The following is a 144,179-nucleotide window of genomic DNA, read 5'->3' as shown; positions in this document are numbered from 1 at the left end:
ACCCAAAACAAAAAAGGTGGTATCAATGAGATTAACTCCCACACAGAAATTTGATAGAAGAGAAAAATAGCAGGATAGAGACAGTCCTCAAGATTTTGGGCTGTTCCAAAATAGCATTGCATTGTTAATGCAGAGAATGAAGATAGCAACTAGAAGAGAGGATCTTTCTTCTTCGTTTGTACATAAGAACATGGAAGGGAAGATGACCTGTACAAGTGTGACCATGATATGACATATCCTATAACTCTTAGAAAAAATGGAATGAGAAAAGACCAAAATAAAGAGAATAGGTTTAAGAAAGCAATCTTCAAATTACTCAGAGATCTAGCAGGCAGGATCAAAAAAGAAAACAAATGTAAGAGAGAAAGGATTAAGGGAAGGTAGAGAGTCCCTGAATGTTACAGTAAAAGTCTGATCTATCCTAGTGAGGAGCACGTCTAGCATTGAGTGTCAGAGGAAAATGTGGATAAATCACAAGGCTAAAAAAAGGTCAGCATATTTCCCATCATTATAAGGGAACAGAGGAATTACAAGGCAATTAACTTTTCTTCAGTTCATAGAAAAAAAAATTACACTTAAAAAGATCTGTCATGTCAAACTAATATAATTTACTTTCTGTGTCAATGCAAAAGTCTTGTGACTTAGAAGGAGGACGTTAATGGCACATACCTTTATTTTATTATGGTTTTCAACATGCCTTGCATGATATTCCCACAAACAAGCCAAGAAATAAAGGAGTAGATAAATGTTAGGAAGAACCGTTACTGGTTCATTACTGATATGTAATCAGAGATTAGTGCTCAACACTTCATCCTCAAATTCACAAAAAACGTCTTCTGAGGTTCAGCAATATCTGTACTGCATACAGCGCTATTCCAGATTTTCAACACTTCCATGGAGAGCAGGCATATGCTTTTTAATTATATGAATGACTAAACTGGGAGAAGCTGCAGTGATGACAGAAGACAAGATGAGAAGGTAAAAGGATCTTGACAAATTGAATAAATTATTTGGAAAAAATAGGGCGCAACTGGAAAAGGCTAAATTAAAGGTTTTAATAATTAAATAGTTATAGCAAACTCCAGAAACATAGGAAGAGAATGCCCAATTAATGCAGGGTAATGCAGTTTGGGGGTATAATAGTCTGCAAATTCACTACTAGTGAAGAATTCAGACACAAAATAAGCAACAGCTGTGTTATGATGGATACAAATGACCAGTCCATGAAATATGATGTAATTATTTTGCTATATGTGGTGTTGGTTAGGTTGTGTTCCATTTAGGTCACAGTGATTCAAGATGGATTTTTCCTCTAGGGATTGGTAGGGAGAAGGGTTGGAGGAATTTGGGATAGTTTGGAGGAGGCTCCTGTGAAAGATGATGATTCCTAAATATCTCAAAATGACACGGTCAAATTACTAAACATAAAAATAATTTTTTAAATATACAAAAGTTAAGTCATAGGAAAGGAATAAACTTCTCAATGGCCGCAAAGGGTTGGATGAAAAGTAATGTCAGACATCACAGCAAGGAAAAGAGGTTACTGCTTACCAAGAAAATTTCTGCAAAGCAAGGACTATGCAGCACTGAAGCAGACTGGAAAAAGGGAACACTGAAATCTCCACTATCAGGGCATTAAAAAATGGATCAGGTAAGCAGTTGCCAAGAATTTACTGTATTTGACTAATCTCTGTCTACTTCTTTGAATCACCCATAATTTTGCTACCTTACAACTCACACTGATTTCCAAAGTATTCATAAACATCATGAGTAATACAGGCAGCAGTGCAGGATCTTCTGTGTTTCACCATATATTTGTAATTAAATAAGCCTGTAGTCCTACCCACTGCTTTCTGCCTTCTGTCATGATAGTACTCTCACTCTCACTTTCTCACTATTTATATGCAGGGGTGATACCTGACTAGATCTGTGTAGAAATTCAAACAACTTACTTTGCCTTCAGATGTTCATTGCTCTAGTTTCAATGATAGTTTCAACCAGTTCTGAGACATGGAATTATTGAGCATTGCCATATCTTGATGGCAATTACTGATCATTGCCATAACTTAACCCTAGTGTGTAAATACTGGGTAATCTTTCAGTTTGAAAGTCCTCAGGCACACAGTAAGTTTACTTTCTTTTAGCCCATCAGCCTGCTTGAGGAGTGGAGCACTTTCCCACTTGGATAGACTATCTCAAAGTAGCAGCTCCCACCTTTTTTAATTTAGCTTAGTTTTCTCCAACAGCTTAATCTTGTCTTTGGGAACAGGTCCAGAATTTACACAGGTGAAGACTTACACTGAAATATAACTTGCCTTGTGCTTCTTCAGTTGTTTCCTGCAGAACCTGGTGCTCCCACAGTCCTGTGGATTCTTTCAAATGGCTATCACATTTGACAGACTTAAGAAAACTTCTTTTTATCTGTAGTGGTTTTTTTCCCTTATATCCCTTTGAAGCCTTAGTTGATCCTTCTGATTTCCTGGTAATTTATCACCTACCATAATTTATAATCCTGTTTATTGCCCTCAGTAGGGTCAGATTTCTAAATGCTGAAGGACTGGCTCAAATTACCTCTTAAATCTTGGGACTTGGCATTCCTGTGCTATGCCTGGTTCCCTTGTACTCAATCCCATGCATATCTTCTGACTGTTTTCAGTAGTATAAATGTTTTGAATAGGTGACTTTTTAGGGATTTTATTTAAATTTTAAAGCCTTTTAAACAAAACTGTTCATCATATCTTTCAATGTTTACCAGAACACTGTCATTTTCCAGTGTTTTATTTGTTCCTCTGTGAGTCCAATTGTGTGGCTGTCCTGAATTATTTAATACCCAGCTACTGTTGTTTTCTTTGAATTAACTGCTGTATGTTAATTAAGACTGAATGGAGATTAACTTTCCCTCTGATGTTCTCTTGGCCTAGTTATTCTGAGATCCAAAATTGCATCCAAGAAACTGTCTCTCTGGGACTGATGTAAGCTGTCCAGCCTGTGGGTAGGATGCTGAACTCCCTCGCCACTGCCTCTCTCCTGCTGCTGGGCACTTTTCTCCCTGTACTTGCTTTCCTTCCTTTTCATCTGCAGATGTGTATTTTTGCTGCGAGCTTGCCATCAATCTGGCAAAGTCACTTTTCTTGGCATTCATAAGCATTCTCTTTCTCTCCAAAGGCTGTGCATATCTGGGTTTTGCTCAGGTTAGCATTTTGTCAGCAACACTATTGAGTTGAGTCTGCATCACCCATGATCACCTCCTGGCTGAGGGGGCCCACAGACCTTGGGCAGCAAGGGCACTCTGGCCATGGTATGCTTCTGGCCAGGATGAAACCCCTGCTTTCCCTGTAAGCTCTGGAAAAGCTTTCACTTTCCACCTGAGTCTTGCAGACATGAGGAGACCCTGAGCTCCAGGAGGACCTTTATGGCAGTGTCCTGCTCTGGCACAGGACTGAGGAAGGACAACAGCTTAACTCACAGTGTTTAACTTGGAAAACAAAGAGTTCTTCAGAGAAACAGTTTACTGTGTCAGTGGTGCTGGGGCTGGCAGGGCTGGTGTGCCTCTATTTCCATCCCAAGCAGATGATATGCCTCATTAAGAAGAGAATACAGGCAATTGTTAATACATCTCTTATGAAGAGTTCTCATTTTGAGAGTTAATCTCATTAAATCCATCTGCAGCAGCCTGGGCAGTCACAAATGCCTGCTCAAGAGGCTGCCATAATGAGGCAAAGCCTTCTTCCTGCTCAGCTTCCCCCAGCATGGCTGCACCACCGTGTGCCGTCTGTCATGTGCTGCCACGGACACGCGTCCATCTGTCCTCGGCAGGAGCGCGTCGCACACCGCTCAGCACTCATCAGGAGGATGTGCTGGGGACATGGACACATGAACCCTCCTGTGTCAGGTTATGGGTTACACAGCTGCTTGAATTGTTAGGAATTGCTTGAATTCCCTCGGTGGTTCCTTTATATGGTTTATATGGTGTGAAGAGAGCATTACTCTTGAAGGGACTTAAAGACCTTGGCCCGGTTTGTCTGTGGTCTTTAAAGATCCCATGACGCTTCTGGAAAGAGCTGGAGAATTAATCTCTTTCTGCTGCTTAAATTTCAACAGGGAGAATTATGTTTTGCTTTTCTATCCTTTCTTTTTGTGTTCTGCTTTGGAGATTCAGGCATTATTAATATCTTTTATAGCATTTTAAATGTGCACTGTGTGTGGCAATGTGAATGGAAATCTGAGGGGTTAAAGTCAAAGGAAAATCCCATTGTGAATAGTTTCTGTTCTGGGTGAAGATTGTGGTAACAGGCAAGAGGCAGTGCTGCCAGATAATATAAGGGCATTGTGAATATTGAATTAAAAATCACAGTGCTGTTAAGTACATGGAATATTTTTTTAATTCTGATATTATTTTCAAAATATTTTTTAATTGGAAAACAGATGTTTTCTTCAAAAGCATATTTCTTTGACATTATGATGGAATTCAGAGGATAACAGACTTCACATCTGATGTAAATACAGAATACCATGACTACATGTCATAAACCAGCTTGATTTATGTCAGTGTAAATGAAAGCAGAATCTGTCCTGCAGCAGCACACACATGACAGAGTGTGGTAGCTTGTCTGCTGCCTCAAGCTTGGGCTCATTCTCATCAGAAACAATCAAATGCCAAATTTGTGGAAATAATCTGGCTTTGTGTAACAGGTACATAATATCCCTTAAGGAAGAGGTGATGAAATGATAGGAAATTAAATGGAAAGACTTTTTCAGAAATAGAAGAAGGAAAATTGGCAATGAGAAGAAAAATAAATTCAAAGACAGGATTTTAAAGTCCTCGATTAATTTCTAAAAGCAAAACCCTGAAGGTTTTCTACAGTAATTAACAACTGTAATTAAGTTACCAAGAACCAAAAGTACATCAACACCACAGGTTGTGTCTACCCTTACAATGGGCTTTCTACCATTGGTGCTACCTTCCAGACCACACTGTAGTTGCTGTCTACACCCGTCCTAACAGCTACTTTGTGCCCCAAACATCACATCCCAGAGGATGTTCTCTTGCAGGCAAGCCAGCCGGTGAGCCACCAGCTGCCCACCACACACCTCTCCCGCCCCAGAGCTCCCTAGCACAGGCTGCACCCCTACCCAGACTCTGCTCAGCCCCACTGGCCCTCCCCACTGCCTCTTGCACGGCTGAATTTGGGGATCATTGTGCAGCACCTCCCTTTGCTACAGCAAGCAGAGGAGTATTGGAGCCTGCATTTGAGCAGAAGACTTTGCCAAGCCACAGTGTGTGGGGAGCCAGCTGCACCAAGCATGGCCACCAGCATGAAGTGAGCTTCTAAAGCACCAGCAAAGAGCCTTAAACTCAAGTGGCATGTTCCCCCTTCTTCAGGATAGACTATAGTAGGAGCAGGGAGGTGTAATGCTAAAAATGTTATTGCTTCATGTCTAATAAGCAATAAATGAATTTTATTATTTCTGTTAAGTCATAATCCCTCTGCTAGGTTTCAGAGTTGCTGCAACCTGAGATAGCTAGTATATTAGATAATACTCTGTCAAGGGGAAATATATGGCTTCCTGAGGTTCTTATTGCTGAATCACACCCCATTGCTATTGTTCGAAAATTGCCTGAGTGTTAGAACTGTAACAGATGACACTGGGAAGTTATGTTAAAGCACTGTATTCAAATATCAGCAAGTAATCTCACAGTGGGGCCATTCTGATTTGACAGAAGCTGGAATTAAGTTTGGAGTTCAATGTATCCTGTTTCCTCTTTGATTTTACACAGGCCATGACATATGACAATTTCTTCTCTTCCAGGCTGCATGGAGGAAGTCTTCAATCTAGTGAGTTAAAAATCTAATGTGAAGCAATTACAGGAAAACCAGAATGCTTTTAAGGAAAGAAAAGCTTCTTTACTTATATTTGGACATGGGTTTGAGACAAATGGACGTTATGCATGTTTATTAATAATTTAAACACGAGACAAATAGTTATTCAAATTACTCAAATACTTGTCCAACAGACCAGGGATAACATGGTTGTTCAGGCTGATGTGAGTCCAGGGAAGGGAGCTGTGCATGCAGCTTCAAGACTGTATTTTCCTTCAGGAACCACACAAAATCTAGAACAACCAATACAGATACACTTGTTCCCCATTTTTGCTTTGCACCTCCAGTTTCCTGATGTGCATGTCTGACATGTGACAAGAGGTACACAACTGCTGGCATCTAATGGAGAGGAAGAGGGCTTGTGGCAGTCTTATTTGTCTAATAGACAGATTTCCACTCAGAGGAAAAGAGGGAAAATATCAGTTCCCAAGGACTCAAAAAGAAATAACGGATTATTTTAGTGTTTAGGAAACTTCTTTGGTTCACTGGGAAGATTTCACAGCTATAAAACCGACATCTTTTTTGAATCTGGCAAAGCTCATAAACCTTTCCTCTGGACACATGGGTAAAAATTCACCTTGCCAGGGAAAGGGGACTGCTCTTGCTCCCCTGCCAGCAGCCCTAGAGCCTGTGAGGGTGCTAATCATCAAAGCATCCTAAAATTTAATGGTCCAGTACCAACTGACATACCCTGTGACAGTGGCCGTGTAACAGTGTCTGGGCTAAAATCAGATCTGGAATTTCCTGAGACATGCCATTCACTCTCTTCTCTCCAAAAGGGGTAATTCAAAGCCATCAGATTGTTTCCTTTTACAGGGACCCCTCTGCTACATGGCTTGGGCTGCTGCCTCCTATCCAACCCATAGGAAAAGGATGGCTTTTTGGAAAAGGATGGCTTTTTGGAAAACAGCTCCTGTACTTCTCCAAACAGATCCTTTGCAGGCAAAAACTGCACTTCAGAGAAGACTGCTCCTTGCTGCTCTTCCTCACATAGCAACCACAATTTAAGACTGCAGCTAGACTGGGAGGTAGTTAAACACTTCTCATCATATTGTGCAAGATGGGGATAGACTGTAAAGGTGACCCACACATGGCTCTATTATACACGACATGTTTACAGCATCAAACCCATCTTAGAGCTGTTGGTGTGCAGACCTGCTGAGGAGGGTATTGAGAGCTGCTCACTGGAAACCACACATGCAACCATGAGAAGTGCACAGTTTCGCTGAATAATGGGCAGAGATTATAATTCATGGTGTGTATGGTACTGGAAGGAGTTTTAGCTACTGAGAAATGGGTGGTAGATGCCTGAGCATCCCTGTGGCTTCTGATGGGTTTGGAACTGTTGGAACCCTAAGCGGAGATGGGGATTAGGCTTCATGGGAGGGATGGGGGATGATCCTGCTGCCCACCACAGTCAGCTGCTTGGCTGGGGACTGTGTAGGATAAAGGCAGAATGACACTCAAGGCTTGAAGAAAAGCTCACACAGGAAAATCACACCTTGTCTTTGATGGGAAAGAGGTAGCAGGACTGTTTTGGGGCAGGCTGCTACTTGATGCTGCTGTCTGCTTTGCCTCACTAGCACTAGCTTTAAATAGAGAAACTTGTCTGATAAAAGCATCAGCTTTTACAGACTTACTAAAAGAAAAAATGTTTATTGCAATTTTGCATAACTGATGGTGTTATCTGAGAAGATAATTCTTGGGTGTGATAGTAAACATTCCTGTTCTCTGCCCAGCCAGCAGGTTTTGGGAATGAATAGGGAATTCTTGTTTGAGCAGTTATCCCTGATGGGTTGCAGCTTCTCTCTTGAGACACGGCACCATCTTGGGACACCTTTATCTCTGAAATGCAGCCCACATTTCAAGACTCTCACAAAGGTCAGGAAGCCTACAAAGCAGCAGTTGTGATCCTCACTCTCTTGTGATTTTTGTTTTGTTTTGTTTTGTTGTTTTTTTTTTTTTAATTAATATGGATTATTTAATTATTGTAGTGAGGTCCACTGTATAGAAAATCTGGAGACCACCCTAGGTGTGAGCTACAAGACAGTCAACATGGGCTTTTTTCCAAACACTCAGGTGGCCCTTTGAGCCCCCTCTCAACTCTTGCTACCTCCATAGGCAAAACTAAGGAGTGACACTTCACTACAACCATGCCCATTCCAAAACCGTCCCTGCCTGGGTGAAAGCCATGTCAGGACAGAAGGGAAATAAAAGGCAGTGGTGGAACAAGAGAACAGGACTATGCACTAGTGGTCCCAGTGTGTGTTAGGTTCCACACCTGCTTCAGACCAGGTCTGTCAGATAAGCAGGAGACTCACTCTCCTCTGCCAGTGTGCCATGGGTGTGAGACAGCTGTGTAAGCACTTTGCTGACCACAATACATTAAGCTGGTGGGAGCACAGTGACAGACCATTGTGGTAGTAGTGGAATGGGCTTGGGACTGTAGAATATAGTATATGGTCTATGTTGGTATACGTTTTGGGACAAGGACGTTCTTGCACGTTTCCTCCTGACTGTGAAGACATACTTGGTCGAGGCAGAGATGCACTCTGTGGGGTGAACTTTGCTTTTCTAAGGATTTGTTTTCGCTTGTTATTGTGTCTTGGTGGTTTTCACAGAATCACTGCAGATTTATCTTTCTTGCTTGCCACTTGAATGGGTGCAGCCAGCTTGTCAGACTGGCTCACCTGATTGCTATTTTTTCCACAAGCTACCTTTTTTCCTTGTATCTTTGTAAAAGCTGAACAGGAATGTGAATTTTTGGCTGCTTGCTTGATAAGGCTATCAAAACTGCTGTGTTCCCTTCCTGGTGAAAAAGAGCATAAGGCTCCTTGCCAAGTGCTATAAAAGCCTTTATGCATGGCAGCTTCACATCTTCACCAGCACATATAAATGCTGTTCTAAATTTTTATCTCTACAGGTGCCTGCAAAGGTGATGCAGGACCCTTGGAATTGTAAAGACCTCTGGACAAGTGCTTTGACTCTGTGAAGTTGCTGCAGCCTTCAGGTTATCTGGGTAAGCACCAGGAGTCCACTATGATCCCCTGCATGGTTGTGTGGTTCTGTGGGTCCATCCATATGTAGGACCATGGGGAGAGAAGGTGCACCCCATGCTCGACAGGAGGAAAGGCTGTGAGCAAGTGAGATAGAAAGACCCATCTGAGAAATGTGTGTGTTATATTGTTATATTGTTATATGTGTGTGTTATATTTGCGAAGGGAGTAGCTACTGCCTTGTCCTTTTGTATTGTCTCTGTAAATCTTGTTTTAATTTCTCTTTATCCATAACACAATGAAGAAATACTTCATTGTGCTGTATTTACTGTTTTAGGTACCTGGTTCAGTGATTAAAGGCACAGAGTTTATAATTTTGGGATAAGCAAGCAGCTACTCAGTGTGAGCAGTGGAAGAGAGAAACACAGGAGAGAAACACAAGAAATCTGTTGGTGGGGACCTGGGCTTAAGAGAAGGGGAGAAACAGGTGTTGTGGCTATCAGTAGCTTGAAATGGGAAGATGCCATATTCTTTGGGCCACAAAACATTAAAATCTCAAGGAATGGGAGACTCAAAAAATATTTTTCGGATAAGATGTCTGTGATTTTCTATGGCCATTTGCAGTAATGCGTATGCATATGCACAGGTAATGTTTTCCTAAAACCAGGCAGCAAGATCTGTAGAAGGCTCAGGACTGCCTCCAGCAGCCATTTCAGCACAGCATCTTCTGCTTCAAGCAGGAGGTGACAGACACAGGCAGAAGTGCTCGAGCCCCAACAAGGTGCCTGGACAGGCCCCAGGCAGGATGTGCTTCCCATGCCTCCTTCCCATGCCACCCACCTCCAGCACTTGTGCAAAGGGTGAGTGAGTGGCCAGGGTGTGACATTACAACACAGCATCTGCTCATGTCCTTACGCTGCTCCAAAACACCATGGGCGATAAAGCGCACAGAAAGCTTGAAGCCATCTCCCAGGGTTTTATCCCTAAAGCTTCCAGGGAAATCAAGCTCTCATTCCAGACCCAGACCTAGTCACATGTGAGATGGCAAACATTGAAATGAGTCTCAGACCTGAAGCTCTTTTTTTTCTTGTTGACAGCACTCAAATTTCTCTGGTTTTAGGCCATGTTTTTATAGTTGTTTTCTTGTGGTTTTTAAATCCTTTTTGTTATAAATACATCTCTGCAATTCTGAGAGCTTTCAAACATAAGTATCTTATGTGAGTGTGGCAGAAGACATCTGATTTTCAAAATTACCCTTCAAGACAACCACAGAAAAAAAGCAGAAAGAGAAATCAAAAATGAGTCAATTTCACATGAACAGTCATGAAGTTGCCATTAATGCTGCAGTTCATGCTTTTTTATGTCAGTACAGTATGTTCCATTAGCACTGTCGATACAAGTGTTATTTGATTAGGAAGCTTGAATTAAGTGGCTACTCCTTAAAAAGTAGTCTATCAGACTAAACTAAGGGATTTTAATTAAGGCACTTCCTTATGACCAAGAGTAAAGGGCACTGGGAACATGAGATGTTTAGTGGATTAGCTCCTGAGAGGAGCCAGATCTCTGAAGCACTGTCAGCTGGTGATCCCCTGGTCTTCCAGGCAGGCAGGAAAATTTTGGAGAAGGAGTCCTGGCCACATAGGCTGCTGTACTTGCTGTCTCACATGAAGCACAAGCAAGTCTGGTCCTGAGAGAAGCCCTGCAGCAGCTCACACTATTGATGTGGACATAATCATGATGGCTCAGAAAGAAGCAACAGTGCAGAGAGAAGAGTCCTCTCTAACAAGAGAAAGGAAAACTGCTGGCATGCACAAATAGGGCCTCTGTCATGTGGCCCTAGAGGACTTCATGAATGTCATAGTCCGCAAGAAGAAAGATAAAAATACTATGTCTGTTCTCTACAGAACGGTGTACAGGTGATTTGTTGTCAATGGTAGCGAGCCAATGGTGTCTGGAAAGTTCTAACAGGAGATGAATAGATAACCCTCTGAATCATCATCAGGGCCTATGGGCAGTTGCTGCTTGGTAGGGAGAAGATGAGAAATGGAAGATTAGCGTAAAGTTTGTCAGAGGTACGTGTTGTTCCAGGTGCAGCAAAAGGAAGGACAAGACACTTCCTTGGGGATTTGCATTCTCTGTCTCTTCCTTCCTCCATCTTCATTCCTTATATCACAGCAAGTCCAGCACCCATCTTCAAGTGCCAGTGACAACACCTTGCTACAAGACTTTCAATTCCTCTGACAGCTTCTAGATATCTCACTCCTCTCACAGCCTTATCCTCTCCTGTACCTACTGCTTTCAGTGTCACTCCACTGTGACCTGGACAGAAGGCAGAAGATTCTATGCTGTTTAGAGCTATTTAAAATAATTAAAACAAAATTATTGCTTAACTGTAATAATAGAAGCTTTCCTCTCAAAAAGGGAACTAATTTGGGCCTCTTTCCTCTCTGCAGCTGCTTGTAAGATCTTTGAGATTTCTACCTCACTGTCAGATTTGGTGGAATTCAATCAACCTGAACAAATTTATGATGAAGGGGATACACACATAGGGATTTCGCAGTTCCATAAATGAAATTATTGTATGAAATCCATCTACAAAAGAACTTACTGCTAGTCATAAAATGAAGAAAGTGGTTTCATTTGTAAAGAATTTGCAATCTGGGTTTTGTGGTTTTCTGCAGGGGAGACTGATAAAAGTCTGAATTCCAAGCAGGGGTGTCGGCAGAATAAAATAATTAGTCTCCTTTAAATGATGGGAAACATCAAACTGATTAGCCCAGCAGACTTGTACAAGGAAACAATTTTTATATCTGTACTCAAATAACAATGATACAGTTCATTCTTACAGTATGTGTCAGCTGAGGATCTCAAAGTGCCTTGGAGCTCGTTGAGCACTACTACCTCTGCTTAAAATGCACCATCTTTGGAAGGATACGCAACAGCTGCTTTGCACAAGAGCTGTTGGAAATGTGGAAGACATCCATATTGCAACTTTCCTAAATGGAGATTGATCAATATGCCAAAGGTGGTGTTTTGTACAGTCAAGAGAAAGGCTTGGGTGAAAGGGACATGGGTGTTACCCTTTGTGGGTTACCTCTTTTGACCTAGCTAGATACGCCTACACATCCTTTAGACTGTGTACAGAGCAATCCCTTGGCGCCCATGAAGATTTTTAACACCCAACCTCAGCCTTGCTCCAGCCATATCTGAGCAGTCACATCTCATGGACTCTGTGTGTGACACTCACAGGTACCTTCTGCCTCACGCTGGCCCACCCCAAGGTCCCTTGTACATGCCTAGCGCAGGGCTGCCGTTCTGCCCGGCTGGGGTCAGGCACAGCCTCCTCTGTCACACCTGCCCTGCAGAACTGCAGACACTGAGCAGGGCTGCTCAATGCAAGGCTCATGCCCCAGCATAATCCCCACCCCTTTAGCTATCAGTGCTCCAGCCCTACATGACCCAGTACCCCACACGCCCCCAACAGCCACTTCCAGTGGCAGTGAAAGGGGTTGTGGGTAGTTGGAATCAGCATGGTCTTCCCAAAAATAAGCACACACATGAATTTTTATATACTCATGGGTTAAGCTACTGATATAACTTTGTCCATGCTTTTGCAAGAGGATTTTGCTGTTACTGCCCAGGAAAGCTTCCTATCAGCTTAATTTTGTACTCCTGACTGTGACACACAAATGGCAGCTTCCATAATAGACCATGATAATTTTGCAACTCTGCTTTTGTCCATCAAAGGGCTTATTTCCTTTGTCACCACATGTGGATGATTGTCTAAATAGAGCTGAGATCTATCTCAACACCTTACAGAATTCATGCTTTACTTGGGCTTCCAGTTGTTTACTTTATTTACTATTTCTGGCTTCCAAAATCCTAAGCTCCTGCATATGCTTTTCCAAAATTTATTCCAGTTGATAGTGCCACACATAAGCTTTTGTATTACACAAATTGCATTTGTGGTTGCTATTCCAATGGCTCCTCAAGCACACAGTGTTTGAAGTGTCTCACTCAGTGCTTGAAGTGTTTTCAAGTGATCTTATTGATTTTGTGTCCAGTTTTAAACTGCTTGCACATAGGAACTAAAAGAGCTTCCTACTGTCTCTGTCTGGGAATCTAGCCTTCAAAACCACAGTCCCCTGTGCTGCCAGGCTGTTCATTAACACCTCTGCATTGTTAATGCACTGAGAAGGGAGCTCTGCAGGAAACAAGTGATCTCAAAATCTCCCTGTATTCAAAAGAGGGTCCCCAAGGCTCAAATCCTGCTCCTTCATCATATTTCAGCTCTCTGATTCTCACTTGAAGGTGCTAAAGCTCAAGACTGGGTCCACAATGGGTAGTCAGCAACTGTAGAAAACAGGAGAAAGAGGTCAGGGCAAGACTTGAGGAACAAACACTCAGATATAATGGTGCAAACTGATACCCAAAACAACGCCTCCACACAAGGAAAACTTGAAGAACGAGGGATAAATGCAGCCCTTACTGGCAGACATCATGGAGGGTAAGGTATCATCACCTAGAAGGATACTGGCAAGTCAACCAGCAGATGCCTATGGTCCTATTCATACATTTCATAAATAGGTTCTTTTATAAAGGAACAATAAATTTGATAATTATATTTTTCTCAAAAATGAGATTTGGAGTGGCACAGCTAGTGATGCAAAGAAGGGAAAACCATCAGCTGTGACAGATTACTCTGCTGCAGACAGCCCATTAATGAACAGTTCTCCTTGTATATGAATTCCTTCATCGACCCTGACACTCATGTAGAGGAGTCCTCCCTCCCCATTTTATATATGTTTCCATAGTATTTTTCTTTTCCCTCCCAGTGCCCTCTGTCTTGTGTTGAAAACATCTACATGTAAAGTGGACTGATCATCAAGCTCTGGGGCTCTCTGTAGTCACTACAACAAATTACAAATTATGTGAACTGATGATATGAAATGAATAACTCTGCAAATGGCATGATGTACTAGCCTGTTTTCTGCATTAGTCAGACACTTTGCTTTAGTTCAGCAAAGTGCTGCCAAAAATTCTGACCACACCCAGAAAGAAACATGAAAATATTCCTCCCAGGAAAACAGAAAGCTTATTTTAATTAATTTTTGAAATTACGTGGTAGTCAGCTAACTGGATTTGACACAGAAAGAGAAAAAGAAGTCTAGCCCTCCTTCCTCAGAAACATATTATAAATCATTCATAGAGTTTTTAAATTATTGGGCTATTACAAAAATGGAGACAAATGATGGATGTGTTAAATATATACAATTCCATGTGTGAATTTAGGGGTAAAAGTGTGAATAGATTCTAGACAAGCACGTTGCATATCATTAATGTCCCCTTTGAAGGTTTCAGAATATCAGAAGGTTAAAAAAAAACAAAGGAAAAACATCCCTCTTAGGTCAAACACAGGCCTGGCAGAGACTTGGGCAGCCCTGTGTCCTGACTCAGAGACTCACCTAACAGATGCTTTAGAAAGAATATAAGGAAAGAAAGCAAATGCAGAGCAATCCTACACTTCCTCACTCAAGCAGGCACTGTGGGGACTTTTCAAGCTGGAGGCTACATCTGGAGCTTGACTTTTAATAGCCACAGAGATGCTAACTGCTCAGGTGGTCTTTTTCTGCATGCTGGGGAGGTTCACCTTGTAAACGGAACAGAGGAACAGCCCCAGGGACTGCTCTGGGCTGATGCAGAAAACAGCTACCACCTGCCCCTGCTCCTCCAGGGAGCCCCAGCTTTGGGGCATAATCAGTCGTGGGCTCCTTTGCTGAGAAAGCCAACACAAGTTATTATCATTAATAAAAATTGTGGTGATGGACTCACTAATTCTGTTCAGAGAGGTTATTATACAGCTATTACACTGCAACAAAATGTGACCACTACTGATCTGGGCTGGTTTGAATTAATGATCCAGAAATGAAAGGCTCTATATCCTATTAACAGTCTGCCAAGCAATGCCAAAGCCCATTACTTTGGTTTATTTGTAACCCGTCAGAAAGGACCCAATGCAAATCCAGATCTGGAGTCAATCCAGAGAAACTCGAAAAGGCATCCCTACAGTCTCTCTCACAGGGCAAAGCAGCAACTGCAGTGGGGAAACACTAATTTCCATGGTGTTTGCTCACTCAGATGCATGTTGGAGAGTGATCTGAAAGCAACTGGGGGAAAATGACTGGGGAGCCATGATGAGGGACTTGGATTCCCACTGTGCAAAAGCCACCTGCTGCACCAGAGCTGCAAGGCTTCAATTTCAGCTCTGGTCAGTGCACAACCTTGTTTTGTACTTTGCTGAAAAGAGGAGTGGGTTTGGCAGTGGCAGGTGTGCAGGCCCTGGTGTGCACTATGGGGACAGGTCCAAGCAGGTACACCCCATCGCCTTTGACATACAACCCCTCTCCCTGCTGGTCTATTTGAGCCAGCAGGACCCTTCAGCTGGCACAGGGCCACCACAACAGGACTGTCCCCTGGCATATTTCAACCCAGCTCTCCACCCTACTATCCACACAACTGTTGGTGCAGGGAGTGAAACTTTGGTACCACAGTGATAACTTTATGTCCTTGTGTTAATTCAAGCAATAAAATGATAAGGGAATACCAAGAATACTGCACTGGGAGCGAGTTATGATTGTGGGGCTATGTGTCGGTCTTGGCAGCTTGATGCTAGTGATTGCCTATGAAATAGCCCAGGTAGGTTGTGTGTTGGGCTGGCAGCCCAGTCACATGCAGCACTGCAGGTTTTCTTATCTGCTTACTGCTGGAGATTGCAAATAAGGATAAGCATACAAGTGAGCTGAGGCAATCTGAAAAAAAGAAATCACAGCTTCCCTCCCCATCATTACCATTTGATGTGAGAAGAGGAAGAAAAGGCAGCCTTTCCTCCAGGCCCCATGCATCCTCTGCTCCCAAATGAGCTGATGCAACAGTATCACCACCTCAGCAACTGACTGCAGCCTTGATCCAGTCCAGGCTTTCTGCAGATCCCTACTGGAAGGAAGCCATTTTACTTGAGTGTATTTCCAAGAAACAGTTGACAGGCTTGGCACAGCTATTCCTGGAAATGTTCAATAGGTCATCTTCTGGAAGAGAGTGCTGACTGATGGAATTGAACAGATCTTGTTCTGCGTGCTGTGCACCGCTCGCTCCCTCTCTTGCGATGCCTTGGCACTTGCTTTTGCTCTGTGCCCAGGCTCCCCACTGCCTCAGCCTCCCCACCCACTGGCTTCAGAGGCACACCAGCCTGTGTCCAACCTGCTCTGCACTGAAGTGGCCACAGGAACTGTGTGCTGGGAACTGTATTTCCCTTCTGGCAGCAGTACCATGGTTGTCTTGTGCTGCCAGAACAATTGCTGCATGAAGACAAATGTCCCCAGACTGTAAATTACAGAGCTGCCCCCTTTGCACACAAGCACCAGTGCCATGGAAATCCTGTGCACGCACAGAGACAGGCATGTGCGTGACACTCGGGAGCATGGGGACATTGGCTGTCCAACTATGCTGTCCCTGCTTGTCCCTGATACAAGCATATGCTAGACATGGGCTTTTAGCTTTTGCATCATGTTGTCGTTTGCCAGCAGCAAGGAAGCTCAGGGTGAAGTCATGCTAGGAAAAAGTTTTTTTAAGGTGAGGCACTCTGGTGAGGTAAAACCCCAAGATCCATGTTGGGTGATTTCTTTTGAGCTTCTCCTGTGTTTAACCTGTTTCTGGTGATAATTGCCAAGGTAGATCTATTCCCTTCACTGTTCTTGGGTTGGATCCTGGCATCTCTTGCTAACTGAGGAAAAGGTCTTGGACAATGATCACGGCCCAACCTGAGCCAGGGCAGGTGAAGAAGTGCTGCCATGTACCAGGACCCCCCCACCAGCAGCAATGGGGAGGGTTTGGGAGCAGGGACAGTCACTCAATCTTCCTAGCCTCTGTTTACCAGTTTTGGCATGTATAAACTGCCAAGTGCTGTGTCCTCGGGGCACCAGTCAGGGAGGAAAGTTGCTTCATTTTAGAAAAGCACTTAAGTTTGCTCCACACAGAGTTCCACAGCCTGGCTCTGCAGTGTTCCAACCAGCCTGGAGGCAGATGAGGGAGACCTCAGGACCCCACTGCATCTGACTTCAGGGTCAAGCTTGCTCTTCTGCCCACAATAGGTATTTTATATCCATGTTCAGAGAGTTTTAGAATGGCTGGATGCTTTTAATTCTGGTCTAGATAGCGCCTTATCTCGCTGAAGGATCTTTGCTTCTGTAACAGCACAACCCAGAAGGTATGTGCTGTTACCAGCAACACAGCCATGCAATGCGCCCTCTCCCTGTCCAATGAGAGGAGCAAAAGCAGGGCTTATCTTCATGTCCATCCTCAATACTTGGAGATGGATAAAGCCCTGGAAGTACAGCCTGGGTTTTTAACTAGGATGTAGCACAAAGAGCTGCCCTTGCTGCAGCATTTGGGCTGTGGCAATTCTGCAGGTTAAATATTATTTTTCTTTTTCTTCTGCAGTCTGTGAATGCAGCTGTTAATTAAAGTTATTTTCTAAACAATGCTTTGCAGGTTCTATGTTGTCCTGCTTCATGGTTATCCACAAATAATGTACTTGCGCTCTAACAGGAGTTAAATTTCATCTATATCTGTAAAAATATCAAGACTTTGTTTATTGGTGCAAGGGGTGCTGACAGTGAGCTCACTGTGGGGTGCCACATTCACTGCTGTGAAGTGAAACAGTGAATGTGGCAAAGCTGTGTTTTTCCAAATGTATGCCTTCTAGTGCTTTTTTAGAGGTATTAATAAATATTTCAAATCATAATTTGTTACTAACTTAATTACTGGTTGTCATCACTCAGTATTTCAAACAGCTGACAGTGAGAAACACTCTGTCATGAGCAGTATGCAAGAGGAACTCTAGAAAAAATAGTCTCTAAAATAAAGGAGGAGTCGTTCAAAGCAATGCTTTTTGGGGTCCTTGCCTTTTAGGGGGTGACATACAGAAAAATGTGCAAAAGTCTTTTATCAAGCATTTGTTCATTCATTTTTAATCAATAATTCTTAAAAAGCTTCTCAAAGACGATGTAATTTTCAGGAGCTCCTGGATGCCAGTGGGACTAGCTGCCATGCCCTCCTGAGGTCTGGGGCTCCTACCCTGGCAGTGGAGGCTGCAATTCCATGCTCCTCGATTCTATTGCAGTGTTGAGCAGCAGGAGGGCCTCCTGCAAGAGGAGGCTTTGCAGAGCTGTTCCAGTTGAAGAGCACCTGTTTCACCTGATCATCTAGAGACCACTTTTCTTTATGCAAGACTTGCTGAGTCATCAGGAAAAGCAATTTATGGCTAAATGCAAGTAGGTCAGTGTAAGAGGGGGAACGGGTATAGCAGAAGGGGACAAGTTGTGGGGTTTTGGGCAACTGCAGGAGAACTGATTGTCCTCTGAAAAGAAGGACAATCTGAAAAAGAAATTCTTGCCTACAGTCTGGCTCAGGATTCATATGGAAGATGTATCTACTAAACCATACAGTATTTATTAATAAAATAACCTTTCCTAAATTTACATTTCCTATAGCTTGGTGTCTGCTGATGGGCAGCTAACAGTCGGTGTTGCTTTGTCATTTTGTTCAGAACTGTGGGATTTTAGAAGCTGTTTAAAAACATCTCTTCCATTTTACTTGCCTGTGCATCTCCTCAGTATCTGGACAGCTTGTGGCTGATAGTTCTCAGTGACTCACAGATAAAGCCTACTAAAAAAAAAAAAACCCTTAGCAGTGACAAACCAGATGTGCAGTGAAATTTTAAAAACATGCTATGACTTTTTAGGAATACATGCAATTAATATTAAACAGATGCCTGAAGTTTCCTGCACAGCTGTTTCTCTGTTATGTGTCATGACTTTCAATGGCACTGAGGTGAGGCACACAGACATGAGGAAAATCAAGCCTATTCCAAATTCAAGTTTTTAAAATTCTAGCAACAAAGGGTATAGAGGGTGGCAGGAGTGGTGGGGTGAAGCCAAGACATTGAACTTATCACAAGGCACAAAATGGAACATATTTGCTCAGAAGTGCTGCAAAGCAGACAGTTAAGTATCTCGTCAAGGTGACATATACAATCTATTGCTGGGCATTTTTGCTGCCCACCTTTGTTGGGCACCCTCGTCTTTGCTCTGAATCTTTCCTCTGAAAGATCTATTTTTATAGCAGGGATCTACTCTGTATTTTTACACAGCAGGGACTAGAACTCGATTACAAGGCTACATTTTGTTCCAGAATCCCTCTTGCTGTGCATGAACTGTTTAGACAGAGTAGGTATTTTTCCAAGGAAGCTTGTCTACCAAGTTTCAATTTCCTTTTATTAGATACATGAACCCTTTATTGCCCTCAGAAAGGCTTCCCTGAAATTCACCTTATCAGAACGTCCACAGCTGGTGAGATGGCAGAATTAATGCAGCAGCCATCAGCACTGGCATCCAGAAGCATCAGAAGCTGACAACATCTTGTCTCCAAAATCAGTACTTTGGTGGAGGGTGGGGGCATTGATTTAATTTGACACAAGGGATAGGATCTCAATTAATGTACACACCTATGGATGATCTGGGCATCAATTATAGTCACTGGGGTGAGAATTCATCTCATCCTAGGAAAAAAGCATAAGAAAAGGTAGGTGAATTGTACTCAAAAGGCACTGCCTTCTCTCCCTTGACTGTAAAAGCATGTGACAGGGATCAGCTCTAATGTAGGTGCCACTATGGGAGACCTCTAAAGTTAGTTGGCTTTATAACACTAAATGTTTGGCTGAAGCTAGTCATCTATACTCCTTCTAGTATAGATGACTAGAAAAGAAATCCTTCTAGAAGATATCACACACATCTACCTGACAGGTGGGCTGAACTGCCTGCCAATAGGGCCCACCTTCATTCTGCTGTCCATAGGAGAAGTGTAGGAGACATGCCTAATCATTAGCTAAAAGTCAGTGAATCTTGTGAAAGGATGATGTCAGGTCTCCATCTTGTATGGCTTCTTTTCTTCAAGCTCACATCCTCTTCATTCTCTACCTCAGTAAGGGTGCAGCTCATCTTTTGGCTAGCACAGTGGAAATGTGTTGGTACCTTTGCATTTCCTTGTGTATCTTTTCAAGCTCCAGCGTTAAGCAGCTACAGTGACACAGGAAAGCCCCTGAATGATATGCAGTTCCAAACTAGATATTCTCTGATCCCTTACATATATGGTGCAGTTCCCCTTCCCACCCACTGCCCTCCCTTCCACAGGGATCTCCTGTGGACCCAGATTTCTCCAGCAAGAGCTGCTGTCATTCCCTTTGTCATTTTGGAGGCTTGATATAGTTCTGATACTTGCTTTCTCACTATTCATCATGCTTTCTGCAGAGAGTCACAGCCAGTTTATCAGTTACCAGGAGCATGCTTTCTGGGCTGAAAAGCAATTTCCTTTTCTCCTCTTATTGCAGGAGCCTAAAGAGAGTTTGATTTATGCCATCAGTTTTAGATTTAAAAATCTTCAGTTTCACCTAGGTACATTTCCTGGAGATCAGCAATGCTTAGTATAGTAAGCATTTAGTAATGCTTAACAGATGAGCAATTCTGTTATGTCATATGATCATCTCTTACATTAGGTCTGGATTTTTCCTACCATGTTAGTTATAGACACTGTTAAACTGTGTCACTCTTCTTTTCCTCTTTCTCCTACCAAGTTTATAATCCCAGGAGAGGTCACAGCAGTGAATGTGGCAACCCTGCATCTGCCTCTTCTGATTTGCTGCACTTCTGACTTGCTATTGTGCAGCACTCCCACTTTGTTGCAGTAATAGCTCTTAAAAACTTAAGTGTTCACCAACATGCTCATGTAGGAGAACACAATGGCATTATTTTAGAAATGTCTGCCAGGGAAGTGGCATTCACCACTACATAGCTGGCTTAAACCCACCTGTTGTTGGATTTCTGCGGGGCTCGTCAGAAGTATGAGCCACTGTGGCTCACCCTGAGTGTCTACACAAACCCACACTGTCCATGGTGGGGGAGGCACAGTGGTACTGGCCATGCATCAGGCCCAGCTTGGGCATGCAGCAGGGACGCGCTGTGAGGAATGAGCAGGAACACATCCTCTGTACTGGGTCTAGTACTCACTTCCAAGTACTCATTTCCTTACTTTCTTCCAACTTTGGAACAGATTGCCTGGGAGGTGGTAAATGCCCCGGTCCATTCACGGCCAGGTTGGACAGGTCTCTAAGCAAACTGTTTCCCAGCTGATTGCAATGGGCTGGACTAGATGGCCTTTAAAGATCTCTTCCAACCTAAACTATTCCGTGATTCCATCATTTTATAAAACTTCAGAGAACAACCTGCATTTTTAAGATGGGACAGTTGAGAGAGATTTTGAAGCAGCTGATACTTCTGTTGAGCTAATTTGGTTCCCAAGGAACCAGCTATTTTGGTTGCCAATGTATTGAAACAAAGCTGTGCTTTGACTCACAGGCCCATACCAGAGCTGAGCAAGTCCCTCACAGCCTCAGACCAAGCAGGTTTCTCCAGCCAATGGAGCCTAACCTTCCCATGACACCCTCCAGCTCCACCAGAACTGTCCCCAATAGCTTGGGCATTTAGACCTGTCCCCAGCCCATGGTGTGAAACCATCAGGAGGACCTGGATGGGATGGCCAAGCCTCATTGTCCAGCCCTGCATGTTTCACGTGCTGATACTGGCAGAGCAGCCCTGTCCCTTGTGTAGCAGGACAGTGGGTACTCTGCACCCCCTTGGCCCCTGCTGAGTGAGCGGAGTGTGTTCACAAGTGTTTGCTGCTGTTGACTGTGTGTGGCCAAGTGCCTACTGGTGCTTCTCTTGGGGGACAGATTTGCTTCATCACTCATGGTTTGTCACCTTGCCAGGATGCACACCTTGTGGGATTAGCTTTTGGAAATCACAGCTGTGTGCCCTGTGAGCAATGTCCCTTCTTATAGGAAAGTATGTTAAACCTAGAGCCATCCTGTCAACTGGATTTCAGAATTAAATCTGATGTGTTGGTAGTGTCTGCCTCGGAAGAGAAAAAAAGATAAAGAAAAATCCTACTTTCTGTGGCATGTGCTGGCAGACAAGGTCAGGGGACCAGCAGGCAGGGACCTGGGGCAGCACTGAGAGAGAGCTCTCTGGGAGCTCTGAAGCATATTCCCTTCTCTCTTGACCCCCTTTATTCTTGTCCTCTACATGCTTATTCACACACATCTCTCTCTGACCTGCTTGTTATTCCCTGGCTTTACCAGATGCACAACAGTTGACTCACCAGAGGTCCAAGCTGACAGGGAAGCAGGGAAACCAACAACTCCTCACAAGGAGCCAATCTGCAGCTAAAACAGAGAAATCACAGACCTCAAACTCACAGCTAACTGGTCAGCCTGACTCAAGACTTCATTTCCCCTGTGATTTTCTTCAGATCTTTGTTATTAGTCTTGCCTGCTGATATTATGTGGCTCTTGCTTTAGACAACTAGTTTCAGGGGTTTAGTGGATTTCCTTTTTTCAGAGTTCTGTAGGACCCATATATTTGGTAGTGGGTGAGAAAACCTAAGTGTATCACAACGACGTCAACAACGTCAACTTCTGGTTGCCTCTTCAAAGCCCATGTTGACATGTTTTGTACCATGACTAAGAAGCACAACCATGCTCCTCAGAGTTCCTCTTTGCTCTGCAGAGGGTTTTGGGGCTCCCACTGCTTGCTGTACAATGGCTGCTTGCTTTGACAACAACCCTAAGTGTGCACAATCTCAGGCTCACTATGCCTTCATTGAACTTTGCTCACCAAAAGTCTGCATCATTCTACATGCTGCAGTCTGAAGTGATTTCTCAAATGTTGCAGTCAGGGCCAGAAATGGAGAGCAAGAATATGTAATTATTGAGTCTCATTTCACATGCAGACATCAGACCCAATGCCACAGAGAGTCCAGTGAGAAGCAAGTAAAATTCCTTCAGAAGGTTTGGTTTCCCAGGTGCCTTTGTGGCTTGTTTATTAATCCTAAGATTTTTCTCAGAAGTCTTTATTATCCAGAACAGGGGTGTGTGCTGTTTGCATGCTGCTTCTTGGAAATTACTGGGAGGCAACTTACTGGGAGGTAATTCTAGATGGGAATCTTAACCAAAGGTGTTGCTTAAGCATTTCGAAGAATAATTGAGCACTTGCTATGCAGTTTGTTTAATAACCTGAAAGACGGATTCTTATCAGAAGTCTCCACATGCTCTAGTTACTCAATTGCTTTCTTATTTAAACTAAGTCTATCAAATATGTCCATAAAAATAAAAGTACCTCATAAAGGCAGTTTCACTGAGGTGTGCCTGCTCTAGATAATTAAATTAAATGCTGTATTTTCCTGCTAGTATGTCTTTATATCCTTTTTTTTACAGGGTACTGTGTGCCTGTTAGGTGTTCAAGGGCAATGACTGTGCCATGAGTCCCCAGCACTGTTCCTGTTAAGATGCCATAGTGGCAGATGTGGTTGTTAGCTCATCCTGACTGGTCTCAACCAAGTGGAAACATTCCCAGCCCTTTCCAGGAGCTCACAAGGTGAAGCTGGGAAGCTTCACCCTCCTGATGGAGAAAGTATCACTAAAAAATCAAAATAAACATTGAAGCAGTGTAAGAATTTCTGTATGCCTGCTTCCAAGAGAATGGTGTTCGATGTACGTGTGAAAAACCCCAGAAACACCCCACTCTAGTTTCCACAGAGAACTGAATGATTCTCTTCAGGATAATCCAAAGTTAGTGGTGCAAAGATAGACAAGTACAATAAATAACAATAAAATAGCTAATGATTGAAAACACAGTGAACAGTGACATGCAGAAGTTGCAGGTAGTAGAATGATTGCACATTTTCAAAGTCAGAAGGGCTAATATTTGAGGCCCACACCTGAGATGCATGCCATGGGCAGGCTTATTTAAGAGCTGCCAAATAACCAAGTGCAAGCACCCCAATGGCAGGGAAAAATTTCTTCTACCAGCACAGAACCCAAACCAGAAAGGAAGTGCTGGACCAATTCTGAATTTAAGAAAAAAAGAGATATTGTTAACCAAAAAATAATCCTGACTCCAGAATTAGATCTTCAACTAGGAACACTGCTGATGGGCACTAAGCTTGAGCAGTGCTCCTAGCTAAGGTGTTGTCCTAACCTGCCCTGAGCCTGTTCATGGAGGTGACTCTGTCATGCAGGAACAGGACCTTGGGCAGTTAAATATTATGCCTAGGCACAAATTCCTCAGGACAGCCCTCACAAGAGAGAGAAGTAACTCACCAGTCAGTGAAATGGCCTTTGAGCATATGCTGCAGGGAGCTGTTAAGGTCTCTCTGCATCCTCTCCATTTGAATGAACTTGTTGCTGGTGTGGTGAAGGTCTGGCTGTCATCTTGAGAAGCCAGTGACCTTTCTGCACAAATCTCAGCAGCCATAGCAAAGCACAGTATCTACTCTGCCTCTGCCCCAGGGTCTAATGGGTTTGTCCCTCTCATGGCCTGAGGCAAGTTCAAGTACTTGGCTCATTTGATCCTGCCTGCCCTTTCCCAAGTCTGATGGCAAGGGCTGATTCTGTATGGGTCAGATGTGAAAGCTGTAAAAAACACAAGAAAGAAAACCCAGAGATTGCTAATACATTGTACTTCTTTTGGGTCAACAGAGCCTTTGCAACCTTGATCTCAAGGTGGAAAACCCCATAAATGTATTAATAGTCTCCTGAGCCATAAAATCACAGGTTTTATGGGATTATTCTCATTCCAAAACTCAAAATTATCTTGGTTTTGGAAATTTACCAATATCCTTTGCTGAATTGCGCCACTTTTCTATTTTTTTTCCTTTTCATGGTACTTACTTTGAAGTGAATAGTGCAAAGCAGTACTTGTGGCAGTGAAAAGAGGACCCCATAGCCTAGAATGCTTACTACATCCACAAAACTCCCTTTCCTTTTGACTGCCTCAAATTCAAAAAGACTGCTTTTTCAAAAGGAGATAGTAAAAGTACCATGCTACAGCAGGTTCCAATTAAAGAAGGCCTAATCCAAAGCACACTGAAGTTAATAAGAGACTTTTTGTCTCTTTGCTGTTTGGGCTTGGAGCAGACATTGGCTTCAGAAATGGTACCTGTATCGTCTACAGATGTTTTAATGCAGTCTCTTCCTGCAGAAGAGACAGGAATCTTCCTGTGCTATCATCAGCTCTACCCACCAGTTTCACAGGGAAATTGTAATTAATCTTTTTTTCACAACTAAAATACTAGGTTCAAAAGTGAATCCTGCTAAAACACATACTAATTTTTTAATCTTCTTTTTTTTTTGTTTCTGACAAATGCTCTTTTTTCTCAGGTCATCAGTTTAAAAAGACAATGCATTCAGGGGAAAAAAAGCCAAATCACTGGATTTACTTTTAGATCTTAAATGACAGAAAGACACTTTGAAAATTAAAATTCTATTCATTTAGGGAAACCTGGACAAAGATTTTGAATATTCACTGTAAACAGACAAAGGTTTTATCAACTGTCCTTTTAGCTCTACTTCTACTATGTCTTGACATTGGTCTATGTCTATGGAGATAATATGGAAGCTTATAAACAGATTAGGTCTCAGAGACTGTTTTCCTTTTAAGTAATAAACAAAATTGGTGGCATGACCACATTTAGCATAAGATGAGCACGCCTTTTATTTTCTGTGACTATAATATGACATTGTTTATTTTTCTTATTTTCTTTGCAAAATGTTTTATTCCACAGATCAATGACTGCCCTAAAATAAGACTCCAGATGGAAATTTCCCCTACTATATCTGGGAGATGTGGCTCACATATGACTGTATTTTCATTTTACACTCCAGCCACTTGACATGCTTTTACCCTGAAAAGTTCCTTCCTTTGTGATCATTCTATCAGCTTATGCAGGTGAGAATTGGTGCTCGTAGGTCTTGCCTATTACCATGCTAAGTGTCCACCTGTACTTGCAGAGTACAAAACAGGTTTTTTTAGTTTTAGTTTTTTAATAGAGCTTCTTTACCATTTAGAAGAGTTAACTGGGATGTCAGAGTTTCCTCTGGAGACCAAGGGAGAAAATGAATGACAACTTCTTCCAAGGACAGGAAGTTATGACATCTGTTTCAGTGGAAGCTCCAGCAGTGGCCACATTTATGCTTTCCTGTCTTGGAGCTCCTAAACTCTGCCACAGCTAAGTAGACACCAATAATACCAGTTTCACTAGTGAGGATTTTTCAGCATTGGTTAAGAAACCTGAACACATCAGAGGGAAGTTTCTGCTGGCTCACCTTTGCCAAACTCATGCTCCATCCCAAAGCCCAAAGTGGCTGCTCACCTCACCATAAGAGATGGAACTGAGGTTCCCATGGAAGTCAGCCTGCCCCCTGCAGCAGTCCTGGAAGCACACTGGGCAGGGAGGACAGGAGCTCCTGTGCAAGTCTCCTGTCATCACCCAGACTTTGGCACAAGGGAGTTAGAGGCAAAGGGAGAGATGGAGAAACTCACTGAGTTGCCTCGGTCCTGAAGAACACTCAAATCACAGACTTGTCCACGAGATTTAAGTAACTAACATCTGGTCTTAAATTAGCAGAAAAGAATAAACATTTTAAAATCTTCTAAGTATTCTATGAGAGAATAAGAGGCCTTACTATACATCTGAAGAATTAAATTGTCTTAATTGCATCCTTGTGCAAAATAAAGCATTACATACAGAAGAAAAATATTTTAAAGTGGATTAAAAAATCCACTGGGATAAAGGAATACTACTGTCAGTTAAATGTATCCCTGCATTTGTGTAGTGCAAAAACAAGCTTTAATAAAAATGAATAGTCTAATAAGAACATTTCCATTAATTTAAAAATATCAGCAATGGAAACAATCTCATAAAACAAGTAAACTTCTTTCTTCAATATTTGGAACTCAAGTATTACAGTGTTCATTTAGGCCCTGGGAATCTGAAAGCAACTATAAATTATTAATTATATGCTTTGCTCTACAATATGAGAGGCCAGGTTTTATAATTCTTGCCTAGCTGTGGCTCCTATAATTTTAGTACCAGGTGCAAGAGTTGTACCATTTAGCACACCTAAAGAAGAGGGAGAAATTACCTGAAATGATACTCACCCATCAGGTTTCTAGTGTCTAGTACTCAGACAGATATCTGGCTTGAAAGGAAGCCTTATTTGGTATGGAATTTCATATCTACTGAAGGTTCTTTTTGTAACCATTAAAAAGACTCGAAGTATATAAGTTATGGATAATCTGACACTGGCCAACCCTATCCTGGGCTGCATCAAAAGAAGCATGGCCAGCAGGTTGAGGGAGGTGATTCTCTACCTCTTCTCCACTCTCACAAGACCACCCCACCTGGAATGCTGCTAACAGCTCTGGAGTCCACATAAGGAAGGACACAGAAGTACTGGCGTGAGTCCAGAGAAGCACCATCAAGAGGACCAGAGGGCTGGAGCACCACTCCTATGAGGAAAGGCTATGATAGTTGGGACTGCTCAGCCTGGAGAAGAAAAGGCTATGGGAAGACCTTATAGCACCATCCACTACCTAAAAGGGTCCTACAAGAAAGCTGGAGAGGGACTTTTTACAAGGACATGTAGTGATAGGACAAGGAAGAGTTGCTTCACACTGGAAAAGGGTAGGTTTAGACTAAATATTAGGGAGAAATTCTTAATTGTGAGGGTGATGAGGCACTGGAACAGATTGCCCAGATGTTTGGATGCCTCATTCCTGGAAGCGTTCAAGGCCAGGCTGGATTGGGCTTTGAGCAAACTGGAATACTGAAAAGTGCCCATGGCAGATGTGCTGGAGCTAGATCATCTTGGAGGTCCTTTTCAACCCAAACCATCCTATGATTTCATGACATGAAATGCAAAGTTCACCCAGAGAAGAAGGTACCAGGGTCATGTGAGTGTGCCCATTACATTACTTTACTGCTCAGACTGGTTGCCTCCTTGGAGCACTGTGCTCATTCTAAGTTAACTGGGGATGAGCTGCCTTGAAGGCCAGTCTGTGTTCAGACTTGGTCCTTGTTGGTTCAGAGCAAGATAAGGTACTTACATTTATGACACTGGGAGTCAACTTCTTCCTCTAAATCACATTTTCAGTAGTTCCTCCTGTCAACGATCTTTAGCTTTTTTTCCTCCAAATTGCTGCCAGGAAGACTGCCTCTCCTCCCTAATATGCAAACCATGTTCCTGTCAGTCTCACTGTCAGAATTGCTTCAAAATCCTCATCTCACTCCCTGTGCTGGGCTGTGCTCATATGAATTTGCCAAATGTCTGTACACCTGCTCTGGGATGATTTTCCATCTAAAAAAGAACATGTTGGCACTAAAGCATCATTAAAAAAAAAAAAAACAAACCAAACCCAAACCCTAAATTGATTAACCTTGTTTAACTGGAATTTTTTGATATAGTTAATCTCTGGAAGTAGGATATGCCCAGTTAAGATCTCAGTGAGGTATAACAGTATCACAATTTACTGAAGGTTGGAACTCTATACAGAAGATTAAAACCAAAATATTACCAGATTGCTTCAGAACCTGCAGGAGCCAGATCCTGCCAGTATATATCTTCTGTTTCCATGCTTCTAAAAACCAAGGCATCATAAGATTTCTTTTAAATCTCTTTTATCTTTCTAATTTCCCATGTATTTCAAAATTTGCATATTAAAAGAACAAACTTCTAAAAATTAAAAGCAGTGAAGTTCATTCTCGCCCCAGTAAAAACTTCAGACAAGGCTGTTATGCTGTGAAATTAGAGCAAATTTTGCAGGATGGGAAGTTCTTTGGCAATGACTCTGTAGATGAAACTGTATAAAGTAACTTGCTCATAAATAGACCTAGAAACTCAGCATGAAAATCCTGTTCTTCATTTACTGTACAGCAAACTGCTCAGAGAGAATTCAAATGTATTCTGTCTCTTATCATTAGGTCTCAGAGAGCATCTGGTCACTCCCATTACCTTTGGGTATCCTGCAGACTGATCCTCCCTTGCCTGGCCAGCAAAGACCTCAGTATTTTTTCCCAGCAGAAATAAAATCTCCATGACAGAAGGCAAGGAGGAGAAGAGCACAAGCTTCACTGTTTTTCTGCATAAAATCTTATCTTCATTGGTGGTATAATTACACTGGTAAAGAACTGAGGATAGCAGTGTCAAAGCTGCCCCCGCTAGGTGCAGAAATCTGGTAGAAAGCCAATGAGCCTGGTGGATGGCTGGAGGGAAGTTGGAGGAAGAGCATTGAGAGCATCTTGACCAGAAAGGACCTGCAGAATTCACTACCCTGTTGGGTGTGCAGTCGCCAGAGCAATGTGCCTATGGATGCTTGACCTCACCATGAATCAAGGCTGCCTGGATATCGAGCACAGTTCAAAGACTCTGCAGGCACCCAAGGTCTCCCACTTTATTAGCAGAGACAAACATGGACAACTTAGAAGTTGTCTCCTGTTTTAAGATGCTTCTTGCTCAGTTTAATCAGTTCCTGCCTACTTCTGGTCACTTTTCTACTGTGTGTCTTCCCTGAAAACTCCCCACCTGTGACAAGGCATATGCACATAGGGCCTGCCTGCAGAAACCTACACCTCAATTATAATGGCAGAAACCCTCACAGGCACACTACATTCCTGCTACTTCCACTTAGGGCCTTTTTCAAAGGCAGACCAAAGTGGCAGCCATCTATCCTAGCAAAAAACTGTACATGCTGAAACTTTTATAAATGTGAAATTAGCCACCTGCAATAACTGTTGTAAAATTGTTAAATTAGTAATGGTGATTAGTCTCATTTCTTGCTGTAATATCAGAGAACTAGCATGAAACAGCAGTAAAAAGGCTCCATACATAGTCCAGAAAATAAGTTAAACCCAGTCTTATTCCCTCAGTGAAATCAAAAACCTCGCTGAACTCACTGCAGGCCTGCTTGCTTGCAAGAACTTTGTCACTTTATATCCCCACTGAAATAGCACAAAAGGGAACAGGAAAGAGTGATCCATTTTTTTAATGCCTGCTAAAAATTAATCTGGCATGAAAAGAATTACAAGTCACAAGATGCCACAGAAAACTGGAATGTTTCAGCTTAATAAAATCACAGTTCCCAATTCCACTTTTTTTACAGCTTGAAGCATCCAATCTTCAACATACATTTCCATCCTCTTTACTTAGTTTAACGAAATACGTGGATGCTCTGAATAAATAGCATGGCTTTACTCAAGCATGTACTGTATCACTGAAGGATCCACTTCCTCTGCCATCAGACTGGAGTGCAGACTTTGGATTGTTGCTTTTTTCCCCAGCCGCTGTTTCCACAGGACAAATGCAGCTACGATCTGTGACTGCAGGTTGTGCGGGTGATTGACTTTACATCGATAGATGTCAGTATGGGACAAACCCAAGCACAGAGCTACATGCTCCCATTCAGGTCCCAGCCTCCTCGCCAGCTTGTTCAACTGCTGATCTGTTGGTGACATCTTCAAAATGCACGGTGCAACTTCAGTTAAATCTATAAAAGATTAAAAAAAAAGAGAAAGAAAAAACATATGTGTCACTAGGCAATGCTGCAAGAGTTAATGGGAATTAACTCTTTAATTAATAACCTTGACAAAGGAGGGAATAAGCATGAGCAAAGCTGAGGTGAAATAATTCATTAAATAAACAGAATATATATTTACCTAGAAAAATTAATTACATAATCAACCAGAAGATTAACCAGAGGAAAACTAGTGCTCAGTAGACCATACTAGGGAGCCTTGCGGTTTTGGATGTCAGTAATCCAGACATCAGAGCTGTACACCAAAGCAAAGACTTCCAAAAGTAATTATAGATTTCGGGGTAGTGAACAAGAAAGGTTTTCAAGGAACCTGCTTCCAGCAGCCATCACCCTCAATGTGCTTGCACCAGTATGATACAGTGACAAGTGACAAACATGGGACCAATAATACCTTATTACTAATATTCTGTGACTCTGTTTATACATTTCAGAAATAACTCTTATTCCTTAGTTAATAGTTATTACGCTATTTTTTTTTTCCTGAGAGTTGTTCACAGGAAATTCTGTCCTAAGATGCTACTTACCCTTTCTGCCCTGTCATATATGGTAAACTCATCTTGAGGAGACCAGCCTTGAGGGGTTTTCCTCTATTTGAATGAATCCATAAGAATGGTTCAGGTGAACCCAAATGAACAGGGCATCAACACTGTTCACAAATACAAATTATGCTTCCTTATCCCTCAGTTCTCATTCTCAGTTCTTGCAACACTCCTGAAATCAGGTATGTATGTGCCACAGCTCCATTCATCTGACCTCCCTGAAGATGTTTTCAGAAGAATGCAAGGAGGTCCCATTTTTTCTCAGATTCTTGCCTGATGTTAAGTCCCTTAGGATTGTTCACGTACCCAAGAGAATGCACTCTTTATCCAAAAAGATGCTTTACGTTGAACTGGTACATGAGGAGGGCAGGATCAATACAACTACCAAAACAGCCTTTATAGGAAGCATTAAGATAGCTGTAATTACCAGCAGTAAAAATCTTGTAGGGACTGAATCAAGCTTTTGTTGCATACACAACTGATCTCTTTATGTGTTCCCCAGGATAATCTGATAATTAAAAGAAAACCTGAACTAAATATGCTATGATTAATTATTACTGAGAAGAGAAATAGACACTTTTAAAATACAAACTCTTTCACTGGAAAGAAGATGACTAAAATAACTAGATTAATTAACTAGATTCCTCTAAATGTGCACATTTCTCTACTGATTGTAAAAGGAGCATTTGGTATAAGCTCAAATGTTGATATTGATACTGTAAACAGCCAGTGACAGTGAAATGATTCTCTGCCTATAAGTTCAAACCATATGCTAGCCTTTAAAAAGGTACATTTAGAAAAGCAGCATAAAATACCTACAAAGCATATTTGTTTTTCAATAGTCTTTGTGATCAAAAGCTGAAATAAGGAGTCAATGCAGTCTGCAATTGCTGCTCTACTTCTCTTGCTGAAGATACTGCAACAAAACACAGGCAAAATATCCCCTTGAAAAATGCTGATTAGAGCCTGTTGGTCTGAAGCAGCAGACTCCCTTCAGAAATGCGGCTTTGCAAAATCTAATTTATAGCTCCAATATCATGCTCACAGTCTCCACTACAGCAGAAGAGAAACTCCAGAAAGCACCATTCCTTCATTTTATCAAAAGTAATTGTTTTTGCATAAAACACCCAGAGCCTGCAAATGCTTGTACAATTTTGGCCAAATAATACACAAGAACTATACAAAGCTGCTTTGAGTAAAGAGAAAATTGCTTTCTGAAGAATATTTAGGTCTCTTTGCTCTTTCTGTCTCCAGACTGCCAAAGGAATCTGGGGCAAGTACTGGTTTGTGGGTAGGGCAGAGGATGCACAACTTCTGAAGAAGGCTGAGCAATACCTGTGGGGCTGCCCTATGCTGTCACATCAGATGTGATACCAGTTTCACAGATATGTCAGGACAAGGCAGAATCTTTCATGAATGCAAATAGTTGAGAAGAAAATAAATATAGTTACACTGCGTTGTCATCGACAATACTTTTTGATATTAAACCCTTTCTTTGGCTTATGGTAGCTACTGTGTACCCACAGCAGTAATACCTGCCAGTCTGGGCTTTTTGCTCTCACACTGAAGTTTTCATATGTCACATCCACTAGCAGAATGATTTTATGATAATGAGATGTGATCAAGCAGGAAGGCCTAATAATAATACATATCAGCCTTTGTCCATCCAGCCTTTGATATTAGGCAGGCTTTTTTACTACAAGAAGTATCTTGCCTTCAGTCTGTTATCAGCCCTTTAATAAGAATCAGAATAAAACCCATCCAGGAGATCTTTTCATCTTATGCTACCATCTGATTCTAATATGGATGTGGAAAACTCTGGGACAGAAGCCAAATGTTAAATTTAATACAAAGGACTGGTATTTCAGTCCCATTTTATTTTCTGTGATAGCTCATTTTCAGCTCTGATAGAAAACACTGTGGAAAGCTGGAGATAAATATTACATGACAGGCAATGTTATTTAGAGGTATAGAATAAATATTTAGTGATATCTTTCAGTTATAACAAATGCAAAATCACAAAAAGAACTGGATATGTTCTAGGATTAATACTACTCCTAATTCAATAAACATAATGGCATTTGATGTGAAGTGAGTTCTCTGTGTTCATGCCCAAACTGCTTTGAATATATTGCAAAAATATTAAAGATATATATTTTTAGCTATGGTTACTACAAACTCTCATTTATAATCTCCTCTTGTCAGGAACTGCCTGAGGGAGGTAATGAGATTAGAGCAAAATCACCTTTGAAAGATACCTTTGAAAGGTACTTTTAGGATACTGAGACCTCATTTTTGAAAAAAAAAAAAGGTCAGGTTTTTCTTTGCTCTAGGTGGCTCCGATGAGTAGGTGTATATGTGCTTCTGTCAGGCATGTGCTTCTGCTTAGCAAAACGAGGATTGCACTGTTAAAAATGGGAAGACGTGGAAGAAATGGGGCTTGGGGCACCACCAGAGGGTGTTGAGGGTTGTCCTGGAGAAGGCAATTTGTGCTGCTGTCACCTCCAGGAGAGCACCAAGTGTAACACTGTCCAGCTGTGGGCATGGTCTAGGCTGCGAAGTGCCAGGGCCACACGCTGCAGAGATTTAGAGGCTGAAGTCTCACTGCTCATGCTGAAGCCACTCAGATCCTGAGGAATGAGGTGCCAACAAACAGCTCTGTGCTGGGGAGAGAGCCAGCCTGGTGCAGAGCTTCTCCCCTGGGACCACCAGGCAGCTGGCGGCGTGGTTCTTGGGACCATGAAAATCCCCTTCCATAGGGCTGGAGACAGGAAGGACACTCTCCACTCTGGTTGTGAAGCTGAAATTGACCCAGAGAAAGACCTGTGACTCCTTTTACTCAAAGCTGTAGCACAAGGGAATGTGCTTCTCCCCATCTCCGGTGAAGGAAGCTCATCCACACTAAGCTTTATCCTAGCTGTTCCAGTCAAAAAACAGGAGATGCTGACAACTTCTGGCCTGTGTGTACATCTGTACTTCCAGACCACTGCACAGACCAAGAGTTACAATGGTGCTGGTGAGTGTGGATAGGAAACAGAACTGGATATAAATAGTATCACAGATACAGACCAGACAAAACAGAGTCACCCAGATAACAAAGATACAAAACCACGTGGGGCAAAGGCAGAGAGTCAACATTTTGCATTTCTTTTTCTTCAGAACCTCTTTAGCTTTAAGTAGGAGACTCCAAGAAGATACCGGAAAAATCAGGGTGACAAAAAACAAGCTCACCTCAGCTGTGTCCCACTTGGCACAAATGGGAGGATGTAAGATAAAAGTCCACACAGGAGACAACAGCCAAAAGAGCTGAGACATTTCTGGGTGACCTCCAAAGCACCCAGTTGATTCCTCAGAACTGCTGGGACCCAAAGTGCCTTACAATTTTATCTAAAGGACCCTTCTCCACATACGTGTGACTTCTTTGTGCATGACCAAAAGCATTTGTTGGAGTTTCAGAGAGACTTCTCCCCTGCAAAGTCAATACATTTTAACACAAATGCAACTTTTTGGCTTTTGCTGTGTAAAAGGGACTTGGATAGAAATTGCATCTGAATCCAAAGTACTGAAAAAGTCTCAGTCAGTTGCTGCCTAATCCTACAAGAATAATGCCACAGACAGTTCAGGAGACAACTGAAGAGTCAATGATATATTATGGCCCCTCTTTTATCTAATAATTAATAAATCTGTCTGTTGGGAAAGGTGTTTCTGCAGATTCGTGTCTGCTTCCAGCACTTCCTCAGTATTTTATCCACTTAAATGACCATGTACAGTCTTGTAGTATAAGACAGAAGAAGCCCTGGAAGAGGAAATGGGAATCCAGCTATCTCTGAGCTGCCCATTCTAATGCTGAAGTGCACAAACACACTCCATTTCTCCTAGAAAATCATTACATAAAAAAGATAAAGATTTCCCTGGAAGGGTCAAGAATGCTTGACCCTAGCCTCCAGTACAGCACCTGCTTGAGAGAAAACTCTCCTGCGAATCAAGCAGTATGCTGAAATGAAGGATGCAAGAGGCCTTGGCAGGAATAATACTAGGAAAATGTTCTAATTTTTATATAATCACATCTAAAACATGTTGGTGAGTCTGGTCTTCAAACACTGCATAACTGGAATGGGACTGTAAAGAGTCCTGCTTGGACATGCATCTGGCCTCAGCATCTCCCCCTGCTAGGTGTATGGAGTCCTTCCTGATCTGGACTCAAGACACTAACTGTTCACTTAATCCTCTTATCAAATCCTAGTAATAATTTCTGAAGAGTTCAAAGCAAATATTTCAGACTCCTCTTTAATCATCTTTTCAGGCATCTGGAGAACAGTTCTTCCCTGAGAAGTGGTAAAGTTAGATTAAGAGGTTCTACAAGCAGCAAACCAAAGAAGCCTAATTTCCACCCCCAGGATGTGAATCCTACAGCTGACTTCAGGTCTTCTCCAGCAGCTTACCTGTTCTCAAGACACTCATGAAACTGCTCCTCTTCTCAACAGCAAATAGATAGGCTTCTTGATTTTGGACAAGAGGTTCAGAAGCTACTAGGGGTACATGCATACACACAACACCCCACAGCAGAGGAGTGCATGGCCCTGGTTACTAGAGGAAGTTAAGCTAAAAGGAGCTCTGCAGCTTCTCAGAACCATCATGGCTAACATGCCATCAGCGTCATGTGGGGCACTTCAGCTAAAGGAAAACATACATAATAATGAATCTAGCGCGAGGTTCTGTTTCCCTGCAGCCCACTCATTCAACCAGCCTGAGCCACAGACCCAGCACTGAGTGCAGAATGGGCATGGCTGCCAAGGCTGTGTGCTGTGTGTTTTGGCAGCTGTGTTGTTACAGAAATTATTTACTGACTGAATGCCACAGCAGTAAACATTAACACATAAACAGGTATATTTGCTTTAGAGTAAAATCCCCTTGGAGTGAGCAAAACAATGAGAGTGTGTGATGATGGAAGACAAGGCGTAGCAGATCCTGTTGGGACAGGCTGCCATGAGCAGCGAGGCAGGCTTGCAGAACCTGAACTGAAGGACACTACATAACACTCCCACTAATGGAGTGACTGGAGATTTCTAGAGGCTGCAACTACCCTGAGCTGCCAGAGATGCTGGATGAAAGGGACAGCAGAGAAGCAGCATTTTGGGGGACCCCAGTTAAGTGCTACAGGTCATTGAAGTAAAACACAAGATTATGGTGGAGATCCTGATGAGAAGGATGGAGGAAAGAGAAGTTGTTGGGTAATTGCAGGGGATGGCTTGGCTTGGCTTGATTTGTTAGAAAAGTTGGGAAGTTACAGGAAGTCTCCATTTGTACAGCTGCTGTGCTGCTTTTATGTTCAGCTGCTCTCTTCCAACACTATATTAACAGGTGAAACTGCAGGCAAATGCCTGTCCTCTTCCTACATCACATTCAAATTCATAAGCCAACCTGCAGCCATGAATGACTGGAGTGCCAGACAGGAGAATTTTATTTTTGTTTGAGTAGTTATGCTTCACAATTTCTGTAACTTGGTAACTTCTGATCTGATGAATGCAAACATTATATATGGAATTTTCATGAATAAGACCAACTTCTGTCAATTAGTGATCATAAAACATTTAAGCATACTTCTGTCATGGTAATTTACATTTCCAAGTATCTTAAATAAATTATGAAAGGCACTAATCAAAATGAAAGCAAATATGAAATAAATTTTTAAGACCAGCTGCATTCTTCCTCATTGTGCTGGTTTTTATGACTTGCATTAGAAGATACTAAGTTCTCTGTCTTATTTTTAGCAAATTGGAATCTACCAATCTACATGACAGCCAATATGCAGAGTAAATTGTGACCATGATCCTTTGGTAACCAAATCTATGGCACTTCCCTGAAGTGAAGCACAGTCCACCCAAGGTACTAAATTCAGGTCCTTTCTGCCAAAAGCTTGCTGGGATTCTGCATTAGTGGTGTAATTAAAAAGTACATATATCTTCATTTGTTGGCAGCTCTTCTCCTCTGTGAGCTCTAAAACACCACACTTTGTGACATTAAGTACATTTTGGGTATTAGGGTAAAAAAAAACAGCATAAAATTCTGTAAATCTACAGGCAATTCAAGAACACAAATGTTTCTATTTTGGCTCAGTACCAGCAGCTAATTCATATATTCTTTATCACTTACTAAGGACTGCCTAGTAGCTGCAGATGTGGAAATAGACTGCTAAAATCTGAAACATAAACATTCAGGTTTCATGACAAAAGTTTTCAGTTGTATTCCCACTATTCAGTTTCAGTAGCTATGCAGTTATCTTGAACATTTTTTAATCTCTCCTACAGGTTTTGTACCTCTACAGATCTCTGCTATACTGATAATCTTCAGTACTAATCTACATTAAACAGATTGTCAAGAAGTCTGTAAATGAATTAATTCTCTTTTCAATTTCCAACCTTTTCAAGCCATAGGGACCAATCCCTGTGTTTAAGGAACCGAAAGAGATTGGGTTTTCACATCTTCGTTCACATTTTACTGGAAACAGCAGGGAGGAAATTTCAGCAGTTGATAGAGTGGATGTTATTTTGTCTCCCATGAAAATAAATTAACTACAATCCCACACAGTATTTCTGTGCTGCTACATACCACAAGATCAAGTAATTAATTTAATAAATAAATGGCAGCTGTAGATACAAGCAAGGAAAAGAGCACATATGCAAAGTAAACAGAAACACAACATTATATAATGTCTACTCTCTTTTCAGGAAGAATGACCCTACATTACAGGCAGGATTAGATTTAATCATACTGTGGCTTTATACCGTGCATTTTATATTGCTCTAGACACTGAAGTAGAAGTAAAATTTGCTTGATATTTTCTACTAATTTCTATATTGTTATACATAAGTAAGCAATATGCATGAGCACTGAAACCACAGCTAATGATGGCATCTTTGCAGTGTACCTTTGATATAAATGCTTGAACAGGTTCAGCATGCAGCAATACACTAAGGGAAAAAAGAAATATCTACTCAATTGTTAAGTTCTCTGGAACAGTCAAGCTTTCAGGAACTACTAGACAGCACAAAAACACCTGTTCGTCTGAAAGAGTAGAGATGAGAGTTTTTGTTTTACAGGCCAGCAGTTATGCCAACAGTCAACACTACAAATAACGCTGAAAAAGATCAAATTCTGAAGTATGTCACTGCATTTCTACATAGTTTTCAATGTTCTGCAGTTCCTAGTGAATTGAATGGTGCTTGATAATACAGAACTTTCAACCATTAATTATAGATCTGAAGCCCACAGGCCCATAATTTCTTAGTCAAGTTCCTTCTCCACGCTATCACAAATAAAAATAAATGATCAGCAGGTGATTGCATGAAGTTGTGATTATCATAAAATACATTCATATTTGTTGTAGACTTCTCATGGTATCATAGGAGGCAAATGTTTATCCTTGTGGGTTGGGCAGCTCTGACAGATTAATTCACCCACTCTAAATGAAAAACAAAGCTAACTGGAGCAATTAATGATTGCTTTGTCAGCGAGGTGACAAAATCATCATGCAACTTTTGTCAGGGGATTGGAAGCTAACTGCTTTTGACAGACATTACTTGAATGCTTATTTCGAAAAGCCCAAGCTGTCTTTCAAAGAGCTGAGGCAAGTGTTAATCCTGCTGCTCCTTTGCACGCAAGAATCAAAGACTCCTTAGGCTTTTAATCTGCTGAGTACAATAAGTAAGTAAATATTTTTTCCTAGCAACTTTCCTATCGACTACAGCATTTCAGTAATAAAATCATGTGCTTGAACTTTAGCTATCAATTTTACTTTCATGCAACAACAACAACAACACTGCCAGTATGAAGGACTGTTTTCTCCTAAAACAAAACTAATCACACATGTTGCCCTTGCGGGACTTAAACCGAATGTGACAATAAGCCATTATATTTAGCCTTGACGGAACTATTCATTCCTCCTCAAGACTTTTTTTACTTCAAGTTGGCTCTTCTTTTTGCTTTGGCTCAAGTAATTAGAAATATCAGAATCAAAGATCTGCACAACAGATGGAGCTCCGTTGTGAATAATGCCTTTGGCTGGTGAGGATCTTTGCCTGGCAGGTGTCAAACCAAAATTAATACTGCACATATTATAGCAAAGTGAGTCTGCATTCCTTCCTGACCTCAAACATATATTAACAAAACAAGCCACACAGAGCGAGCTAAAACAGTACTATCATTCTGCTGAATCCTCCACTGCTTGGCATTTTATTTAATCACTTACATCCATGCAAAACAAATAAACAAAGTGCAACAGGTTAGTTTAGTGTCTCTTTAAAGATATTTTGCATAGGTGTAAAAGACTTCACAAAATGCCATAAGCAAGAGGGATGTAGACCCCTGCTGGTTTCTTTTTTACTTCCATTTTTTGTATCAGTGCTCTAAATGCTTATGAACTTTAGTAGACTTTTTGACATTTTAAAATCCACAGGAAAAAAAAAGGTGGTGGTATTAAAGTACAATGCTCATCTACCGTCAGTTGCTATGCCTGTCTTGCCAAATGCAATTGAACAGCCTGAGTCAGAAAACAGAGCTTTCCATGAGTGTCAGGAAGGAGGGCTTGAGGTGGCATCACCTGCTTCTCTCCATTTTCAGATGAATGGGAGGCTCAGCATCACACCCAGCCCTCTCAAGTGCCAAGTCAGTTGAAGATACACAAGAAACCAACCTGGAATCTCACGGCTGGTTTCACAGATCCATACTGCCCAATAGCAATTTTAGCTATCCAATAGATCTGTAATTTTAGAAGGTCACAGCCACAAGACTTAGTTCTCTGTAAAGCAAATGTGGGAATGTATTTGTGTGTGGCACATATATGTATATGTACGTATGTACACACAAATCCCCCTAATTTTTCAAAATCTTAATTGAAGTATATGAAAGTCTTAGATACATGCAAGTCAGATTCATTCCCTTTTAAAAAATTCATTTCCACAAATTGAGGTTATGGATCTGTCACTTGACCCTGGTATGAAAAGGGTGAAAATGGGAGCATGGGTGAAGTAATTTCTGAAACTGAGGTCCTACCTCAGAGAGCACTTTACGCCAGCAGGGACTGGATGAGCACTTCTTCCCCCCCTTGAGTCAGCAGTGACATAACTCCCTGCGCCACGTGCTCAGCGGCGGGGCTCGTGGCTGCCCTGTGACAAGGCTGGTGCTGGGTGACACAACACGCTGATCCTCTGCAGTCATTAGAGAACCCCAGGCAGCATGGAAAGTAAGGCGATGACTCACAGCTGCAACCATGCACTCGAGGGCTAAGGACCCAATTACTTTTCTACTCACTCAGTAATAGCATTTTGCCAAAGGAACTGAAGTAAATTCAAAATTAAACAAGGTATTGGCAAATATTTGCATTACTTAGGCTATTTTTAGAAGATTTATGCTAGTATTAGTGCGATGATTCATATGCAAAACCTAAACATCTGAAAAAATATTTTGCTTAAACAATTAATTTTCATGTCTCATGCATAGAGAACATTTTCCCTCATAGTTCTGTAGTCTACTAGCTGCCAGACTTTGATCCAGAATTAAAATGTCAATCACTTTGACTTTTGTACCTAACAAATCAGAAATAAAAATGTTTTAACACCAGAATGAAGGCTGGAAGATCGGCAGACCATAAAAGATTTGTTTTACTTGGTTTGGGATTTTTGCACAGCTATGTCTAATCTAAGTAAGGCTGAAAGAAAACTAAAAGGCAAAACTAAAAACTAGACAAATCTCTTCTGTCCCAGAGATGCAGAAATACAAGTGATGTTTGTGTCCCTGAAGGAACCAAACCTGAAATCTTGCTCCAAACAAGACAGCAGGGCTGTTATTTCCTTGACAACTGACATCACAGGAACCTCTCAGAGGTAACAGTGGAAAGCCAATCTTAAAAAAGAATTTTTTCTTTGCTTAAGCAAACATCCTTTAGGTTCTACAAACTCAGAAACAAAGAAATGAAGAGGCTTTTTTCATAATGTTGAAAATTTTAGCACGAGAATTGTAAACAACAACATCCTTTTCTTCCTTACTACATCAGCATATGAAAACCCAGCCGTGCTGCAATTTTTTTTTTTCAACCACACAATGCCCACCCACCTAACTGGGCCTTCCACTTGCACTTTAAAGTGTGGAAATAATCCTAATAACAGAAGGTTCATGTGCAAGTTTACAAGCACCAAGTGCAGAAGACAGATGAAAACTTGGCCGCCATTCTTTGGTGTTCTCTGATCTTGAGAGATTTGAGCTTTCTAAGTCTGTTACAGAGTTTAGGAGTTATATGCTAAAGCCACAAGACTGACCTATCTAAGTATCTTTTTTCAGTCTTGTTGATTGAAAATGGTCGCTTCTTAACTACTCAAAAGAGGCCAACAAGAACGTGAAGGTACTGCTACAACTCAGGCTTTTTAAGACATGCCATTTACTAGGCATCACATAGTGATATTTATACTGTATTTGAGACATTTGAGAACTTCAGGCACCCCATGAGAAATCCTTGATTGAGGCATCTTGGCATTTATATGTATATAAAGGTTTTCATGCCCCAAATTGCCAAGTTAATGGGAATAGTCAAGCTGAAAACTCTAAAAAGCCTTACTCTGTGCAGGCAGAAGCTCTGTGCAGGCAATTGTGAGACTTGGGACAAGTATCCTTAGATCACTTCATCTCCTTTTTAAACAATCCAGGTCTGAAGCATTTGACAAAGAGACTCAACAGACACTCTGTAAACCAAGCAAGGAAAGTAGAAGACATTTTTAATACGGTTCTTTGTGTCATGCAAGTATTTCCACATGAAAGTAGAGAAACTCAGTCAACAAAAGATGCTTGTGTCTGTAAGTAAGGCAGGAGTACAGATTTTACAGGGAGCAAGTCTGTTTGGAACAGCTGAACAAAAGCTTGATGAAGGAATTTCAAACAACATAGAAAAATGTCTCAGATACACAACTGAAAAAAAAAACTGTACAGCTCTGCAAACCTACAGAATACTCTTTTAAAGACCCTAAGGAACACAGCTTGAGAATATCTATCAAGTAAGATCAGAGCTACATGTGGGGACAGCAGGAAGCAGCTGAAGCAATCTGCAGCACAGCTCCAGTGCTCATCAGTCTCAGACCCTGAGAAAAAAGATAATTACTGCATGAAAGTGCACATTAGACCAAACCAGAAAGCCCAGGAAAATATATATCTCTGCTAGAAAGAGGTGAGAACTCCTCAGGTTTTACACAGTGGTCTACAGCTCTGTATGTCCCAATATACTTTATTTGACTGGCAACACAGCTGTGGCTTTAATTTTGAAGTCCATATTTTTCTATGGGAATCATTAAATGTAACATCTTTGTCCTGTTCAACAGAAAAACAAATCCATCTCTATTTTTTTATTCTTTTGCAGCCTTAATTTCATTGTGCAACATTTGCTTTAGAAACATATTTGAAGATGTTTTAGATATTACCTCATTTATACACCATCCCAGGCTTTCCAGGAACTCTGAACCATCAGCCTCCTAGCCTGTCTTTTCTGTGAACTATTGTCTTTTATGGCTTCCACATTATACTGTCTGGACACTCCCCATGCAACTGGCAGGGGAGATGTTCTGCTAAATACAAATAATTAGGGAAGGCAGTTTGCAGTTTCAGGTGTGGGTTGTAAAAAAGGCTTTGTATGTATTAGGTTATGTACACAGAGTTTGCCATGATTATGTTCAAATAACTCCAAAGAGCTGGGCCTACACAGGTGAAAATGGAAGAGCAACAAGGGAGCTAACAGCCCAGCAGCTCATCTATCCTGGATTTCCTACTCATCACCACAGCTTTGAAACGTGTCCATCTTCAGATGCTGATGGAGCCCTGCTTCACCTCTGCAGTTTTAATCAAAGACTTAATTGACCAGGTCCCATAAAGATAAATAATAGATTGTCTCAAATAATCTTGAGTAAGGAGCTGAGCATACTGGACTATGGAAATCCACTAAGGTACTGATAACAAAAGAGAGCCGACAACCAAAGGGGTCAGTTGCTATTTGAGCTAGAAAGGCTGAAATGTTATGGAAACAAATAGGTACATATCTGCACCTAACCTCTACTCTGTCCACTGCTTCCACTGCTGTTAAGTCTTTGGGTTTAATATGGAAAAACATGCCTTTGAATCAAATTCTGATGTCTGCATTTACACAAAGTGATCGTTTTTCCAGGACAGTTCACAACGTAGATTCCTTTTGGTCTTTTACTCTTAGCACTGATTTAGTCTATTCCCACCTTCTGCCACCTTCTCAATCTCTCTTCTCTTTCCCGCCTCATGTTGCAATTGCTGGAGGATTCTGGAGCTGGGACAATGTGCTGCCACCACATCTGCCCACCATGGAAAGGCAGCTGGTCTGTACCCCAGTCTATGCTGGGCAGGCATGCAGCCCTCCTGCTGGATAGGTGGAGTTGTCTGTCAAAGGTATGTTGGCAGTTTTTCCATAACAAAAATCCCCTCCTACTTTTAAAAAATGCATTTGTTTTTTTCTTTTCCTTCTCCAACTTTTTCTATCCTTCCCTCACTTTTTGAGCAGGAAGGAGAGTGACACAGAGAATAATGATTTCCTCAATTTCTGTTGGAAAAAAACCCACAAAAATTTTCCACCAAGAGTGAGCTTTGTCTGGTATGTTTTGTTTGGTTGTTTTTCTGGGTTTTTTTGGTTTGGTTTTTTTTTTGGGGGGGGTTTTTTTTTGCTTTTTTTTTTTTTTTTTTTTTTTGTTATTGTTGTTGTTTTCCACTGTAAGATTCAGAAGCCATATATTAAATTTAAAATTTCCCAAATAAGGGTCCAGTTTATACTGTCATTTTGTGTGGAAGGCAGCAGAAATGTGGGTACCTCTGTTTCACTTAGCACAGATTCCAGCTGTGTGGCAAGAGGTCAGCTTGAATTTTTCTCTTGAGCTGTATCTTTTCAACCTCTTTTCAGAGTTCCAGATGTATAAATCACCTTATATCTCCGGGTAGATGCACAGCTTGTCAGGCTTTCCTTCTGTCAGTTGGCCCTGCACTTCCCAGTGTTAATTCCCACTGCCTCCCCATGTTTGAGAAGGAGGGAGGAAAGCACTGGTGAGCAAGGAGAGGACCAGAGCAGCCAAAAGCTGCAGAGGCTTCCCATGCACAGGGAGAGCATCACAGATGGGTGCAGTTGGTAACAGAGAAGAAAAAGGCCTGAGGCCACTGATTTTCCAATGGCATTGATGGGCAGGGCTCTGAGCAGGTTTGGGACCCTTCAGTCACTGACAAGAACAGAGTGTGTGTATGTACTACACGCTGTCTTGGTGTCAACTCAGGAGTCAGCCTTGTTTCACATGCTTTTATCTGAGCAGCTGGCAAAGCATGACGGCTCCTGGATTAAGATTTTGCCAAACCAGTCCGTAGCTGTTTTCATACTGCTGCTCTCTTTACCAATGCAAAAATAGACATCTCCCTGATTTCCTCCTTCAAAGTATTATTTTTGGTATTACAGGAGCATATACCTAGCCAGACTATATAATTAACATGACACAATTTTTAATTATCTGTCTGCAACCATCTTCCTGCTCTAACTGGTGGTAGTGGTGTTGAAGAGTTATTTTGCTGGGGGCTTTTTGAGACTACCATGAAAATTTGAATTCTCAGGTAGAAACTCACTTGGTACAGAGCCTGCACTACCAGGTATAGAAGATGACCCATCACTCTAGCTGTACCACATCTCCCATGAAAAAAAGCTTTTGACATAGAAACAAGCCTAAATCTCATTTGCAATTGCAAATACATATGGCAAGACTGTTCCAGAAAAGACAGTGACAGAAACACATACTTATTTAGTTTATTCCTTCATCAGCTGGGGTTTCTTCATATATTTTTGTCTGTGAATGTCCTCTAAGGCTAGGTTATTAACTGACTGTGACCCTTCCAGCAGAGTCTCCAAGTTTGTGCTGCGACCACAGGGCAGCACAGCTTCCTTTGGGTATCCCTCCTTCTGACAGTGCAGCAGGGCTCACTAGCACAGCAAGATGTAACTCCATGCCACCCTGACCCAGTAGCAGGGTGTTAGGCTCCTGAAACTCAACAACTACCTACAAAACATGAAACAACTACCTACAAAACATGAAACAAGTGGAAATCCAACCTTGTGACCTCATTGGCACAAGTAAATTCCAGACAAACTAACACAAACACAGCTCTTGGAAACATGATGAGTTCTGGGGATAAACAACCAACATCCTCTTTCCTCCATACCTCTGAATTTTCTTGCTCCTGGAAACAGCGGAAGGAGCACCCCAACTGCGTGTATACACGCGCGCTTCTCAGCAGACCAACTGCAAACGTTGATCCAGCAACTGTAGCTGGAACACAGCAACCCTACACCAGCAATAAAGCACCACTGGGTCAGATGTTACGGTGTCAGCCCAAATTAAGCATCACGAAGCATGCAGCAGCCAAGCCAGCAATCCTCCTTAGCTTCAGTGAGCCTTGAGCTATGCTATGTGGAATTGCTACTTTCCATATGGAATATCTCATTCAAAGCAGGGGCAGTCACAGCAACTGCAATAGCACCACTGATTTTTTGTGTGATTAGCTGTATTTAGAGCAGCAAAGTATTGCTCTGTGAGCTGAAAAGCAAACCAAACAACGAACAATAAAGTTATGAGCTTCAGGTTTTAATATCTGGTGTCAGTCCCATTTCCTAAAGCAAAGGGTATTTTATGTACTGTAGACATTTTCTGTCTGAAGCAATACTAACCCATAATCTCTTTATTTATACAGTACATGAAGTGTCCTGCACTCCCACCCACACAATGGTCTGATTCTGGATCCACCCTTACTGTTGTTCATGGGAGGAAATCTAGGTGTGTTGCAAAACAAAACCAATGGGTCCTGATATTCTGCAACATCAGATAACATGATTCCTTCTTCACAAGCCTCCAAGGTCCTCCTAGACCAATTTTTAAAAAGGAGAGGGCAGGGAGAGGAAGGAATAGTAGACAAATCTGTGGTGGAACTAAAAACTCAGGATTTCTAGAGTCTTAGTCATGGGCTGTAATTGCAAAATCATGCCTCCTGTCTTCCACATAAACAGCAAAAGTTTTTTTTCAGGGTTCGAGATGATTAAGAAATTTCCTATGCTCACCTTAATTTGGTTTCTTCCCTCACTTGGAAATGTGATTTCAAAAAAAAGTCAGGCCATTAAGTGTAGTCTAGACTATTGTTTCCAAATACTTATTTCAGCGTGGAAATGATCAACCATGGAATAACCAAGCAAGTCACCCTATTATGCAATAGGCAAGAAAACTATTTGTGCTGCTACAATATGTTTTTAATTCCTCTGAAGGCTGCTTTCCCCCAGGGAATTCCAGTAATCTGACTGATTGAAGTGTGTTTTGACAAGTTATAACAGCCCAGAAAACCCACCTACAAAATTACATCCTGGTAGCATCTTCCAAAGTAAACTGAAATCTTGGTATCACAGCTAATTTTGGAAAGTACTGTGCAATAGCTTTCATTTGTTATGAGAACATAGCCTGAGTTTTAGGTGTGGATAACAGGTGGTGTTACACCTATTGATGTACAGCAAGATGTAATCCTCCCCTCTACCAGGTTTTTATACCAGCAGGGCCCCCATGGATCATCTCCTGAAACTGACCAGAATAAAACCATACAGTCTTAATATATTCTTATTTCATCTGCTTTCTTTCACTTTAGGTGAACACACTGCAAAATCATCAGCTCACCCTGAGGGTTGTTTGTGCACCCCCAACAAAGTAAATCAGAACAAGCTGCCAGCATAGATGTCAGCCTGCTGGAAAGACAGGAATACTAGCAGAGTCTAAGGACCAGGCAACATTATGCTGAGAAAGTCTTTGCTAGTGCCACCAGCAGTGCCTGCAGGCTTCAGTCATATGCCACATGCCAGGCACACCACATGGTTCCCATCACGTAGCTTTTCCGCCACTACTCTACAAGACTTCTAGTCTCATACTGTCTTTTGCTTGCCACTGCCATGGAGAGAAAATATTTGACTGGGTATGAAACTCTTATAAATATAAAGAATTTAGGATTCAAAGGACAGGAGTTTTAAAATGCTAGAAGTGAAAACATTCTGGAAAGTGAGTCCCAGTAAGTATGGATGGACCAACCCCATTCCATCTATGGGCTCAGCTCCAGCCCGGATGAGTTAGAATATCCTGGAGATATCTACTAGGAAAACAAAGGACACACAGGCACTGAAAAGCTAGGAAGTCTCAGACTAACATATTTCATTTTTCCATGTTTCTTCGTGAATATCCCAAAACAGAAAGCAGACAGATTTTTTGCAGGAGTTACTAGGATTTATTAAAGACAGGATATTGATATGAAACATTCATGACCCTCAACTTAGCAGTATTTCTCTTGGATGGGGTAACGAAGTAAATTTATTACGCATCAGTGCCAAGAAGCTCATAATAAAAATAGAGATTATAGTTCTCAGATTCATCAACTCAAACCAGATATTGTTGAAAAAACAGTCGAGCAGGAAGAATGTCTCATAAGATACTTACACTACCAAAGCACCATATGAAATACATATTTTATCCAACAAGAGGATACAAAGCAAACAATTTGATTTAAGGACCCTGACACAGAGGCAGCCTGTGAAGACATGAGGAGATCCCTTGTAATGTTATCCCAGGTGTGGAGTGTGCAGAGGAAGATGATAGATATGTTAGACATGGGTAAAGCACAGATTTTATGGCATCCTGACTTGATTATTTTATGAGACATGAAATAAATTAATAAAGCATGGATAAAGCAAGGTAAAGAAATACTACAACTTCTTGGGAAACCAGGCTTCAGCAAAGGTTCAGGCAGATCACAGCCACAGCAAATCTTCACATCAATTCTACCCATATAGTTTAGTCCCCTCTCCTTTTCTGTTCCTGACCTTCAATTCATTGCTTTCTTTACTGGAACATATCTAGTAAAGAATCAGTAATCAAGGACCAATTTATTAAATTCCTGATAGTGAGATCTAAATATTTCATTCTGCTTTTGCTGCGCTACCTATAAAAGCAAAGATATCTCTTCAAAATGGTCGCAGAGCTTGCCTGTGTGGCATCTGCATGGTCTGTAGGACTCCAGGAACACCTAACACATCAGCCTGATGTGACCTTAGGTACGATTGAAGGCATTGTCACTGCTGAAAGTTTCCATAAATGAATGTATAACAGACCAACCCTTTAAGAACTTGTCTCTTCTCATTTCCAGACATACTACCAAGGGGAAAAATTTATTCTGCCAAGGATTTCCAGTGTTTCCAATTCCTCACTTCTTCCATCTCATCCTCAGGAAAAACAAAGCAAAGCCAAAAAATCACAACCCTCCCACAAATTCCCAAAGCAAAGAAAAATTAAACAAACGAAACAAGTAAGCAGCGCAGTGTTTCTAACTGCCTTCCAAAATACAACAAACAAAAAAGCATTTAAAATTGCTTTAGTTTGGGAAAGTTACTAACCATGAGATCTCTAGTGCGTGTCTGTGTTTAATCGAGAATGTAATGGAAAAATAGAACTTTAGTGACCATCCAAGAAAGATTTCATGAAAAACAGGGTGGAAAGGAGCTTGTTTGGATTTAATGTTTCCCCAGAAGCATCTCTAGTCCAAACATTACACCACAGGTCAAATGGAGGGGAGCCAGAAAGTGAAACACTTTAAAAATATCCCCTAAAAAGGAAAGTGAAAGTGGCCAGTATAGTTAGAATCATAGAATGTTTTGGTTTGGAAGGGACCATAATGACTATATCATTCCAATACCCTCCTATGGACAAGGACACCGTTCAGTAGACCGGGTTGCTCAAAGCCCATCCAATCTGGCCTTGAACACTTCCAGGAGCAAGGAATCCCCCAGCACCTCTGGGCAACCTGTTCCATTGTCTCATCACTCTTACTAAGAATTTCTCCCTAATATTTAATCTAAACCTACTGTCTTTCAGTTTGAAACCACTTCTCCTTGTTCTGTTAAAACATATCCTTGTAAAAAGTCTCCCTCCAAGTTCCACCTTTTGTGACCATAAAATGCAAATTCTGTGATAAAATCCAGATTTGGGCTCTGGTACAATCACTGAACATCACTAAATACTGCAACCTACACATGGGAAGTTGAACAGAAAAATACATGTTCAGCTTGTAAAATTCTTTCTGACTGGTGCTGCTTTTAAGTAAGCGTACATTAAAATACTTCAGTTTGGAACTGACAGTTTAAAATACTACAAACTGTCCTCAACCCTCTACTGTAGCCCTTTCAAGATGCCTCCTTGCAGACAGAGAAGCTCAGCAAAGCTCTCACACAAGACCACCTGCCAGTAAGATCAGAAAACCTGTATGGGGCAGGTGCCTTGGTAATATTTTATAGCAATAAAGTTCATCTTGCCAGTCTGTTTCACGCATATGAATACTCACTTTACTTAAGATATTCCTTCCAAATGAAGAAAAATAACCTGTTCAATGTCTGATAATGCTCAGACACTGCATTGTGATAATCATGTAAGTTCATTTCTCCTTTATAGCCTTTCTCTGGATCTCAAGGTTAAAGATACTGAGGAAAGAGAGAAGGATGGTGTTGAGCACTTTGGCAATGGAAAGCAGTCATATGTTGTCCCAGTATACTCTCACAGGCAATCCTTGCAATTCTCTCAATGCCTGTCAAATTGTCAAGATCACAAAATGCCTGTAAGGAAAATTTTTCTCTCTTCTTCAGCTGCTCTTTGAGACAGAGCTGTGTGCCATTTAAGGGGGAACCAGAGGATTAAGCATTAAATTGCCTGACAGAGCACTTGAGGCCCATGCAAGCTAAATATCTTAATAAAGATAAGACAATTTTAAGAGAAGATAATTCCAAACTTGTCAAGCATGACTGAGAAAGTGATCTTACTAGAGGAAGAAATGACCAGCAGCTTGAAGCACTCAAGCAAGAAGCTTGAAGCACTCAAGCAAGAAATAGAAGCTGTAGAGGAAAATTCTAACACAGCATCAGAGGATGCTGAGAGGAGCTTTGAAAAGCTAAATTCTCCTGAGGCTCAGGAAGCTGAAGGGAAACCCCCGGAGGAGTCAGGGAAGCTGTCACCTATCTACTCTGATGTGTCATCTTGCAGGAAATGCTGTAGCCTGACAAGGTAGCAAAGAGAAAAAAAAAAAAGAAGAGAAAAGATTAGTTCTGTATCTTGGAATTGATGCAGAGCAGGAGACTTACTTCAGTGCTGCAAGCTGAGCACTTTAGGCTTCAGAAGTAAGCAAGCTCTGGAGAGAAACAGGCAAATGTAAACAATACTCCAGGGAAAAGATGCTGATGAAAGGTATTGTGCTGTGTGCTAAAAAATAAAAAAAAGAAGAGTGCTTCAAACAGCCAAAGGTTCCACAGAGGTCTGAACAAATGAAAAGTGGTAAGTACCACATGGGAGACTTCAAAGACTAGATTTTCATGGGACTTTCAGATGCTTTTCTGAAGGCTGAGGCTCTCTCTTTGCTGTGCACAGGGTGAATGAGACTTCTGAGAGCATGGTCCACAGCAGCTGGCAGACTGAGCAAGAAACAAAGCCATGAAAAGTGCTGAACCCCTCAGTAACATGAAAGCCTAACACAGGGCCACAAGGAGGTATGTCTCCACTCATGGTTTGCAGCCTAGAATTCTCTTCCAGAGCTGGATAAATACTTCATTTCAAAAACACGCAATGTCATAGCCCTTGCAATGAGATATGAGAACTAGTGCTGCCATTGACACTCTTCACACAACATCCTTACACTGACAATTCATTTACAAGGAGGTTTGAAACCACAGCCCTCAGTTCCCAGAAATCTGAACTGACCTCTCTGTCCCTCCCAGTGAAGTAGCTCCTCTGGCTGCTCTCACCAAAGGCATGTAGGGCTTTCTAGCCTCCTGCCTCTGTTCACAACCAGTGGTTGATCAAGGGTCTGCAAATGAATAGTGAAACTCTCAATGTGAGCTGGTAAAGGAGATGAATCTTGAGCAAGGTGTAGCAGAACTTTCTGTCCCAGGAGGGCCAGTGGAAGCAAGGGAGCAAATGGGAAAATTCAGTCAGTTGGGGAACCATCATGGCCAGGAATGTCTTTGGTTTCTTAACTGCCTGATTTAAAAAGAAAAAGAAAACAAACAAACAAACAAGTGAAAATAAGATGAAGAAGGGAAAAAAAAAAAAAAAAGGCTGTTGTAGAAAAGGCACAGTCAATCAATTAGTCAGTCATCTCCAGTTCAAATATTTCTGTAAGTGCTTGGCAGCATTTTTTCTATCTAAGGGATGTCTGCTGCTGGTGAAAGATTTCTTAGATGTCAGAGAATTCCTCTTGATGACAAACTCTCCTCAGACAAGCTCCAGTCTGAGCAATTTCCCTTTGGAAGCTTTCACAACTTGTTTGTTCAAGCATTCTGAATCTTCTTAAAAGAAAAGCCAGTTGGCTATCAGTCTCATTTCCAAGCCTGACTCACTGAGAGAGGTAATGCTGAAGTGTAGGAAAATTCCTAAATATAAGACATCAGGAGCATACTACGTACTTGACCTGAATACTTTACCTTTACAGAAAACATTTTCACAAGTCCTTGGTGAGTCTCAAAAGGGTGTGCACATAAACTGTGTTTAAGAATCATTCTATCTGTTACTAAAATGCATTCTAATCTGGATTATAATTTGGCAACAAAAACTGGCAATTCTTACATAGGAAAATATATAGGTGATAAGTAAAGAGAAATACTGCCATCTTATATGTTCTGATAACCTAAACTCCCGCAGAAGTTCTAAAATCTAAATAATTTTATATTGTCCATTGCTTTGAATTTAGACTTCTTACAGAAAATACTGTGGACTTGTAGTGAGCCCCAGGAGCTGAAGGGGCTGAAGCTTAGCTCTACTAAGCTTCCGAGTCTCAGAAGATATTTACAAGATAGGGAATTCATGACCTAGCTCTGCAAGCAGGCAACAGATTCTTCCACTTGCTAAAACCATTAAAGCATATATGAAGATCATAGCAGTTCTGCCCTCTTCCACTCTGCTTTTGAATGGTTGTGTCCTTGAGATCACCTTCTGTAGTTTGCATGTTAACCAAATCAGCCTTGCAGGTTTGTTGGAAATCTAGAAGCTTTGCCAAGAAGCTAGAAGGTGTTCTCCTCAGTTCACATCTCCCCTCTAAGACAGCTGCCTTACAAGTCAAGCAATGCACATATTAACACAGCACACCTTAGTCCAAACTGAAGAGCAGCCAAATTCTAATTATTAATCCAAAAGCAGAGCATACTCCCACAAAGGGACATACAGGCCAGCCAACACACAAGTAGGATTATTAACAGTAATGACAAAAAGGAAAATGTTAATTATCGTACATGTCTCCATTATGAAAAAAATGTCTAAAAATAGCTACTCATTTATTCCCAAACTTCAGAAAGTGGTTACTATGCCAGTAACACAGGATCTTCAATCACAGCATTTGTAGCTTTGTCTTATTTTCCTTTGTTGCTTATGCCGGAAAATCACATACAAGGACAGTTGATGAATATTCCTAATACTGGAGAATGCGCTAATGCTTTCTGGAAAAAAGATCTAAATGATGCAGTTTCTCTTTCTTTGTGTGTTTGTGTTGAGGGTTTTTTAGCCTTGAAATGGGAAGTGAAGTGCTCATCAGCTGCAAAGCGCTCCTTTAATATCAGCCATGCAACAATTACCTCTGCAATAACCATCATTATATTAAATTACATGCTACTCTTGCTCAGCTCAGTGTGAAGACTAGCTGTAGAATAAAACAAGGGAAAAAACCCAACCCACTGAAAAGCCATTGTAGAGTACTGTGCCCACACCACAAAGGTAAGTATACTTCCTGCAGGGAAACTAAGTATCAGTTAAGAACTGCCTGTCTTTGTTGGAAGTCTTTAGTGAAACCTAAGTGAGGGCTCCTCACCTGTTCCAATATTCATTTCACTGTAATGATGCAGTGCTGTTGCTGAAAATACATACATATTGTGGTGTAATTCAAGAGTACACAGTTATGAGGAGTCAAATAGTGAAGACAATTTTGCTTTCAGCATTTTCTTAATTTTTAATAAATTTCCTAGCAACCCAAACACTTTCATGAGGTCTGTTTCAGTACAGAACAGGGATTTATAGAAATAGTTTGGTTTTCCTTTGTTAGTTTTAAAGATATGTTTGTACTTGCTGGCTTTTAACAAACATGTGTACCATTCTGAGGCTTTAAAATTAAATTTGTTTTGAAAAGTGGCTTGTTGAAACTACATTCAAATTTTGCATCTTTTATGTCTTAGTGACTTCCAGATAGAATTAATTCCATTCACAAGGTATAGGTTTGGTTTTGGTGTTTTGGTTTTTTTTGTGGTTTTTTTTTTTTTTTTTTTTTTAATTTGTTTGTTTTTTAATTTTTGTTTTATTTGCCGCTTTTTTTTGTGGTGTCTTTTCTTAAATATTAGCTCAATTAACTGCCTAGGAGCTGAAAAATCAGCTGCACTCTGATTCAGTTATTAACACTGGTAGTTACAACTATACAAGACAAGACATTCAAAGAGAGAGTCACTTAAAGAGAACATTCAAAGAGAACAGGGCAATGTAAGTAAAGTCAGGCTCAGTGTAGGTAACTACTCAGCAGAGTGACACCGAATAGAAAACAGGTCACAGCTATGCATGCATTTCAGCATTCTGAAAAAAAAAAACCAAAAAACCCAGAAACAAAGAAACTCCAAGGAGTTTCAAGATTTTGTGGGCAAAGTACATTCCTTGCTAGTGGATAACTCTGTATGAAGGCCATGAGCAACCACAGCATCATGAGCAGAGGCAGAGAGAGGCTGCGCAATGGAGGTGGACACTGGTGGAACTGAAGGGAAAGATGAAGAGTCCTGCTCCAGGATCTGCAGTCCCAGACCACAGCTTGACTACCAAATGACAAGTCTCCTCCGTGTCCTCAGAAAAGGTTGGATGGAGGGCAAATACCTCCCTCTCCACAGCAGCATTCTGTCCGACACTGGGCTGTGTGTTGCATGAACCTTAGGATCATCCATTCAGTTATAATTTTGTGCAGGTTCTGGCTAAGCTGGACCAGTAATAATGACCATGTGCATAACCAATGTTTCCTGTAAAGAATGTGAAACTACTTTTGCTGGTTGACATATAACAAGGCTGTGAGGCAAGCACCAGCTGCTGAAGTTTCAATGGCTAGAAGGTATTGGCAACTTTATCACAGCCAGTCTGAATCTCTGAAAGCAGTCATTACTTTCTCTTCAGCTTTAAGAAATCTTGTTGGAGACTGAGGGAACTGGTTGAGAAAAGAGAGGACCACAAGCAACAAGATAATGATGAATGTCCCTGAACTCATTCTCCTAGAATTAAAATGCTGCTATTGTTGGCACCTTTGGCAGCAATGAGATGCATAACAGGGAATCCCATTAATGTTCATCATCTCTCTATCAGTTTCTCATGAATTTCCCTTCTACTCTGCAAGGTTGCAAGCTTTTTAATTTCTGAGAGTGAAGAGCTAACAGAGATAGTCCATACTGAGAGCCTAAGTTTGGAGGTTTGAAAGGTCTTACATTTCCAGAGAAACAACAAATAGGCATCTACTTGATTTTCATGTCAAGCATGACAGAGACAACGCCCATCAAAGTCTCTACTGTGCATTTTTTATAAAAATAAGAATACAGTACCATGTTTATGGTTCAGAATTCCAAAGTATTCATAGGATCTGATGTTTTCAAAATGTCATGTCAGAAACTACATGCTCTACTAAGCTTCCCAAATTATTCTGGAAACATCAATGATCAAATCCTTGACTGGGGAGCCAGTGAGCTAAGAAGGAAAACTTTCTGTGGGAGTTTAACTCATCTGTCAACTGACAGAACATGAACCAACATGAAACCTTTTCTGTAAATCTGCTGTTAAAATAAGGAGCAGGTGCACTGAAGTCAGAGCTCTAAGGAACAAAGATAACATCTAGCAAACACCAGCCCATTCATGAATACCTTACAGCACATCAAAGCATATCTAGATAATCCTTAACTGGATTTTATTTCAGGTCATGCAGCACAAACGGCCAAAATCCTTAACAAAAACACTTTTTAATCATGATGTTTATCATAGCTCCTAGACAATTTGTTGTCATTGGTTACATCAGAGATGACATTACTGCAATTTTTTTAGCACAGAGCACAAACCCCAAGAAGGTAACATGTTCTAGGCTTTTCTTTCTTTTGAGAAGAACTTCCAACACCTACACTGCAAGACAGTAGGAATTTAATCATATTACATTTCAAACCATGTGGAGGAATCATACACAAAATTTGATTAGTAGCAGAAGTTGATTAGTACTTTAATTTATTTATTTTGCAACATCCAAAAATTAGATGAAAGCAGAAAAAAATATAATCTTTATTCACAAAAAAAATCTAGAAAGGACAAATTTGAAGTCTAATAAAAATAAATGGTTGGATACATAATTCAGTTCATATCACTGCCACAGAAAGAAAAGGGGAGTTGTAGTAGTACCACATTTGCTTTAGTCTTTCAAATCCTCATTGGAAGGACTCACAGGAAGCAGATACACAGAACCGGAATGGCACGAACAAACAATACTATTAAACAAACTTTTCTGAAGTTGATGTACACCTTGTATGGATGTGCATCAGGTTGAGACAGTAATACATAAATAATGGAAAAACAATCTGGCCTGTGCCTTCCAAAGAAGCACACATGATGAACTGAACCTGCCCACAGTACACACCAAGCTTGCAAATGCCTGGCATATACAAATGCACAAATGCACCCTGGGTGAAATCTTGGTGTAACTGAAGGATCCTATGATCTCTGAATAATTGAGGCTAGAAGGGACCTCAGAAAATCTCTGGTACAACCTTCTGCTCAGAGTAGAATTGGCTGTCAGGTCAGATCAGGTGAATCTTGAAAACCTTCAAGAATGAAGTCTGCATTGCCTCTCTGGATAACCACTGCTTAACCATGATAGTGGAGAAAACATTTCTCCCAAAGTCCCCATTTCAACATATGTCTGTTAACTCTTACCCTATGACTCTGCATCACTGTGCACAGCCTGGTTCCATCCCCTCCATCACTCCAGCATAAGCAGTGAGGGGCAGATGTCAGGTCCCTCCAAAGCAATCTTTTCTGAGATGAGCCAGATCTGGTCCCTCAGCCTCTCTTCAAATGGCAGGGGCATCATCATGATAATTCTTTCTTGAACTCATTCCAGCTTACTGATGTCTTTCCCATGCTCAAGAGACCAAAACAAGCCACAGTATCTAAATGTGCCATCATAAATGTTGAGGGAGATAATCCCTTCCCTTGATTTACTAACTTCACTCATCTTAAAAGAGCCCAGGGTGCTGTCAGCCAGAACACTGTCGGCTCATATTTGCCTGCTATTTATAACACATTCACATTCCCTTTCAACACAGTTGCTCCCCACAGTCAGTCACCTGTTTTGCTTATTTTCCAGGTGCAGGACTTCACATTTGGTCCTGTCCTAGTTTCAGCCAGGACAGAGTTCATTTTCTTACAGAAACCAGGAAAGATATGTGCTCAGACACTACTGCTACACAATACCATCTCGTGCCATTTGCAATAGGCAGGACTAAGGGACTCCTCATTTCAGGACAGGGAAAAGTGTGGTGTGGTGGAGAGGAACAGGTTGGTACTTTGTTGTTGCTTTTCCCACTGCAAATAGTTTCTTTGTCTTACACCTTTTGTTCTTAATATTTTTGCTGTTACTCTTCATTATCTTATCTCATTGCTGTTTCCAGTAAGTTGTTCCTATCTCAACCTGTAATTTTCACCTTTTTGTGCGTCCACTTCACAACTCTGTCCTGGCATCAGGAAGGGAGAGGGGAGGTTGGAGGTGAGAGCAAGCATCATCTGGTTTGGGAGAGTCTTAGCTGGCCAGGGGCACTGAATTGGGAGCTGCCATTCCTAAAGCACGACAGGCCCTAATGCTTTCCTGTTGGCTCAGTCTACCCAGGTCTCTCCGAATGGCAACCCTGTGCATCAGCACACTGACCGGTTCCCCCAGTTTGATGTCATCTGTACACCAGATAAATGTGCACCTGGTCTCGTCACCCAGGTCTCTGATGTTAAACAGGGCATGTCCCAACACAGACCTGTGCTTGTCACAGGCCTCCGGGTGGAACATAACCCATTAACCACTAAAACAGTCCAATCCAACTTCACAGCACCATGGAACAGGATGTTGCATTGCTTATACAAAACCAAGTGGGTTTACAATAGCAATATCTCAAACAACCTACAGTAAGTTTCAAAAGGTCATTTTAAAAAGTATGTTCTTATCTTATTTGAAACTGAGTCTGTGAACATCAAGAGCCACTGTTTGTGCAGGTAATATATAATCCTTAAATTATTATTTCTCCTCATACTCCCCTCTAGGTAATATTTTCTTTTTTTATATTTAGGACATATCACCATGTCAGCAACACTTACTACAAACAAAGGAAATGAAAGTCAGATGCATACCACCCCTGAGAACAGGTGCTTACCATACATACCTTAACAGGCTGCATATAAAGAAAACACAGTAAGGAAAAAATTAGGTTTTTTCCTCACTCTACAATTTGCCAAACTCATAGGCACAGGAAGTTCTGGAGGTTAAGTAAAACTGGGTTCAAAACAGTTTAGATATATTTACAGGATAAATAGTCTTTAGTGACTAAAAAACAGTGATCCAAATGCAACCTTTGGACACACTGAAGACCTACATGTCTCCACCAGTACCTCTTACCAGCCTCTTTCAGAAAAGCAACAATGCACTAGGGTCTTTTTTCAAGGCAGTCCTCAAGTGTCTCTGACAAAGAGGAAATGTTTAAAATATGGCTTCCCACTAAAAACCCAAAAAACAAACAAAGCTACAAACTAAAAAACAACTTCCCATCAACTGCCTCATAGTATGATCTTAAGCTCTCACAGAAAGTTCCTATCATTTTGTCTCAACTCCCACAGTACTCCAGGCTTGTGTTAAATACCCCTACCAGGCTATGTTGCAATATCATGCAATGTGACATAAGAAACAAATCAATTCAGATATCCAAGTCTGGATCTGAATACTTGGACTTGTACTTCTAGAAATCAGTATCTCTATTGACAGGCTAAGTCAGCATCCTCTATGAAATAGCATCCATTCCTCAAAGAGCTGACTAACCTGGAGAAAAAAAATCTGTTATTTGTTTCAGATAACTATTTTCCAACTCTTTCTACAAAACTCTCCTTTGCTGTGCTGCCTACAAAACTTCAGCAATATTCTGAGGATAGAGGTGCTGAATTCAAGGCCTAGCATCATGCAGACAAATACCACTTATGCATTCACTGTGGAGAATGGTGGTTAATTTCTTTGTTTGCTAAACAATTGAAGTGAAGTAAATGAGGGTTGGGATTTCTGGGAGGCACAGCAGATTTTTCTGTTAGATGACCTAAAAGAGAAATACTTTATTTTTTTCATAACTTGGGAGACAGAATTGTTTCCTGCTAATTAGTTATGAGGCAATGAAATGTTAGATAGGTAGCTGGGCAGCTTAAAATGTAGTGAAAAGGAGGGGAAGGTGATGTGATATAGGGTGAAGAAAGTATTTGGATATGATATGATGAGATAAAACATTTGGATACAATATTTGTAGGGTTATTGTTACACTAATTATACTCAAAATTCAAAAGCAGAGTATATGTAATAAAAGCAGCGTTCATACAATAAAAATCAAATCCAGTGGTTTGATTTACATAGCTTATAAAAGCCCATGTATGTGGAGCTTCCTGCAAAATGGTGACTCCATCTTTTTATCTCAACAGAACAAGTTAGTATAAAAGGGATCTCAAAACACTGGTGGAGTTATGCCTTTAAAGAATCTCCTCTTTGATTTAGTAACAAAGGAACTTTCTGCTTACATAAATGAATAACTTGCTTTTAGGTATCAAATTATTTCTTCTTTGATATTTCAGTTTATACCAAGTATGACTTGGAAGAGGAACCATCTGCAAAATGAATGCTTTGTATTTGCATAATGATCCCTGGTTAGTCCCTAAACCCATTATAAAATGCATATAATAAAAATGACAACAAACCCACACAACTTACAGCTATGTGTCACAGTCAAAATCTAAATCTCACAACAAATACCACTTTCCCAGCAAGGTATTAGTTCTTATCATCTTCCTAGGTCTATGCAGAAGAATCAGAGCTGTTCCTGTACCCTGAACAAATGTTTCTAGGAATTATAATTGGCTGATTTCTGAAATGCATTATTAATGCCGATTTTATTTTTATGAGAGGTATTTGAATAAACAACTTTTCTCCTAGTTGGAGTTTCTATAGGTATGTCAGATGACAGCAAGTAATCTGCCTGAGATTTCTAGAAAAGACTACTGGAGTTCAGTGGGAGCTGAACCCTGATGCACAGATAGATATACTTTATGAAGTCTCAGACTTGGTTCACAGATCTGTTATTTCTGATTCATGGGACTATGGACACATTTCAGTATGATGTCAAACACTGTCACTGCTCCAGTGATTTCAATTGGAGGATCATAAGCAGTGACAGAACTGTGACCTGGCTACAGGAGCCTTAGTGTATTTTCTGCTGTCATAAGAAGATAATTTTACTAAATTATATGTGTTTCTTAATTGCTCCACACATTATTAATTTACAGCTGACTCACCTTCAAGCCTTACCCACACCCAGGATCACAAGAAATAAACAATATGTACTTCTTGTGCCTGTGGATCAGAGAGTACCATATCCACACTGCCATGCCTTTAATTGGCCAAGTGTTTTCTGTATTTTACAAATTGACATGTAGAGCTACAGTACTTTTTGGATTTTCCATCTGTTTTTCCAGAAAAATATCACTGAGTTTAACAGGAGTGATGAGGTTCACAGAATTACTGTGAAGAATATAGAACCATAATGCGGGGGGACAGATTAAACAGTACCTTTTAACTCCCTATTTCTCCTGTCAACCCCAGCCTTAAAATTGCATTTTTTGCCTCAGTCTTCTCGATAACTGGACCATTTTCTGTCTCTTAAGGGCAAGTATGGGGTTCCTCAGCTCCATCCCTGTATGGCTACACTATGCCAGTGACAGCAACTTTGCTAGGACAGCTGCTATGAGTTTCTTCCCAGATCTTCCAGTCTTCAAATTTTCTCTGTGGGTAGATCCCTTTGTCTTTCTAAATCATTGTATTCAGGTCTCCCCTATTCAACATTTTCTCATATCTAATCACAGACTACAAACAGACAAGTGTGACACCAGTTGAACTTCAAGCCAGTTCACCAGAGCTGGTGTTTTAGCAGTGGTACAGCCAGGCTTCTGCATACTCTCCCACTGTCACCAGTCAGAGGGACCTGGGACGTGTTACCAGCACCAAAGGGTCTCTCTGGCCAAACCTCAGGAGCAGATATAAACTGGTCTACAGGCTGGACAACTGTTTCTTATCCATTTATCAGCCCCAGTCTTCCCAGAGGTATACTGCTTTTCACCCCATCTCACAATGGATGAGTGATACAGCAATAGAGAGGGTGGCAGGCTGGACAAGGGTCCACATGTGATCTAGAGTTAGATGATGAAACCCCCTTCTCTCTCTAACATTTCACATTACCACATGCCCTTTTATTACACTGTTGCCCTTGCACTAGGTTCTGCTGTGTTGGAGTACAGGACAGACTGTGTTGGAATACAGGACAGACTTTCATCTGGCTACAGTGCATCTACCACAAAATCTTTCAGTCTTTACTACATAGAAATATTTAATTTGTCAACCAGCAGTTTCCTCTAGAGGTTAGTGACCTCTACTATTAAAAATATGAACTCTACATCTAATTTGAAATTTTCTGGCCTCAGATTCTAGCCACTGACTTCTATTATGCCTTCTGTTCCTATAAAAGTGACCTTTTAGTAGCCCCTTATTTTCCATCATGTATTTTCTTCCCATGAAAGCACTTAAATGTTACAAACAACCAACATTCTAGTTTCATTTTAAGAAGAGAACTCAAATGTTAAATTTAGCATTCTCCTTAAGTAATTGGACGTCGTGTAAAAAAATATCTTGTTGTCCCTCATTTCTACATTCTCCTAATTAGAGCCAAATGCTAGAAATATCCCTAGAAAGACAGAAATAGGCAAGACATCCCTGCTTGGCCTGGTTACACAGCATGACTCAATAGTGGCCACAGATTTGCAACACATTCAAACTTTATAAAAAAGGAGGAAAAAGAGCAGTACTTATGCAGGCAGTGAGACAAAGTTGTTCCCTGCAAATATAGCATAGCATTGAGCACTTACAAATTATTAACTAGCATGGAAGTTAAAGAATTTATTTATAACAAAAGGAAACAAAAATACCCCAACTGGAATAGCAAAACTATACAAAAGCATAAACTACAGTTTTTATTCTGATTTAACTTACAGTAAGAAAAAAATTAATCACATTTGAAGAGCCATAATATTCCAATATTACCTGGAAGGAAGGCCTTCCTCCCTTTAATGCCTGAAGTTTTCATATGTTATTGCTAACCTGCTTCATTCAAAGTTCCAAAATTATTTTTCCACTGATTTGATATATATATATATATATATATATTTTGCAACTAGAACTTTAAAAAAACAGCTTGAGAAGTTTTACTGATTATTTGTTAAATTAACTAAAAATACCTTTATTCATCTTAAAGCCAGATTCAGGCTTAAAATTGCAGCTGAGTTTCACAGCTTTGAGAGATTTGAGATTCGAGCAGTTAGCAAATTCACTGGCTGAGACACTAATGTGACAGTGTATTAGCTGTTCTTCTAGCCTCAGTGGTTTCCTGACAACCTGGTAAAAAACTCAAGCCTTCTAAACAAGATGAGTTCTGGGTGGCGAGGGGAGAGCAGTGGATGTTGTTTATCCCAGCTTCAGTAATGGCTTTGACACCGTCTCTCACAACAACCTAGCAGACCAGTGATGTGGTTTGGTCAGATAAGTGGGCAGGGAGGTAAACTGACTACAAAACAACCGGTTGATCTTTACAAGTTGCAGTTAGCAGCACCAAGTCTGGCAAGACACAGCTGGAGTACCCCAGCAGAAGATGTTGGGGCCAAGACAATTTAGCCTCTTAATCAATGATGTGGATGCTAGGACAGTGGGTACCAGATGATACAAAACTGGGAGCAGTGTCTGATGCACTAGAGCACCTTGCTGCCATCTAGAATGACCTGGACATGCTGAAGAAATTGGCCAACAGAAACGTTGTGCAGTTCAACAAAATTAAAATGCCACATCCTGGGCAGGAATAATTCCAAACACCACTATAGGCTGGGAAGCAGCTCCCTGAAGAAGGACCTAGGCATCTTGATGAAAAAGCTATAAGCCAACAATGCACCCCTGCAGCAAAGCAGGCCAACAGTGTCCAGCACTGCATTAAGCAGAGCATCACTACGAAGTCAAGGAAGGTGATCCCTCCCCTCTCCTCAGTCCTGGTGAGACACAGCTGGAAGGCTGGGTCCAGTGAGACACAGAGAGACACAGGCGTGGGAGACTGAGTCAGCCAAAGGACCAGGAAGACTGAGAGGGCTTGGAGCATCTGACAAATGAAAAGAGGCTGACAGAGCTGGCAGTGTTCAGCCTGGAGAAGCTCAAGTGCATCCTAATCAGCCTACCCATGCCTCATGGGGGGAAGCAAAAACGATGGAGCCAGGCTCTTTTCAGTGGTGTCCAGTGACAGGATGACAACCAACAGGCAGAAATTCAAATACAGGAAACTCAATTTAAATACAAGAAAACTTCTCACTGAGAGAGTGACTGAACACCAGACCAGACTGCTCAGAGAGGTTGTGGAGTCTCCATCCTTGGAGAAGCTCAGAATCTGATGGCTTGTTCTGTCTGACTGTGATCTCAGCAGGAGGCGTTAGTTTAGATTATGTCCAAGGGTTATTGCCACCCTCATCCGTTCTGTGATGTTGTGAATATGCATGTGAAAATAGAAACTCTTTTACTAGAGATATAATTTTGCCACTCTAAGCAATCACTTGCCTTTCCTTGCAAACTGTTTCTGAAACTTTCATGATCTGTGGAATTATTCTCTTGGCCATTTTGATAAACATTTTTTTTTCCATAACTCATTCACTCTGTTAAGAGGAATTAAATCCTTCCAGTCTGAAAGAGCATGTGTTTTCAGGGTGAAAAAGCAGGAAGAGGAGAATATTACAGGATGAACTTCTTATGCTAAGAGAAAATACAACCGGCAATATTTAGAGAAGACAGCAAATGGACACTTAGAATTGGCTTTGTCAACACCTGTGATAAGTGGAACTATTCATATGCTTGAAGTTAGGCTTGTGATTAAGAACATTGAACAAGGATCAGAGTATCATGCAAGGAAGCCCCTTGAATTCTGTTTAGCAGATAGACAAAGTTTAGAGCAACAAAATCAGCCAAGCAAGGCAGACTAATATAAATGCTGCCATATCCCTGGCTGTCTTTTCACTGCTTGTCCTACTAATAAAGATATACCCACTAGCACATAAAGTTACATCTTATTTACTTACAGAGTTTCTATGCCACAGATACCGATTCACAATCAGTTTGGTCTACACTCATAAAGTTCTTAGGAAATTATTTTCATTCCAAACTCCTAAATATGGACATTAGAAAAAGACACTAAGGTTTCTAGATATGTTCAGATAGAACCCAAAAGCTTTGCTACCAGGAAACTAAGGTCACTCTCAAACACACATACATGTGGATTTACAGTGCACATCATCCTGAGATTACCCACTGATGTGCACCACAGTCATATGCCAGATAGAAAAGGCTGGACATGTATGACATGCACCATACACCATAATGGAAGCATTGTTTTCTTCATTATAGGGCCATCTTAGCAAAAACAGGGCACCAGGGTACCACAAATGTAAGATACTCTAACCTCCATTGTGCTTTAAGGTCAAGAGGACCTTAAAGGAGGACAGGAGATATCTAATCACTTTCACTGTTGCTCACTAATAAATTAGCTTGGCAAGTTGTCCTCATTTCAATTTAGATATTTTGGAGGGAAAATAAAATTGTAATTTAGGGATAGAAAAATTTAGAATAGTGTTGCAAGGGATTCCCATTGCAGCTGCATTGTGGTTTGAAGAGTTGGTTGTTTTGGGTGTGCAAGTTGCTTTTCTCATAATTCAACACACCTGAGAGCTGTCTGCTTTTATATTGCTCAGAAAATATCACTTCCTCTAAGTCCGGTGAACAAATACAATTTAACAACACTCAGAGTTATTTTTATTATTATCTTGAACATTTTGAGAACTCTATTATCATATTGACTAAAAGAAATATGTGAGGAAACAATTTCTCCCTTGCTTGTTTTCTCTCCTTCACACAAAAAACCCAAGGCATCCCCAAGATTATTTTAACATTGAACACAAAAATTTAAAAATGTAGCTCAGGTTCCTTATCAAAAACCAGTAAATTTTATAAGGAAAGACTGATCAGCCTTCCTCATCTTTTGTAGACAACAAAGGGCCCCAAGAGGTTTCCAGTTCCCCTTATGTTTTGGTAAAAGCAAACTGCAGTTCAGATAAAAAGAGAAATTCCATATTTTGGCCTTGAGAAACAGATTCTATTGAAATGAGCAAATGAATCTCAGAAGTGGGGAGATGCTCTGAACAATTAAGCTGCCTCCTCTAGTCTCTTGAGCCTCATAAACTGCACCTAAGTTTCAAGGACATTTTTACTAATACTGGATTTAGGAAGCTCTGATTTACTACTGAAAAAAATGTCCATTAAGCCACTTTTAAATCCTAACATGTTGCAAAATAAAAATTAAAAGCAAAGCAGCAAATACAGCTGGCAGTGCCTGGTTTCTGTGAGCTCCTCTGCTATTTGTATCACTCCACCACGCAGAGCTCACTCCAAATGGATGTTCTGGCAGAGGTCCCAGACACACATGCCACCAAGTCACAAGCCGCTCATCGTCACACCACTCTCGATAATGAGAGCTACAGCAGCAGTTCTTCAACATCTTTTCCTCTATGCAATCCTGGGATACATTCCTTATGAACTCCTGCCTTCCCCAGCCAGATGGAGAACTGCTGACTCCCGGAGAAACAAGAGAGATGGGGAACTGCAGGCTGCCCCATGGGGAAGAGGTTGCTCCTGCAAGGAAAACCATGGGGAGGGCAGCTAGCAGTGACTGGGCAGAGGTAGCAGGAGCAGGCACTCAGATCTGACCACTGCTAGAGGAGGATAAGCTGGCAGCCTCCACAGCTGAAGGCCGGTACTGACTGGCCACTATTCCCACAATGCTCCGTGCTGTGTTTGCCCTCCTCCTTCATCTTCCTCAAACAGCTGAAGGCTCCACAACCCCGCCAGCCCTGCCCTAGCCACCTCCTCCCAGGTGCTCCCTTTGCTCTGCTCTCTGAAGCACACAAGGCACAACCTTCCTCAACCCCACCCCAGTATATTCCACATTCCCCAACGGGCAGAGGTGTGTCCTGGCTTGGCAAGCCACTGAGCCGCATCACTGGGAAAGGAGAACAGCAAAACATTATATGGTGTGAAAAGCTGGATGAGAGGGTAGGTAGCTGGTATGTGAGAGAAGGAAGATTCAGAGGGAAAAGCTGCAAAGCAAAGTTGAGTCCAGGTGAGACACTGAGTGGTAGGCACAGCAACAGCAGGAGAGAGAAAAAAGTAGACAAAGATCTTCCTTCAAAAGAGCTGGAAAGAATTATGTAGGATTGTGACCACATTTTTCCTCAACCACCCAGGCTTGCCTTCCAGCTAAGCAAAAAATAGGAAAGCTCATTTTTTTATTGTACACAGGGAAGCTCTGGGAAGCTTCTTTTGAGAAGAGTGGCTATTCCTCATTCAGGGGACAAGAAACAGAATTTTCTTTTGCACATTGCTTCAAGCACTGAGATAATCCAGGTGCAAACTTTCTCCTGAAGCCTGGAAACAGCCCTAAGCATATACAAAATACTGATGAGCTGAACAGTTAGTTCATTTCAGAAAGCAATGGAAAGGAACAGCAAAAAGATCTACCAGCCTGTGACAGCATATGTGTATGCTGAAAAGTGAAATGGATGCTTTTGGAAGTGGCCGGAAAGGATTATAGGTGAGGACAGAGGCCTTAGCTACACTCAGGTCTAATAGAAAGGACTGAGGGTTTGGAAAGCAGAAAGTGGAAGCATGAGCAGCTTGAGGTTTTTATGAGAAAAATCACAAAGAATGTGATGACTGGGAGGAAATGGGAAGAACTCTCTAAGGAAGGCACTGAAACATATGCATATACATTACATTATTGTCTTGCTCTCTAGGCCAAGAATGTAACACATACATATGTTCTCTATGCTCCATGCTGGGTACTTGGGTGGGTTTGGGGCTACACTGCATCACCAAGAGGGAGGAAACACTATTGATCAGGATCTAGCACAGGTGTTACCATCCATTAGAAACCACCACAGTCCTGAAGTCAGATTTACCATTCTGCTAAATCAATGAATTCACACTACATACAAGGCAAAGACTAAGGAGGATGAAGGCAGTTTCTCACTGGTTTTTTTTTTTTGATGCAACATGAATTTCATTATACAACTTTAAATCAGCCTCTCATGTGCACATAAGACATCCCTCTTTCTTACAGGCCCACTAGCTGAAGTGGCTGGCAGATGAACTTGTTGGCACATTCTGGGGTGCTATTGGCCATTCAGAGGATAGGTAGCATGAAAAATCAGTAGGCATCTCTGTGTTATGAGATTTTGGATGGTTTATCTTACCCACCTTTTTGGTCAGTATAGCTGAATAGGAGAAAAAGCTGTGGTGTTCCAAGAAAAAGGAGGCTTCAGAGGGAGAAGAGGATGACAAGCATTAGACAGTCTGGTATGTGCCAGCAAAAGCAGGGACATCATAAGGGTGGCAATTTGCTGCCTTTTCCTGATGTATGTGTGACTCCAGCAGGGCTGTGGCAACCTCAGCCAGCACTGAGTCCTGCATGAGGCATTTTTGGAGTGGTACAGCTTCAAGGATTCAGCATGCCCCTCCTTGCAAGAAAGATGTTGTGCAGAGTGACATTTAAAACACATTTCATCATCAGGGCATATACTCTTCTTTCATAATATCAGTTATCTGCCAATAAATCATTAAAATGAAAAATTGCTTTCCAAGACAGCACAGGCCTTTACCACACCTGCCTGACTTCAGCAGCACAAGCAGAGATTTTTTTCTAGAGGGATTTTGGGTTTTGGTGGGGCTCCTTCTTGCTATGTTTTACACATTTCAGGCAGCCAGAGACTTCTGCTCAACAGAATCATGGTATGTGTGAAAACTTCAGGCTTAAATAGTTAATGTCAAATATTAGAAGTATAGTTCTCAAAGGGAACCTGAAGAGAAAAGCAAATCACAACTGAAATCTCTATTATAAGTAAGTCTGCAGTAAAAGTCCAACTCAGTTGTTCCTAGGGAGAAAATTGCAGATATGGAAGAAAAAAATGCTTTGAAAGTACAGGGCTTCAACCAAGTTATTACAATGAAGTGAAGAAATGGATGTTACTTCTGTCACCTGTAAATGCTACAGGGTGGACCCAAGTCAGTCTCTACTCACAACTACTAGTGCCACCATGACAAGCAAAGGCATGCATATTGTCAGCAATGTAGTTTTCTCAGCATTGAGACTATAATTTAATTTACTGCGGTTGACATAAAGTAAACACCAGCTATTGAAAAGGATATTGCCTGTATCATTAGAATCCACTGAAAAAATACCACTGGAGAAAAGGAACAGCTTTGACCCAGGAAAATCCAAGTGAGGAAACAGAAAAGCAAGGCAGCAGAAAGATCAACTTTCTGGCCCATCAGTCTAAAAGAACAAGCATTAAATCTTCAAATGGGTTGTAGATCCTGTGTATGGTTCTGAAGGTATTATGCAGAAATGCAGGCATTATGCACTGCTTACTTACAATTTGCTTGGCTAAAAACACACAGTTAGTGTATCCTATGATATTGGACCTTGAATGGAAGAAGTGTAAAATGTGTCCCAGGATACATGCCAGGAAAAGGAGTAGGAAGGTATTGCTTTGGGAAGCAGCAAGTCTTAGCTTTTTGAAGGCTGTTTCAGGGAGGCAAGGTACAGGCTTAAAGCAGTGGCCTGTGCATGCTGGATAAACTGCCAAGAGCCAGGTCTGATGCAGAGTGAAACAACCAGTCTTCTGCAGAGCTATGGGAGAGCTGATTTCACTACCAGCTGTTGTCTGCTTTGGACCTGCTTTCCCCTTAGATACTGCTGAAAAAGACCCTCTTTGCCCACATCAATAATCCTAACTCATAAAATAAACCTGGACTATAATAAATGAAGCACTTGTTGCTGTGCACTGGCTGCCTACCGGCAGTGCACTTGTACTCTTGATTGACCACTCAATTAAGCTGAGCTCAGAGTCTTCCACCAAAGACACTATTCGCTTCTGTCAGATGGCATAAAGTATTGTAATCCCAAGAAGGATTAGTGGAGCTGTATCGTTTTACATTACGTGGGAAGTAGACTATTTACCTTAAACTGCATTTAATTTCCTATGCTACTTATTTCAGCTTTTCCTAGGAGTTATTATTGTGATCCTGAAAAGGGAAGTAGAGTTACACTGAGTATTAAGACTCAACAAGATAGTTTTGGCAGCTGAGACACACATTCTGAGATAACAGAGCAGTGAAATTCAGTTCCTAAAAACAAGCTTGAATTCTGCTGATGTGATATTTACTTGTGTTTCACATTTACTAGTCTAGTGTTTCCTTCCCTCTCCTTTTTTTTCTTTTAATTTAAAATAATTTGTAAAATAGTAGGCAATAATAATAAATCTCTACTTGCAGCCTCCAGCCACTGACAGAGGGATTGACTTCCTCATTAAGAACAGGATAAGGAAGTGCAAGCTTAAGGCAAATACTGCCATGGTTTCCTCTGAATACTGAGCACCACTGGACTTAGGCCCTGAGAAAAAAAGAATGAGAGTGGAGAGAATATGAAAATTTCAGAAAAGGACTAAAAGACAGAATACTTCTAAGGAAATATCTGGAAAAGTGGAAGTATAAAATGAGAGAAAGATTGGCTTGTTTAATGCAGAAAGTAATTAGAAAAATGATAGGAAAGAAGGAACCTTCTACTTTCATAGAACCAGTGAGAATAAAAAGCCAGTATGTTTAAAGAAAAACAGCAAATGGCAACAAGCTATTACCTAATTTCTCTATCTTTAAAAAATCAATTTTAATTATTTACTTATCCCTTCCTTTTTTTGCTTTGTTAGTAAAATCACTCTCTTTCAGAGGGAAGTGTTTGTTTAATGTAGTAAGAACATATATGCAATTACTGTTTGTGGGGTTTTTGCTCCATGAAATGTAATTAAACCATATTAAACAGTTTAAAAGATAAAAGAGTAAAAAATTAGAAATCTCTGTTTTACTGCTTTCCATGCTTAAAAATAAACTCAATGAATTGATGGCTTTATGTTTTCAAATTCTGAGTAGAACATTTCTTAGTTCCAGAATTCCTGGAAAACAGTAACTTAAGAAAAAAACTAGGAACAGCAAAAGCTCAACAAATAGCAACTGTAACTTAATAAAAATTTACTTAATTTCATACTCAGCTGCAGGAAACACCTGCAATTGTAACAGAAATTTTGGTCGCTTACTCAACTATCAGACTGAAATAGTTCATAGGTACTTTAATATGTTTTTAATGTGGATTTTGCTGGGGAGGGAGGATAATCCACTAATTATTCAAAAGCTTTAAACTTTCCTATTCTACAGTAAAAAAAAATTAAAGCTCTGACTGTGACTCCACCAACAAATAGCCTTTAATAATTTCCCACTTACTGCAGAATATTTGCATGAATGTTAAGAAATAATTCTGAACATTTCCTTCACCTTCAGGCTCAAATGCCCAATGAGAATTTATCATATTAGAATTAATCATATTAAAGGATTACGCTGCCCTCATCTATTACTTAGACTTTTTGAAAGCTTCAGACAGTAAAAGTCAATTTACAGAAGTATCTTCATTTTTCAGGAAAGTATTCTTAGAAATTGCAGCTTATTAATACATGCAGTCAAATATTAAAATGCTTTCCTGCAGTGCTGCAATGCTGGGGGTTTCTGGTATGCACTGTAGTCAGATGTTCATTTAATACAATAGCAAACAGTATTAAATTTATCAACTTTTACTATACTGTGTGCAACTGCCCAGTGTTAAATCTTTCTATTAAGCAATTCAGCAACTGGATGGCAGGGAAGATGACTGGCCTGGCTGAATAGAATTTTGGCTGGAACTCAGGAAAAAAAAGAGTTTATGACCTTTGGAAGAAGGGGGTAAGCAACTAAGGAGGATTACATGGATGCCGTGAAGTTATGCAGGGAGAAATGCAGAAGTGTCAAAGCCCACCTAGAACTTAACCTGGACAGTGCACCCTTGCTAAGTTTGCAAACACCAAGTTAGACAGGAGTATTGATCTGCTGGAGGGTAGGAAGGCTCTGCAGAGGGATCTGGACAGGCTGGCTCAATAGGGCAAGGCCACACTTGGGTCACAACAACCCCATCCAGCACTACAGGCTGGGGGAAGAGTCACTGGGAAGCTGCTCAGAAGGAAGGGACCTGGGTGTGCTGGTCAACAGCAGCTGAATATGAGCCAGTGTGCACCCTGGTGACCAAGAAAGCCAAGAGCATCCTGGCCTGTGTCAGCAACAGTGTGGCCAGCAGAACCAGGGCAGTGATTCTCCCTCTGTACCCAGCACTTGTGAGGCCACACCTCAAATATTGTGTCCAGTTCTGAGCCCCTCATTATGGGATAGACATTGAGGCACTGGAGCATCCAGAGAAGGGCAATGAAGGTTGAAGGTCACAAGTCTTAAGACGAACAGCTACGGAAACTAAGGTTATTTAGCCCAGAGCAAAATGGGCTTAGAGGAGAACTTATCACCCTCTACAACTGCCTGAAGGAGACTGCAGACAGGTGTGCGTTGGTCTCTTCTCCCAAGTAACAAGAACAGGACTAAACAGCCTCACATTGCACCAGACGAGGTTTGGATTGGGTGTTTTGAAAAATCTCTTCACTGAAAGAAAGCATCAGAACAGGCTACCCAGGAAAAAGGTGGAATCAGCATCCCAGGAAGTACTCAAAAAACATGTAGATATGGTGCTTAGGGACATGGTTTAGTGGTGAACATGATGGTACTGGATTAATGGCTGGACTTGGTGATCTTAAGGGTCTTTTCTAACCTAAATGATTCCATGATTGTATGAAAAATCTCCTAAATAAAGGTGATCATGTAGGCAAAGAATGAGCAGCAGAGGGAAAGGGAATATGAGAAAAATGGTAAAGGGGAAAAAAAAGGAACGTGAGCAAGCAGGATGCTCCACTGACAGTAGAAAAGATGCAAGACAAAGGAGTCAGATTTGTACCTAAGGAAAGAGGTACACATGATGGGAGGTTGTCCCTAACAGCTGATAACCTGTCATCTAACTGGATCTACAAATAAGAATGGCGTATCAAATGTTTATGGAATTTGGAGTTAGGTTTTTGAACAATTCTGCCCTTAAAAGATATGGCAGTGGGCAAAGGAATGTCAGTGAGTAAAAAAAAAACAAAAAAAACAAAAAAACAAAACAAAAAAAAAAAAAAAAAAAAAAAAAAAAAAACAAACAAAAAAAAAAAACACACAAAAAAAAAAACCAACAGATTCAATACTATACTATAGACTGCAGTAATTGAGAGGAAACGCAGGATTATGCCTAATCCAGTACGGGAAATGGATGTGGTTAGTGAGAAACAAGTGAAATGATTGTGTACTAATACTTAGGTCATAGACCAGAGAAGAAAAAATGGAATTTCAATTGCTGATGCTAAATGTGAAGCAATATATTGCAGGAATAACAGAAAATGCAATCAGGATTGGAGCACAACTATGTTTGGGAAAGGTGAAGAAAGAAGTAAAAATGGAGGACAAGAACTGAACATGAATAATGGCAATGAGACAAGAAGGGATAACATGAATAATACAAAATCCTTTTAGAAGAAAGGCACTGTGCAGCAGATTCTCAATTCCTTTGAAAGAGATCTCTTCTTCCTTTCCCCCAAAGAAATTTTTACCTGACATGCAAAAGACACAATTCATAGCAGAAAACAACATTATAAATTTTGAGTTAGAAATAGCAAAACAAATGGATCTAGTAGCAGGAGGGGCCCAGTTATCTCTGGATGTGAGATTCTATGTTCTTTATTAAAAACAGTTAAACAAAGAGGATGGTGGATTTTCTTAAGGTTGATTTTGGGAGTAGTGAAGTTTTCTGTAAAACAACTGAATTAAAAAAATAATGAGTTGTCAGACCATTATTTGTGTTGTTGTTTTTTGTTTTTTTTTTTTACACTAAATAGAGATACAATCAAAACACTTGTAATAAAAGCTCAGGACTTCAAAGGGACAAGTTTGATAAACTAAACTAAAATAGTTTATTAAATATTCACCTGGCCTGCGGAGATATCAGACAGGAAGAACTATCTGAGGTCTTGGGACATTGCTACAGAACTACAACTGAAAAAGCAAGACCATGAACAGAAGGACTGAAAGCCAAATTTATGCTATAAACTCATATGCTGGAAATATTGAAGAGATGCTCATAAAATCACACAGATAAAGTCATATATATATATATATATATATATATATATATATAATCATGAAAGACAATGACTTTGCTGAAGTCTATCAGATGTACTTCTGCTAGACAAAGGTCACTGCGGTGCTCCTGCTGTACAAGTTAAGAGCTCATCTCGACCACTGAGCAAAGTTTTTCATTACTCATATTAGAGGAAACTGGTCTCAAACTGGTGCAGAGCAAGTTTGCCAGGGTGGTCAAAAGAACAGATAAGCTTTGCCTGGACAAGAAGAGGACCCTTGGTTAACCTTGGAAGAGGTAGACTTCTAAGAGTGCTACAAGGTTTGTTTCCACAAATATTTTGCAGAGGCGGTAAAAGAGCTATTTAAGCAAAACAACAGTGTTAACTAAGAACAAGTGGCTATAAACAGGCCACAATTATATTCAGCCTGAAATTAGAAGAAAGCTTCTAGCCTGACTGCACAGAGGTTTTGGAACATAATTTTAATGACAACAGTGAAGACAAAGAACTTAACAGGATTTTGATCACTTTGCAAATGGCATAGCAGGAGGAGGTTGCCTGGAATAGTAAGAGAACAAATGCAAGGATCAGGAAATGTTTTCCATTCCTAATTTAAAGAAAAAAAAAAGTTCACTAAAACTTGGCAGAAGCTATTCAATACTGTGTTTTAATGGCTGTCTTTGTTATTTCATGAAATGTACTTAAAAGGATTGTTAAAAGAAAAACCTTTCTGTTGAAAGACAACATGGTGTTTTTATGAAGTAAAACAACAAGTATCCTGGAATCCTAGCCAGCACACTGAAAGCCCATTAAAATAAGTAGCAGCAAATTCATTAGGAACAGTGATAACTATAAAAATGAGGCATTATTGCAACAGCCTAAAATAAATGTATTCTGGAGTTATGTATTTTGGTAAAATTGATGATAGGAAAAACCATCTGTGGTTTGGACAGTGGATTGGGAGTTAACAGTTCAGTTCCTGAACCTGACATAAACTTTAGGGAAGCCATTCATTCTGCTGCTTTATTTGCTAGCTGTAAAAGTAAAATAATCATCTTCTTTTCCCTTGCCTGATATATATCAAGGTCTCCACACCTGGAGATGGCGACTGTTGAGAACATCAGGGCTGGTTCTCATATTACATTTCTCATGTTGCTGTGACCAGCAAATCGATCATGCAGGATGACTTTGGCTCTGCCGTTTTATTCCCACTGTGCTGGCTTCTAGCAACAGACTGAGCAGTGCTTTTACAAGTAAAATCACACTACAACTTGGAATCCAACCACAGCAGAAGTCAACCTTTCTATATCAACCTGAAATGTCAAAGCTCTGGCTTGTAAATGAATAATATATAAATGGAAGACAGGGCAACTATAACCACTCTGCACATGGTCAGTCACAAAACTCTCATATAAATAACTGCCAGTCTTCAAGTTCAAAGGTCCAGATTAGTCACACTTTTAAGATGCAAGTAAAAAATAAAATGTACATTATGTACTTCATTTTTAATATCTTTTCATAGAATATACTCTTTATTTTAAGACATCCCTTTGAATGCTTGTTTTATACAACTTCTGTACCTCCCACCAACATAACAAAAGGAAATGGGATAAACCCCGAGGATTACAGTGTAAGCAGAAAACCTTGCTGCATGTCTGAAGAAGTTTATGTGAAAAACAAATATTACCATATTAACATAAAGGTTGATTTTTTTTTTAGTCCATATTTTGTCATGGAAGGCCTTTCATAATTCTCTTGCTTATTATTATTTTTGCAACATATAAGGAAATCTATTCTACTTCCTGTGAATTGAACACCTACAAAATTTCATCTTCATTTTAAAAAGCCCAGCAGCTATGAATTAATAAACCCTATTTAACATGATGCAGGACACATTGTACCTAGCTGGTATGCAGAGAGCAGAGTTTTATTATCTCCCTTCTGCCAAAAAATCCAGTGAAGAGATGAAGCAGCTCTTTCGATAGATCTGGAAGACTGCCCATGTTACACAACATTCACAACATTTTAGGTTACTGCTCAATGGTTACATGAACAGTGCAGATTAATCCCATGCAGAAAAGAAACAAACAATGCTTATAGTTGTGCAAATCAGAAAGCAGCCACTCACAGTAACACTGTGGGGACTATTTTATACAAGGGAAACAGACAGATAGACATTGCCTTTTTGCATATGAAGTTGGTTTGTCATGCATTGCACACAGGCCAAATGTGCAATGCATGACAAACAAAGGAAATACTTCAGGTCTTTGTGCAAGGCTTTATGTAAATAACACCAAACTGACAGCTTCAGGTAGTCACATGTCATTATGCTTTATCAGAAGCATTCCTGACTTTACAGATCCAATCCTAAAAGCAAAAATGTTCACTTAGGTCTCCTGAACCTAGGAAGAGTGTTGGTGAATGAAGAGGAGACAAAGACTAAAGAGAAAGGGTCTTCCTGCATACAGCTCTTTGTACAATTGGAATTTGCCTTTGAAAATTCAGTCACCACAGGCTGCATCCTTGGTGAGAGAATACCAATCTCTCTCTTTTAAGTCAACCATGTTTGAGGAACTGAAGTGCATCAAATGCAACTCAATGGGAAAGCAGGTCAAAAGTTAAATCTATCACAATCTCCAGGCACCAGATTACAACAAGCATGTTCTCAAATTAAGCGAGAGAAAAAAATCATGAAAGGCAATGCAGCACCAAGATACAAACTGCAGCTCATGTAGCTTCCAAGTTCCAGCCTCCAGGAAAAGCATGGCAGATACCTACTGCTATGGACAGGTCTTCTAGCAGTTTTCCCTCAGCCATTGGGCTACAATCCTAATTGGAAACAAGTTGCTGAGACAGATGGACCTTGTCTGCCTTCATATAACCATCCTTAGATCTTCTGGAATGAGTCCACAGAAGAGCCTTAAAGATCATCACAGGGCTGGAATTGTATGAAGACAGGCTGAGAGCTAGGACTGTTCAGTCTGCAGAAAAGAAGGCTTGCTGAAGACCTTATAGCACCTTCCAGTACCTAAAGGGGGCTACAAGAGAGCTGGAGAGGAACTTTTGACTAGGATACATACTGACAGAACAAGGGGGAAAGGTTTTACACTGAAAAAGGGCAGATTTAGATTTAAGATGTTTACATGCAAACACCCTTCCTAACATTTATTTGTTAGGAAGAAATTGTTTACTTAGAGGGTAGTGAGGCACTGGAACCGTTGCCCAGAAAATTGTGGATGCCCCATTCCTGGAAGTGTTCAGGGCCAGATTGTATAGTGCTCTGAACAACTTGGTCTAGTGAAAGGTATCCCATGAGCTCCCATGGCAGAGGGGTTGGAATGAGATGATCTATAAGGTCCCTTCCAACCCAATGGTTATTCTATGATTCTGTCATTTTTATGTTTGTATTCTCCAAGTCTGTTCACACACACACAAAAAAAAAGACACACAATATGCTTTTCCAAAAGGTCAACACATGGTTTAGTATAAATCAGTGATAACTTTGTAAAATACTGCCAGCCTTGAGGGGCTTACACAAAAAACGACTAAACAAAATAAAAATCTGGAAATAGGAGAGGCAGAAGAGGAAGCTTATTTTACAAGCTTTTGATTAGCTGATTTGTTTTCCAAAGTTTGTTGCCATAATTGGTAGGGGTGATATTTTTACATTATCAAGAATACTTTGCAGGATTCAAGCTCCTTTGCCATAGGAAAATTTAAGCTCTAAAACTGCTACAAATTGCATCAGTACAGTATTCAGCATGTTATACCCTCTAAGACTGGAATTTCCTTGTGGTTTTTTCTCTTCTGGTGTTCCTCAATATTAGTTCACATAATGGACATTGCAAGTGTAAACTGAACCTGCTGATGAAAAGATGGAGAGCTCTCCCTTCTACATCAAAACTCAGGAAAGGTTTAGGAAAAAAATCAGGGCAGTGTTTTATCTACTGCAGCATTGAGACTTCTTTCCCTTTGCTTATATGGGAATAACCTGAAGAAGATTCTCAAAATACTTCCTTGATCTTGGGAAATCTCTGGAGTGACACAACATCTCACTCTGGTGCTAATCCCATGAACTACCATTTAATTTCACAACCATAAGGTCTAAACCATGAAAATAACTTCAGGGGAGCTGCATCTGCCCTGGCTTGCAACAGGATTCTTGATGGCACACCTACAAGTGCTTGCTAAACTTCCTTTTCTAAGCTGTCTGGCACCAACAGTGGGATGGGGACCAAGAACCTATGATAAAGGGCAATGTTCTTCCCTTTGGCCAAACGTCTGCTCCCACCATGTGAATCTGAGAGCCTTTTGGCCTACCCTGGGCCTGGGAGAAGATACAGCTCAGCCTTGAATATTCTCCCTGCCTTTACATAGTAATGAAAAAATCAATGACCATAGGAAACGTATTAGTCTATCAGGGTGTTCTGCACCACAAGAACAAAATTCCTGAGAATCTCATGCCATGCTACAGACAAAAAGACAGAAGAGCCTGCTGGCTATAAAGCATGCTGTTAATCTTTGCTTTTATCTTTCTCTCACAAGCAAAACAGTCCCAGCTCTAGGAATTTTACATAATTCATTTCACTGCCAATTAAAATAAAATTCTAATTACTGATTCAGATATTGGTGGGGGAAAGAGGAGATTAGCTTCTTCCTAGCCTGAATTTCCCTTGTTTTCTATCACCCTCAGTCTGCTGGAGGACAGGCAGCACAGGCAGCTGGGGTTAGGCAGCTACTCCTTTCTGCTGTACCTCCTTTATTCCTTCTCCCCACATATTGTTCTTCCTGTCCTTCTGAGGACCAGGAGTGGTCCCACAGACGCGTCCCTAGTGGTCCCTTTCCAGATGTCTCCTCCTAATTGCTCGTGGCAGCTGTTCTTCCCCAAGCACACGTGGGCCTGGCAGTGGGGGCTGCTTACTGACACCCTCCATGGGGCACCCCACAGCCTCACTCAAACCTCCGAACTTACACCACAAAACTCGCTGACAACAAAACCCCAGAAGCCAGGGTTGTTGTAATTTCAGAAATCACACTGCGAGCCCTTCTTTTGAACCAGCAAAATAAGGAAAAGGAACGGCGAGAGGCCAAAACACGCATTGCCCAGGCATCTCCGAAAGCTGCAGCAGCTGGGCTGCTAACGCACACGGCTGACATCAGCCAGGCTCGGTTTTTGCAAGCAACTCATTCTGTTTTTTCCAGACAAAATCAGTTTTAGCTTCAAAATCCAGTTATCCAGGTGGGTATCTCTGGTTTGGGGAAAAAGAGGGGGTGTTTTAAGCATGGGGGAAATGCACTGGCAGAGTACAGGAAGGGAATGTTGCATCTGCTGGGGTTGCAGTTGGCAGAGTTACACCAGCAGGACTGTGAATTTTGTGCCAGTAAAACTTTCAGGGTAATGCTCCAAAAGTAATAGCTGTAAATATTTATATTTTATGCTTAAAAACCCTGACTGCACAGAACTGCTAGATGCTGGTGCATGCACTGGAGGGATAGAAGAAGGGGAAAAATGTCAAGGCCCAAGATGTTGTCTGCTAAGGAACTTCTAAAGTAAATTTTCTGTAGCCTGTTAGCAAGAAATCATCCGTTTTAGAGAGAAGCATGCATTGGAGTGTTTTGTTTTCTCAGAGAAGCGTGGAATTTGAAGCCAGGTCTTTTGGCTTATCTGTTGTAAACCATGACTCTTTCTCAGCACCACACCACTCAGTATTTCCTAGAGAAGGGATTCTGAGAAAAAAGAAAGAGCCCCAGTTCCCTAGAAGCATTAAATTAACACAAGGGATCTGTAAACGAAACAGCAGAGGTTTGAAAGCCTTACCCTTTACTGTTTCCTGCTTTCTTGGAAAAATCTCAGTATTAAAACAGATTGGATTACATTACAGGACTAGTTGCTGCTGAAGAATTTTATTTTGGGTTATAAAACACAATGTTTGCTGTTTTTCTAATTCAATTTGCTTTTACCTTCCTTATGTCACACTGTTGGTAAGGCTCCTGTGAGAAAATGCAGGTTGTTATTGCCTGCAAACTACCCCAATTATCATCTGCTCTCACTTTGTAAAGTAACATGGGCAGAAACTGTGTAGTAAATATAACGCTGATCTAAAGAAGTATGTTATGATTTTAAATCCATTTACAGCTTTTGCTTTGGCCATATAAAAAAATGACATGAAGAACTTGTTTCCCCAAAAATCCACAACCTTAAAAGGTTAACACATCTCTAATTTAAAACAAACATTAATACTAATACTACCAACCAGTTTACATCTCTGAATTATAAAATGTGAACAAGTGATCTTGCTAATTTTATTTTCAAGGGCTTTTGCCTTTGTAGTGAAGTTTTCAGCTAGAATAACAACATCAGCAGCCTCGTGTGGACTCTGAATAATTTCACCACAAACGGCTGACTATAACTGCAGCCCTATGCCTGCAGTCCTGACAAGGAACACTTGCATTTAATACAGCGTGAATTTTTGCCAGGTGATAGCTACTGGATCAGGCTTCCTGGATAGGATAAAAATCTAAAGCAAATTTTTATTTCATGTTTAAAAGTTTTAAGTAGGTGAAGTGAGAATTCTTGGCTCTCCAAAATTACATCAAAGATTGAGGGAGGGAAAAAACCAGGAGATTCTTGGTAGCAATATATTTAGCACCTTTCTTGGAATGTAATTGTTACTGGAAACTTTGGGGGTGTATCCATATGCATTAACCACTCTTATACAGTAAAGTCTGGTTTCTGAACTCATAGAAGTATTACACAATATTCTAACTACCTCAAGAGGCCTGATAATAAAATCACAGCATTTCACAATAATTCTAAAGATAAAGAGAATAACCAATTTAAGCTGGAAAAAAATATTCTATTGCATATGTTACTGCAATTACAATTTCTCTGCATACTGCAGTGATGCTTCTCACATGGCAAGTATGATCAGAGCTAAAAATATAAAAGTGGCAGGCCTAGACAAGTAATTGACTCTGCCAAATTTACATATGTGTGTAAAAATTTGATTTAGTTTTATGTCTTTTTCTAAGTATTCATGGGCTATATGAAAAATGGGAGACAAAGGGAAGTTGCAGTGAAAACAAATGATGCAGTTCAGGATCAGATTGTTTTTCCTGTTGTCTTTTAATAATATGCATCTATTTGGTTTCATCTTCCTCATGCCACCTGTAAGCTAAAACAGTGAACTTTTAATGTAGTATCATTTTTTTAAATGATGCCATAATGCCCGTAAATAATCCTTTTTGAGATGGCTCAGGACAGCACAGCACTATCAGATTTGAAAAAGAGGGAGTTATGTGACTGAAAATCTATAGCCACTGTCCAGTCTGTTCTGGAGTGTTTATAAGCAGTTTTGTTTAAAGGTAAGAGAACAACAGGACAGTCCACAAAAAACCTATACATTCCTCTTGACAACTACCACCACCTTTTTTAAAAAAGGACATGCATCAATCTAAAATCAAACTGCCGAGCCCTTTTTAAGCTAGACAGGAAGAAAATATAAATGACATGGACTAACTAATGAAAATGATGCCAGAACTCTACAGATTTTTAAATTATTTATTCTGGTTCTTCTTACATACGAATGTAGTTTCTAATATAATGAGCAGAAAATATAGACAACCAAATACACAGTTATTACAGTATTAAACAAATACTTCAAGTGCAAAATTTTCTGCATTTCCAACTGAAATACTATGATATTTTTCAAAAAATTAAATACAAAAATTATGGCTCAGACTTGCCTGCAATTTTCAGGTGACTTAAAAATGACCTGCAAAATAAATTAAGATACTATTCACCAAAATGGATTCCTAGTTGAGTATTCAGATCAAACTGCAACAAGGACAACAGCTCATATTATCTTTTGAACGCAATTTTAAAACTCAGGCACAGAATTATAGTAATTTTGAGAGCAGAAGGAATAATTATGGTTCATACAGAAGTCTTTCTGTCTCCCAACTGCACATGTATGTATTAAGTTTATTATAAAGTAACTAAGTACTTGCTGAAGCAGAAAAAAAAAAAATTATTTTTGTTGTTCAATACACAGTATGCCTGTTCAGCTCTTAACACTTTCAGATTTATTTTCTTTTACTTCATCTCCTTCAGAATACATTTCCCACTGACCATCAGATATTTCAAAGTACTGCCACTGTCTGCCTTGGGACATGAGGGGTGCTCCTTATTATAACAACTAAGTCCCAACTGCATTAGAAAAAGCCATTAATGGACTAAAAGTATGCCAGGCTGTCACAACCAATAAATATCCATGTCTGAATGTTTTTAAAGGAAGTTAATGTTAAATCTAGGTACTCTCAGTCGCAATTCAAATAGAAAGGAAACTGTCTGAATTCTTCCCTCTCTTCTAGAATGCAATCCCTATAAACTTCTGGGAACTATGGATTTCAGGAAAGTCAGACCAATATTACACAAGCATATTGAACTTTATGGAAGTAAGTTATTTTAAAATCTTTGTAAGTTTCTACATCCACTTATTCTTTATATAGATATACACGTGGGTAGTTGTGCATACACGTGTACTTTAGACATCTGCATACGTTTGACTTCTTAAAAAATCTTAAATATTGATCAGATATTTTGTGATTAACCTAAGTGCCAAGCTACCCACAACAACAACAATAAAACTAGTCTTAGAAAGGATTTTTCTTAGGCTTTTGTAATATTTGCAGAAACAGTTCCATATTTTTAATATTTATAGCTAAAAATATATTCCACTTACAGATTTATGTATAAAACACAGACAGGCTATATATTTAGTAAAAATCTTCAAAATAAATATGATTAGTGAATATGGTACAGTATCAGCTATTTTATATAAACATTCACATTTTTTAGACTATTGTGCTTTTCTTTTTATAAATAGGCTGTGCTAACAAATAGGTTTTAAGAACTTACCAAATATACAAAATATATTTATTTTGCAAATAATATGCTTGGAGGAATATACTCCTGATTTAAATGTGGATGATATGACAAAATATTTGCTTTGAGAAGAGGGAGTGACAGAATTAGAAAAGAAAATTCTTTCTGTCTGAAATATTTATGCAATTCAGTGTTCCTAGTCTAAATCCTACTCACAGTACAAAATATGAAAACAAGTCAATAAAGCTTGACAATAAAGCCAGAGATAGTGCTGTAACTGATAGCCTTGGGTGCAAAGGAATAAATGGCTTAAATAGAGAACATGGACAGATTTTCACAGATTGATGGCCCACTTATTTAGCTGCTTTCAGTGGGACTATGACAATTTAAACCAGCTGAAGGTCTACCCCACCATTTTCTTGTTCAAACAATTCAATATGATCCCTGCTTCAGGGAGAAAGAAGGACAAGATTTCTAATAAAAGGAATACGACCACCTGATTTTGTGTTTTCTGTATTTTTTAAAAAGGCAGAGCTCTAAAAGTCAATAATAATATCCCGTTGTAGATGTGGGACTGAAATCAATAAAACACAGTAAATTCAGTTATGGGAAACAGCTTTGAATGGTTTTAATTATATTTTCCTAGAAAGGCTTATAGAATGTTATTGATATTTGACCTGGAAAGTTCTGTTTTCTATTACAAAGTACATAATATCAATACAGCACCATATATGTCTGCATTCAAAGTCCTTAACCCTTTGCAGGCCCCAAATGAAAGGAGAAGCAGGTGGATTTTCTTTTCTTTTTTTTTTTAATCTGGGGAAAACAGATGTCATCAAACATGCCACCTGTCATAAAGCATTAATCCTCCACTGAAGTAGAGAAGTAATGAGGTCTGAAACACCATCACATTCTAGCATGATGAAGAAAGAGCACAGATCATTTCTCCCTGATGGTAGTTTTTATGTTAACTGCTATGATATCTTTTATTTTACAAATGTCTCATTCTCTCTCTCTCCTAAAGCTGGCTCATTTGCCTGGCATCCCTGGAAGTCTCTGCCTTATGTCACTTCCTAAGTGCACATACCAGCTGATTGAATCCTTTATTAAATTAGATACTGAATAAGAAAAGAAAAAAGAAAAGAAAAGAAAAGAAAAGAAAAGAAAAGAAAAGAAAAGAAAAGAAAAGAAAAGAAAAGAAAAGAAAAGAAAAGAAAAGAAAAGAAAAGAAAAGAAAAGAAAAGAAAAGAAAAGAAAAGAGAAAAAGAAGGAGAAAAAAAGCCATATAGTATGAGCAAAGGAATCCAGTTTCTCAGAACTATAACTTTCAAATCCATCTGGTCTGGGAGAAGGACAATAAAAATATATGGAAAGTGATTAAGAAATACTCTACAATAGCCACTCTAGCTAGTTACCATGGGTCCTGTGGGTCCATCCACCTTGTGCATTCATACCACAGCTAAGCAGCTCCAGGAGATGCATAAATGAATATCATTGCCTCCAGTAAATGTAAGAGAAAGCAGACCAGCAGTCACTCGCCCAAGGCGATGCTTCAAATCAGCGTTAGAACTGGGAATAAAATTCCCAAATCATTCTGCTTTCCTGGTTTAGGCACCTATTCAGTGAATTGCAGCACAAGAAAAAAAAAAAAAAAAAAAAAAAAAAAAAAAAAAAAAAAAACCACAAAAAAAAAAAAAACAAAAAAAAAACAAAAAAAAAAAAAACAAAAAAAAACAAAAAACCCAAACAAACAAAAAAAAACCAATTCAAAAAAACCCAACAAAAAGCACACAGATAAAATTAACAGTTTGGTGTAAAGGGAAAATTATTTCAAGACAGTAGCATCGTGACTAGGCTAACAACAGCCAAATAAATATGCATTCAGAGCTCAATCAGAGTTTTCATCTAAAATGGGACTGCTGATAATCCCCAAAGAAAAGTGGGTAATTTAAATGCCCTGGGCATTATGAGGACACTTGTTCAAGAAAAATGCAGGCACACTGTGGCCAACAGTAACCACTTCACTACTTACAGTATATATATACTCTCTATATATGTGTTTGTACACACACACACATATATACACACTCTCACACAGACACAGAATACAGCTCTCCAGCTCTCCGTGATAATTCAGTAAGGTTAGAAGTGAAAAGGAGCTGCCTTGAAAGGATGACAGAAGTGAATGGAGACAGCAAGGCTCAGATGCATGCCCCAGTCAAACATCTGCAGGATACAGAAAATCAGAGCTATAAATATAGGCTAGAAATATACAGGAGTCACTGGTGCAATAGGCCAAGGGAGTTGTTTCAACACCTTGGCATGCTACATGGAATGATCTTTAAAATACATTAAAAGGGGAATATATAGTGAGAGTGAAAAGGCAGCACGTAAATGATTAAAGAAAACAATCTCCCACCCAGTTAATGCTCTGTTGGGTTATGTCCTGCACCAACACAGCTTCAAACTGATACCAAGGGGGCACCAACACACAAAGTGATTTTTCTTCCTCTTTTTCCTCTTTTCTTTTTTGTTTTAAATACTAAAACAAGGTTTCTTAAGAGCCGCAATTAAAATGCAACTGTTAACCCTAAGAAGGCAGAGAAGGAATTTTTCATGAGTGAAGTTTTATTCATAACTCAGTAATCCAGGGATTCTTTCATGTTTCTCAATAAGCTTTAAACTAACCAACTCAATATTTGGATGGATGACATATCTGGGAGTGCTTTGAAAATGTCATTTACTGCAAACGTAAGCAAAAGGCTCTTAGGATAGTTTTTTGATGCTTGAGGAGGAAGTCCTTGGAGAGACCATATACAGTGATATAAGGACAGGGACTAAATTCATCAGTCTTAAAGAAGAAGGGAGTGTAGTGCCCTCAGACTGTGGCAGAATCAGTCTTTACAAGTGTGAAATGTATGGTATTTGGGTAAATGAACTGGATCAAGCCAAAACAAAAAACTAAAATGGAGATGAGACCACATAGGGGGCTCAGAGACAACTCAAAAACAGGAGATGGCTTGTGACTTGCAAGACAGGATGTAAAAGGCACAGTTAAGCCTGGGTGAGAAAGCCAAGAAGTAGGAATGCACAGCGCTACCAGATCCTATACAGAATACAAATCCTACTCATTTACCACAAACAAATGGAGATCTGCATGTCAAAGAAGGGATGAATGAATTGGGGCAGCAAGACTGCAGTCTGAAGAAGGAGCTAACAAGCTCCAGAAAGTGTTGTCCACATCCCACCCTCACCTTTGCTACTGACCCAGCACCAGTAGCTCTTTCTACACAGGAAGAACACTTTCAGTTGAACACCTGCCTAAATGCCCATCTCCTGGCATCATTTTGCCAAACATGCTGCCCCTGGTTTTCATGAAGAAAAAGCCCTGCATTCTTCATGAAGAGGAAAGGCAGAAAAGACTTGAAAATGTTAACCCTCAAGAGTTAGAAAGTAAAACCATGCATTGTTCCCTGTGCCATACTTGCAGCATGTCCCAAATACCCCTTCAAGACATGCCAGGAAGAAAGGCAACTGGTCTTATGCACTGCCTCAGTAGAAAGCTGATTTTTGGGATCCTGGTTTGGCACCCAGACAAAATTTATTCATGGTCCAGATCGAGACCAGAGTTCCGCATTTAAATCTCTCTTCTGCAGGCACAATTGTCATGTGAGCAATCATTTAAATCCCATTTTTGGTAAGATTTTTAGGAGGAGAACAATAAGATGGCATGTGTGACTGCAACCCATCTCAGCCACCCGTGGGAACAGAGCAAACAATGAACTTTTTTACATAGTTTTTTGCTCTTGACTTAAAAGCAGAAATTCCTTTTTCAAACAACATTTATGGATAGTCATTGTGACCTGGACATGATTAAACTATATAAACTATAGATTAGTTTGGAAAATTCAACTGTCATAAATCAGTTGGATCAGAAATACTGAAAAAATAGCATAAAGCAGCAATGGTGCTTGTTGACAGAGCAAACTGAAACCCTTTAAAAGAGCAACTATTCCTGAAACATCAATTATGCACTGTCAGTTTTAGTAGCCAATTCAAGACAGAACATGAGAACACCAGACGTTACCAGCTGCAAATCTTATCTCAGTCCCAGAGGAAGAGGGAAAGACAAAAGCTTTAGATTATGTGCAATATACCAACAAATCAACAACAGGTTGAGTAAAGAAAGTGGAGGTTTAAGCAGCTACTGAAACCATGAGCTCAGCTGAATGACAATGTATATGTTGCATTAGTTTCCTCTTTTCCAAATGCAATAGAAGGTGTTGATCACAATCTTCTGAAAGCTTTAAACCTGTGCTGTAGTTAACAAAGATTCCGTGGTAAGTTATGAATACCTGGGTTTCACCCTGGTGTTAAACTCCTCTCCAGCAGCAAGAGGTGCTTTGCGAGAAAAATTCAAATCTTTGGAAAGCCCATCCTCTGAAACATCATGATCTTTACTATTGTAGCAGTCAGCTGTATTTTCATTTATGATTTTAGAACACTAACTACTGTAAAAGCTTCAAAGCCTAACAGTAAAGTGCTTACACAAGATCAAAGCTTTCAAGGTTTTTATTTATGTACTTGATAAAAAAATACATCATTGCTAGTCTTTGAGATGCCTGACAGCTATGTTCCTTTAACAAGAGCTCCTTCTCTAGTTCCAGTGCTTGATGGGAATGTGAGAGATTTCTACTCTGAGATGTTACCTAACACTAACTAGTCTAAAGTTCAGATTTCCCCTATATGTTCCTTAGGCCAGGCCACAGAGTAGACCTGAAAACTAGCACCTTCATTTTAAGATATATATAATAAAAGCCAGCAGGTGCTGCAGTGACTTCTACTCCATAGGCAAGGTTCTTTACAACAATTTAAATAAATTATTAGCAAATTAAAAGATTTTTCATTACACCATCCAAAGGTCCTTCACTATTTTCCTTTACAGATTACAATTTACCTTTTCCACCATAGTAAGAACAAAAGCAGAAAAAAAAAGGGCAACAAAAAGGCAGCCTTGCAACAAAAAGAGCACCTTTTCCGTAATCTTTCTTTGAAATGGTTCATTTGGGCTCAGAAAAAAACACAGCAATAAAAACAACGCAAAACTTAAATCTTCAACTTGCAGAAGAGTTATGACTGGCTTTATCTTCAAACAAGAAAGATTCTTTAAAGTTCCATTTCAAGACTTTGTAATGACTCCACACCAATTATTGAGCTTTAACTGAAACTGTACAAAATAGCTGCAGACAACAGACAAACTTAAGCTTTTCCTCTGGATTTAGTAATGAAGAAAACTACCCTGAAATTAAATTCTGCTGCATTTTACAGTATAAATGTAACAGACACACACTTTCTGTACCAGGAAAAAGCTCCAGCTGCTATGTACTGCTTGTTCAAGTGCAAGACTATGCTCACCAGGGTGCTGCCTAAAGCAAAACACCCAACTTGTACAGAGAGAAAAAAGTAAGTGATGTAAAACAATTCTAAAGACAAGCCATTTACCTTTCTTCAGTACTGAATATCACTCACTTAATGCAGATTTCCCCTTTAGAAAACACCAGGAATAGCAACAGATTCAGCTGTTTTTCTTCCCATGGTCAAAGGTTCACCAGCCAGCCTTAGTACACCACAAGGTAAAAGGATTATAGTCTGCCAGCAGCATCAATTCTCTTGAATAGCCTAATTTCAGTTACTAAAATATATTCCTTTTCCATAGGAAATAAACTACTTAGGTATGTATATACATTCTGAATTCAAGCTACCAAAGTAGGGTGACCCGCTCAAAGCTGAGAATACCTTTCATCACTTCCTCATAACCTGTAGGCAAAAATAAGTGTAGAATCAGTTGCAGTTCTGTCAAATCGCTACATGTTTTCTGGCATTGTCTGCAGATGCCCATATTTATTTTATAAATCTGAAATGGTTGGGGAAAACTTTGTAATAGCACATTTCCCATATCTTAATCCTTAATCATACCTTGTTTTAAGTGATTGTCCTCTGCCTCTACATCTGAGGTGGTTAATTTTGGTGTTCCAGATGCGGCATATGCATTTTGTTCACATACATGCTGAATTATCACTTTGCATCAAAATAATTATGACTGTGATGTTAAAAGACAGATTTTTTTATTAGCTACCTCCAGTCAAATGAAAAAATCAAACTGAGTAGTAAAACCTATGCCAAAAAAGGCAGTCACTAAAAACACTGGGATTAAATGCTCACTCTCAACTTATCCATTCCTAGACCACTGTTCTGACTGGATTTTCTACCTGGGACAGGCATCAGAGGGCTAGATGTGGGGAAACCAAGAAAATTACTGCATATGACTATCAAGGTAAAAGAGAGGCTTGAGGGTCAAGATGTTCAAAAAATGTAAGAACAGAGGGCCAAAGGGGAGTTTCAAACACAGCATCTCTGATGCCATTTTTCTCTGTCTGGAGACAGGACAGTAAAATGGAGTGGAAAGAGGTCCTATCACACTGTTAGGATTTCCCCAGTCCAGCTTCCTTCTCATGGCACTTTGCATATTCATCTTGACAGAGCCTGGCAAAGGTTAACAATAGGTTCCTTGACACCATGGATGTATTAATTAAAACAGACCCAGCATGGCTGTCCTTTCACTCTCATCCCAGTGGTTATACCACAGAATTGCTGAACAAAACCTCAAGCATCTCTCTTTTTATAGGTAAGACCTGATGGGTTAAGAAAGATTTCTGAGCAACTGCAAGTCTACTATAGGGGAAGGAATATTATAAATAATATAATAGATCCTACAGGTGGGGAAAAATAATCAAAGCCTTACACATCCCTACAACTCCAAGGTAAGGCAAAAAACACTGGTAAATTTGTAATGCAGCTTATAGAGGGATGGGATGGAATGGGATGGGATTAGGATTCCATCTTGAGAAAGCCCTTTCTTTAAAACCAAGATGAGGAAATCTGTAAAGCATAATATGAGGAGTAAACCCATCAGCTGTGGTCAAGAATCAGTGAGTATTGCTACACAGCTGCAATGATGTAAGAAAAAAGCAGTAACTGTAACAGTACATTAGAATTTGCATCTAACATCCTGGAAAAGATAAAATATCATCTCGGCAAGCTTTGAATGTCACCTCTGCAAAAGAAAGATGAACACTTTTGTAGGTTACTTCAGAGTCATTTTGGTATTGACAGTTTTTCCCACAAGGAAGAAATAATATCCAAAACCTGAAGCACAGTGTCCCATTTCAATGTTATTTCCTAATAACCATGTAAATAACTCACAGCAGTACCCCATGGTGAAGCAAAGCAGACAGCTCTTCATACTTTATATATTCTATGTACTGGTGACTTTTTCTTAACCTTGTGATACCACTGGACTCAGAAGGTGGTAAGAAAGCATATGAACTCATAATGTACTCACTCCAAATACCCTTATGAAGGAAGAACATGCAATCCTAGGGAAACATCCAATTAATAATTTTGCTTTTAGATCATTAAAGATGCAATACCATGACAGTAATTTTACTCACAGAAATTACATTAAGCTTTTCTCTGGTATGTATGACCAATGTGCTTTGCATGCCAGAATTAAATCAACATATTATAATGTTGACTCATATATAAAATGGTTATGAACAGGAAAATAGTAAACTGAGAATGAAAAATCTCTAGGATGGGGAAAAGGCTCAAAAGTTGTGGTGCAGGCATGATTGGAATCGAGTAAGGAGAAAGGAGGCTCTTAAGAATTCATGTAAAGGGGGCATTAATGTAAAAGGGGCATCCATGTACGGGGTATAGGATTTTATATCCTGCTCCCATATTAGTTTACTCAATAAAGCACAGGACCAAATCTATTCAGAGTAGCTCTTCATTTTTAACATGATGATATAAATGCCCAAGATTAAATTAGGAGTCTGAGTAACTAAATAGTGATAGCTTTATGGGAAGAAAAAGGCTTGTGGAAACAGCTTGTAGAGTCAACAGGAACTGAGCCATAATAAAAGCAAAAAGCTACACTTACAGCACAGAACAGGAAAAAAGGATTTTGTTTATTGGTACATATCCGAGAGGTGTACAAATGTTAGCTGGTGCCAAATCAGAAGGGTAATTAATGCCTGGAAGTACAGAATCTCTTACTACTCCCTCTTCCCAAAGAACAGGCATACTTTGGGACTCTGTGCTCACTTTGATGCTCCAGGATTGATTAATTAATTAATTAAAATTATTAGATCCCAAATTCCAGGACTTCTAGTATTTTCCAGCCATGTGTGGAAAGAGTTCATAATTAACCCACAGGCAGTAATGCAAGACAGTGATGAAGTCTGAAGAGCTCTAGGCTTGTCTGGATATATTGCTGACAACTGTCCTGGAATAAACCTATGAGTTTAGGATCACACAAAAAATAGTGTTTGTCTGTATGCACATAAATGGTAGGGTTTGCAATTTTAAGTAGGCAGCATATTATTTAGTACAAGAAGTGCTAGGAATTATGATTGCACAAATAAATTCACAACCCTACCAGGAACAATCAGTTGGCATGAAAGCAGTATCAAGACATGGACAGTCTATATATTTCTTCAACTTAGAACTCTGAAGATTTACAGACAAAAGTTACCCAATATCTGATCATATTTAACAAAAGCGTGCTGAAGTTGAAAAACCAAGATGTAGTTAGTGTACTTTGTCTTGAGGGGCACTATTATGAGAGATAAACACTAACAAATACACACAATCTAAGACCTATGTAAAAGGCTTTCACACAAAAGCAAAAAGCTAGTTCTGTCTTTCCTAACACAGGTAATTTAAACACAGAAGACTTACAGAGAAAATCATGGGATTACTATTGCTTATTTTTCTTTAAGTCCCTAAGTAATTTCAGCAGTTGTCAGAGGACTTTAGAAGTGGAAGAAACAATGTATTTGTGCATAAAAAAGAAGAGAAGGAAACCCCAGAACAATGTCTTTTTAATCAGACACAAAAAATACTCTGATACAGAAGGAATTTCAGCAAGTATATGAGCTACTGAGCAGCGAAAGCAAAAGCTGTTAAATCATAAATTCAAGGCAGTAAATCACAGTTCTCTTCATATCTGGCTTTGTGGGAAAAAAAAACAAAAACAAAAACAAAAAACAAACAAACAAACAAAAAACCAGGGAGAAATTCTCCAAACCAGAGCCTGGTATGCCAAGAATTTTGTAAAAGGGTGCACATACCAATGGCAAAATGAACACTGGAGTGCACATTTAATCTCACTAGGAATGTCTCTGATCAGCATTAGCCAGGAAAACACCTTGTCATGCAGTAGACCAGAACACTAGTCTACTAGACACTCAAGTGAACAGCAGAGTTTACACTCCAAGTTTTTATTATATTAGTCTGAATAGAAAGGTACCATACTTTTTCTCTAAATGGCTTGATATTTATTCTTCACACTACTGGAGGTGGAAAATAGCAAAACAAAAGAAAAATGCTTACAGAACCCAAACATGACACATACAACCCTGTAATATTCCCCTGGACTCCCTGTGTTTCCTTCAGTGGAAACACAGTTGGTTTCACTCCTACAGACTCTGTTTATATACACATTATAGCCCAATCCTGTGGATAATTAAAGTAAACTTGGAGCAAGTAATCCAACTGAGGCCAATAAGCATGCTAACAAGTATACAGTCACACAAACAAATGTTTGCAAGTTGAGTCTGACAATAAAAATATATTAACTCAGATCTCTTAAATTAGCTATTCCCATTAAATTTTAGCAGTGCACATGCTTCCACTAACTGGAATATGGACAGCATGCAAGATGACTATTGCCTTCTGGAGACTGAAGCGCTCCTTTCAGGATTTTGTCTTGCGCAAGGTATCAGATCAACGTAACGCCCATGCCAGGAGCTGGACAACTTTATCTTATCTCAACAGAAGCATGGTAACAGCCTTTTAACAAACAAGAGACTTTGGTGCTAAACAGGTATTACTCATTTCTTCTTCTATAGTTCACCCCTTTGTCATACTGGAAGCTGCACAATCTCTAATACAAGTAACTTTACAGAAACAAGTGAAGTGTGTGTATCTACCCTCTGCATAGGAAAAGGAGTGTTGCACTCGGTTAAACAACTTAAAGATCCATTTAACATTGCTATGTATGAGAACTAGAATGAATGAAACATAAACAATGATAAATGCAAGCAAGACTCAGTTACAGGGTCAATTCTACTCCATTCAGGTGCAAGGCAGAGACACAGGTTTATCTTCAATCCCTTTATCCCACAACAGGTCCAAATTATTTTGCTGAAATCCATGCACAATTTCTAAGGAAACTTAGGGGAATTAAGGAGGGGATTCACAAAGGCTGGCACACCAACTCAGAAGCTGCCTCAATTAGCCCAAGTGAAAAAAGGAGAGGAACTCAAGCCCTGTCTCTTTCTAGGACTTAAAAAAAGTTAATTCAACTACTGGAAGGGACTTTATTTTACTCAACATTCAATATATGAGCTATGCCTCCACAAAATATTTACAAACACAGCTGAGGGGGCACTGCTTATATTAACCATAGATGAGCTTATTAGGGAAGTGTCTAGGACATTAAGTCACAAGGAGGTATCCTACCTGTTACACTGTGGGGTGATACCAACATTACACTATATCATGTGAAGAGCTGGCAGGAGTGCAGCCCTGTCTGCCAGATGTGTGCTGCAAATGCCCGCAGGATTCAGTGCCATGGGTGAAATTGCTGGAGAAAGGCCTGGCCATGCATCCCACCAGCAGTGATGAGAGAGGCACTGCACTGCTTGGCATAGCTGACAGACAACCTGGGACCTGCCCAGAGCAGCTTCCGAAGTGTCTGGGCACTCCAACAGCAAGAGCTGCAGTGCTGGGCACCTGGCTGAAAGCACAATCAGCAGCTTGCTGGGGAATGATTTAGGGCTCCCCATTTAGAATCCAGGCGCCTGCAAGAGGAATGCCCTGAGAATCCTAAGTTCATTTCTACTGCAAACAGCTGGATAGCATTTCTAGCTATAACCTGAAGTTGCTTTTAAAACAAGCACCTTGCAGATGTACTCAACAGATCCACCATGAGCACATTAACCAAGGGAATGATATAAGAGCATTTTGCCACCCTAACTGCAGCAATTGCTGGTCCAGAATATTAATATTAAACTAATCTTATGTGGGATGTAGCAGACCTGGATCACAGGGAAATAAATTACTTTTTAATTAAATGGAAGAGGGGTATGAATAAAGAACACGTCACTTTCAAAAGCTAAGCAAACAAAGTCATCATCTACAGGGAATAAGATCATAGTTAAATAAATATATTTTTTGCATAGATATACTAAAAAGTACCTGCTTTCCTTTTCATTCTGGCTTTTTTTTCTCAGTGGTTACTTTGCCGAGAACTTCTATGCCCCTGCTTAAAGGCAGCACCACCTGCCTGTGGAGGGAGCCTACCTGCCACCAGAGACAGCCAGAGATCTCTGGGGCTGGCATGAGGCTTAGTCAGCCCTTTACCTGATGAAGTCCTTTTACTCATTCCTAGCACATATTTTATTAGAAAAATCAAAAACCGAAACAGGCTGTTTGTTAAAAAATTTGACATATCATTAACTACAAATGAAATCTAAGACTCTTCAAAGCATATGCACAGGACTAAAATTGCTTTCTTTAAAGCCAAAGGGAGCTTACCCTTGACCTTGACAGGAGAAGGGTTGAGTGAGCTTGTGTTAACGATGAGTACTTTTGAAAATCTCAGGCAAAGTGATGAAACAGTAACATTAAGAAGGCTGACAGAAAAAGTGGTGTACTAATATGGATTTATTTACCTTGATCCAGTGCATTAATGCTTATTTCCTACACATACAAACCTTATAGCATAAATCAAATTAGGTCCTTCTCTAAATATAAATTGGAAGGAACACCGAAGCTTCACTTCAGTTTTCAGCAGCAAAGATTGTCAAAACACATGTACAACTCCTTTCCAAAACATCAAGATATGAGGTTTTCTCATCTGCAAGAATGAATTACTTAGTTACAAGTTTTCTCAGTTACTTTGGAGCATGTGTTACTGTGTGTCTGAGGAGCACAAGGGACATTAATTAGCATCAACAACTTTATTCACAGAAAAAGCAAGAACAGGAAGAAAAAACAAAACTCTGACATTATACTGGAACAATGGCCTAATGGGAAAAAGAAGCAACAAGATTGGTTTTCTATTTACACAATTGCCAAGTAGATAAAAATTTGCTTTAAAAATCTTGTATACAAAAACAATAAATCTTCTAAAAAAAGAAACTGTATCACTTAGAGGTAATGAGAGATATTTGAGTACTTTACTTCTCCTTCACATAAACAAATATATAACTGTAAACAGATATGGAATGAAAACTTAGTTGCATATGGCAGTGCAGGGAGGGCTTCAAGATGCACTAACCATGTGTAATTAACTGCATCCTAGAGGAACCTCCTGACCTTTGCCATACAAGTGACATTTCCTGGCGAGAATTAAGTCACACCACTGCTGATATTCTCAGTTGACAGGCAAAAAGAGTGTGGAGTCTAAACTAGTAATAGCTTTCCAGATGTGGAAGTTATTTTTCTCTGAAGGTCAAGTCATGCTACCATGTCAGTGCAAGGAAGACCGCATAGCACCCATTCTTTCACCAGAGAGAACATTTTAGTCATCAGTGGCAAGGCCTTTGTCCTTCTCTGGTCAACAGGAGTCTGGCCTCTGACTTCACGGGAGTCAAGACTTTTACTGAGAGATACTACTTAGAATTTTTAATGACTTTGGGAGGTTATGCAGCCTCCACAACCCAGATAAGGTGAATGTGTTGTCAGCTTGGTTGGTTTTTAAATAGCATGTACAGACTTAATTTATGAAAGAAAACAGATTTTCCTATGCAATAAAAATACAAAAATTAAATATTTTCAGATGATGCTACAAGGTGTGAAGGTGATGCTACAGCTGTGAAGACGTTAAAAGAGAAGCTAGTCAGCTCTGAAACAGAACGTTAATCAAGAAAAAAATTAATAAAAATAAGCCTAGACAATATTAAGCAGAAAGTCTTCTCAGTTACTTTGGAACACATATTAGCATGTGTCTATGGGCCACAAGAGCCATTAACTAGTATTGACAGGATACCTATATTGTTGACATAATGCAAAAATAACAACTGCATCTTCCTTTTTTATGCTTACAAGTGGCTTTACCAAGCTGCAGGATCAAGTCCTTACAAGAAAGTTTCCAGTCTGCCAAAAAAAACAATTATCACTATCTGTACAAAGCTTCTTCAATGGCTGCAAACAAGACCAACTGTGGGAAGTTGGAAACAACTAACAAAAGATCTCAAAAATCATACAGGATTGCATCTATGCATGTTTTTGGAAATATAAAACATGGGCATGATTTTATCATATTGTGGTGCAAGTTGAGGAGAAATATTGACAGAGAAGACATTTTGTCTAATGGAAAACTACAGGTAGTGAACTCTGTAAACCATTTGGAATGGACATACTCCAAGATGAGAAACAGTACTGTAAACTCCGGGAAATAAAGATACTTAAATAATCAGAGCGAAAAAAAAAAAAACAAACAAAAAAATTATTTGCATGCTGCTGCATCCCTGATATGATGCTCATCTACATCTATATGAATGTATGAATACAGAATTCTGGGAAGAAAGGATTCCAAGATGGTAGGTTCCATTAATGGACAAAACCAGCTCATTCTCTGGCCAGAAACAGCAAGCAATACAGAGCAATAGGAGAGTAGTTATACCCTGATACAGATTATGCTGAGTATCTGGTGTTCAGACTAAACACTGCTGGAATGTTTCACTTCTAACTGGTTCTAGTCTGGTCCTATGGACCCAGAGACCATTTTCCAGTTTAGATTAACCTGAAAGAAATCTAAATCAAACACTCCCATTCACTTAAAAAACACATTCCTAATCTGAACTTGAAGTCACACATACAAATACAGAGTACCCCATGTCAGCAGCTGTTGTATTTGGAATACAATCTTATATACTGAGCTCAGAAAAGTTTGACACCAAAGTTACAAATCACAGAAAAAATTAGGTTGGGAGGGACTTTTGGAGGTCATCTACTCCAACCTCAAAGTCAGGCCAGTTTCAAAGTCTGATCAGGTTGCTCAAGTCTTGTAATATTGAGTGTTAGGTGTCTCTGAGGATGGAGATTCCAAATCCCCTTTGGGCAATCCAACCTGGTCTGCAAACTCTAGTGGCCAGTGCTTAACTGTCATGTGAATTTTTAAAATTTGATTCAGTCACACTTTCCCTCACTACAACTTGTGGCTACCACTTCTTTTCCTTTTGCAACATACACACAGGAAGTGTCTGACTCCAGGTTTCCTGAATCAACTTGGCCTTCTATCCTCCAAGAACACACTCAGTTTCAGCCTTTCCCCGTAGTTTACACTGAACTAACCACTTCAGTAGTGCTTCACAGGACTCTAGTTTATCAATCTTTCATTTGTACTTGTTGCATAAAGCTAGGAAGAGTATTTTCAATACAACCTTCTCATACCAAGTATAGGGGAATAATCACTTCCCTCAGCCTCCTTGCTGGCTTTGCTCTTGCTGACGGAGGTTTGTGTGTGGTTAGTCTTCATCATTATACTTGTTGTCTTTCAAGACAACCACTATTTTTATCTGGATTTGCAACTGGCCAGTCAGTGCTATCTTGTGTTATTTTGTGGGAATTTTGTATATCCCAGGTGCAGGACTTCACACTTCCTTCTCCTGAACATCACAAGGCTCTTGCTGGCCCATTCATCCAGCTTGCTGGGGTCCCTCTGAGAGGCAGTCCCACACTCCTGTGTCAAATTATCCCCAAGGTATGGAGTTATCCTGTTTTCCAGCTTCAGAAGGTCATAGAACACTAAGTGACAAGTGAGCAAACAAAGTTAATTCACCTAGAAACATCCTGAAGATACAGACACTCCCATCACCCAGATCTCTGACAAAGATTGGCCCCACCGTCAGCCCTGAGAAACATAATTCCTGATTAGCCACCAGTTAGATGGCCATCAAATCTGCAACCACAATCCTCTTAGACTGGTGTTCCGATCTTTCAACCACTGTGCTGGTCACCCATTGAGTCCATACCTTCCCAGCTAGCCACAAGAATGCTATGACACTGTGCTGAAAACCTTGCTGAAGTCAATTAAGTGAAATCTGCTGCTGTCTTATTATAAAAGGCAAGAATCAAGTTGGTTAAGCTTGGTTTAACTGTAGCTGCTCCCTGTTACTTTACTGCATTTTGTGCATTTGGCTTTCCACAGCCTACAAACATGACAGAAATCAGCCTCTCAAAGACATAGACATAGTCTGGCTCACTCAGATCTCTCAGATACATCATATCTAGCTCCATGGATTTGTGGAGAACACTGCTTAGACTCAATCCCTTCATTTAAGATTACCAAGCCCTACAGTCATCTTTAATCTGCTGAAGTATTATTATAACAATATGAGAGAGTAGTGAAGTCTGATGATTGGCCAGGTCTTGGCAACCTTTGTGATCTAGTCCTTTGGGAAGTAGCAAACTTTGGAAGGCAACAAATCTGGTCAGCACATGGATGTCTCCACTTCTTATACCAGGGAGTCTTTAATACCAGTTACCCATTGCTTCCTCTTAGTGGCAGTGGTTAAAAGTAGTTGATCAGGCACAGGTGGCCTAAACACCTCTTTTGCCAGAACTTGCTCCTCCTTTCTTGTTTCCAGGTCTATGTGTTTTAATAAATCTATATTATTATTATTATTATTATTAGCCTCACATATTTGTGTTACTGAGTACAACACCAAATATAGGTATATCTTTCCAATAACTTACCTGAAAGAAACTGCTTGAGGCTGGAAATTCTACTTCCTAACACTGACGCCTAAGATTCAGGCTTCTCAAAGTGAAAATGTCAGATGTAAGCAGCATAAAACCAGCTACTTATGAACATGGCAAAAAAAGAGAGAAAGCAGATACTCCTTAAATTGAAAGAAAAAGAAGGAAAAAAATATCTATAAACACATTAAACTAGAAATATATACACAGAATGCTCCATAGTACCAGAGATGTCAATTACTTGTCCATGTCGTCATGCATACGGTTAATATTGAGTGTGTGCACAAACCTTTACTGCCAGACTTCACAGATCTCGCTGCGGTCAGGAACACAGCCAAAGCCATAAATGTAACACCCGATTTTCAGGGGAGATGGGAATGTGGAAAAGAGTTTGGGAAATTCTCCTATGGGGATGCCTTTGAACTGCTCCAGATAACCAGAGAACATTTCCTGTAGCCTCCAGGCATTAAGATGTGGCACAAGGGCATTTCTTCATCTCCAGGTCAAGAAAGTGAGGCCAAGGCTGCTAAGCCCATCCCCTTCCTTCAGACATACATGGGAGGAAACTCCCCCTTCTGCCACTGGACTATACAAGAGAGGGGAGGGAAAGAGAAGAAAGGAAAAAAACTACTGTCTTCTGTCCACCATTTTAGAGAGAGAAAAGGGATTCCTCAGCTGCTTTTCCTATCTTTCCTAAATGGAAAAGGCAAGAGATCAGGCTGTTTCCTTACTGCATTAGATGGGAGAGGAATCAGGATAGGAAGAAGGCAGGAAGCAGCCAACCAAAGGTAAGAAGATATACTAAAATTACACATATACTAATGCCTCTGCATTTGAATCCAAATTCTTAGAAATCCACAACCCAGCTGTGGAAAAAGGACTTTGGGAAAGCTGAAAGGGGATGGAAGGATGTCTGTCTTTCTCGGCATAAGTACATGTTTTGCTTTGTTTTGCATTTGCATGCTTCATCAAAAGGGTTACACAACATGAAGCTTTCTATAGCTGTATGACAACACACACTCCCCACACATCCAGGGAAAAACTTCAACCAGACTAAAATTTGTTCAAATTAACACTCAAGTCTAGCAGGACACTAATGCTTACTAGGTACCCCAACAAAATTATGGATTAGAAAATATTCCCTGCCTAGTTGTGAGAGTACAGCTTTCCCATGGCAATTCTGATACCCTAAATTCACTAACATTTGCCAGATAGAAGCAGCTGCTCCAGGACTACTTTAGAAATGCCGTATCTCACTTTTTTGTTCTCAGTATGCTGCAATTTCCTGTGGAATGAGAAAGTCATCTATACTATAAAGAGGTGCAATACTAACACTTTTAGAAGTAAATTATTTTACAGCACGTGTATTATGGAGAGAAATATAATACTTGGGCTGAGAAATTCCCAAACAGAGAGAGATTAGAAAAGCAATCTGATAAACACGATCAGAACTTGCATTTTTTTAATCAGTGCAAAAATTATTGGGTAACTGTTGCTGTTTGCTGTTCCTAGAAAGAAGGGAATTCTGTTGCCAACAGCTGTAGTTTTTCATAGGAATTATAAGACTATATTGAAGATTTATGTTCCTGACAAAGGCATTAAAACTATCCAAACTAGGGCAGAAAAACCAGAAAAGTCATTTCCCAATGAAACAGACACTTTACTTTTGTTAACTCTTACTATGGCAGAAGTTTTGATCTTTAATACCAGAAACTCATGCTGTGGTTGATATTTATAATGATTAAGTCTTACAATGCCACTCTGCACAGAGTCAACTGGCTTATCACAGGTTGTTATACAAGCCAGAAAGATACCCTATCACCTTTAAATCAATTCAAGTCATAAATACTTACCTCCAAAAGCACATGACTTTAAACTTCCTTCTTGAGATTTTGGGGTTTTATAACTATTCTTTCCCTAGCTTATGAAAAAAGAGTGAAGGTGCCCTTAGGAGAAAGGGGACCCTAGGCAAAATGCTGCCCTCACATGAAGTAAACAAGCAAGGGGAAGAAATCCTGGGTCTCTCTGCTTCAGTTACATAGATGCAAGTGGCCCTACCTGCCTGCACATCATGTTCCTGATTCTCGTGGAAAAACTATTCCTCATGCTCTGCAGGATTAAGGTTTTCTGTGTTCAATGGAACTACATCAGGTAACAGTATACAGACCTATTATTTTTAAGTCAACTGACATTCAGCAATAAAACGCAAGATATCAGAGGTTTTAAAGTTCATTTATTTGCAAGCAGCCAAACATCATAGTCTGGGTTGAATCCTGGGCCAATTTACAGTTCCATTCTATGCTGTTCCATGAACATTAGACCGAGTTACACAACTTGGGAATCAATAAATCCATTGCCTTGAAAGAATTTGCTCAAAAACTCACAATGAGTCAGTGGCAGCATCTTGCCTAGATCTCAGACTTTGGCTTCCATTTCGCAGTTGTTTGGTCTACCAGATCATATTTATACAATAGCAACAAAATATTTTTATATCTGACTTTCTGAAATTGCTGTTTGTTTGATTTGTTGGTTTGGGCTTGCTTTTTACTAGGATAAGAAAATAAACTAAAAGTTTCTAAATAATTATAGCTGTGATTTTCTTTAACCAACTATACTTCTCAGTTGAAGGAAGGATAGAAAGCTTGATCTCTTTGAACAAAATGCAAAGTAATTCAAAGACCTGCACAAAAAAATCACTGTGTACATGCCAGTTTTCAGGTTCAGACAGACATAATTTTAATTACTGACTTTAAAAATCCTACATGTAATCACTGAGAAGCAAAAGACAAAAATAAAACCTTCCATCAAGGATCAATTTACTACCACTTCTCAGTCCTGCAAAAGGGTCTGTAAAAACACAGGATATTTTCCTTAACAGAATTTTAATTGAGCATAAGCAACTGAACAGAAAGCATTCCATTTCCATAGTATTTATGATCCAAAGGAAAAAAAAAATTAATCTGGGGACATAAAACCAACTTTCATTTTAAAAGTTTTAGGGTCTAGAAGGATAGTGTATATGTGGCAAAGTTTTTTCACCACAAATGGCTTCTTTAAAACAAATTACCATTGACAAATGATCACTTATAAGAAGAGTTTCCAACAAGGCAGCGGTTAAGTTATCTAACATGGCACTAGAGAACACACTTAATTTTAAATGTGCTTATAATTTTATTAGAGCCAATGGCTTTTTCCATGCTTAAGGCTAAGCACATGTTCATGGACTCCACCAAGCTTCCAAGTCTGTTGTTAGAATGCAAAGCAAAGCTTTTTATACCAAACCACATTTTCTTGCATGTAATCAGTGCTGATGCTGCCACTATAGTTTCCAATTCATTCCAGGGCACACTCAACATTTATGAGGGCACAGATGGTGCTCTCTTTCTTGGGTTTCTAAAGAACATGCCTAAAAGTTAAAACAAACTTGGCTTTCTGCCTCCTATCCTGTTCTTACTCTCTGTATTGCCACCATAAAAATAACAGTAACCTTTGATCTAACCTGGAAGACTTTTCTAATCAACACACAAAATTTGGCAATAGGACTATCAAGTACTGTCAGCCCACTTGAAACCAAAGAACCTGATATGCAGAAATCCAGCATAGCAGTCACAAGAAATCAAGAGCAGGAATAAGCAATCCACAGAACAATCAGAAAGACAAAAATTGGTAACAATTTTTTCAGTAACAAACTACACAATCCCGACTGTATTTAATGGCTGTGTACGTCTGGAAAAAACACAAGGTTATTCTGCAGCTTTAGCAGAAATTATCAAAGAAAGAGGCTGATTTTGAAGGCAAATAAAGAGCACTAGCATGACAGTATTAAGTGAGCAAGGTCTTTTCCAACACACTCAATGCATGGTTTGCATTATGCTGAGAACTTGCAGGCAGCATAGGACATTTATTCCCAAATTTTGAAAATTATTTACTTGTTTCCAAGCACACACAGAGCAACATACACAGAGACCAACAGAAAGACCAGCTGTCACAATACTGATAATCTCAGATTTGTCCAGCAGATCTTGACAAAATATTCTTGAACATGCAGCTAACTGAGATGCAGGTGAACATGATGGTCAACAGGTCTTAGCCATCCCTCTTCACAGGCTTTCAGTCTCACGCAAAACACACTGACACTGGAAAAATCACATGTCATGTGCATCACAATATGTATGATCAAACTCAAATGGGGGTACAGCAGGAGGGAACGGCTTGGAGAAAGATCAATCAGACTGCTTGGAAAAAATGTTCCCAAGTGAGGCCTATTTCACTACCTCATTGGTAACATGAGGTTAGTAGCCAGTGCATGCTGTGAGAATTTGGGACAATAAACGTGCATTTAAAGCAGTTGTCTTGACTTCAAAACAGCTCAGCAATTGCATGCATAGATTGGTAAAGAAATCACATCTGAACAAACATCAAGTGTAGAAAACTAGTTTTATAAGTACATTTAAATGACAAAAAGCCAGAGATTATACTAAATAATTAGCTTCTAAATTTATTTTAAAAATAAGCAATGGCTAGTAATTTTGCAAGTAATGATCCTAGATATTTGCAGTCCACTAAATATAATAAACTAAATACATCTAAACAAATAGTAGTAAATCAAAATTACATTAAAATCATAATAAAAGTAAGCAAATAAAAACATAAAACTCTGCAAATATAACTAATTTGGGAACAAACCACTAAAACATAAATAAATGAAACAATATTGATATGGATGGCAAAGACACTGTTCTGCAGCTAGTCAAAATTACTTTTTATAGACTACTCCCTTTGAGGCAATGGATTATGGGTTCTCCTATATCCCAGCTTCTCCCAGGGTAGCCTTACCTGATGTCTCCTTGTCTCCTGAAATTCAGCCCTGCTCTTGTCTCAAACTTTGCAATATTTCCTGGTGTTTGAGTAGTTTCCAGGAAATTCAGGCTGTTCCCTTTTCTTGGTATCATGAGTTTACGCAACGCGTAACTTGAAATTACTGGTACATTCAATACTTTTGAAATTATGGCTTGAGAACAAGCTGTAAAATAGCAGCAACAGCAAGCCTGGCCTTACCTGAAGGATCTTGTATTGTTATTTCCTTACGCTTCAGCATGAGCTTGTCCTTAACCCATGGGAACTCCTGTAAGGAATCCAAGAACACATCAAAAGCTTTGGGTCCTCTGGTGGGGAGAATATCAAGGAGCATCATGGTTTTCCTCTGACTAGTAGTTTGGGCTTTTATTTCTTGAACGTGACTGTCTGTGAGAATCCCTTCTTGGTAGAGATACTGAATAACAAGTCCATCCACCAGCACCTCTGTGCAGAGCTCCAGGCGCAGGGAGCGTAAAAGCTGCTTGTCTCTGGTATCCATCTGGCAACCTAGAGTGTGCGAAAAGGAGTAAGGAAATGTGTGAGGATTAAAATAACTTCAACCTTTAACATCCAGAAGTGATATCTGAACATCCAAAAGTGATGTCTGACACCTGCCAACCTTCAGAGAAAACTCCACACTCAGAATCACCAACCTGGCAAAACTACTAAAGATCTCCATTATCTTCTTTCCATTCAGATTTCACTGTCTCACAAGGTAAAATGATGCAATTTCTGGGAAATACTGGACAGGAATAGAACATTTGGCATTGCAAAGACCAGTCCTCTGCTGGAGTGAAACCCGTGCCAAATAATCCTCCTATTAACTGGTTAAGATCCATACTAAAGGCAGCAAAAGCACTTGCCAGTCCTTAAGAGACACAATCCCCCAAAATTAAAGAGATGTTACACCTGACCACTGCTAGAATTACAAAAGCAGCAGCAGGACAGGTACATTCATCTCAGCCAGGCAGAAGCAACAGCAGCAGCAGGGACAGAATCAGCAGGTAGCTTTGGCCTACATGATGCAGTTCAAGTTTAAGAGGGGTAGAAAAGTATCTTATGTACCACGTCGTTCTCACCCTTGAATCATCCTGGAAGATTGCTCTAGAACTCAACTGCTCTGATGAGAAGAAACTTTCTTTGAATTTCCATCTCAGATTTATCCCTTTCTATTTATAGGCATATCTTCTGCCAAAACTGTTCTTTAGCTTAAATAGCTTTTCTCCCTCTCTTCTTATGTGCTCACAGGAAGGGATCAGATGCCCTCTGCCAGCTTCCATTTCACTTGACTAACACTCTGACTAAACAAAAGCTCAAGATGCATTTTATAGCCACTCTATGAAAGAATAATCAGGGTCCAGAGAGATCAAGCAGCTCATCCAAGATCAAGTCAGCAGTCCATGCCAGACCTTCAAACCAAATCAAAGTGTCTAGTCTAGTTCTTAACAACAAACGTATCCCTGAGCCCATTTAATGGCACTTGAAAATGACAGGACAACACAATTAAATACTTTCTCATTACTAAATAATAAAGTCAAAAAATAGCAGCAGGTGTTGAGTGTGATTACCAAGAGGGTTTCTCACAATTAAATTAGGCACTGCTGTTTGAACCGCTAAACTTTGCAAAAACTCTACTTCATTCAGCTTGAGGGTACAAGAAGAGACAGAATTCTCAAAGCTTTTACATGAAACTTGATGAAGTCTTTTTGCCATCAGAGATGCCTGCTGACTCCCAGAGCCCCATCAAAGACTGTGTGGTTGGCCTGGTTGTTAAAATCAAGGAGGGTGACTAACAGAACATACTGGCATGTAAATGCCACCTTGGACAGAATGCAAGAGCACAGTGTCATGAGAGACACTGGAAAACCCTGTCTGTGATATCCTCTGACAAAGCTACTTTCCAAAAATGCTTCCATCAAGTGCTAAAAGCACTGCTGGAAAGTATCTTCCTGGAGGACTCCATCCTTCCCAGGCTATCCAGTGCATTTCTCACCTACTATAGTGAATTTCTAGTTCTTACCTTCTGTCTAGGGATCATGTGGGAATCAAACACTGTAATGCCTATGCTATGTCCCTAAGAAATGCCAGTTTACCCAGCACAGTTCAAACATCAAACACCATCATGGACTGAGACAGTAGTGCAAGCAAGGAGATGGAAAAAGAGCAGGCAAGAAAGAGAAATGGCTTTTCCCACTGAAGCTGAAGATTCTGGTCTCTAACACATAGTACCTTTACACTGTAGAAAGCAATCTCTGGACTACAGCAAAATTCAGGCAGTAAATCCTACCACTTCTTCTTTCTAGGAGAACACCCTTGAGCTCATGAAGCACTTGCAGAGTTCAAGAAAGGCATCCAGCAGCACCTCTGAGGGTGTCATCTCAACCCAGGCAGAAAACTGTTTCACATACTAAAAAATTTTTGTGTTGCATATTCTGAATGGGCCCTGAGAGTCCCCATTCAGGAGCCTCCTCATATGCTGGATGACTGTACAGAACTTGATGAGTTCCTCTTCTTCACAACCAAAGCAGCCAACATTTTTCAAAAATAAATCTTACAAACCAAAGGTTTGCACCTTTGGGCACTGAGAAATGCCTATCAGCCAGGGATCAGAAGGGGGAATTTCTGCTGCAAAAGCCCTTTGCCTTGCTGACTGCAGAGTGTGTACAACAGAGGGTTTAAAGTCCTTGCATCAGCCTGGTAAACTTCCAGGATGGGGCATACCGGTTTCTGAGGTCTTTTTAAAGATAAAGTATTTGTATGTGTTTACGATGATAAGCAAATGTCTGACTTAGGAACTAAGCAGCTAGATATGGAAATATATCAGGATTTTGATGTGTAACAGTGTTGGGACAGAGTTTAGTGCAACACAGAAGTAACAAATTCATTTAAATCACCGTCTGTATCTACGGATTCAAAGTAAGCTCTGAATTAAATTTAGTCAAGTAATTTTACAGAAAATGAAAACTATGAGATGTCCATTTACGCAAAAGATGACTCAAACATTCCCTAGATACTTCTGAAAATGGATTTTTTTCCATTATAAAGCCAAATTTTAAGAAATATAGCCCATGACCTGCTGAATGAGCAGTCCTTGACTCATCACCACATCAACACAATCAAGTTTGCCTTTTTCTGGATCTGACAGAGTGACTGTACATAAATGGGGATAAAACTTTTTATAAGAACCCCTGCTGACACTAAAAAGGCAAATTCACTTAAGTTTTTCCGCTAGAAACATTTCATTGTTTTCCAGAACACCAACTGCACTCACCTGACTACCCCATGAATTATTCTGGCTACTCACAGCAAGCCTACAGGTCAAAAATCTTACACATCCCCCCCACCCCGCCAGGAAATTTAAAAAAAAAAAAAAAAAAAAAAGGCAAGTTTTGCTTTTAAAGTCTTCTCTGCCGAGCGCCGGCAGCTGCTGCTCGGGTAGCAGCAGCCAGGGGCCAGCTGCCCGCACCGCGGCCCGAGCCCCGCAGGCAGCAGCAGCGCCCGGCCTTCCTCCCGTCCCGGCCTCCCGCCGGGCAGGGCTGCGCGGAGGCGGCCCCGCCGGCCCGGCCCGGCCTCCCCGCGGAAGCCCGGCCCCCGCCCCGGCCCCGCAGCGCCGGGGGCGCCGCCGAACGGCCCCGCGGCACCGCTCTCCCGCTTCCCCCCGGCTCCTCCCGCCCCAGGCGCTGCCGAGGGCAGCCGTCGGCAGCGCCCGGGCAAGCGAGCTGCGTGCGGGGAGCGCCCGCCGCCCCGCCCGTACTCACCCGAGGGGAGCGGGAGGCTACCCGGGAGGCGCCGGCGCCCGCGGAGCTTGCGCGGGAAGCACCATCTTTGTTGAAGGCAGCAGGGCGCCGCCGGAAGCCGCCGCCGCCGCCCTGCTGCGGGCCGGCCGAGGAGGGGCGGCCGCTGCCGGCCGGAGCGCGGGAGGGGCCGCGCCCGCCGTGCCAGCCGCGGGGGCCGGGGCCGGGGCCGGGGCCGGGACCGGGGCCGAGCGGCCGCAGTGCCAGCCGCGGGGGCCGGGACCGGGACCGGGGCCGGGACCGGGGCCGAGCGGCCGCAGTGCTAGCCGCGGGGGCCGGGACCGGGGCCGGGGCCGGGGCCGAGCGGCCGCCGTGCCAGCCGCGGGGGCCGGGGCCGGGGCCGGGGCCGAGCGGCCGCCGTGCCAGCCGCGGGGGCCGGGACCGGGACCGGGGCCGGGGCCGGGACCGAGCGGCCGCCGTGCCAGCCGCGGGGGCCGGGACCGGGGCCGGGGCCGGGGCCGAGCGGCCGCAGTGCCAGCCGCGGGGGCCGGGACCGAGCGCTGGAAGGGGCCCGGCGCTGCCGCCGCTGCTCCGTGCCGCGGCCGGGGCCGGGGCGGGGACGGGAGGTGACTCCGCCAAGGAGGCGCCTTTCCAGGAATTCGGAGGACCTGCTGCGCTATCAGGAGTCAGGGTGGTGGTGGGGGTGTTTAGTGAGGAGAGGGGTTGTATCCAAAATTAAATTCGGAATTACGAAATTGCAGTTTTAATGATATTAGAAACAGCTGATCTCATTACTCCCTAGGTACACTGGTTGCTATCTGTGAGTATGCGCTAAGCTGAACTTCATCCTGGTGCTGGCATCGTCGTATCAAACACAGAGCAGTATTATATCGAATAATGGACACATTTAGCTTCATTACTTTCATCTGAACAGCTTAAAAATGAAGAAACTTTTAATAGATGAAAATAATTTATTAAATTAAGAGCTGGCCTGTGTCTACCACAATGCTATGGACATTCTTGTTGTTTTATTCCTCTACTAGTGAATAGTGTATTATTCACTTATTTTTATATGGATACCTGGAACCGAAATATGGTAGAGAGGAGAAGAGTGTGATTCACAGAGCTGTAAAAATGAGGTGGTGTCACTTTCACTCACACATCATGAAATAACTTTTTTCCGTCTTTGCATAGGTGTCAGGTGTCACACGGGATTGATGGTGTCAGCCCTTTTTCTTTCATGTCGGGACCGCAATAGTGATGAAAGGGGAAAAAAAAGATCTTCCAGTGCTGGAACGTACTACCTTTGAAGCTGCAGGCAGGCACAGCAAGCTGGCTGTGGTCTGCACAGCGTGCTAATACCTACCCTCTGGAAAAGCAGGAAAAGTGGTTGCTGCAGCTGCTGCTAGAAACGTCGTCACCTTGTGAACCCCATTTGTACACTCTGTTTAGACTAATTGTACAAATTTAAGGGTATTTGAAATATTTAAGGGTAGTTGGAAGCTAGTTGTGGAAACCTTTACATGCCTTTCCTAGATACTGTACCCAGGAAACTGTACTGTACTGTATTTGCCATGGAAAAATGTAACCAAGAGTAGAGTTCACATTCTGCCTATGCTTAACATTATATTTATCTACAAGATTTTGCATAAAGATAGGCAGTCACACTCAGGAATCTTAATTCCTTTTCCTTTGATTTTCCTGTGGCTGACAGTTGAAAATTTATGTGGACACAGAATGTAAATCAGCCTTAAAGGCAAAGTTTGTATGCTGGTTTTAAGAAATGTTTTAAAAATATAGATACATATATCATGTGGCCAGCTTCTGCAGGGATGCTACTTATTTGGCAGTTTTAAAGCAGTGTTTTGGTTTCATGACATAACACTTTTATCTATAATTATATATAAGTAATAAATTGGATACAGGGGGTTAAATTGCTTGTGAATAATTGATAAATAATATCTTCTTACAATACAGCTGGTAAACCAAGGTAAATATTTTTTTTGTCTCAGGCACATGTTAGTCTTCTAGGAATGAAGATATAAAAAAATCTAAATACTCCTCTGGGTTGTTTCAGAGCAATGCATTAACATATTTGACAACACTGGAAGCCACACAAGTAAGTCATCATCATCAGTAACTCCAAGAAGTATGCTGCTGTTGTAGCCAAAGTACAACTGAGGTGGTGTTAAATTTTCTTGCCACAACGTTTGTAATACTAGTTGTGAGGAGATACGTTTGCAAACAGTACAGCACAGCTCCAGGGAGCAGAGACACCACAAACTGCCTGTATGATTGTTCCTCAACAGAGCACTGCATAGCTACTGAGAGTTTCCTGTCCCAGCTTCTTGTACTTCTGATTGTCAGTGCTGCTGGTTTTCTCTCTCTTCCTTCCTTTCTTCCTTTTTCTTCCTTTCTTTCCTTTCTTTTCTTTACTTCCTTTTCTTTCTTTCTGTCATGATCTAAGGGTCTGTATTATATCTGGAATTGGAGTGACCAAACTTGGAGGCTTCAGAAAATCTCATCATTGCAATCCTGACAGCTGCTTTTAATTGCAGATAATGTGGCTGCATTTTAAAATAGAAAATTAGGACAAGCAGTTACATCACTTTATTTACTATATCCTTTTGCCAGATGAGGCAATTTGATTTTTTAAATTTATACTATCCAAGAATGTCTTAGAAAGTTAGCAAAACATATGGATATGCATAGAGCGACTCCAGATTTCATTCAAGGAAATTACAGCAGTTATACAGTCAGCATTTAGTCATGTATTTGCTTGCAGTCTGAACAAAGATAGAAAGAAGGAAAGCAGTGAAAGGAAAGAGATAAGCCTAGGAAGGAAGAGGACAGCACCAGAGGTCCAAATCTCATTAAGGGAAAATCTGGCCCTTCCTTTTCCCCCCACTAGTTAATAACTAGTGCTGCAAATTTATTTAGTGGAAACTAAATATGCTACTGTGTTTTGGGTTCATCTTTAGCAACACAGACAGCTTTTGATTATATAGTACAGGTACAGGATAAAGACACAAAGAGTTAATACTTTAAATCCAAGGAGAGAAGTCCTTAAATTCTTTGTTTCAGTCCATTTTGGGTTCAACCCTCACTAAAGGTCTTCCACTTCTGGTCCAAGTTCAACAAAACTTCAGAGACATGGTTTGGTTCTACTTCAGTTTTAAGGACAAATAAATACATATATATATATTTTAGCCAGTTTGGTGTCAATTCAATGCCCCACTAACTGCTCAAATCTCAAAGCTAACCATGTAGATTAAAGAACTATTTCCTAGAATACAATGATCAATGGACTATAGTCAATCTTCCGCATCAGTATCCTCAGACTTTTAGTCTTAAAAGCTTGTGCTGTCTGGTTCTGCAGATTGAGGGGCCATCGGTGCTCATCAGGCCACACTTTTAAGGACTGCTGAATTCAGGGTCACAAGTCCAAATCTTTGGGAGCCAAGCTAAGCAGTATCTCTTCTGGCAATGCTATTCATTTTACATGTAGGTTAAGCCAGATTTTTACATTTATTATGCACCTTTTAAAAGCTCACTTAAAAGTCACAAACCTTTTTAGAAACTGTACCAGAATAATGAGATTTTTTAAATGCTTTTGAGAGGATCCTTTATGCTAATTAGAGTCAAGCTGTATCTAAGCATGTGTGTAATTTGTTTTCTACAGACTAGTTTGTTTTATGCTGATAACGAGGCCAAATGTGTTCTTAAAACTGGCACAAGCAGATTTAATGTATTAGGATTGTGCTGTTTTCAATTGTTTGCAGGACAGCATTCCAGCTTTAGGGACAAGAGAAAAAATAGGAGCCTCTAGATTTGTTTATTAAAAGCACATCTAATTGGTTAAATCTCTCACAAAACCTCAGAAATTAAGGGAAAAGAGAAATACATCTTGTATGCTTGCCTGTCAGTTTTATGAAAGAGTGCAGTGAACATTTCTGTAAGTCATGCATCTCAAAAACAGTGTTAAAATGTAAGTTAGGGTGAGCCAAACTAGGTGGCCTGAAGGCCAGATGAGGGTCTTGCAAACCATTGCTGTCCACTGCTATCCCAGGCAGTAACCCCTTCCCTTCCCCCCTCTTCTCTTCCTCCTTCCCCTGGTCCCCATTGCACTCCCCTTTGCAGCCGTGGGCCTCTGTAATGCTAACATCCAAATCTCCTGTGCCAGTCACTGAAAACCTGGCTGATGCCAAGGAAGGGAAGGGTTTGGTATAGAAAGTTTCCCCAAACTGTAGACCAAATCTTAGGCATGCTGTGCTGGATGCTGGCAGGATATGAGGGCACTAGATGCTCAGATGGGAAGGGGTGCTCTTGAGAAGCTCTTCAGGTGGCTTTTGCTACTCGAAAAATGATTCCTTATCCTTCCTAAAAAAAGATGACAGGCAGGACTGAAGCACATCACTGAAAGGGATTGGCCCTTGGGCTGCTGTGCAATTGTTCTGATACTCTGTAACTTTCATTCATTTAAATAATAAAGACTTTAAATTCAATGCAGATCAAAGAGAGGAATTACTATAAAATATAGGTGACACGTCATGAACTTCCTTGAAAGTAGTATTTTATTAAAAGGCACGTCCAGCACCTGGGTAAAATATAACACAGAAAGTTCTAAAGCATCTTAAAACATAGGGTTTAAACTGACTCTGTAGTGTCTATACATTTACATTTGTTTCCATAGTAAAAATAAGTATTTATTAGCAGTACTGCAATTAATTCTTAGTGCTTTTTACTATGATACAAATAATCTCTAGCAAAAAGTTTAATGATAAATAATTATAAAAAGGAAGCAGGCATCCACTGCAAAACTTTTGTATACATTTCATTTAAAAAATCCAGTGAATTATAAAAAAAAAGTGTAATTAATACTTGCAAAACATGACTCAGTATTTCTCAGAATTTGTAGTCCTTTAAACATATGAATTAATGTAGTTCTCTATTTTTAAGTTTAATTTAAAGACTCTTTGAGGAGACGGATGAAATACTGCAAGCCTCTTATTATTTATTATTTATTCCAGACTTACTAAATGATTTTTAAATGTAAAGCACCATTTTATTAATATGAGAACAAAGAAAATTCACTAATTAACCCGAAAATCAAACACTAGCAAATAAACTAATTAAAGACAGAAGTCTGAAACCTTTTCACAAAACCAACTTACTTTACTTGCAAATTACAGCATATGAAATGGTTTTCTAATATTTTAGATAAAAGACTGGAAGGTTGCTTTTGTTTAGGAGGATAATAGCTATTGCTTTCTGCAATGTTCTATTGCTTTCCCTGGATTTGAACTGGACAAACTCATATACAATACCTGTATTTTGAAAGGTTCTTACTTTAAGGTTAGACTTCAGGAGCTAACAATGATCGATGGAATGCTTTTACAGATAGCCTTGCAAGAGATTTTTCACTGCTTATACCTTTCCCATGCATCCTGTTTTCAAACAAAAAAATACCCTTCGAACAAAAATTCACTTGATCTATTTTGTTCCCTTTCAAAATGAAATCTGCCTGCCTGCAGGCTAGTGAAGCATCCTGCAGTAGGCGCTGGATCCTCTATCAGGGGAGTTAAAAGAAACAGATGAATTTCCAGAAAGCTTCTCACAAGCAGCTTTCCCCACAGAAAATACCCGTCTGAAGCACTCGAGCTCAGGAAGGAGCTGTGCCACATCCACTGCAATCTAATTAGACAAGGATCTCACTTTCCTAATTTACTTCCATCTCTCTTTGTAGCAGTGCAGCGAGTCAAAGGTATTGCCCTCATTGCAGCTTAAGTTCCTATCGATGTTATTTGCCACTTTTTTTGCCAATGTTATAAGCCACTTATAACACAATGTTATAAGCCCATGCTGAGAAATTACAGAAGGTTGAGTCCACCACCCACTTTACAGATCCAAGAATGGATCCCACTTTACAGATGGATAAATTGCAGCTCAGTCTTTAATAGTGCTCTTCCTACAGAAAATCAATTAGCCCAAAATCCCTTCAACAGTAGGAGTTGATCCACAACTTATTCTGCCCTCCAGATGTGTCAAACAGGGTAAGAAAAAAGCAAATGTTTAAAAAGGTGTCAAGAGCAATCTCTCAAATTTGGAGATTCCCCCTGAGGCAGAGTGTGGGTACAGCAACTCAGCTGAACAGATCCTATTTCAGGGCTGCAACCTAAAGAGATACAGTTAAATTGTAACAAAGCATTTTGAAAGGGGATTTTTGCACTTTCAGCTACCACATTTACAACTATTTTTCATAAAATCCTGTTATCAGGCCTGATCCAAATAACTTCAAAAGAAGAATTTGCACTGGGCTTTGAGTCCTTCCCCATGTCTTACATGCACCAAGTTGCAAACTTCAGCTATGAAACATAAGTTTTAGAACAGTTCGACTGGAATCAAAAGGATTTACTTACATAAAGCCTGCCCTCCAGTGAAAGAAAAATCAAGACAGAAGCATTGAATTTGTTTGTTTGGGTTTTTAAAGTGTATTTTGTTCTTTGCAGCATTCACCACTAAACTTTTTCTGGATATTATCTGTTTGAAGTTTTTCCTACTAAATGCCAGCTCATTCTTTATGCTAATATAAATAGCTTTTGCTCCAGCATTATGTTCCTCCTTAACACCATAAAAAGGAGTAGTATTATTTTGGTATTTCAGTTCCTTGAAAAATAATGGCTCCAATTTTGAAAGAAAACAAAATGAAACACAGGTGCAATCCCTTTTTAAAAATAGAATATAAGTACAATAAAATACACAATTTATCAGGCAGCTTAATCAGCATAATTATGGTGATATATTTTTTAATTTCTATAGATTTTCTCAGGGGCACTGGCTAATTTAAAGCCCTGTAGATAACCAGATTAATAAACACAGTTAATCCCCCTCCTGCTTGGTTAACTCTGACACCAGGACATACTGAATTTGCTTTAAAATAATTTTCTTTTTTCTCAGAATTGAATTATCTAGCCAGACTTTGTCTATATGTACTATGTCAAACTGTACTGATACTAGTTATTCCCCATGACCTTTAATCTCTACTAATACACCTTTCAGCACTGTACTCATCCAGGTGGTTAGTTATACACCTTGTGAGAAGTACCACTTGTCACAGGAGCTGCTGGCTTTTCCATGTCCTTTCTCTTCAGTCACTTCTCAGACATGAAAGCCAGACAAGTAATTCCCGACTTAGAAAGCAGAATATTTTCTCATCTTGTTTCTCGCAGCTGTGTTTCACCTAGCTTGTGCTCTCTATAGACAGGGGTAAGGACCAGTGATGGTCAGCATCTAAACCAACTCTGCCTCCCCATTCCTTTGACTGATACTCAGTCTGTTGTAAAACTACCCAATTTTAGCAATACTGTGGCAAATCGCCATGTTGTTGCAAACAGACCATGGTGACTGAAGTTATGTGTCAGTGGAATGTTATTTCTAGGCATTTTCAGTCAATCTAATGGATTAGCAAAATACTGAGACCTGCTGAATCTATTGCTAATAGGGAAGTGCTTTTCAGGAGCTGGGCTGAGATACCAAAGCAGCTTGTCATCCCCACTTCCTTTGTGTATACAGAACTAACCAGCTCAGACCTTTCAACTAACTTCTACTTACTCTATTTAGAACTTCTTTGGTTTAGACAGCAAAAGTTTAATTAATTTCTTTATTTTTAAAATAAAATGTCTCCTTTCAAACATTTTTTACTGTTATTGAGAATTAGCAATACAGTTTTTAGAATCCCTCAAGCCCTTGTTTCCTCTAGCAGTAAATGTGATACTTAAAATAATTTTAATGACTGCAAAGTTGGCAGAAATTTTATTTTACTTTATTTTAAATTACTCTTAGACATGATACCCATGTCTAAAAATATCTCTTCCCATTTCCATTATGTGTTTTGGCTTAAGGAGAGCAAAGCCCTGATATCACTTGACTTGCTTTCTGCTAGAGCCTACAATTGTAGCCAAAGGAAAAATCAATAGGATTGTTATCAAGAATACAAGAAAAAGCTCTTGAATAGAGCATACAAGTAAATAAAGTTTTTAAAACAATCTTTAACAAGGTAGTTTACCTGCAGGAACATTTTGCTAAAACATGAGAGTTGGCTAAGGTACAGAAATCTTACACAACTACAGAACTCTATCCTCCCTGTCATATGTAGATTCTGTTTTCTCAAGGTGATGAGACTTAGCCTCATTATAGGAGCAAATTCCTCACTGGTGTTTACTTTTATTAAAAAAACCCTCTGCCCCCCATATTCTGGTGAAGATTTTTCCTTCTTGCTAATAATTTTATATTGTTTATCTAGAATGTGGTTACATAAAATATAATTATGACAATAAAGACAAAATCAGAATAAAATCAAATTACTTCTAATGCACTGAGCACAGCTGCTTGGTTACATTCCCATTCTACCCATGCATCTTGTACTCAAACCGTTTTCTGTCTCTAGTGATAATACTACCAGCAGGAAGATACCCATACAACTAAAATACTGCCCTAGTTTACACTTCTGCTAGGTTTAGTGCTAAACTAAATACTATCACCAGTTCAATTTTCATCATTCATTTTGCAATTATGCTTATTTTGGTTGTTTTTTTAAGCATCACCTTTTAGGATTGTAGGGTTCTTTGTTTTCCTTTAAGTAAAGTGAAGAGGTTTGCTAACATTCCAGGTATAAACTGGAAAATCTGAAACTCCAAGACTAAAGAAAAAAAACAAAACAAAACAAACCAACACATGGGGTGAAAAAAAGGCTTAGGATTAAAGTCCTTATAATGATTTTTGCTTGGCTCATGGGCATTGAACCTGTGAAACTGGCTTTGCTGCACACTATACTAGCAATTCAAGACGATATATATCAGAAGTAATTTTTATAATCTGAAGGGCTCACAATTTAAAAAAAAGGTACTGCATTTTTTAAAAATTTTCAACATGTGTGAACAATATCTGAAAATTTTCATATTTGAAAATTCACACAGTCTACATGCAAGATCTTTGTATCGCTGAACTCTAATCATGTTCTGTCATCAGATTTTTTTGTACCAGAACAAGTCATTCCTCTGTGCTGCATTAGAAAGAAGCCGAGATTTCTGCAAGCTATACTGTGGTTTAGTTTTACTAGTGCAATGCATCACCCCTAGGACCGGCATCCTAATGAGGACAAGAACTGTGCTTTCATACAAAGAGGACTAGTTCCCCCTCCAGTCTGTTTAAAATATTGTTCACAGCTTCGAGCACACTACAATTACAGAGCCTACTTTTCCTCATAGGAACTACTACAAATGATACAAAGTCTAAGTCAATATGCTCAATGTTTGGTGACTTGATTCCACATCACAGTAACTTGATTAGTTACAAGAATCACCACCTTTCACTTTGCCAGCACTCCTTGTTCTCAGCCTGCCATTTGCCCTTGTGTTTTGGAGAACTCTTATTAAAAAAACCAGCAAGCTTCTCTGCATCTGCCTGTTGTTCCTCAGAGCCTGGCTCTGCTGTGGGGTACACTTGGCCTGTGACTGTTCACACAGTCTGCCAGCAGCAAGCCACAAATCATTTCTTATATTTGCAACATAGCAGTCTCATTGCATCCCAAAGCTCTTATCTTCTCAGTCTGCTTGCTCCAGCACTGGAATTCATGTTGTTAAACCCTCAGGGATTTATTTTAAAGGTCCTTAGTAGAATGTGTTTACCATTGAGACACCAAGCATATCACCCTGGCTGAAAAGGCACAGTAGTAGAATGTTAACACAGCAGCAGATTAGAGTGTTTGTCACTGTGATGGAAGTTATTCCATATATCAGTTCTCTCACCACAGGGTAGAGCTAGACAAGAACTGTAAGAAAAGATTCATCAGAATGAAAAGTGTTCCCAGGAACACAGTTTTTTGACAGGCTCTACTCACAGGAAAAGCTCATCAGCCTGAGGGTGGCAGATCTTAGCAAGACTGATGACAAGAACTGTGTAATTATGACACATACCTAGAACTCAAGAGTTCTTTGGGCATGGGAACCAAAAGGTGGTCACCATATAATGTGAAAAATTTCCAAATACATCTTGGCAAGACATGGGGAAAATTTTACATAACAAAATATTTTGTTAAGAAAAAAACTCATCCCATTTCTATACTAAAGCTTAAAATGGGGACAGAAAATTTAAGCCATGGAGGAGGAGAAACCCGCCTTTTCCACAGAAAGAGCAAGAACGTATTAAGTATTGTCATATCAAGGAACCATTCACTCTGCCTCACGTTCTTAGTGCCTTCTATTTCACAATGGCTCTGCTACTCATTTCTGCCAGCATGTTACAGACAAAACTGAGTGCAACACTAGGCATTTAGATGCAACAAATAAAGCTGGTCAGGGCACCAGAGTTTATGAGAAGGGACAGAACATCTTTAAAGCACAACAGAACAGTTAAGTCACAAAGAAAACAAGATTATTTTATGTTGTTCTATTTCAGCCTGGGCAAAGCTAGATTACAGCAAGTCTTGACAACCCTCCTTGTTCAAGCACAGGTCTTTCCTTTAATCAACAAATAAGCTAGGGAAAGAATTAAAACTTTTAATTTGTTGACTAAGGATGAGTCTATATCCTTGTTTCTCTCTTTACTGCTTCCCTCTTTTTCCCGTCCTGTGTATTTCTTCTATTAAATACTTTACCTTTGGGCTGAAGAAAGGGTACTGAGGGTCTTAGTCCCCTCTTCCTGTTTGGAAGACTACTGTAACAGAAAAAGCAATGTCCTGTGCTAATACCCAACTACAGGAATTCAGCAGACAGCCTCTAAACCACTAATCTGAATGTAATCCAGCTATACTTTTGAGCAGCACCACAAAGGCAAAACAGGGTTATTCATTCTCACTGATACATGTGCATTTATCTGAGTATTAGCTGAGAAATAATACAAGTTCCTATATAAGAGGACTCTTTCCTGCATAGTAGCAAATCCATACATACAAAGATTGGGAGATTGTTGTGCACTTTGATTTACTTTATTGAGTAATTATCTGATAGCTACAATGGTGAATTGGATGTTAAAAAATAAAATAATAAAATAAAATAAAATAAAATAAAATAAAATAAAATAAAGAAATAAAAAAGAAGAAAAAGGAAAACCAACCCCTTTACAAAAAAAAAATCCACATCGTATTTCCCCATATTTTGGGAAACAGGCTGAAGAAAACATTCTACACTGTAGAAGACACATGTAGCTGCTGATACCCATGTTTTGACATTGGAACTGCAAGTCTGAAGCACATAGCTCTAAAGCCTCAACCAAAAGAGGCTTAATAATCATAGCACGGATACATCACCACTGTGAAGATGTTAACACATTAAGGATTCTGGGATGCCAATCTGGTATAATCAGCAATCGACTGGGCTCCTGTGAAAGATGTGACATTTCTTCTTAAGGTCAGCTTTCAGAGAACTTTGAAAAACAATGTTCTAGACTGATTACTTACAGTACTCCTTTGCTTGCAGAAAAGGAGGCTAGTTCAATAAAAACTGAATACATGATCATTTTTCTGACTGGATTTGATTAGTTGCATAACTTTAGCAAGATTATCACAGTGTGATCTAGTTAAGCTTCTAGGATTATATGAACACCAGCACCAAATTAATCTTGGAATCAGACAACTGAGATACTTGCAAACTCTCATATGTTTCTGACCACTTATGAAGTCTCTCCCAGTCCCACTGCTTCAGTAAGCATTTGATAGTTAGTGCAGCATTTTATTGACAAAGCAACACAATCTGGACAGATTCCTGGCTTCTCTCTCCTTGCAAGAATAGCATGCCACCTTGTTGAACCCCCAAGGATGCAAACTGGGATTATTTTACATAAAGTCTCCCTTTGTAGCATCTGAAATAAAAACCTTTCCCCGAGAACTGCCACTGTTTTGATAGTGAATTCCATGCTGAGTTGTACAACTGGTTACTCAGTTCTTTGGCTGATTTTAAAAATTGCATTCAAAAGTTACTCTGTGTTAGAGGCATTTATAAAATATATTTATACCTGGTATTGATACTCTTTCAAGTATTCTTTTAGTCTTGTTGGTAATGGCAGCTCGCAGATCTGATTTGTGCTCTTGTTTATAGCTATTCTGCAGCGGTGTTGCAGAGATGGAGCAGATGTATAGAGGGGTTTGTTCAAGTAAAGATGAACTGTTCCATTTGAAGGTGTTTCAGTTCTATCCTTGCACATAAGAACATAGTACTCAATCAAATGCACAACGCTGTTGAACTGTTTAAGTCTAGATCTGACACAAGTGATAGAGTCCAGTCTAAACTTGCCATCTTGATATTCTATACGTAGATTGGTCGGTCCCGCTGATGTTTTTACTGATATAGTCAGTAGATACTCTGAATGCGAACTATCCCTAACCAAAAAGGTCCCTTCAGGGGCATCCTGTAACCTTTCTTTGGCTTCAGCAACAGTCATGTTGCCCCAGTACCATCCTGTTAAAAAATTAGAGAAAGAAGGGATTTGTTTATGCCTGTTTGTTTTAAAAGCTGCTCTCTAGCTGATATACTTCTAGTCACCCATTTCTTTTGTCGTTTGAAAGCTAAAGTCCTGCAGGCAAAGTAAATTTTTATTTGCTATTTAAATTCATTTGTTTTACAATGCATCCCGTTTTGACAGAGCCTTCCAGGTCACCTTTTATTTACCTATGTATGCATACACATGCACAAACTTTCCTGCAGCGTCCTGCGGGGCCGCCACCGGAGCCCCCGACCCGGCGGGCCGCCCCTGAAGTAGCAGGGACGCGTCCCGCGGCTCCCCGCTGCTCTCTCCCAGGGCCAGCGCTGCGTCCGCAAGGCACAAGCTGGCAGCCCGCAGAACGCCCGCTTTGGGTAACTGAGTAGGTTGCTGTTGAAATGAGCTTTGTCTAGCGATCCAAAGCTATGGGGTAAGAAAACAACTTCGGCGAGGTAGCTGCAGTCCTGGCGCGGCTGCGATGAAGACACAAAGCCCTTCCCTCCTCCCGCAGCTGAGCTCCGCGTCCTGCGGGGCCGGGCGAGCCGCCGCCACACCGGCGAGGGCAGCGCAGGTACGCGGGGCCGCGGGGATGAGGTGCCGCGGCCGCCCCGGCCGGCGGCAGCGCCCGGCCCTCGCCCGGCCGCAGATCCTGGGCTGCCGCCGGGGCGAGGCGCTGCCGGCGCTTTCGCTTCGGCCGCCGCAGTCCGCGGAAGGTCGGAGTCTTCGCCGTCCCTCTCCGCCGAGGAAACGCGACCTCGCAGCACCGGGCGGCGATGGCCAGGCGTCGCACCGCCTCCCAGTTCCCCTCTCGGCCCGATGGGGATCCCCGCCGCGCCGCTCTGCCTCCCCCCGGACAGCGCCGCCGCCCCGGGCGCTTTCCCCTTCCCGGCCGCCCGGGCTTACCTGCCCGCCGCAGTTCCTCCATAGCCGCGGCCAGCTGCTCCGCCTCACGGCACTCCTCGGCAACGGGCGCCGCCGCCCCGGGGTGCCCCCAGCGCTCCCCGGAGCTCTCCGCGCTCTGCAGGGACTCGGCGGAGCGCAGGGTCATGGGCGGCGGCGGCGGGCGCGGCCCCGCTCGCACGCGGGTCGGGGGCTGCCGGCAGGAGAGGGCTCCGCTTCGCCACCGCGGGGTTCAGCGCCGCGCTGGGTGCATGGTCCCGGCCCCCAGCCCGGGCGCTGCCTGCGAGCGGAGAGAGAGCGCGGTGAGCGGCGAGCCCCGCGAGAGGCGCTCCCGACGTAGAGCGTGTTTCTGGTGATCCCGCTTCGGAACTTCCCAACATCCAGAGGAGGGACCCGAGGCGAGAGATCACCTCCCGGCGGAGCGGGGGAGGGACATCTCCTCCCCCCGCCGCCCAGCCTGTCCTCGGCTCCTCTCCGCCGGGGCTCCTCTCCTCCGGCGGAGGCGGCGTCCCGAGACGGTGGTCTCGCTTTATCGCAAAGGCGAACCCGCTGATGCCCCGCTCCCTCGACTGGGGCAGGCGAGCCCGGCCGCCAGCTCTGGGACTTTTGGGGAGGGAGGAGGTCGTGGGGGAGAACCGAGCACGTAAAGGTATGAGAGAGGAGGGGTAACCAGCAGAGCGGGGAACGGTCCCCAGCCCCGGCGCTGCCCGGGTTTCACGCTGCGGTGCGTACGGACGCCTTCCAGTAAGGTCATCCGCGAAGTCGTACTTGTGGGAACGGGAACAGAAACCCAGCATGGGCCATGCTCCTGGGCTGGGACACCTCCTCTCGGGCAGCGGAGTACCCGAGAAGCTGCGGAGCGGGTGCGCCGGCAGCGCCGGCTCCGGGGGCTCGCCGGCCGCTTGGGAACGGAAGGGGCAGCGCGGTGGAGGACGCGCTATAATTAGCACGGGGCAGGAAATATGCTTTTCCCGCTCAATTAAATGCTGATATTAGGGGGGTAAAAATTCATTCCTCTTTGCTGAAGCTAACGAGAGGGACAAAAAGAGCCTCTTCTCCCCTGGGTGCACCGCCACATCAAGAGCGACACAAAGCCGAAGAGTACCAGACACGGGGAGCCTAGCCGGCTTGGCTGGAGTGGAGGGACGGAGCTCAGGGGGAAGACCGGGAGCCCCCCCGCCGGTGCTTGTGAACCCGGCAGACTATGCCTGCGGGTGCGCAGCAGCCGCCAGGTGAGGGGTTTGTGCCGAGGTGGTTCCCCCCCTAACAAGTTCCGCGGCGGAGCTCAGAAACTTTACCAAATGAATCTGTAGTGGCAACTGATAGGGTATTCTGACGGGTTTCTATCCCAATATATGTAGGCACACGCGCGGGAATCCCTCGACAAAGCCCACCCCCTTCCTTCCCCCGCGCAGAAGCGCCCGCCGCCGGCTCGGTGACCGGGCGCAGGTGCGCCTGTCACAGAGAGAGGCTGCGGGCGCGGGGCCGACGAGCGCAGGTGGGAGCAGCCCTGCCAGCGGTGTCCGGGCGCGACCCCTTGTGAAAGGGAGGCTCTGGGAGCGCCTAGCCGCGAAGCCCGCCGCCACGGGAGCTCGGTGGGGACGGAAGGCTGGCGAGGCGGTGGCGGCTGGCTGCAGCCAGGCGTCCCCCGGCCGGGGAGAGGAGAGCCGGAGCAGCCCGCCGCCGGCTGCGGGGAGCCTCCATCCCGGCGGCGGGCAGCGCCGCGCCGGGATCGGGACGGCGGACGGCCGGCTCTCGAAGCGACGCAGGGCAGGGGGCGGAGGGGGGCGACGACAAGGGGACTCACCCGGGCTCGGCGGGACGGAGCTGGGGCCGCCGCTGCCGCCGCCTGGAGGTGGGGCGGTCAGGTCGTTCTGGCTCTCGGGGGGCCGGGGGACGCAGCACCCGCCGCCAGGGAGAAGCGTCGAGGCTGTGCCGGAGCGGACGGGGGCTGCCGGAGGAAGATGGTGCGCCTGGGGAAACAACAGCCTCCTCTCCCCCGCCTCTCCCCGGCGCGGGCGGTCTGCTCGCCTTTGATTGCGAGGCGAGGGCATCCTGCCCCCGCCGCTCCCCCCTCCCGGGATGGTTACATACAAAGGCTGCTTTCCAGGAACTTTCCAGGAACCGCATCATGTGACAGGACCCGCTCCGGCGCCTCCGCCGCGATCGCGGCCAGCCGGGGCCGACGCACCGAGCCGCCGCCCCTGTCACGCCGGGGCAGCGGTCGCCGAACGCTGCCCCGCGGCCCCCCCGCCTCCTTCTCCTCCGCCCGCGGAGCCACGGGCGACGCGCAGGTCAGTGCCCGGGGCTGCGGAGGGACCGGACCGGGCCGTGCGGGCCGCCCCGCGGGGCACGGCGGGACCCCTGAGGGAACGGGGCGAGCGCGGGAGCGCAGCCGCCCGTCCCGGGCCGGAGGGGCGAGGGGCGCCCGGCCCGCCCGGCGCCAGCAGCCGCGGGCACCTGAGCGCGGCGGCGGGGCCCGCCCGCGGGGCCGGGAGCGCGGCGGGGGCCGGTGCCAGGAGCTCTGTGCCAGGGACTTGCGGCGGCCGAAGCTCCTGGGACACCCCACCCTGGTCTCCACCCCCCTTCACCCTCCGGCTCTAAATACCTCGTTGCTACAAACAGGCATTGCCCGCCGATGCGCGCGCCGATTTCCTCCCCCTCCCCCCCCACACCTTGTTTTTTAATTGTTATTATTTTTTTTTTTAATAACCATGAAGCTGGTTTTCAGCATAAAGATGGTTGATTGCGCCGTGGGTGCTGCTCGGTAACCAGCCACCTCTCGCCGCTGCCCAGGCGGACCCGAGCCGACTTTAGAAAGAGACACACACACAGTGGGAAAAAAAAAAAAAAAAAAAGGAAAGAAAAGAGAGGAAACAAAGCAAAAGTGGCCGTAATAGTCTCACCCCAGCCCTTGGCTGCAGGTCAGGGCTCCCTACAAATCGCACGGGGATATCTGGGAGGGAGAATTGACGCAAGAAGGATTAAGTCTTTTTAAAGATTTCAGGAAAGAATCCCAAACCTTTAAAATAATAAAAGTCAGTATCTTTTAAAATCGGGGCGGGAGGGGGGAGGGAGCCTTTGTTATCAGAGGGGTAAATGAATATGTATTAGGCTGGACTGTCTGGCTGAGGGAGCGGAGCAGCTCCCCTGCACAGAGAAAGCTCCCAGACTTAGACGCTGCCTTGGGTCGCACTCTCCAGCAACGTCTGAAATGCAACGTTTCTTAAAAAGAAAAAAAAATAATAAAAGGACTGAGGAAGGATTACAAGTCCTGAAGGATTTTGTAACAGCTATTGCTTACAATTCTTAAGCATCAGAGGATAAGAGAATTAAGAGTTATCTTAAAAATTAAGTTTGTTTAGTGATTAAGTAAATTCATGGAGAAAAAAAAAATCTACTTTGTTAAGTGAAATATTGGCCAATATGATTTCATCTGTTTGTAATACCAGGGTGCTTTTGAATTTAATTTATTCGGTTTATGAAAAAAAGGTGGTTTTAATCACTGGCAGCAGCACAGATTTAAAATGAGGTTTGAGAAACAAACACGGGCTTTCTTAAGCATTCTCAGAAATGGTTTAAAACAATTTAGGTCTTGAAGGTCATTCTTGTTCCTGTTTTTGTCTGTGAAGTTCAGATAGCCTCAGATCTAGCCTCCAGTGATGACTGTGGAATTCCCACTAAATTTTTTTCGTTGTATTGATGTGAACAGGGGAGAGAATGGGTTTGTGCCCCTAGAAATTGAGTTGACAGTTCAGCTAGCTATGACATGAGATCTTGCAAAAAAACTCCATTACTATTTCAGAATGGCACTGACTTCACTATGTTCAGAAGAAACAATTAAAAATTAATACAGATCTATTTTTATTACTAAAATAATTCTGTATATGTAGGCACACAGCTTTTGATCAAAAAGTATGTATGTTCTGATATCATAGTGTTCAAATTAAGGCTATTTCTTTGAAGTTCACTAATGCATCTTGGAGAAAAGGAATACATCTTGTCTAGATGAAAAGCTGCTTTTTTACAGCTTTGCTGTAGTTCTCTTTTCCTATGTTATTTTATTAATGAGATTTTTATGTGGATAGTATCTCAAGACTTCCTTTGCTTCTGCTGTTTATTCGTCACTTGAAGTCATAATAATTTGTTTCTAAAACCACAGCTGGCTGCTATAAAGGCAGAGGGAGGAAGACCACGATTTATGTGGTGAATGAGAAAAAAAAACAGAAGAATGTAATAAATGTTTGTTACTTAAAACTTCAGATATTGTTGTGAAAAAGGTAGTATAAGTATTAAATAGGCAGTATATCAGTAGGATATTTCCTAAACAGAGTTCTGTGGATTTTTTTTTCAGGATAACTTAATTTCTCTTAAAAATAGCACTGAATACCTGATAAATGTACAAGAGTAATGAAATTCAAACTTAAAAACTGCAAATCTATCTTTAAATGACAATTCTGGCACCTGATAGGAGTGCTCTGGTTTACAGTTACCTTTATTCTCTGGCTTGAGACATCTGAAAGTGCTATAGGCTCGGTGTATTTTACTGTTTCTTCCAACAATATTAGTTGCTCTTTTTCTCCTCTGTCTGTATGAGGCTTCCACACAGTCACAGGAGAGAAAAGAAATAGTTGTAAGGGTAAGAAAAGGTGACTAAATGAAATTACTTTTGGGACTATGAGCCATATGTAGTGCATGAAACTACTTAAAGCTACTTTTTAGGTTTTTGGCACTGGGATATTTAATACAGGTTTGGTCTGCCTGAAGAATTTTACTTTATAAAAATGAGAATGGAGTAGGAGAAAGATATGAAATGGAGAAAGAGAAAAGAAGGAGCAGACTCAGAAAACTTAGTTTTCCAAAATAGGGTTTTTTTAATCTGCCATGTAACAAACAGTAATGCTTCTAAACAGTCACTAATACAAAAACTATATACGGGTGAGGATTTAAAAATTTTATGTACAATTCAAACCAAATCTTTTATTTATTTTTAATCTGTGTGTTTTGAGGTAGCATTTATAGAAGAAATATTGCTGTACATATATAAATCTGAAAGCTTCTGAGCCAGTTTTAGAGGCATATCATCCAACTGGAGATGAAAGGCACCAGTTGGTGCCTATTTTTGAGGCACCTATTGATAGATGAAAGGCACATATTTTTCACCTATTTAGGTGCTTATTTTTGAGGCACCTAAATAGATGAAAGGCACCTATTTTTTTTTCCAGATTCTGCTATTCATAAATGTTGGTTCTGACTGTCTGTTCTGACTATATATCATCCATATAGTATATATTTTTAATGAAGTTTTGTATTAGTAGTGAAAATATGAACATTAAGGGTTCTTGAAAATCACAAACAGAATATATTGTTTCTGATGCATTCAAATGCATATGCTCAAGACAGGGAAGGATGAGTGAATTTATTTTTTATTTTTCCTTTAGGCAAAAATCCCTTTAATGAACAAGGAAGAAGGCAACAACGTTTTTACAGTCCTGAGAAGTGCCTGTTACTAGAAATGATTTTCACTTTGTTCCTGAAAAGTATGCCAAGTTTACTGGTGAGCTGGTACGCTGATTTATTTATGTAATATGCAAGCGGGGGGGAGGGGGGGGGCGGTAATGTGTTTTTGACTCAGCCGATTTTGCTAAATTTGTTCTGATTCACTGAAAAGATTTACTTATTTATTAAGATAGATTTACCTACCTACCTGGAAGAATACAAGGGCCTTTCCTTGCTCTCTTCATCCTTAACTTCTCAAAGATGCAGCACAGAATATCTATTATCCATGGCATACCATTTGGCCACTTGAAATATCTTTCGGTTAAAAGGACAGCTATTGCTTATCACATAGGTTTACTTACTGAACGTATTTTGACAACTGTTTACCTTAACTAGTCTAAATAACAGTGTACAGCTGCCATGGTTTCTCTGTCCTGGGATTGCAGTCTGGTTCTTGAGCAGAGAAATATGAATATTGAGCCTTTAGCTCCAGCAAATTGGAATGAGTTAATTGTAACTACACAGCACAAGAAAGGTCTGCAATGTGAACTCTTTGAGGATTTCTCACTTAGCAGCTAGAGAAAGGTTTGCTTATTTCACAAAGAGTTCTTAAAACATTATAAATAAAACATAGAGAAAACAAATATTTCAGTGTATGGGATCACCCTGCTCTTTCCAGCTGCTTGAGGAACAGAATGTTTTGATGAAATAGATTAAGATTTATACCAAACAGTTTTACTCTTTACTAGCTGCCACCTTATTTCCTGCCATTTTTATCTATTCACATGTGAATGCTTTGCTTTTCTTAATATACGTTTAGTAAAGAAGAATAATAAAATAATTCAGTGAATAATTTCTGTAAAACAGGGGTGCTCTAAAAGGAATCCAGCACCTGGGATTTAAAAGCAAACATCAAAAGATGTAAGAGAGTAATGCTTTGAAATAACATCCAGATTCTTTTATTTCAGAGACAGTTGATAAAAAGAAGGATCATTCCCTTTGGTTCAGTGGATAGGCAGACAGATAACTACGGTCAAGCATGAAACTGACCATAAAAAGATGGCATTTAAGTCCATTTCTCATCTCATCCTGTGCTATCTACTATCTAAAAGTAAAGGCCTAACCTGCATTGTGTAAGAGGTTACCTAGCCACTTGGAATCTTCAATGAAAATAATTAAGTGTAGTGCTTGCTTAGTTTCTACAATTTACTGTTTACAATTTAAGGTAAAACTGAAATAACATAAAAATACTTTGATAGGCATGTAAAGGAAAAGTAGGACGTGGTGACACAGGGTACTAAGTATAAAAAAACAATGATAATTTACACAGCAGTTTTTACTTTATGCTGTGTTAGGCTTCTTTATAAACAGCAGAATTCTGGTCTGTCACTGTGTTATTTTGTGAATTATCAAGTTTCACTCTGACTAAAATTAGCCAAATATTGCTGAAAGCAATAATAATAACTTGTAAATATACATGCTTTGATAGCATTTCCTTCCTATTCATGCTTCTTTCTTATGAAAAAGGTAGAAAAAAAGACTGCTGGATAGGACCACTTTTGATACAGTCTTCAAACAACTACTAGGAGAATATTTGATATGGATTTTTATATTCAGATTATAGCATAAAATGCTGTGACTGTAATAATCATTTACCTTGTTTTTTTAGCTGAGAAAGAGCATATAGGTATATATATGCACTACACCTAAACACACACATGTTCAGAACCATGCTCCTTGGGGTTTTGGATTTTTAGAGAAACATACATTCTTGGGTTTGGTTTTTTTTTTTTTTTAATCCTAGAGATAGCACAGCTGAAAGCACTGTGAAATCTTGCATTCTTTTCCTAGATGCTGCCAGAAAAAACAAGCCTTTTATGCTTGAGGAGGCTTGAGATGTTTTTCTGCCAGTTGCGAGTCCTGTGCCTCAAAGTAAAAGAGAGCAAGTAATGTCTGTGAAAAAAGTTTTCCTGACAGGCAGCATGAAGGCAGCTCTCCTATGCTTTGCCAATCCATAAGTAATAAAGTTCCTTTGTTGGCAGAGAGTCAATTTTGAAACTAATAAGGAAAACTAAAACAGGTGATGCAGTGCCTATCTCTAAAGGGGAGATTTTTGAGTGAAAAGTAAAGTGAAGTAGAAACTGGGTTATGTGTCTCTGAATAAAACGGCCTCCCATCAGAAAAAGATTAATTTTAAATCACTGTTCTAGTTCTTATATTAAGGATAGTTTAATTCACCCAGAGCTATTTGGCCTTGAGGATGAATTCCTACAATTAAGTGTTTATGATTGAAAGTGCTGCCATGGAGAGCAGACAGATGAATATCATTTTAGGAGTACTGTGAATCATTAAATGAGTTGTAGAACCTTTTTTTGGGCATAAGCCACTTTTAAATTTCAGGCTAAAGCTATAATAGACTTCAGCATAAGGCCTGATGTGTTACTGTACTTAGGAGTTTGAATAACAGGATAATCAACATTTACTAATGTATTTATATAACCTTAAACTTCTTACAGTTAATTGAAAATACGTTTCCTGTTGTATGTGAATATGCTGCTGGGTTCAAATACATTTTTCAGATTAGTGCATTGAGTGTTAGTGTCAGGTAATGAACTTAACCTGCCTCTGACGTGTTGGCTTCTTTTGGCTCAAGATAGGCATGGCTGCTTTCCCTGCTTCAGTATAGAGGCTGGATGTGGAATGTCATACAAACCTGGACAGATGACAAGAAAACAGCGCTAGCTGCCAACTACCATCTCTCTGTTTGTCAGGATTAGTGCTTGCTTTTTGTCAGGATGACTCAACACATAGTCCTGTATCTGACTGGCATATTGGAAGGATGTAACCTGAAATACTGGCCAGACAAGCTGGCAGTTTTAAGGATCAGGAGAGGAAACACACATAGGGCTACTCTTTCTGGTTAAGGAAAGAGCATTGGTCCGCATCTCACCTTTTCTTGGCACAGCCTGTCCATTTCCAGAATCACTTGCTCCTCCTGTAGGCAGTCTTTCCAGGTATGTGGAAATTAAAGCACAAACAGTAGTGGACAAAATTGGACGGGCTGCTTGAAGTATTATCTCTCCCTGTACTGTACCCAAAACCATCCTGTGGCTCTGTCAGAGCTCTGCCTGCAGCAGGGAAGAGAAATTAACTCGTGCATCTCCTCCTTAAGAACTTCAACTTTCAGACTGGTGTTCTAAGGACAACCCCAGTTTCAGTGTGGCTTCAAGACTGCCATCAATAAGGAGCAGCCTTGTGAGCTGTTTGGTCATGAGGTGGCAATTCTGTCCTGAGGTGGGGTGAATGGCTTGGGGGGAGAGTAATAACTCCTTCAGCCATCTGATTTTAAACCCTTACCATATGTGACTTGAAGTCCTTAGATGCCCTCTACTGCTATATACTAGAATTAACAGATGGCTCTGTGTAACCAAATTCAGATTTGCTTAAGTTTGTTATTCTCTTTGTCCTTATAAATGAACAGAGAAAGGGAAATAATATCCATAATTATTACAAAACATGCAAAGCATTTTATAATGTGTGAGTTTGGGCTAGACATATTTTCTGACTTTCAGTGCCACTGCCCTACATTTCAAAATTTAGCACTAATTTTAGTAGTCTCTTCAGAGCTCATTTCTCTGATAATTTATCCCTCTGTGAATAAATGTGATCTGGAAAGATGCCTGAGGCACAGCAGAATTTTTCCCCAGCATTTAATGCCACATGATGCTAGACAGAAGGAAGCTGCAAAACTTGCTGCTGTAGATCAGCCTTTGTTCTGGTGAGGAAGGAAAGGATGCATTTATCCATCGGACATATCTTTTGCGTAAAACAGAGCAGCAGGTGAGAGTGTACCTAAAATGGAACAAGAATGAAATGTCTCTCCTGTCTTTGCCAGGTTTTGTGTGCTGGCAGGCACAAAGCAATCCTAAAGTCAAACAAAACTAATCTGGGAGGAAATCACTCCCCAGGCTCTTATGAACCAAGTGGTTCTGAGGTGCTTGAACTGTAGCTGTGTTTGGTATGTCAACTCCTTTTCCTTCTATAAGGAAAAGCCAACAAAACAATCCCACCTTTACTTCCCTGTCCCAGGTTCCTATTGCTGATTTGAATGAGTGGGTTTGGGCCAAATTAGCAGCCACATTTTGTGTAAATTTTTAAACATGCCTTACCTTTCCTGCGGAGAGAAATTATTTCTTTCTACTCTAGGTGTTTGCTGGTGATGCTACAAATAGAAGCAAGACTGGCAGGAAGGAGCATGAGCTTTCCAGTGGAACATGTGACAGCAGGGACCTGCTCCAGGTAAATGGAGGACATGCAGCAGGGCCTCTGCCAGGCCAGTAAAAAGCTTGAGTTCATGAAGGGTGCAAATTGCACGCTGTGCTTTCTTTTCCCTCCAGCACCAGTCCTCTATTATCAGGCACACTGGTGTAGAATGTGCTGCTTACATTTCTCAGGAGCTTTTATATTTTTTTCAGAACATAATCTCTAACATAAGTCCATAGCAAAATCTTATTGTCAATGGGGGCTTTGTTCTGGGAGACTGTTTTTGAAAATGCCAGGTTATCAGCTAGCCATTGCACAAAAGACTGAAACAGGAATTTGTTCATATGCCTTTGCTTCAGCATATTTATTCCTTCAACCTGTCCCCCTACTTTCTCCAAGAAATACAGAGAGCTCTTCAAGTCCTTCTGGCAGGTGGGCTATATAATGTTATGGTGGCAAACCTGGAAAGCTTTACCAGTTCATACCACGCAATAATGTGGTTCATTGCATGTATTTTTGTTAGATCCCAAATTTCCCAGTTTCTTTAAGGGCATTTCAATTTTTCAGTGGCTTTTTTTCTTCCCCTACCCATCAGGGAGTGAAATCATGAGTCCAAAGAATGTAAATAGCAGCTGTTTCTACTCAATTTGCATTCATATGCTTAGTACTTAAAAATAGCTTATTTCTAGAGGCTTTCACAATCTATTCAAAATTTCTTCTTAGTCAGAGGTACTTGTGAGATGTTATTGAAATCCCTTTGCACTGGCTGATCAAAACGGCATAGCAACAACAATGAAATTCTTCAAATGACTGATCAGTTCTGTAGCTTCTGAGCTAATTCAGCAATTGACTGAAGTGTATCTTTTAATCTCCTTGGACATTTTAAGATCAGTTCCTTGGGCTGCTCTACCTGCTCTAAGGGGGCAAAATATGCCAGGTGAGGAGATGAATGGTTAAAAAAAATCTATGCTAAACTGGTAGTGTATTTCTAGCAAAATTAATTTATTATACAAATGCAGCTGAACAGGGAAAAAACCAAACAAAAACAACACCTGGCAAGGTATTTAAAGGGAACAGCTTATTTGCCAGTGTTACAGATCTTTGAATAAACAAAACCCTTATGCCCTGGGAAGAACTGAAAAACAGCCCTTTGGTTCTTAGACTACTATTTTCTTTTGTTGATGTTTCATGAACCCTAAAGAGGATACACATTTGTATTCATTAGTGCCTAAAGGAAGATTTTAAGAATTATGTCCAATTACTGTAGGGTTCTTTCCTCCAAGAAACTTTGGAAACATTTCACCTCATTATTTTGACAAGTGTCTCAACTTGAACCATTTCTTCAGATTTCTTTGATCCTCTGAAGACTGCAAATTACAGAACAATGACATTTAGTGACCTTTGGTATGGGTCATGTATTCTAATGTTGACTGTGTAAGAAGATGCTTGCTCCTAAATGCAGATTTTGTCTGGTATTACAGAAATGCACTTTCTTTTCTGCATATTTGTTTATTCAGAAGAAAAATCCTTTTATTTTTACAGGAGTTGCAATTGGGGCATCTCTGAACGGGAGATGCTGGACTGGTGACTGAAATTGTTTAGAAAAAACTATATGTGTGAGTATGTACAAGCCTGTACTAGACTCGTTTAGACTTGGTACTCTGAGCAGACAAAGTTAATCTAAGATCAGGTAATCTTTAAAAATGCTGGGGGTTTGCACTACCTGATTCCAGAGAGCAACTTTGTATTTCTTAATTAAATAGAATGTCCCTGATGTCAAGAAGGACTTATACTGGGAACATAAGAGGAATATATATGGCTTATATTCATACTAGATCCTACAGAGCAGAGTCGCATATTCACAGCCCACAGTGCTCCTTGGACTCCTTCTGGTACCACTCTAGAACCAACATGCAATTCTGATTTTTATGTGTTATCTTCCAGTTTGAAGTTTGTGAAATGGTGTGAACCTGACCACAGCCTGTGAGAAGGGTGCTTCCCTAGCGTCAGCCAGGTACGTGTTGCACATTCCGGGATGTGGTAAGCTGAGGGCGCAGCCAGCTTGGCTGGTTTAGAAGAGCATGTCTTGTGAAGCCAAGCAAGATGTGACCTTGGGAGTGCTGCTTGGTGCTGTCCCTGCAGCAGTGGGAAGCCAGGAGGGTTTGTGGAGGTGTGGGAGCAGCAGCAGGGGCCTGAGCTTTGCTTCCAGACTGCCACAGTAACAGCGTGCCCAGAGGGATCCTGAACGTGTCTCTCTGTTGCCAGCACCACCTGGGTGTGGTGAAGCCCAGGGTCCTGGTTTCACCTGCCAGAGTTACACAGGCATTTTCACTGTAGAATAAATGCAGCACTGGTAAAGAAACACAAGGCTTTTCCTGCATGATTTCCACAATGTCGTAAGTTACAATCTTGGTCATATCGAAACAAAACACTCACCCAGTTCTAACAATTCAAGCTTTTGTCCCTGGACTGGACAGGGCCTGGCTAGGCACTGTGAAGGTACTAACCATTGCTGCTCTTTTCTTCACAGCTCATGGTGTCACCTTTCAGCCTTAACAGTGGCTCTCTGGGTTCACTTCAGATCTTTCTCAAACAAATATGGCCATATAAAGCCAGTGAATTGTAAACCCATGCGGCCAAAACTACAGCATGTTTCTTTCAGTATTTTAATATAAATATATGCTCTAGAAAGGCAATTACTCTGTCATTTTTCTGACCTCCACTTATGATGAATTTTCCATTAATTTTATTTGCTCTGTGCTTCTACTCGGTATAGGAAATCCTTTTTTCTTAATCTAGTTCTCAATTTTGTGGAACTTGCTACCACTCCGTTACTCCATCACTAAGACCAGGGTTTTACCTGTAGGAAAAATGGCATGGGGGAAAGGGAATTCTGGAAACATCTATTACTGAAAAATGACAAATGAACCTATACTGAAACTATCAGTATTAAAAATTACAAAATAAATTTTAAAAAGGATATGAAGCCTTATGTTACTTATAACAACCAAACAAATGTTAACTAATTAAAGGTCAAGGAAATCTTATTCCTAGCATTTGTTTATTATTCAATAAAAATCAGCCATTTGTCTTAACTAAAGCAAAGGTGAAGACCACTCCTGCAGCACAGCTCTGATGCAGTGTAATTCCTACAGATGCTGGCTTTAGAAAAACAGTACTTAGCATACTATTTGTTTATACAAATCAAACACATTTGAAAGAGAAACTAGCAGTTTTTAAGACAAGAAACCTCAGCAGTGTTTAAAAAACTTGGTGCTAATGACTAGGATTGTTTAAGAAACACTAATCTTTGCATTAAACTATTAAGCTCTGTTTTGTTACCATTAGTGAATAGGAAATACATGTTTGTACAGGAGGGTCATGCTTCAATAGTTTAATCTTTTACTTAGGTTATTTTTTTATTCAGCATGGTAATGGCTTAGTGCAATAACTTTTCACTGTTCTTTTAATTTTTCTCTGTAACTTTCATGGTCAAAATTTTATTAGTTTTAGCAGGAGAGATGCTAAAAAGAGTTCTTAGAGAATTTTTTAATCATCTCACATTTTGCTGGTAGGGGGATTCTTTTGCTGAGTAATTAAACTTTGGTAGCAGTCAAAACTGGTACTATTTAAAAGGTAAACTGCCTCTGACCTGACACTGTTTTTCATCTTGACAATTAGTAAAGCTGAATATAAGCACAACTTTTTCTGTATTTATGTTTGATAAAGTTGGCAAAGCTTCTTAGTTCTATTGGCTGTGCCAAAATCTTGTGTTGTCTCTATACAACGAGAAACTTTGTGATACATACACCTACATCGTGACCTTTAAAAAAGTGGCATGCAGGACCATAAACTTCTACTCCTCCAGAAGCCATAAGATGCAAAATTGCTAACCAAACATGCTATTAGTTCATGCAGCTTCCACATACTTCCCACTGTCTGATCTGCAGTGTTCCAACAGCTGTAGTTATACACAGTAGAACATTTTATATCAATTGTATTTAAAGTTCCAGATAATTCCATGCAAATTGCCCAGTACATCATAATTCATTATGTTTGTTTTTGTAGAAGTACCTAAAGGTAACAGTTGAACTATTAGCCTCATTTTATAAAAGGTGTCAGAAAGATACATGAATTTCTTATGTATCTTATTTCTCCAAACAGCTTATTATTTTTAGCATTGCAGGCAAGGTGAGATTAAAATCTTATACACAGCATACATTTACAAATTAAATGTGTGTGAATTACTCTATATAGAAAATTAAGAGCTCCTATATACACACTACATACTATTGAAGGCTAGCAGAAACACCAAAAATTGTTTTATCTGAATTTTAACAGTATTTTGCATAGCTGTGCTGCTAAATTTTAAAAAATAGTAATAAAAAAAGAGAAAGGCCCCTACATATATTTAAAAATCTAATTTTCATCTTCCCTTCACGGAAAAGGAAAACGCATCTCCAGAGAACAATTGTGTGACCAATAAAATGTTAAAATAAGATCAACTGCCTTGTGCATGTACTTTTCTGTGCCGACTGACCATAAGGGGGGCCTGTGAAGATTAATTCAAGTTTAAATGCCTAATTAGTATATGTCTCAATCTTGGAGATAATCCCAAATTTTATGTATCATATGTACACAATTTGTTCCTTTATACTGGTGTCTAGTGGGTTTGCTCTAGATCAATTTTGTCTATATTGTAGCATTAAAATAAAATACACATCATCTATTAAGGATGAGGAATACAGCCTACATCTATTTTATGTCTCCATTTGATAACTTTGTATTGGCTTTGAGGATGGAATGAGCATGTGAGAAGTTACAGCAGAGAAGCTGCTAAAATTCACAGACTAGAGAAACTGCGAAATGCAGTGCTGGCTTTAACAAGCAGTTGGTACTGTGACTTATAATGACCTGCCACAATGATTTATTGTGGTACAGCAGAATTTGGACATGACAGATGAAGTTCAGACCTATTATAACAGCAGCAAGAGAGAAGTTTCCTATGGAACTTAAAAGCTGGAGGGATGGGGAGGGAGGGAAAGGTGGGTGGGCAGATGGGCAGGCAGGTAACTGCTGCCTTCACGGCAATCATGGGGAAGTGAAACGAAGTCATGACACTTGTCACATGGGTCACATTACTGCTCCACTGTCGGCTCTTTTTTTCCCCAGACTGCGATGGTGGAGCTTTTTTTTGGTCTCTCAGAGACCCTACAAATGTTAAAGCAAACAGGCAAAAAACCTTTGATCCCTTAAGTGCAAGCCCTTTGGGAGCTCCTTTTGCCGCAGTACTCCCGGGTGTCGCCAAGGGAGCACGGCCGCCTCCCGGGGCCGAAGCTGCGCGCAGAGCCCGGCCCCGCTCCGGCCCGGGCGCTGCTGCCTCCCGGTGGTGCCACAGCCGGCACACGGCGCCCGCGCCGCACACCGAAGGGAAAACGCCGTCTTACGAGCATCCGTTTTGTTTTAATCTGGGAGAATTACAGGAGAGGAAAGAATTCTTTTCACTAAGGCACCAAGATTAATTGAACTGCGATTTACATGGTCCGAATTCCTGTTCGGGAGCACTGGAACAGGCTGCCAAAGGTTGTGGAGTTTTCTCCTCTGTAGACATTCCAAACGTACCTGGCTGTGTTCCTGTCACCTGCTGCAGGTGACCTTGCTGTAGCACTAGTGTTGGACAACATGATCTCCAGAGGTCCCTTCCAAACCTAGCAATTCGGCGATTCTGTGAATTAAGGGCAGTATTTTTGATATGTGACTGAAACAGAGTTTTCTAATGGCATGCAGGGCAAGCAAGGCCTGAGGAGACTTTTAGTGAGACATTTAAAAACCAAAAATCCCTCAGTAAGATGTACCCAACTGTCTACGATCCACAGCAACAAGCCTCAGATGCTCTGGAGCTCAATAGCTACGAGATACAAAACAAATGGCTAACTGCCCAAACTTGGATACAAAGTGCCAGAGCAGACTTAACATTGCGAATTTTATGCAACTTAAGTTTTCAATTACAAAGAACAAGGGCAACAGAAAACAGAATTCCCAAACTAACTTTCAATTTTTTTTTTTTTGCATAGAAGTGGAACATTAATCAAGTGGATGAGTACTGAATTCCAAGTTTTCAAGAGAAGCAAAGAAAGTTGTTTGAGACCTAGAAAACCAAAAAGAGAGCTTCAGATTACTGTCAGAGTAGTATTTTAATTGTGTCATGCCTCGAGAAAAAATATTTAGTAAAATAAAACACAGTAAGACTGAAAGCAGCATCCCAATGCAGGGAAAGAGTTTAAAACATCAATGTTATGAATTAGTAACAAAAGGGCACAGGGTACATGTAGTGACCATGTGTTTTAGACAGTTTCCAGCCACTGGTCAGAAGAGGAGGTACTTTAAAGATAGCAGCCAAGCACATAATAGATTTTTAGCTCTCAAAATGCCTGAAAAGCATCCAAAAATGTTTGGGAAACATTGTGAAAGCCAGTATTTCTACAGTGATTGTGGATGTTTGACAGGAAAGAACAGACAAATAGCATAACAGAAGGTTATGACTATAAAGATTTCTCTGTAAAGCAAAATTTCTTAGCAGCATTAGGCAGCAGTAAGCAGAAATATGGGAAAAAGAATGGGGGAAAATAATTTTAAGTTTAAATGAGTCCAAGGATATCTCTTCTTACACTGAAGTCAACTGGTGATAAATTAGGTCTCAGCCTTCCAAAAATAAAAGGGACTCAATTTTATGCATTGGAACGTAAAACACTGCATGAGATGTAAGCCCACTTAGACACCAGAGTCCTCACAAGGCACCACAAATTGATGAAAATACCAAAAACTGTTGTACTACAAATTGCTACAGTCTATTTAAAAAGTTATATTCCAGGCAGAAAAAGCCACTATTATGTTAATGCAATTGAACTTGCAGAGTTAAGCAGCCATCCTTCACAGAGACCCCACAGACAACAGCAGACTTATGTGAGCAACACACCATTAATAAGGAGGCAAAATCACTTGGCTCATGTTGGCTTGAGCATGGACTCCGATATCTTATAAGCACAACAGAGTCAAGGAGCAAAACTATTTAATGCTCTGCCATGATAAACCATTATCAGCTAGCAAAAGTCCAGCATTTGGAGTTAAAAATGCACTGGCACTAGTTTTCTGTAAAAATTTTCACAAGTATTTAAAGGCAGCCTTTTTACACACATCCAACATTGCTTTTTTCATAAATAAAGGATGTTCAAGGGAATAAAGGTTATTCAGTAGTATCTTTAGAAACTAACAGTTTCTCAACATGTCAACTGAGAAGATGAGTGGTACTCGACTTCCAACAAAATCTGCAGAAAACACACGCTGGCAAAACGACACTAGACTAACAGAAGAAACAAACCCCTTCCTAGATTATCCAAATTGCTTTGGAAGGGAAATACAATAAAAATATATGATGGACATGAGATAATTATTTTCTGATTATTTAAAAAGCTCTCCTAAGAAGGCTTTGTGAAGTCACTGGCATCTCTGCAGCAGCATAATGTTCCAAGGTAGGCCTTTCTATTAGAGGGCTGATGCCTAAAACTGTAGACTGAACAAAGGTTTTTTTTTTTCCTTTTCCTGAAGGAAAAAAATGCTACATGATAGAATATTACAAGAGGAAGAACATTTAAGCACTACAAAATTCTAAAGCAATGAAGTAGAATCAGACCAAACTCTTACTGTGATACAGCTATTCCAATTTAGGTATGAACACAGCATCCTCACTGAATGGTAGTTGGAGTGGGATTAAACAAACAACCCCGCCCACCCATGAACCACAAATGCACACAGAAGTTCTCAGATATCTCAGAATGCTGGATGATTTAGAAGAGTAAGTTACTGTGTCTTGGATGCTAAAAATTAAAAAAAAGTTAGCCAGTTTTCCATACACAATAGGCTTAAATACAATCACTTGGCTGATGTAGAATTATATATGGAACCAGGTATCTCACAAATGTAACAGAAGAAGAAAAACTTTGTTTTCACAAATACCTTATACAATATTTTTCATAAATACTATTTCATTAATACTTCAATATTCAAGCTCACCTTACTAGATTCCTAAAAGAATAAAAAAATACTATCCCACTCAAAACCACCAAACCCTAACATGTCCATTTCTAGACTTCCCACTTTGACACAAGACTTGTGTGGATTCACTTGATCAGTGATAAGCCTGCGACCTCTTGAATTTAATCAGAGCACTCCATCCCTATTACATCCTAATCTAAGACTAGTCCATTTGCTGACCAGGAATGGACAACTGCCTTCACTGACTCCGTGTTTTTTCAGTGCTGTTTTGTTACTTCTAGTAGAAAATAACAGTCAAATCAACTTAAGCATGTTCTATTATAACCAAACATGTCACCTGCTGTAACTTTTATTTCCAATCAAAATTACAACAAAGTCCGGGTGAACAAGAAGTTATCTTTGTTATCGGTCTTTAGGAGGATTAGGATTCCTGCGTCTTCTATGATACCTAAAAGAAAAAAGAAACATTGCAGTGAGTGCAAGCTGTGGACAGCCTTTATTTTTGTGGTATTTCTGCCCCCAGTGAGTGATCTGAGGTTACACAAGGAAGTGATACACAAGCACAATCCATCACCACTCGTTAGATGTCATCTCTGTTGTTTGTGGAGTTACATAATGCTACTCATTTCTATTGCTATATCTGCTACAAGTACGCAATAATCCAATCAGTTCTACAGCTGAATAGACACAAAGGCTGCTGTTTATTCTTAATCCTTTGTGTGAAGTTAATTTTATTACATGGTCAGCCTTGCCTTTGGCTAAAATGATTGCTATAGAACAAAGATGTTCAAAAGAGCTGTGCCAGACTGTGTGTTAAATAGTGTAATATTTTGCAGCAAAACTAAAAACCAAATTCTTCTTAACAAATAATGATCCATACTTTCCTCATAATTATGCATGCTAGACAAGGCAGATCCTGTCTGATCTTCATCAAAGTGACATCTGCCCTTTAGTAATAAAAGTCCTATCTTTCCATTTCTTATATCTACTCCCAAAACACATTAATTAAAAAATTTTCTGTGGACAACAACAACAACAAATTTCCTCTATTATGTCTCCATAGCTATAACAGATCTTGAAAGATGGCATAACATGGAGTGGAAGGGTGTAACACAAACCAGAATGCTGCTTGTTTACATTTATATACCTGAATGTCCAGAGTTCCTCTTTAAGCTCGGTCATGTATATGTGCACCTCTCCTCCTCCTCCATTTCTGAATTTAAGGCACACCAAAGAGCACTTTTCACCATTCCAAATGAAAAACTTCTACTACTCCTAAGTCTGAGAATCATCTTATTGAGGTTGCTAAGCAATAGGCAATGCATGTTTCCAAGCTGTATTTGGTTATGTCCACTGAGGGTATTTTACATACTAGATTCTGCTATGAAACTTAGTAAATGACTCAAAGCAGTAGCTAACTGGATGTATGAGAAATTTCTACACTGTCACATATTTTACAGAAAAAAAGTGGTAAAGTCTATCAAAGGAGCAGTGTTAAAAAAACCCCTCTCATTAAATATAGTCTTCCATTCACCCAACACTGCATGGAAAATTTTATGCAGCAGCCCAAATGCTAGAGGTAACTTGTCTGACATGACTTATCCTAGGTTGAATCTGGTCATTAAATTATTCCTGTATTTCCGTTTACTTCCAAAAGGAACAAACAAATTGAAAAGAAAATACTTACTGTCCCACAGGATACCAGCGATGTTTTGTTGTGTAAAACATTTTGCTGAGCTCTTCAATTGTAGGACCTCTACTGTTCTTTAGTTCCTTTTCATTCAATCTAGATTTTAAAACTTGATCAAGGTTTTCTTCTTTATTATTCACTGGATCTGGCCGTGGTACGGGCTAGCAAAACAGTAATGTATATGTATGTCCTGTTTCTCCTTGTTTTATTTAATTGAGAAAGTAAAAAAGCCAAGCTACATAAGAGTAATCTGTAATGCTATTTAATAGCTGAAACAAAAAAAATACTAAAAAATACTAAAAAATACCTGCAATTGCACTGGCTGTTTATTGTCCCCACCTTCCCACCCTGAATGAAACCATACCACTGTGGAGCAGATGTCTAGACACATCTATTTACCCTAGATTCTACAGCTGATGACCCTACCCCTAAAACCAGCATTCCTGTAGTCATTATTGCAGATCTTGATCTTACAATTCACTAGCTGAATCATCAGCTTCAGTTCTACTAACACAGAAGTACACCATTCCCAGTCAGAATTTTAGCAACCATCATCATTGCTAAAAATCTTTTAGAGGACATTGACCTTTGAGAAGATTGTCAATTCCTAATTTTTTATGCAACAGGTAAGACCAAGTTGTTTGCTTTCAATTGGAAACATAACTACTACCACTATTACAAATATTTTCCCTTGTTTTAGCCTTTTACCTGTTTTTTCTTGAGATATGTGCAAGTGACAGATTTAAAAATTCTGCTATGTAATTTGCAGGCTAAAATGCTTTAGGTTTAAATGGAGAATTTTCACATTGGGTATTTCAGCAACACAGCTGCCAGCTGCAGTGTTTTCCTAGCACATGAGAACTGGAAATTCAAACAAAAAAGTGTACACTAGAAAAAATTTATCCAGGTGTTAAACCACAACAATAGATTTATTTTCATCAATGTAAAAAATACATTGAAAGTACCATTGATAGATAAAAATCAATATTTAAAGTTCTTTGTGGCTTTTATTAACTCAATGCTGAATGGAATTTAAAAGTTTGAGTTGAAAACAGTAGCCAGCAGTATTTTTTGGTATTCTCTTAGGCAGCAGGACATGTGAGCCATAATCTGCATTCCAATTACCCTCTCTGAGTAGTACCTTGTAGACAGACACTATTTTCTCTGTAGTGCACAAGTGTTTTACTGCCTTTTTTAATTCTACTAGAGCTTCTGTGTGGTGTGATACCTGAGTTTTTCTCACTCTGCAACCTTCCCTGAATTCAACTAAGAGTAAATTCCTTCCTTGTGGCAGCAGCTATATTCATGAGGCATTACTTCACATATGTGCTGATCATGCACTAAAAAGTATTTCAAATTGAAAAAGATGCTCTAAAGACTCAAACCTATGAATTACTAAATGCCCTCACAATAGTAAGATATATAAATCTGCACACTTGGACATACTTTTGTATGCTCATATGGAATCTCAAGCGAAGGGTGGTAGCAGACAATTGTCTTCAAATCGGATGTCACTGCAAGTTCCACTTTGCTATAAAAATAAAACAACCTCGTAACTTTCAGAAGTACTGAACAACTGAGCAGCCCGAGTCCCAAATGCAGGTTTCGATCCTGCATTTATGAATCCTTAATCTTCTATAAAATAAGGGTCATAAATACTTGATCCTAACCTCCAATTTTTTATTTCCTCAGTCATCTTCCTTCTTTGATGGAGAGGAAAAAGGGCTAAAAAAATTATTAAAACAGCTGGAAATATGAGTTGGAAAAAAATCTTAAACACTTAAATAGTGGCATATAAAACTCTAAACAGATGGGGATAATGATCTCTAGGACAGCATAGCTTTATAAAATGTATGGCATCTGTAATGAAATAACAGGAAACAAAACTCTATTTGGGGTTCCAAATTTTCTATTACATAAAAATTGCTGAACAATAAGTCCTACTGAGAGTTTCATTGTGAGAATATAACTTTTCTCACCTTCCTTCCCATGACTTACTTAGCTTCCTAAAACTCTGGATGAATGAATTCAGTGTTTCTCACTACATTTGTATCATCTTTTCCCATTTCTACACAAGTTTTCCATGCAGCAGCACAAAAATACCTGGACCTTGTCTTAACAACAAGCGTCAAAGGAAATGACTAAGCTAATTTTGCTCTTCCACAAACAAAACTGCAGGGACATGTTTAAAAGAATTCCTGCTGGCCTTTCATTACATTGAAACATTAAGTTCACAATCATTACTATCACAGACAGCACTTCAGCTGAAATTATTATCTATATCCAGTATTGGCAATAAATGGGTTTGATACTATTATATGGCGACTTCAGGACAGAGAGAGAGAGTAGCCCTGGAATAAATATTACATGAAAAAGCCACACATCAAAGCATGTTTACATACCAATTGTAGTCTTCAGGGAGAATTGAGTATGTAGATTTATGGGAAGCATGATACACAGCTCCATCTGCAATAAAAACCCAAGTAAAGAACTTGATGTAGAAACAAGCAGAGCAGTGCCCAATTAAGAATGTTTATACTTTCAATTCTCATTCTGTTTCAAGTCTTAATCAGGGATTATAATCATATCCAGTTTTAGGTTAACATAACCCAAATACTGTCTAAATAGAAGTTCATTTTAGTACACAGCTTTCTAGCAGTGCAATCAAAAAAACCACAGTATGCAGGCAGCCTGTTTTTGCTTGTTCTCTTTTTATGTTAAGTAATGAGATTTTACTATAGCCTTTTCTAAGTCTGAAAAAATAAATTTATATCTTCAATGATAATCAGTGGTAAGAGGGTAGTATTTACAAGCTAATCAATAAATTTGGGGAGCATACAATTCGGACCATTAAGGTTTTAAAAGCACAAAAAAAAGGAAAAACAAATAAAGATATCTTTTAGATTACTGTTAGAATAGAGCACAGACTAACAGACTTGATTATGTTCAAATAGAAAAATCATTTCCATGTTTCTATTACTTTAAACAGTACAAGAAAGAGGTTCTCTAGGAAGAAATTTTAATATAGGACTTGACAATTTCATCACCACTTACTCTGCAGTGGGAACTGCTTATAGGTTGCTGCTGAACGCATCCAAAGGAGGCTGGACCATGCAGTTCTAAGTGACATTGCCATGGTGACAGCAGAGGAAACCAGTCCTGGACAAGATGGAACTCAAAGAACTTTTTCTCTGCAGAACAGCTTCTGAAAGAAACCAGTTTTGTAACTACTCATGATACAGAAGACTTAAACATTTCTTGAATATCTTAAGAAAAAAACACTGTGCAACATAATTCTTCTTTGTCAACTGTTTAAAAGTTCTTATCACTTAAGATAATGGTACCTGTCTCCTTAACAGTCAAAAGTAGCACAAGACTTTATTTACTGAGAGGGAATCTTTGAAGGTTCAAATTAAAAAAAAATATTCCATGCCTGTGCCTTCTCACAGGCTTTTCTACTGGTACTCACCCACCTAAAATTTGCATCTTTCCTTCTGCACACCCCATAATATTACTCATGAAATAGTATTTTCTGGTTAATAATGTAAATATCATCACCCAGTACAAAAATAGAAACATTTATAGACTACACTTGCTGTAGTTAAAAAGCTCTCTAAATGCAGTTATCAGTTTCATCCATCTCGGCAATACACCTGAAAACTCAGAAACACCATTAAGAATACCTTAAATGTTACCCAGAATTTCACAGAAGCAAAAAGACACCTTATGTTTTCACTGTCTACCGAAAAAAAAATAAATTGCTTTAAATAGAAACTTATAATGAAACCTAGAAAAACGTAACTGGAAACATTTTAAGGACATACCACATTAAAAAAAAAAAAAAAAAAAAAAAAAAAAAAAAAAAAAAAGGCAAGAATCTTTTAAAAGTACTCCATATTTTGGGCTTCAAAACATCACCAGAAATGTGCATTTTCCAATTACAACACATAATAATTCAGCATTCTTTTTATCTGTGCCAATGCTGCTGAAGTTAGGGGAACACCAACACCTACAGAGCTGCTTATAACTTGCCCTCAGAAGCTCATTAACAAAAAGGGTGCGTGGAACGCGGCGGATCTCGGTCCAAGGACAGGGGTCAGCCCGTTCCCACCCCACTGCGAGGACCGCTCCGGTTTAAACGGGAACAGTCCCATCCCTGAGGCAGCGCCCGGGAAACGCGTGTGCCAGCAAGACGCGGGAACATCAAACCTGCGGCTTAGACCTGAAGGAGATACTGAGCACTACAAAGAAAGTCCCTAATCCGCCAAAGCAAGCAGAGGAGTACCCGCCAGAAAAGCCCCGAGTGTGCCGCACAGGCTCACCGCTCCGCAGCACGCAGTCCCGCCGGCCCCGCCCGCCGCCCCGCGCAGCCCGCGGGCGGAAGCGGCGGCGCGCGCCCGTTCCGGCTCCGGCGGCGGCGCGGCCCGCGGCATGCCGGGACTCGTAGTGCGGCGGCTCGGGGCACCGGCACCGCTCCCCTCCGCCCTCCGCGCCGCTCCGGCGCCGGCCACGAGCCTGAGGCGTCCCACGGGCATAGGGATGGAGGAAGGGCCGGTCCGGGGGGGCAAGCGGACACACAAACACAGATTCACGGATTCAGGTTGGAAAAGACCTCTGAGATCATCCAGTCCAATGTTTGACCCATCTACACCTTGACACCTAGGCCATGGCAGTTGAACACCTCCTGTGATGGTCACTCTACCATCTTCCCTGTGGAGCCAGTTCCAATGTTTAACAGTTGTTCTTGGGGGGAATTTCTCATGATGTCCAACCTGAACCTCCCCTGCCTTGAGGCCACTTCCTCTTGCACTGTTGTCCACAAGAACCCAGATTCGTTACCTGGTGTGCAGCAAGCTAATAATTGGCCACTGTGGACAACACTGACACGGGTTGTCCAACCCCCACTTTATTACAACCTCTTTTCAGGTAGTTGTAGAGAATGAAAAGGCCTCCCTGAGCCTCCTCCAGGCTAAACGCCCCCAGCTCCCTCAGCCACTCCTCTTGGTCAAACTGACTGCTCACTCTGGTGGGCCCTGTGCTGGGAGAGTTTTGGGAGCTCAAACCCACACAAGAGGCACTGAGGCTACCTCGGCATTGGCAGCAGCTGTTCTGCTGAGGGAGAGGGCACAACACCCCAGCAACAGGCAGCAGTGCACCTGCTGGTCCTGGGAATGTGCCAACATGCCATATGTTATAAATTGAGACACGACAATTGACTGTGTCTTTATCCAATTGGCAATTTATTAATTAATTATAGCAAGCGGATAATAAGCAAAGCACAGCGCTGAGCGACGGGAGTCTCCGCTCCACCAACTGCCGCGCCCAATGTCTGTGTTTCCCATCTTTTATACA

At 40.7% G+C, this 144,179-nt stretch overlaps 4 protein-coding genes and 1 long non-coding RNA gene across 13 annotated transcripts; 2 read left to right on the top strand and 3 right to left on the bottom strand.

The window, feature by feature from the left end:
- Positions 1-29,852: 29,852 nt before the first annotated feature.
- On the bottom strand, positions 29,853-106,065 carry CRADD (CARD and death domain containing adaptor protein). Of its 2 annotated transcripts, none has more exons than XM_021527987.4 (3): positions 105,974-106,065; positions 102,417-102,722; positions 29,853-30,369 (listed from the first exon to the last, which is right to left on the bottom strand). In XM_021527987.4, exons 2-3 carry the CDS (start codon positions 102,712-102,714, stop codon positions 30,074-30,076), a joined length of 594 nt encoding a protein of 197 aa, XP_021383662.1. In that variant the 5' UTR covers positions 102,715-102,722; positions 105,974-106,065; the 3' UTR covers positions 29,853-30,073. The 2 variants fall into 2 exon arrangements, with proteins under 2 accessions (XP_021383662.1, XP_031363451.1); XM_031507591.3 differs by lacking the exon at positions 105,974-106,065 and adding an exon at positions 105,487-105,694.
- On the top strand, positions 74,834-82,790 carry LOC110469356 (uncharacterized). Its single transcript, XR_002465231.3, has 3 exons — positions 74,834-77,876; positions 81,011-81,094; positions 82,549-82,790. It is a non-coding gene; the product is annotated as an uncharacterized LOC110469356 (long non-coding RNA).
- A 4,440-nt stretch (positions 106,066-110,505) lies between the features above and the next one.
- On the bottom strand, positions 110,506-119,698 carry SOCS2 (suppressor of cytokine signaling 2). Its single transcript, XM_021527988.3, has 2 exons — positions 119,327-119,698; positions 110,506-118,401 (listed from the first exon to the last, which is right to left on the bottom strand). Exons 1-2 carry the CDS (start codon positions 119,469-119,471, stop codon positions 117,953-117,955), a joined length of 594 nt encoding a protein of 197 aa, XP_021383663.1. The 5' UTR covers positions 119,472-119,698; the 3' UTR covers positions 110,506-117,952.
- A 1,457-nt stretch (positions 119,699-121,155) lies between these two features.
- On the top strand, positions 121,156-133,590 carry LOC110469320 (uncharacterized). Its single transcript, XM_085570244.1, has 5 exons — positions 121,156-121,621; positions 124,765-124,888; positions 129,029-129,121; positions 130,628-130,701; positions 131,030-133,590. The coding sequence occupies exons 1-4, from the start codon at positions 121,288-121,290 to the stop codon at positions 130,671-130,673; spliced, it is 597 nt and encodes a 198-aa protein (XP_085426370.1). The 5' UTR covers positions 121,156-121,287; the 3' UTR covers positions 130,674-130,701; positions 131,030-133,590.
- Positions 133,591-135,121: 1,531 nt separating this feature from the next.
- MRPL42 (mitochondrial ribosomal protein L42) lies at positions 135,122-143,206 on the bottom strand. Of its 8 annotated transcripts, none has more exons than XR_014952309.1 (7): positions 143,113-143,206; positions 141,882-142,032; positions 141,230-141,293; positions 140,274-140,358; positions 138,825-138,988; positions 137,475-137,585; positions 135,122-135,233 (listed from the first exon to the last, which is right to left on the bottom strand). XR_014952309.1 is itself a non-coding variant. In XM_031507603.3 (6 exons), the coding sequence occupies exons 2-6, from the start codon at positions 141,961-141,963 to the stop codon at positions 137,540-137,542; spliced, it is 441 nt and encodes a 146-aa protein (XP_031363463.2). In that variant the 5' UTR covers positions 141,964-142,032; positions 143,113-143,206; the 3' UTR covers positions 137,451-137,539. The 8 variants fall into 8 exon arrangements, 4 of the variants coding, with proteins under 4 accessions (XP_031363463.2, XP_031363470.2, XP_021383664.2 ...); XR_014952311.1 differs by having other exon boundaries at positions 141,882-142,029; XR_002465227.2 differs by having other exon boundaries at positions 143,150-143,206.
- Between the last annotated feature and the right edge of the window lie 973 nt (positions 143,207-144,179).

Source organism: Lonchura striata, chromosome 1A (genome assembly GCF_050655825.1).
Source record: "Lonchura striata isolate lonStrDom1 chromosome 1A, ASM5065582v1, whole genome shotgun sequence".
NCBI classification, from domain to species: domain Eukaryota; kingdom Metazoa; phylum Chordata; class Aves; order Passeriformes; family Estrildidae; genus Lonchura; species Lonchura striata.
This window is presented reverse-complemented; position numbering and strand designations above follow the sequence as displayed.

Coding starts and splice junctions, on each gene's coding strand:
- SOCS2 (XM_021527988.3), bottom strand. CDS start 119,471: ATGACCCTGCGCTCCGCCGAGTCCCTGCAGAGCGCGGAGAGCTCCGGG. Junction 118,402..119,326: donor GGAGGAACTGCGGCGGGCAG/GTAAGCCCGGGC, acceptor ATTTTTTAACAG/GATGGTACTGGGGCAACATG.
- CRADD (XM_021527987.4), bottom strand. CDS start 102,714: ATGGATACCAGAGACAAGCAGCTTTTACGCTCCCTGCGCCTGGAGCTC. Junction 30,370..102,416: donor AACAATACAAGATCCTTCAG/GTAAGGCCAGGC, acceptor AATCTTTTATAG/ATTTAACTGAAGTTGCACCG.
- LOC110469320 (XM_085570244.1), top strand. CDS start 121,288: ATGGTGCGCCTGGGGAAACAACAGCCTCCTCTCCCCCGCCTCTCCCCG. Junction 124,889..129,028: donor CCAAGTTTACTGGTGAGCTG/GTACGCTGATTT, acceptor TTTCTACTCTAG/GTGTTTGCTGGTGATGCTAC. Junction 129,122..130,627: donor ACAGCAGGGACCTGCTCCAG/GTAAATGGAGGA, acceptor TTATTTTTACAG/GAGTTGCAATTGGGGCATCT.
- MRPL42 (XM_031507603.3), bottom strand. CDS start 141,963: ATGGCAATGTCACTTAGAACTGCATGGTCCAGCCTCCTTTGGATGCGT. Junction 138,989..140,273: donor TTCCATATGAGCATACAAAA/GTATGTCCAAGT, acceptor CTGTTTTGCTAG/CCCGTACCACGGCCAGATCC. Junction 137,586..138,824: donor CGCTGGTATCCTGTGGGACA/GTAAGTATTTTC, acceptor TTTTTCTTTTAG/GTATCATAGAAGACGCAGGA.